The 141,691-nt window shown below is 39.2% G+C and overlaps 11 protein-coding genes across 29 annotated transcripts in view; 7 read left to right on the forward strand and 4 right to left on the reverse strand.

Moving 5' to 3' along the window:
* Positions 1 to 326: 326 nt before the first annotated feature.
* Positions 327 to 5,354, forward strand: LOC101485038 (uncharacterized). Of its 2 annotated transcripts, none has more exons than XM_004568541.3 (5): positions 327 to 520; positions 853 to 960; positions 1,938 to 2,087; positions 3,229 to 3,831; positions 3,970 to 5,354. In XM_004568541.3, the coding sequence occupies exons 1-5, from the start codon at positions 475 to 477 to the stop codon at positions 4,887 to 4,889; spliced, it is 1,827 nt and encodes a 608-aa protein (XP_004568598.3). In that variant the 5' UTR covers positions 327 to 474; the 3' UTR covers positions 4,890 to 5,354. The 2 variants fall into 2 exon arrangements, with proteins under 2 accessions (XP_004568598.3, XP_004568599.3); XM_004568542.3 differs by lacking the exon at positions 327 to 520 and adding an exon at positions 544 to 669.
* Positions 5,355 to 5,536: 182 nt separating this feature from the next.
* Positions 5,537 to 18,551, forward strand: notchl (notch receptor, like). Its single transcript, XM_004568540.4, has 11 exons — positions 5,537 to 5,828; positions 6,926 to 7,070; positions 7,779 to 8,111; positions 9,438 to 9,649; positions 9,894 to 10,218; positions 11,098 to 11,273; positions 12,298 to 12,359; positions 12,621 to 12,744; positions 14,492 to 14,589; positions 14,776 to 15,107; positions 17,597 to 18,551. The coding sequence occupies exons 1-11, from the start codon at positions 5,777 to 5,779 to the stop codon at positions 18,105 to 18,107; spliced, it is 2,370 nt and encodes a 789-aa protein (XP_004568597.1). The 5' UTR covers positions 5,537 to 5,776; the 3' UTR covers positions 18,108 to 18,551.
* A 4,114-nt stretch (positions 18,552 to 22,665) lies between these two features.
* LOC101485513 (transcription factor HES-4-B) lies at positions 22,666 to 24,529 on the forward strand. Its single transcript, XM_004568543.4, has 4 exons — positions 22,666 to 22,760; positions 23,082 to 23,174; positions 23,295 to 24,125; positions 24,259 to 24,529. The coding sequence occupies exons 1-3, from the start codon at positions 22,698 to 22,700 to the stop codon at positions 23,814 to 23,816; spliced, it is 678 nt and encodes a 225-aa protein (XP_004568600.2). The 5' UTR covers positions 22,666 to 22,697; the 3' UTR covers positions 23,817 to 24,125; positions 24,259 to 24,529.
* Positions 24,530 to 25,727: 1,198 nt separating this feature from the next.
* LOC101485792 (NACHT, LRR and PYD domains-containing protein 1 homolog) lies at positions 25,728 to 33,000 on the reverse strand. 4 transcript variants are annotated; one of them, XM_076890229.1, is made up of 11 exons: positions 32,933 to 33,000; positions 31,704 to 31,752; positions 31,513 to 31,583; positions 31,160 to 31,374; positions 30,814 to 31,058; positions 29,704 to 29,832; positions 28,960 to 29,113; positions 28,512 to 28,541; positions 28,139 to 28,180; positions 26,240 to 26,278; positions 25,728 to 26,046 (listed from the first exon to the last, which is right to left on the reverse strand). In XM_076890229.1, the coding sequence occupies exons 1-10, from the start codon at positions 32,959 to 32,961 to the stop codon at positions 26,262 to 26,264; spliced, it is 981 nt and encodes a 326-aa protein (XP_076746344.1). In that variant the 5' UTR covers positions 32,962 to 33,000; the 3' UTR covers positions 25,728 to 26,046; positions 26,240 to 26,261. The 4 variants fall into 4 exon arrangements, with proteins under 4 accessions (XP_076746344.1, XP_076746343.1, XP_004568602.2 ...); XM_076890228.1 differs by having other exon boundaries at positions 31,513 to 31,586; XM_004568545.5 differs by having other exon boundaries at positions 32,820 to 32,959.
* A 10,040-nt stretch (positions 33,001 to 43,040) lies between these two features.
* On the reverse strand, positions 43,041 to 44,302 carry LOC101486944 (uncharacterized). Its single transcript, XM_076889619.1, has 3 exons — positions 44,214 to 44,302; positions 43,208 to 44,093; positions 43,041 to 43,128 (listed from the first exon to the last, which is right to left on the reverse strand). The coding sequence occupies exons 1-2, from the start codon at positions 44,265 to 44,267 to the stop codon at positions 43,563 to 43,565; spliced, it is 585 nt and encodes a 194-aa protein (XP_076745734.1). The 5' UTR covers positions 44,268 to 44,302; the 3' UTR covers positions 43,041 to 43,128; positions 43,208 to 43,562.
* A 4,759-nt stretch (positions 44,303 to 49,061) lies between these two features.
* pbx2 (pre-B-cell leukemia homeobox 2) lies at positions 49,062 to 59,988 on the reverse strand. Its single transcript, XM_004568550.6, has 8 exons — positions 59,641 to 59,988; positions 58,915 to 58,988; positions 57,253 to 57,497; positions 53,580 to 53,770; positions 53,139 to 53,274; positions 52,731 to 52,872; positions 52,397 to 52,491; positions 49,062 to 49,840 (listed from the first exon to the last, which is right to left on the reverse strand). The coding sequence occupies exons 1-8, from the start codon at positions 59,886 to 59,888 to the stop codon at positions 49,760 to 49,762; spliced, it is 1,212 nt and encodes a 403-aa protein (XP_004568607.1). The 5' UTR covers positions 59,889 to 59,988; the 3' UTR covers positions 49,062 to 49,759.
* Positions 57,416 to 63,900, forward strand: gpsm3 (G protein signaling modulator 3). 4 transcript variants are annotated; one of them, XM_076890230.1, is made up of 6 exons: positions 57,416 to 57,531; positions 61,132 to 61,225; positions 61,659 to 62,195; positions 62,449 to 62,614; positions 62,844 to 63,076; positions 63,251 to 63,900. In XM_076890230.1, exons 3-6 carry the CDS (start codon positions 61,734 to 61,736, stop codon positions 63,389 to 63,391), a joined length of 1,002 nt encoding a protein of 333 aa, XP_076746345.1. In that variant the 5' UTR covers positions 57,416 to 57,531; positions 61,132 to 61,225; positions 61,659 to 61,733; the 3' UTR covers positions 63,392 to 63,900. The 4 variants fall into 4 exon arrangements, 3 of the variants coding, with proteins under 3 accessions (XP_076746345.1, XP_004568609.1, XP_004568608.1); XR_013100886.1 differs by lacking the exon at positions 57,416 to 57,531 and having other exon boundaries at positions 60,796 to 61,225; positions 63,251 to 63,459; positions 63,630 to 63,900; XM_004568552.5 differs by lacking the exon at positions 57,416 to 57,531 and having other exon boundaries at positions 60,795 to 61,225; positions 61,681 to 62,195.
* A 1,387-nt stretch (positions 63,901 to 65,287) lies between these two features.
* dnase2 (deoxyribonuclease II, lysosomal) lies at positions 65,288 to 75,493 on the forward strand. Its single transcript, XM_004568553.2, has 7 exons — positions 65,288 to 65,629; positions 66,228 to 66,325; positions 66,518 to 66,689; positions 67,702 to 67,807; positions 68,827 to 68,991; positions 73,659 to 73,877; positions 74,032 to 75,493. The coding sequence occupies exons 2-7, from the start codon at positions 66,228 to 66,230 to the stop codon at positions 74,394 to 74,396; spliced, it is 1,125 nt and encodes a 374-aa protein (XP_004568610.1). The 5' UTR covers positions 65,288 to 65,629; the 3' UTR covers positions 74,397 to 75,493.
* A 67-nt stretch (positions 75,494 to 75,560) lies between these two features.
* Positions 75,561 to 108,055, reverse strand: rgl2 (ral guanine nucleotide dissociation stimulator-like 2). 2 transcript variants are annotated; one of them, XM_004568554.3, is made up of 20 exons: positions 107,810 to 108,055; positions 105,703 to 105,872; positions 93,453 to 93,500; positions 92,897 to 92,980; positions 92,608 to 92,774; positions 91,106 to 91,162; positions 90,003 to 90,199; positions 89,421 to 89,530; positions 88,509 to 88,724; positions 87,226 to 87,329; positions 85,438 to 85,522; positions 82,327 to 82,386; positions 81,292 to 81,378; positions 81,170 to 81,202; positions 80,681 to 80,802; positions 80,467 to 80,553; positions 79,638 to 79,731; positions 79,259 to 79,483; positions 78,925 to 79,039; positions 75,561 to 77,738 (listed from the first exon to the last, which is right to left on the reverse strand). In XM_004568554.3, the coding sequence occupies exons 2-20, from the start codon at positions 105,859 to 105,861 to the stop codon at positions 77,557 to 77,559; spliced, it is 2,232 nt and encodes a 743-aa protein (XP_004568611.1). In that variant the 5' UTR covers positions 105,862 to 105,872; positions 107,810 to 108,055; the 3' UTR covers positions 75,561 to 77,556. The 2 variants fall into 2 exon arrangements, with proteins under 2 accessions (XP_004568611.1, XP_004568613.1); XM_004568556.5 differs by lacking the exons at positions 105,703 to 105,872; positions 107,810 to 108,055 and adding an exon at positions 96,011 to 96,214.
* A 2,685-nt stretch (positions 108,056 to 110,740) lies between these two features.
* phf1 (PHD finger protein 1) lies at positions 110,741 to 134,314 on the forward strand. Of its 2 annotated transcripts, none has more exons than XM_004568557.5 (15): positions 110,741 to 111,335; positions 111,942 to 112,020; positions 112,173 to 112,254; positions 112,928 to 113,014; positions 114,345 to 114,439; positions 114,965 to 115,113; positions 115,595 to 115,690; positions 118,301 to 118,369; positions 118,630 to 118,753; positions 120,138 to 120,205; positions 120,806 to 120,943; positions 123,147 to 123,225; positions 125,698 to 125,813; positions 127,629 to 127,715; positions 129,445 to 134,314. In XM_004568557.5, the coding sequence occupies exons 2-15, from the start codon at positions 111,943 to 111,945 to the stop codon at positions 129,857 to 129,859; spliced, it is 1,683 nt and encodes a 560-aa protein (XP_004568614.2). In that variant the 5' UTR covers positions 110,741 to 111,335; position 111,942; the 3' UTR covers positions 129,860 to 134,314. The 2 variants fall into 2 exon arrangements, with proteins under 2 accessions (XP_004568614.2, XP_012779384.2); XM_012923930.4 differs by having other exon boundaries at positions 110,742 to 111,335; positions 120,806 to 120,937.
* Positions 134,315 to 138,534: 4,220 nt separating this feature from the next.
* The window catches only part of syngap1b (synaptic Ras GTPase activating protein 1b), a 189,856-nt gene continuing 186,699 nt past the window's right edge, over positions 138,535 to 141,691 (forward strand). For all 10 annotated transcript variants that reach the window (XM_076890232.1, XM_076890234.1, XM_076890240.1 and 7 more), the window contains exon 1: positions 138,535 to 138,937. In XM_076890232.1, the coding sequence (XP_076746347.1) occupies positions 138,916 to 138,937 (22 nt within the window). In that variant the 5' untranslated portion in view covers positions 138,535 to 138,915. The remainder of the gene's footprint in view (positions 138,938 to 141,691) is intronic.

Below are 141,691 nucleotides of genomic sequence, written 5' to 3' on the forward strand. Positions count from 1 at the left end.
ACATGTTGTTAGACATGGCACATTGTTGTCATTGTTCTTCTAGTGCAAACTAAAGCAATTAATCTCTTTGTAACCGCAGAATTGAATGATATAAATAATCCTTGCATAGATGGCCTGCATCAGAATACTGTCAGAAGACTTTATGGGATTTGCAACAATAATATTCATTTTTGTTTCCCTTTGGCTGAAATTAAGGCGTAACTTTACACATATGTGATTCATACATTTGTGAAACTGAGCTCCCATCTCTGTTATAAACTGTCACACCAAAGTCACTTGTATATGTACCCTGGAAAGCCTGGATGCGCATGCTCAGACATGGCAGCTGCCTGTGAGAAGCCCCTCAGAGCATACAGTTATGAACATTTAGCCAAATAAAAGTCGAGTTAACTGATTTGACTGCTGCGGAGTTTCGCTGCCAGAGCCGCGATGGAGTAAACAGTTGGCAGCGGGGACATTTGTGAGCTGGTCTGGATGGAAGCGACGGGTTTACGAGACGTTTTCAAATGTATAACGCTGTGTAAGCAAACACGAACGCCAGAAATGTGTCGTTTTAAAGGTTTCAGCCTGCATGAAGGGTGAGAGCTTAGCCAGATATACCGCGTTAGGAGCAGCTTCTCGATCTGCAGTTTTTCCGTGACTCTCAGGCCCAGCAACGCCTACTTCTACGTAAGCTAAAACATCTGGATTTGGCCACATGGGTTTGTTGTGCACAGTAAACAGCTGCGCTGACGGGGTTTCAGGCTGATTTTAGTGATGACCTAAGAGGGGAAAGAAAGATAGCTGGAGAAAATGCGATTTTAAAATCAATCGTAAAATACAATAATAATTCTTTTCTTTTTCATGTTTTAGCTATTGCAGCAATGGAGGATATTGGTCTTCTTCCCAAACCCACCCCCGAAACCCCAGTCCACAGACCCACAGTCCCTGAGACTTTTGGGCACCATCACATCCCACCAGGTGGGTATATGAGCTCATGCAATGTTTAATGAAATGTGAAAAATATCAGGTATTCACCTGTCCTAACAAGCAGAGGCAGACTTAAACAATTCACAAATTGTAACATAATCCCAGGCCACTCTGGTCACTTCAAATAAGAAGTATAGGTTTAGTAGTATATTTTTGTTTAGCAAGGATGTTACATTTCAAATGTGAGTGCTGGGAAGTGAAAAGGGTTTGTATGCCAAGTATGCCAAAGCCATACAAAGAGAAGAATTATCTTTAGTACACAGTTTGTGTTACCAACATGATATCAATATTTCATATTCAAATATTCCTGTGGGGCACGAGTGACTATTTACCAGTCACAGAACACACAAATATACAAGGTAAGGCACACAAAAAAACGTGTTTGCATGTTTTACACTTTTAAATGATTATTTTTATTCATTTAAGGGTCAATGTCAGTGTCTATTTGATTACAGTTGATTAGTAGCTTCTGAGTATCTGGGGTTTCACTTCTTTGTTTCTCATTTTTGTTAATATTCTTTTTTTAGGGTAATTTCTGTATAGTCTTGTGTTTTTAACCTTTATTGATTCATCCCTCCAGCTACCTGTTCCTTGTCTTTGTAGCCCTTGTATTTACTGTGTAGATGTATAGATGTCCTATTTTCTGTAACTTGTCTTGTGGATTCTGGACTGTTTATCACCTGGGAAATCAACATTAAAGCTCATTTTGAGTTCAATTCCTGCCTCCTGAGTTTGAGCCTATAAATGACTCAATAATCCACAGAGCCATTGATACAAGCAAACAGAACAAAACAAAGCTTCATACAAACAGACATATTTACTGAACATGAATGTGGGCTACAACAATGTAAAACAGGCTGTTGATGTGTGCACAATTACATGTGGAGACTAGGGGGAGAGTTACTGCTGACAGAATTCTGGACAGTCAACTCATTGCTGCTTGTTACAATGTATGCTTCTCTACATAGACCACCTGCATGTCGGTGATGCAAGCAGGAAATCTGACATGGACAAAGATGGAGTGGGTAAAAAACGGTCCCACTCAATGACAATATCTGAGCAGCAGATGATCTCCCAATTTCCTGTACATCACCAAGCACCTGTGGGTGCTGACACTAGTAAGTACAGATAAGAGTTAATGTACATCCACCTTTACTTGGATGTATAAGTGTGCATGCAAGTATTATAAAAAGTTAATTTTGTGAACATTCAATTGATATATATATATATTTTTTTTAATTTTCAGTAACACCGGTGGATTATTTATTATAATAATATTTTTATAATTATTCTTGTTATTATTATTATTATACATTTATCCATTATTATTTAATATATATACTTTTACGTATATAGTTAAATTAATTTGGGTCAACAGAAAAGTCAGCTGCTTCAGCGCCACCGGGCCTAGACATCCCCGAAATCCATGTATCACTCGTAGTTCCAGAACCTTACAAAAAGTCAGATCTTATTGGTTTAACATATTTGGTTCATTTTGACCGTTGCTCATAGAACTTGTCACTGTGAATCCTCAAAGTGAATGATAGTTTTTCCGTAATGTAGATTTCGTTGACTATATTGATGCAGTCCTCCTGTGACGGTGGTTCAACCTTTAACCATTTCCTTGTAATGGCTTTTTTGCTAGCAATCAATAGAATTGCCAACAGTCTCATATCAGACTTCTTCCAGTTTTGCGTGTTTACAGCTCCCAAATATATACACTGAAATGAACAGGGGATTTTAGATCCATAAACAAAATTTATATGATTACACATACAGGACCAAAATTACATTACATCCCCAGAAGATATGATAATGTTTAGCTCCAGAGGTCCCACAAAGCCTCCAACATAAGTCGCGACCTCCTCGGTGCCTTTTTTGAATTGGTGTAATAAAATATCTCACTAAGTGTCTCCATCCAAACTCTCGCCATGTATTGGAGACTTTTATGGTCCACTGCAGTTGACACATTTTTACCCAATTTTCACTAGGGATGAGTACATTGCCCTCCATCTCCCTCTCTTAATGTATTCAGAATTGGTCTCTTTGCCATGAACATTCAACTGAAATGCTTGAGTGCTATCAGAATAATAATAAGACCAATAAACATCCCCAATATTTCTGAGAAAAGATTTTGAGGGTTTAAACTTGAATGATTGTTTCATTGTTTCATTGTTTCTGAAAAATCCCAGACCTCCAGTGCTAGCAATGAAAAATAACAACAAAAATGTTTTTCTGTTTTTTGATCTGTTTGTACAGCACATCTTAATACAGTTGCCCAAAATGGAAACACCAATTTGGATAAAGCAGGCGCTGTCAGAAAAATAACCAAAGCCAAAGTTGCAGATCCATTAAAGTGGAAGCAAAACAGGCAGAAACAGCTGAGGATGGAGGGAAAATCATATGTAAGCAAACGCAAGAAAGATGGTGAGATTGTAACCAAACACCCAAGAGCCATAGGACCAAGATGCACCTCGGATGCATGCAAAAAAGCGACAAATCGGCTATGTAGTGAAATTACTGAAGAAACAAGGAAGAAGGTGTTCAATGAATTTTGGCAGCACATGAACTGGGCTCAGAGAAAGCTCTATGTAGCAGGACAAGTCGATCGTGACTCTGTGGAAAGATCTCGGGCTGCGGAGTTGCCTTCAAGGAGATCGGTATCACTTCGTTATCATTTGATGGTGGATGGCAAACGGACACAAGTATGTAAGAACATGTTCCTGTCCACGCTTGGGATTGGAGAATGGTCTGTGCTCAACTGGGCAACAGAAAAGACTGAATCAAACAAGAGCAAGTCAGAAAAAAAGCCAGTTGTGACTGCCCCTCCTGTAGACAGCAACACTGCAGTAGTTACTCAAGGTGAGTGTTTTTTTCTTTGACTGTTTATCAGTTACTTTATAAACTCGTTGACCTGATTTACACAAGTTTTGGCAGAAGCAATGAGGTATATCTCAATAATGATACGTGCATGTTAATAAGGTTCCCATGTTTTTACAGAACACATGAATGCAACTGACAAAGACAAAAACAGGCTACCAGAAAAAGAGGGGGCAATCCGAAAGAAATCCAGAGTTGCAAAACCACTAACATGGAAACAAAATCGTCAGAAGCAACTCAGGATGGAGGGAAAACCGTACACCAGCAAGAGAAAGAAAGATGGCGCCGCTATTACTAAAGCTCAAAGGTCAATGGGGCCAAGATGCACATCCGGTGCCTGCAAAAGGGCATCGAACCGCTTTTGTGCTGACTTTAGTGACGAAACGCGGAGTGGGCTGTTCACTGCTTTCTGGCAGTGTATGAACTGGACTCAGAGGAAGGTCTATGTGGCTGGGCTTGTGGACTGTGATCCGGTGGAAAGAACCCGTGCACCGTGGACTCAGTCTAGAAGATCAGTCTCAATGAGATATCATTTGATAGCAGATGGCGATAAAAAACAAGTTTGCAAAAAAATGTTCCTCTCCACTTTGGGGATTGGAGAGTGGTCAGTGCTTAACTGGGCCCAGAATGCCTCCCAGCTAGACGATTCGGAGGAGAACAGTAAGAAGCGAATGCAGAGGAAATCCCGTAAAGCTTCTGAGCATATAGTCCTGAAGGAGTTTCTAGAGAGTTTACCAAAAGTGTCACCTTCCTGTGGTGGAACGTCCACCTCTAAGCTCTGTCTGGAGCCAGTCTTCTCAAACATGTCCGAGGTCTACAGGTACTACTACAGCCACTGCGTGGATCAGAAGACAGCGCCGCTTTCACGCCAGGTTTTCTGTGCTGTGTTTAAAAAAATGAATTTAAGATTGTGTGACTCCAAAAAGGACCAGTGTTGTTCTTTTGGTGGAACTGGAAACTTGTTTAATGAGCTTTGGGAGGAATACTGCTTGGAAAGAGGAGCTCCAGGGCAACAACCTGAGAGAGTCGGTGACCCGTAGACCAATGTTGGTGTTTGTTGCCAAGTTAATACCAACTTTGTATTATACACCGTTTGTTTGAGACTTGATGGTGGATCCTCCTTTTATATTTGCACTTCTTGAAGCAGTGTAGTTGTCTTGATGTAGCTGAAACAATTTAAGCACTACGTTCATTTTGAGGCCTCCGAGTGGTTCGTGTTATTTGGAGCATCATTTTGTTAGAGCACAACAAAACTGCTATTTTATCGTTTCGATATGTATGATGTAAAAGGTCAAAGTCAACTCAAGTGTCAAAGTTGATATTTTCCCTTGTGAATTAAATATTAACAGCTACCAGAAGTATTTCCAGAATTCTTTCAAAGGCAGAGCAGTCACAGTCAAGCTGTTAGGACTCCCCAGATGTGTGTATGTGTGAAATCATCAAATCCAAACCAATCTGTCTCATCACGCCCTGCTGCTTTTTACACAATATGAAGTAACGGCTCTCCCAGCAGCTCCCTGAGTCACAGTAAGAATTACAAACACACGCATACACACAAATACATGCACACATGGTTATCGCCCTTCCTTTTCTTCTCCACACAGTGGCAGGAAGTTGTCCAGATATCCGCAGGGCCCTCTGAAAAAAGAGCGAGTGAACAAAGTGGGCTGGGTGGTGGAGTTGGAAGGTGTTGGTGGCAGCAGTGATGGGGATTTGGTGACTTCACTCACAGTTAACTATTCATTCTGAGCAGCCGTGCTGCAGCTACGGAAGAGCTACAGCGTCTTTTCAGTACGTGAAATAGAGAGTCTCATCTGAGCATTGGCACATCAGAAGCAGTTTGTAGTGGAATAATACCACACAGCTGGACTGGAGGACGGCTTTTTGAGAAGAAGGGGCAGCACCTGGTGACCGGGACGGCCTGAAGATGATAGCTCTGAGGACGTTTGTTCTTCTGGCACTGAGCTTGACATGTCAAGGTGAGTTACCCCCCTTCCCCATTCAAAGAATTCCTTTTTCTATTGAACCTACATGAAACACACCACCTGCTCAGTGAGTGACCAAACTGAACCCTGTAGCTATATGTCATGATCAGAAAGCTCATTCTGAAAGAAGAGGGGTTTAAAATGCATTCAGTTACAAACATATTTATATTTCTTTCAATGTGTAAAATATTTATAAGTTTACATGGTTTACAAACACACTTGCGTCAAAATGTAGTTCATAGTTTTGTTAAAGACAAAATGAAAAGTGTTTTTATTTTTTTTATGTCAGCAGTATATATACATATTTTTTAAATCTTTCCTGGCTCAGTTTTGTAAAATTACTCGTATCCAAAAGACTCCCTTTGCTGGCGAGTGAACATGTCTAATTACAGCTCTATTGTCTATCCTTTTTTTTTCTACCATGACTTTATGGTCCCGCACACACCTGCCAAACCCATTGTCCAACTCCATCACATTCTTCATTGCCAGAGTAACAACCTTCGACCTTTATCAAGTTCCCGACCCACTCCATTTCCTGTTTCTATTCGTTTCTCCTGGAAACTTCCTGTTTGTGTCAGGCTCATTTCCTGTTCCCTTTAACAGTACGAATCAGGAGCCACCTTTTATGGCTTGACCTGCATTGTTATGAAAAGCTGCTAATGGGTCTGAAACAATGAGTGGATTGAATTTGTGTGTGAGCTGGTCTGGAGATAAAAACAGTTAGAGAAAACTGCTTGTACAGTCATTTTATTTTCTGCAGCTGTGCATAATGTCTGGTTAGATAAGCTGAAATTTAGGACCTCGGATCTATTTTGCTGTACCAGAAAATAGTAAACTGGAGAGCTGTGGAAGTTTATTTACCTGTGACATATCTCACTGCTGATAAAAGTCACCTGCCGTTTAAAATACCCATGTGTGCTTCATTTGAGGACAAAATATTAATTAAAAAGTAGATCTACAAATACTACATCTGCAAATACTCTTTAATTTAGTGAGGAATACTATAATCACGCTGTGTGGTGTAGTGCAGTTTTTTGTTGTTGTTGTTTGTTTGTTTTTTTCTAAAGTCTAATATGCATCTGTCTCCACAGCTGCATCTGGTGATCCATGGGGCCACTGCCCAGTGAACCGAAAATGTAAAGAAAAGTTCGCAGATGGGACGTGTAACAGAGAGTGTACGGACCCCGAGTGTCTCAGAGACGGCTTTGACTGCCTGAAGGACAGGGTTCCCTGCAAGTAAAATACTTTTGTTCTTCTTGTCATTACAGCCCTCTGACTTTCAGAGCCCTTACAAATATTTTTTAACTTAGTGATAAATTCAAAACGACTTTGACATATATATAAATATAATTTTTTTCAAAATGTTTGGGTGTAGGAACAGATAGATTAACCATATATCATGAAACAAAAAGGTAATAAGATAGTGACGCACTAAACAGTCATAACAGCTTATTTATGCACTGTATTCTAATGCTTCTTATAAATATTTGATCAACTAAGATGTAGTTTGTGGCTCTGCTTTTTAAACTGAGGTAATATCACCTGTTCTTCTTCATCTTTTCCTCATTTTATTGTGGTTACCTTTTATTTTTATGTTAAAGAAAACCTTATGGAAAAGAAACTGGGCCAAGAAATACAAACAATCAATGTAATCTAAGAGTAAAACCTGTTGATTATTACTTTTATAATCATTTATGGAAGTTTAGTGTTCAGTCTTTAAAAAAAAATGAAACTATAAAAAAACACTAATACAAACTACAATACTAAAGAGATCCAGGCAGCACAAAGGTGTCTATAAAAGTAGAATAAATGAAAACATTAAGTAACCTTAGTACAAGTAGTCTGTTATCTGTTACTGTTCAGTATACCTTGAGTTGAGATTATTTCTTAGATCACCTATTCTTTTTTTGTTTTGTTTTTCTCCACTCTCATCATGACTCTCAGCCCGGGCCACATTCACTACTGCCGTGATCATTTTGCCAACTCCCTCTGTGATCAGGGATGTGATAGCGCGGCCTGTGGATGGGACAGCAGCGAATGCTTCAAACACCAGAGCCCCGTGTGGGCTAAAGGCACCCTGATCCTACACACTCGATTCCCACATCAACGTGGCGCCTCGTTCAACAGCTCCGTGCTCTGGGCACTCAGCGTCCTCCTCCTGTCACCGCTCAAGCTGAGAGACTCCGTGCCCCTCGCCACCACCAGGAATTTGTTCGACTTTAATGCTCAGGAGCTTGCTAACATGCTGGCGCAGGCGTCACCAGCAGACTCAGATGGGTGGGTACTGAGACAAATGTTTCTGACATTGTGATTGGGAGTTTCAAAAACAGTGCATGTTCTTTGTTTAACCTTTATGTAACAAGAGACATTTTGGCCTGGCAACATAAAAAATGTAAGACAAAGCAACACAATAATAACTCTAAAAATATGCAAATCTGCACCACCACAAGGAGTAAGTGGCCCTGTCAAGTCCTGTTCTAATTAAAATGTTGATATTTGGCACCAGAGTATCGATAACTGTATTATAAAAGAAAGATAAATATTATATTTTTCTCACTCTTACCTTTGCCATAGATATCACTCTGTTTACATTTGTCTTGTAGACCATCCAAGAGCCTGAAGCTGAAGAAATTGAGGCTATTTTTCCTCTTGTGATTTCACATATCCTTATTTGTGTAAAATAAGATTACACAGCAAAAGTACAATTATTTAGGAATATCTGTGTAAAAATACAAAAATATACAAATGAGCTTAGAGTTAGAGTAGAATTAATGAATTATCCATTTGATTTCAGTTAGAGATTAGGCTATGTGTCAGAGATGTAGAAAAATCTGTAACTTTAAATTTGTTTGCATTCAAAAAATAAAGTGTTAGCTCTTAGCTAAATAGGGGAAAATAGCATATCCCATTCCCCAAATAGCTGTGGTTAGTCTTTTAGGTGATTTACAGTTATACTGTTTTCTAAACACAGGCACAGTCAATTCATTTCAGTATCAAGTGCAAAAAATAAGACATGCTTGTTTTCTGCTTTAAATGTTGGAGTAGTTAGTAAATCCGTTCACATGCTTGGTTTAAATATTCTCCTCCCTAAATGTTAACTCCTAAATATATATATATACAACAGAGTAAGTCTGTGTTCCCACTTCTTAGATGCAATCATGTCACTACACTCTCTTTGTAAATGCCCAGTTTTGGGGCATAGTGTGTTAGTAAATCTGGTCCTTAATCTATATAGTTAAGACTTGAACATATTTAAAGCAAATAAAGTAACTGGGAAAGAAGATTCACAGAAATGTGAAATTCCATATTCTCCATAAAAGTTTTGGATCATTGTGCATTAACACAATTAAGACCAAAAAAAGTGGGCCACACATAAAACCTTGGGGAACTCCATTAATTACAATAAGCCAGTCATAATTGAGCTTTGTAGCTTTATTTGTTTTGAAATTATCTTTGTGTTTTGTTTTCTTTCTTTAATTTATTTTGTTGAAAGAGTATAACTTTTTGCAAAGGTAATTTTACCCATGCGAAAATACATATAAAACAATGCTCAAAGATGACATACATGTTTTTTCCAATCATTTCTTACTCTCTTTTTCCTAGCTCCCTCCTTTTCCTCCAAGTGGACAACAGGCCATGCTCCCGTTCACCCTCTACCTGTTTCCCTTATGCAACTGAGGCCGCAAATTTCCTGCGTGCTGTAAAGGAACTAAAACCTACCTCTTTCCCCAACCTCTCAGAGCTGGATGCCGTCATCAGCATTAGAGGTGTCCGAGAGGAAATAGGAAGCAGAGAGGAGGAAAAGGAAGTTGAAGGTAGGCTCACATGTCCTGTCTCCCACACACGCACATTTCCAGCTTTGAATTTCATCCAAACAAAACACTATAAAACACCTTTGTGTTTCCAGTGTGTACATTTTGTGCAGATTTTCAGATTTGTTGATGTGTTTCATATTTCAGATATAAATAGATACAAGCAAAAAGATAAAAATGAATCTTTTTCAAGTGTTTTTTTTTGTCTTTGTGTCTTCTTTTATTGTTTGAATTTTTTCATTTAAAGAGCCGACTCCCGCATGGCTTTGGGCCGTAGTTGCCATAGCTATTGGGCTTCTGCTGCTGCTGCCTCTCGTGGTAATCCTGGTAGTGAGGAGGGTGAGGCAGCAGCGGGCAAAGAGGAACAGTACTGACAGGGTGCAGCACCGGTCTAAAGTCACCGACAGTGACAGCAAAGCCAAGGCCTGGATACAGCATGCTACACACCAAGAACAACGGGTCAGAACCAGCAGAGAGAAAGATAAGGTCAGCTTGAAGAAAAAGAAAAAGGCCAAGGAAGCAGAAAAAAAGAGAAGGAGGGAACCGCTAGGGGAGGATGCCATGCGAATGCGGTGAGTGGAGCTCATTTGAGAGGATGTTTTGTCTGCCAATCTCCGGAATGATGTCATTGCATTCAGTAACAAGAGAGAGCTCATCCTGTATAATTATTACAAAGGCTGAATGTCACTTCACTTTCACCCTGGTACATTTTCTCATCTAATCCTGCCCTGAAACACAATTCCCAGTTTCTTAAAGGTAGGTGACCAGTGGTTGGTGAAGAGTAAAACTAGACCATGTTGTTCTTACAGGAATTGCTGTAGGATTGCAGCAAGCAGAATTTTTAATAAAAGAGGAGTCAGGAGTTTTGAAAAGAGCTGCCAGTTAAGTTTCGGTAACTGTTTACAAGATTTCATTTAAAAAATTGTCTGTGTGTCTGATATGTAAATAACAAGTGTTTAAGATGTTTTTTCTAAATATAGAAAGGAATTCATAGAATTAGACAACTGCTTTTTTATTTTATTATTTATGATATTTTCATTTTCCCCTTGGTGAATTAACAATTTTTTCCCCCTGTACAACAGATAAAAAGCCGATTTAGATGCTTACCAAGTTTTGATTCAAAGTCTTGATTAACCTCAAAATATAATCAAAAGCTTAGGTGAAACAGCATATAATCAATAACTGTACCCATAGTTAAGATATAGTACTGGGCTTATGGTGAAAACAGGAACATTTGATATTTCTGGACCTGAGACATCCCAGTGATATCCTCTTCATTTCTGCATGAATACCTTTGTTTCATATCAGCCGATATTTGCATAATATATTATTGTTCTTAACTGTGCTGAAAAATAAGAAAGTAAAGCAAAGGACATGAAAACACAATGTGCCCACATGAAAACTACTGCAGTTTTCAGTGTGCCGTATCAAAACTGTGCTTTGGTTTTCAGGCCTCTTAAGAGGGACCAGGATATAGGAAGTGACACAGACTTTACTCAGAGTTCAATGGAGGACCTCAGTGTGAGATGCTCCAGACGTCAGGACGATGCCTCCATCTGTGACCACAGGACCCAGGAGCAGAAACACTACCGTGCTGGAGCCGCTCAGCCCCGCAGAGCTATACAGTGTAAGGAAACATCAGTATTTTGTCTCAGTTGCTTGACTATCTGGCTTAGTAATCTCTATATACCATAAATTCTATTGCTGTAAAGAATATGGCAGATATTGTAATCAAATCTGTCATTATTCTGTACAACTGTACAACAAAATACACAATACATTCTTATATAGTTCTATACTGTGTATTGTGTATTTTGTTGTACAGTTATTTTATTTTCAACTTTAATTTATATATTTTATCTTATTCTTTCCCAGTTAAATTTACCCTTCATTCTAAATTGTGTTGTACAGTTATTTCATTTTTAACCTTAATTTATATTTTATTCTTTCCTAGTTAAATTTACCCTTTTTAATTTTTCATATTTATTTCCTATCTTATTCATAGCCTTTTTTTTTTTTAGGTCACGAGCAGTTGTCTAAGCATTTCACTGCATATCGTACTGTGTATGACTGTGTACGTGACAAATAAAATTTGAATTTGAATTTATTCAACTGTAGTCACAAAATGCTGGTTTCTGATGGACCTCAGCAGCAGAAAAGATCACTGTTATGATTCAAAGAGCAAATCTGTGTTTCCAGTTTCTCCAAAATGTTTTTCATTTGATATTTTTGCATTTGATTGCTTTGGTAGTTTCTCAAAGTAAAATATTAAAGTAAACTTGGGAGCTTTAAGCTATTTTTATCCAGATGATTATTAAAATTAATAATTTGTTGCACCTATAGGCTGAACATTTCACCACAGATGTCACACATACAAAGCTGAAATTCAAACTGTATTCACTGTCAGACCCAGAATCACTCTATTTAGTATCTTCAGTATCTCACAGCTAAACTCACAGACTATTGTTGTAAAGTGAATAAAGTGATTAATAAAGTAAAGTAAAGTAATAAAGTTTATAGTAAAGCAGGATTCATACAAACACACTTTGCAGCACGAAATTGCATTGTGGGACATAAAATGTTCGTGACAACTATACATTTCCTGTTTTTATAATGTCCTTAACCCTGAAACGTTGCTTGCTTTCCCTCAGCTCCACCTAGAGGTTGGGAGAGGAATGCCATGCCTCCTCCTCTGCTCAGTCCTCCTCAGCAGGTCAGTTTCATTATGTCAATGTTTCGAGAAGCCATTATATGCCAGGAATTTAAACAGTTTTTGCCCTGTGACTGTAGAGAGATTCTGATGGTGTATTTAGTTTCATGTTTTACTTAAGAAGATTTCTTTATGTTTTGACTTTAGAACAAGATTTTAGAAAAGAAGGTTTAAACTTTTCTTTAAAATAAATTAAAAAAAGGCATTATGACAGAGTTTGTATTGATTATGTGTCTCGTCATTGTGGTTTGGTTGTGTTGGCAGTCTGCAGAGTGGTGTGGCCCAGATGGGTCTGTGGTTCTGATCCGAGCAGTGCGTAGTGGGCTGGACAGAGTGGTCTTGGAGCTTCTGCGAGCAGGAGTGCCAGTCAACAATACAGATCATACTGGTAATGCTTCCTGGTCCCAGTTACTATCACGAAAACATGGCTCAACACCAAACCTAATAAACCTAAAATAGAATTTCAATCTAAACGTTTATTCCTTTAATCATTTGGTTTAAGAAAAAGTTGTAACAATGAACAAAATCCAAGCCATTCCAGCACACACACACACACACAACATGGTCAAAATGACAAATATTAAAGCTAATGATTCTAAAATTCTTTAACTATATGTTTAGAAACAAAAACAATGGAAAGATTAAAAGGTACCCGGTAGACAACGGTTCCTCAAAAGGTCTCTCTTTGAAATTTAATGGCGTTACAGCCGATACCTTTTGTGATGTCTCTCCAAACCAGAACTGTTGACTGTCTGTTGGTTCACGTCATGGGATCACCAAAGTTTGTATATTTCAAACAACTCTTCAGAGTTGGACCACCAACTTACATTGTTTAGAGCAGTGGTTCTTAAATTTCTGCCATGCCTCACTTTAGAGGCCAAAGTTCATTCCCCACAACCCATATTAATTTTTACTTAAATAAACGTGCACATCGTCGGCACAGTGGCATCAGCAAACTTTTGTTTGTTCAGTAAACAACACAAACAATTCTTCACATTAGTTTTACTTCACAGTTTTTACCTGGTTGTCTATGCACCCACGCAGTGGCCCCACACCTCACAGTGTGCAGTACAGGGTGATGAAAAAAAAAAAGAACGCGTCTAAATGCAATATCTGTTTAGACGAGAGTGGATTGAAGTTTAAATTTAGTCTATATAGCACCAGTTCAAAACAGAGAGAGACCCTCAATGATCAGACAGTCAGAACTTCTGTTTAACAGGAAGAGACCTCTGGCAGAGATATAGTCAAACACATGTTATCTTTAGGCACTTGGCAAAGTAAAAGTTCTGATATCTGTTACAAAAATAAACCTAGTACCTAAAACTACCTTTTAACAGGATTAAACCAATGACAGAAGCAGGGCCAATCTCCCCTGACATAGCTGGGGTGCAACAGCACACAAATAAAACACAATGCAAATCGTAAACACCTGCCCAGTTGAGAGCCAGCAGTTACAGAACAAAATCTCTGACCCAGAGATAGATGGAAGAAAGGTACAGAGAGATACACAAGACATGCAGTAGTGGTGTATCAATGCACAGTGGCTGAAAGAGAGGAATGTGGAGTATGAGCAGTCTGAGCCTGTAGCAGAATAACTAAGAGAGAGGATGTCTGCCTCCTGAACCCAAACATGTACAGCTCATGAGTAAGTCATTTTTTTTCTGACACCTGCACACGGAGGGGTTGAGTAACTTGTAACTTACCCCATCTCTCTCACGTCCTCTTTTTGTGTCCCTCCTGTCCTGTCCTCTGCTGTCTGTGACCTCCATCACTTCCTCTCTCTCCTTCTCCAGCTCCCCTGCTGCCCTCCTCTGACTCAGAACAAAGTTAATGTGCTCTAGTACTTAAACTCAAGTCGATGGACATATTAGCTTTGGTGTTCATGCTTCCTTTTTTTTTACTTTTACTTTCCTTTGGGCCTCTGTGTCTCTATCTATCTCCTTCTGCAGCTCTTATTCTTCCACCTTTATATCCCGTCATCTCTTTTCCAGTTTGGCTGAGGCAGGTCATCCCCTGCCTTCATCCTCCCTCTCCTCATCCTCTGGGCTCGTTGTGTAATAGTTGTTCACTGGCTGACTTACTCCCTCCCTTCTTCCCCTGTCAACCTCCCCCTCCACTCACACTGTCTCTCTCAGGGAGATCAGCCCTGCACTGGGCATGCTCAGTAAACCACCTCTCACTAGCAAGGACCCTCATTCGCTACGGTGCTGCTGTGGACCTACAAGACAATAAGGTAAGCTCTGATGGATTTTCTCTAGTGTTAAGTGAAGACTTTTAATCCTGACATTTATTTAGCATCACTTCTGTTGTTTATAGTTTTGAATTGCAAACAGAAGTAACATTTATGTTTGAATTTCTGAAGCATTAAGTGTTCATAAATATAAGTAATGTGTGGTATTCCTGATTATTTCTTTGCTAGGGAGAAACAGCACTCTTCCTCTCTGCCCTCCATGGCTGCTATGACACTGCCAGACTTCTTCTTCTTCATGGTGCCAATCTTGAGCTGCACGACCGGAGGGGACGCCGGCCAATTGACGTGGCCAGAGAGGGAATGCGTCACCAAGTGCTGGAACTCCTGTTGGCTCATGAGATCCAGAGAGGACCCATCCCTGTGGACACGGGAAGCGACATGATGTGGGAGGAGCGCACTCTGATGTACTCACCGTGGGTGGGCTCACAAGGCCTGCCTGGAAGAAGTGCCTCCTTCTCTGGTATCATAGGGCATCGGGATATGACCCCACCAGTACAAAAGTAAGATTTTGGAATTATAAGGCCGATCAAAGTATAGAATTTTTTACCAGCCTTATAGCTAAATCAACAGGTTTAGCTAGGTAGATGGATGGATCGATACTCCATAGGCTCTAAAGGGGAAATTTTTGTGTTATGGCAACAGGGTAACGTATTCGAGTCAGTTTTATTCATATACACCAAACCATAACAGCAGTCGCCTCAGGGCGCTTTATACTGCAAGGTAGAGACTAGAGATGGCACGATACCACTCTTTTATGTCCGATACCGATATCATAAATTTGGATATCTGTCGATACCGATATGAATCCGATATAGTGTATTTTTTAATCAATAAAACTTTTTTTTTTAATATCTCGCTGCATTTTGTATAAGTTCATACTCAAGTTAAAAAACAAAACACTAAAGCTATTCTGTTATACTTGTATGCAAAAAATACACTGCACCCAAGATATTTCATAGTTCAGCAATACTGATCAACGTAATAAACATAAACCTGCACCATCCTCCCTATTCTGGTGTTTTAAAGAGTACTTAGCGGAAATATTAAGCAGCCTAACTAATAGGGTTGTCAACTACCAGCTGAAAAAAATAGGGAACCACCCCCCTCTGCCTCGTGATGCTTAATCGACGCAATCAACTTTAATTTAATGCACGTGTAAAGAAAATTCACAATAAATTTTTATTTTTCCACAATAATTAAATAGATTCAACATCTTTTTTCAAAAGAATTGCAGACTGCACAGATGGTACCTTCCCAAAGGAAAAAGTACTATAGCTTACTAGATATTACTAGGTATATTAGACTTAACAGTTACTATATACAGTAATGGACATCTATACATTTTACATCAGATTAAAACTTTGAGTGTAAGATTCAGATAATTATTTATTAAAAGCGAGACATTTTAACTGAGAATAAGAAAGAAAAGTATGTCTTTGTGCCCCTTTTCTCTGTTAATGCCCTACCTGCCCCCCTGCATAACTTTGCTAGATCCGCCCCTGCACAGTTACCAGCCGTCAGCTACGTAGAAAAGGATCCTGGTGTAGAAAGTAATATTAAATAAATTCTAACAACAGCTTATCAAGCTGCTGCTGTTGTTCAGCCGCTGGTTTCCTCTTTCTGGCGCAAAGTGGGCGATAAACTAACAAGAGAGACGGACTCGCGACAGAAAAGCCGATCAGCTGATCATTGATCAGTTTCATGATTGAAGTAGCAGCAGGAGAGGGAGGGAGAGAAGCAGTCACTCCATATATCGGTTGTTAAGCTTAACGTGGGAATGCTTTACAAACATTCAGAGATGAAACTTACACACTTGCTTTACTTCTCTCTGGGATAACTTTCTCGGAGATGAAATGCCGGTTTGGTAGCGAGGCTTCAAATGCTCAACCAGACCGCCGAGAGTTCTCGCACGCCACAGCCGCTCTATCATGTGAAGCATACTGCTCCGACGTGCTAAGGTTATGAGCTGAGTTATGCCATGTCGCAAGTTTTGTGAGGTGTTTTCCTGATATTTAATGGATCAGATTGCATTTTTTATTTCTCTCCGATATCCGATCCAGTAATACCGATACGTAATATCGGATCGGTCCATCTCTAGTAGAGACCCTATAATAATACAAAACACCAACAATCAAACGACCCCATTTGAGCAAGCACTTGACAGCAGTGGGAATAAAACCTACCTTTTAGCAAATATTCCCACATGTGCATAGTAAGGGCCTGGTAATGTGAGATAATATGTCATAAAATAAAATAGATAATGATTTTAACACATAAAAAACAAAGAAAATAAAAACAAATGTGAATATCTCCTGTAGTTATAGTTGAACTTCTTTGGAGATTCATTCGATGATACGCTGAAGTCACAAAATTAAAGTTATTTAGCTGATTTTTCATCCAAGATATTGTTAACATAGACTGTACATAAAATATGGCCACTGTGCGTCAGTGTGAATGTTTTGGCTGTTGCCATCTTTGTTTTCTTGGGGTAAGAAATGACAACATGGGTGAAATGCTAAGTTATCAGCTAACACCTGCTAGCTTGGTTTAGCCAGGTGCATCCGTGGCTGCATGTGTATGTATAAGTTCTTTGAACCAACAGAGACACCCAGAAATTAGCACTGAGTAAAATAGAGATAATATATTGCTGTTTCAGTCGCCAAAACTGGCACATTAATATTTAAATTAATATTTTATTTATGTAAAAGTTTCAAATTTAATCAGTGGGACATTATTTTATGTTATTTATGAATTTGCAGAAGAAAAAATGAAGATGTAGACATTCATTTGGACATAAGTTTGTGTTAACCAAGACCTTATTTCAGGCTTTTACACCAAAAACGTGAAGTCTTTGATGTCCATACCCAGAACTGCAAAAATACCAGTTATTTCCAGTTTTAAGGGTTCATTCCCAAAGACCTCTTTAGGTTTTTTTTGTTTGTTTGTTTTTATGCTGTCTAATGTTATGATGACCTTCTTGTCTTGCCAGTGATTGGTCCATGGGCCGAGTGCAGTACCCTCCTCCTCAGAACTGGCGACCCCAGCTCAACCAGTCAGCAACAGCTCTCGTTCCTCCACGGGTCATGGGCCGCTCCCCTCGGCCAATCAGCACCTTACAAGAGGTAACATCAGAAGACGAGGACCGTGACAGGCATCAGGAAGTCCCCAGAGCCGCCACGCCTCACTTCCTGTCCCCCCAGCCTGCCCCTCGGCAGCGTTCCTTTTCCTGCACCCAGCATGCACTGCAGCGCCGCTCTAGCGCCCACCATCCAGAACCCAATTACCTTATAGTGTCAGACAGAGCACCCAATGAGCCCGTAGAGAGAGTAGTTGTTTCCCCTCCCACCGATACTGCTACCCCACCAGAACACCAGCCGGCTGCAAACGGAGACAGTGTTATTAGAGTAGAGCAAGCAGCACTGAGTTCAACAAACTCGGAGCAGAAGTCCAGAAGTGAGAGGTTAAACAACATGAGTGACTCCACACAAACAGCCCTGTAGGAAAGGAAATTCAGCTTCCTTTAGAGACACCCAGTTTTAGTTTGTCATTCGGTGCAAAGCCCTAAGCTGGACTTTAATTGTTTGTATCCAGTGTTTCTTTGCCCATTGCTTCTTAAGTGGATTGGTGTCAGACTAATACACAACAGCATAGAGAGATATTCCTTCCCTTATTACCTCTTTTTTAATTATTTCTTTTTAAATCAGCCTCATGTAAATAATTGTTTTCTTGTTTTGTTAAGATTGAGGGATACTGTTGTAAATGTTCTCTTATATGGCATGTTCAAATTTTGTAAATAATAAAACTGAATGTCTAAGATGAATTCTACTCAAATATGCAACAGCTGGTATTCATTGAAGAAATATTCAAGGAAAAATAAATGAATAACACATGCATAGCTGCACAGAGATGTCAGGGATGCATGCAATAAAGTGACTTTTTGTTGACATGTTGTGGATTTTTTTTCTCGTTAATTTACATCCACAGTCTGCGCATTCTTAAGTTATCATAAGTCCTTTATCTATCATCTTTTTTCAACTCACGATCATCAAGCATTAATGATAAAACCAAAGTCTTTGTAGAAGCAAGTCCTGCAACTGTGCAGCAGCACTCAAACAACTCTTGGTACTTACCCGGGGACTTAAAAACTGAAATCAAAAATAACTTTAATTAAATGAAACTGCGTGCATAGAGTGAACAATAAAAAAATAGATTAAAACTGCTTAAAATGTTTGCTTCAATCGTCCCACCCCCCACCGGCTCCCAGAATCACTATAATTGTAAAATACCATAAAAACTGAATCGCCTTTGATGACGTTTTTAATAACAGTCAGATTCTGCTTTTGGGACTGCAGAAATGAGTTATGATGAGATGTGCGAGGTTTTCACTTTTGCACAGGCAGTGATGCGTAAAACACTGGCCTCTTTCTGGTGACGTCCAAGGCCAGCAGCTACTGCTCCGAGGAAACGTCCTGCAGATATTCTGGTCTCATTATTTTTAAGTTAAATAATTATCAGATGAATGGTTCTCAGCACAGATTTCATTTATTTATTAATTATTGTTGTTATACTCGAAATTCTGGCTACAATTGGAACTGTTTTGATTTCTACTGACAAAAAGACAAAAATCGTCATTTTCATTCTTGACCTTTTTCTACTAATTGAATTAAATCAGAACAAAAAATATTTTTCTCTCCGTTTGTTTTCCTCTTCTTCTTCTTCTTCTTTTTTTTTTTTTATAAATGTCTTTCTTCAGATGAAGGAGCGTATTTGTGGGAAGACTGAATTAGAGTTGCGCTGACAGCTAAGTGTTAAAATTGATACATCCCGAAAACTAGCACAAGGTGTGCACGTCATTTACACGTCTGCATTTGGGTTCCCAGGCGCATTTGTCAGCTGCAGAGGTGTAAATGACTTGCATGATAAGAGAATCGTGGCGAAGGCAGGTCTGTAAACAGGTGGAATTAAATGTAATCAGTGAGCGTTAAAGCACTTTTACGCACACCACAAAATGTGGTATTATTTCTGCACTAAGTTACATGACAGTCACAACATAAATTTGTATATTTAGTTACATTTATTTACGTTTATTGTTTTATTGCTGTGAAAGAAAATTATTGGATTTATTTAAATTTCTTTGTGTATTTCTTTGTATCAGAGCTCAGATATATCTGGTCATCCCGAAAAGCTCTCTACCGGAATCAGGTAGCCCATCTACTACTAACAAATATACTCATACACCCTATTACTAATGCCAGTGTATATAAAAAAATATTTTTTACTTTGGATGTATTTAGTACTAATGTGTTTTATTTGCAACTGATTATGTATTAATGGTGAGACTTAGAGGTGCGTAAAGCAAGTGTTCCGGTGTTTTCCAAACCATGTGACAAAAAATGCTTTTAATTTGGTGGATGCACATTTGTCGTGGCACACAGCACTAAGTAGACAAATGTTGGAAAAGTGTGACAGTGGGAAACTGCTTCTTGCAGCTCTTTCTGGCCGTGGGAATGTGGAGCAGCAGGCTCAATCTTCACTTTATTACCTGTTAAAACTGATACTTCATTTGCAAAGTGTTCTTGGAGGAAAGGTGACTCTTGGATTCCCACGCACAGCACACGTTAGACCTTGTCACAAGATCCCCAAATAGGTTCTCATTTTTGTGACCATTTAACCAAACTTAACCATTTAAAGAGTCCCGCATAAAAATATGGAATTTAGCGTCACGGTTTCTTTTGAAGATCCCTTTGCAGACCTCTCATAACAATTCAGAAATCCAGACTGAAAAGTTGTATTAACATTAAATCCCTTTTAGATTATCTAACAACAGATAAAAGCTGATGTTGATTGAGTTTGGCTGAATATTTAATGGTTATTCACACTTTTATCGCCATCGTTTACCGTGGGATACCTCACCAAACTCTCTCTCATGGGAATCGAACTGTAGAATAGTTTCTCACTTTATTACGTGTTAGAAGTGATACATCCTAAAGAAGAGTCTTTGGGAGAGGAGGCGGAAAACAAGAAAATTACATATTTACATTAAACACACAAACAGGCTACTGTTACCTTTTGATATCAGTCCCCTTTTTCACACGTTTTCAAGGATGCGCCTAAAAAAATTACGCACTCCCTCAAATTCAGAATACACTTTCCTGACTCTTAGTCGGCGAAACATGTGTGCACAAAGTTGTTGTTATACAGTCATGATTAAAAGACAAATATCTACAGACATGAATATAGAAATGTTAATGAAAAAAATATAGGAACAACATGAGACTTTTCCTTGCTGCAGATTTTTGCTCACTGCTAAAAACTTCGACACTTGAAAGATGCCTCGGCTTTGTCTTCATAACCATTTTACCCCAGAGCCTGTTTTATAAGGACACATCTCATTTCTCTGTACAGGATAATGGCCTAAAAGGTCGGAGTGATTTACCTGAGCTTCACGCTGTGTGGGCGGCTCTTTTGTCACATATGCAAGTAAAGTCTCAGAGGGGCTGATTACACATTTCAAAGGCTCGTGCCTCTCCCACTTGTATGGGCAGCTGCACGCGCCAGAGGATTAGGGAAAACTCCAAGCGACGCGCCATTCAGTCTGCATGTATCTCCAAAATTACTACAAATGTATTAAAAGTAAAACGTTTAAAGGAAATTAGATGCCTTAATCAGTAATTAAATATATGCATACATGTTTATATTTGTTACATCTTCAGCGACCAGTTGTGGAGGGATGAACTTAAAAGTCACATTTATTGATGTATTCCTACCTGTAGTAGGTTTTAGTGAGCTTCTGAAAAACTTTATCAATTAATTCTAATCACGGTGTATTTGTCATTACTAATAATCTATCTCACTTCCGTGAATAATAATAAAGATCTACTGAATAGTCATTGTATTTTGGCACGTGTCTGTTGCCTCGTGTTGCCACACTCTGAATATCAAAGTCACCCTGAGGTGATTCACAAACCTCACACTACCTTTATCGGCGTTCATGAATAATTATTTGCATGATACTGTGCGACAAAAGGTCTATTTTCAAAGTGACAGTGAGTCGGTGATAAACGGGCTGGCATTTATGTGTTGCTGTTTTAGTGTCTAAATGTTTGTATCTGTAGATTTAAGGGAACAGGAATTAAAACTGACGAATCAACTTTGACTACATGAAGACCGTGATGTTTTTTTTTAGTTGTTCCCTGGCATTTAACTGCATTAATTTAAAGATCTGTTCATATCTTGGAAGAATTTTTTCTGTCTGCATCTTATTTGCATGAATGTCGGTGGGAATTCTAAGGAGCTTGGAAAGAAAAGCGTCTGGATTGTAAAAAGTGGAAAATACGCGTGCGAACGTGGGAAGTGTCGCCTCTCACTTTCAGAGTTGTGTCAATTTTAACAGGTAGCTGTAAATGCAGCGCTAATTCCTCCTTTCCCACGAGAAATATCTCGATCATTTCGATGCTGCTTTCTCTGTACAAATTAAAGAATTTTCTGAATTAAGTATATTGGCTCGGCGAAAAATCTGAAAATCTTTCTCCTCCTGTAAGTGATTGTTTTTTATTCAACTTAAAATAGTTCTGAAATGAAAACTGGTCATAGGATCACACCGTCGCTCCTAAAAAGCAAGCTTTCCTTGATTAAGGCACGTGTCAGCTTTGCATGCGCAAATAGCCCCCCTCTCCCAAAGCAAAATGAGCTACCAGCTTTTTCAAATGAAGCACAAGAGCAGGAAAAAACAGAACAGCATCTGGAGTAAAATTATGTTTATTTTAAGTTAAATTTTCAAACGTTTTGACGCAAGACTTTTTTTTAACTTTACGCACGCGACTGCGCATAAGATTCATTTTCTTGTTTTCTACTCTTGACATCAGATCGAGATTAGACAAGTTCAAAAATAAAAACAAATCTAGGATTTTTTCATTTGCAGTGTTACCAAACGGTGAGACCAAGGGACCTGGAGGAGGGGTAGGGAAGTAGGAGGAGTCTGAGAGGCTGTCAGGACCACAGTAAAAAATAAGTGGCAGGAAACTAGAGCCTCATTTCCAGATCAGTAACAGACTGCGAAGGAAGCTGTTACCAGTAGACCAGAGCAGAACATGGGACCATCGGTTGGTAGGAAGCTGTTACATGAGGCGGAGGAAGCAACAAATAATAGAAAGGTAAAGGAATTCCAGATACCTGTCAAGTGACGTGATTTCATTTCATATAGTGATTCTCTGTTATTACCACAATAACAATCAGATTCATTGAAGATTAAAGCATCAGCTTTGTCAAAATTTCAGTAATTTGGAGATATGAAATAGTTTGTATAATTTAGTGCGCTGAATTCCCTCTAATCATTTAGTCATTTCCATTTGCTCCTTTTTTTTTGCTTTTCTTTGGTAGTTTTTCTTTTTACGCGGTATATAATTAAACAAAATCAGGAAACCACGTTTAGACTTTGGTTTTCTTTTCTTTTTTTTCTTTTTTTTTTGCGATAGTTAATAAAATCTCAGGTGGAGAAACGTCGGAGGGACAGAATGAACCGCAGTTTGGAGTGTCTGAGGACCATGTTTCTGCAGGAGCCACAAGAAGTAAGAGAAGTTTTTAGTTCTCTATGAATTTTATAGAAATAAATCGATGTGGTTCATACTTGTGGTTTTTATTAATTTATTATTATGAAACATGAAGGTTAACTTGCTGCTCTCATGCAGGGGTCCACTCAGCACCGAGTGGAGAAAGCTGAGATACTGGAGCACACAGTCCTCTTCCTCCAGAACAATGCCAAAGGAGACAAGACTACAGGTGGACGTGGGGACCAGAAACGCTCCTTCCAGGACGGTTTCTCCACTTGCCTGCAGACAGCTGCGGGGTTTCTGGGCCCCGAGGGGAAAGGGTCGGAGCTCGGATCGGCGCTGGATGCAGCTTTTGCCGCTCGTTTGGCCCGTTCACACTCACAGCCCGAAGGTCTCCAAAGCAGAAACTTTTTGCCGCACGCAAAGTTTATTCTGCGGGTGCTGAGGCAGAAGTCCAAGCTCAGACTCCCGGCACGTGCCTCAGGGGAGAAACGTTTGATCCGACCTTACCCACTCCCACTCCAACAAAGGTTTCCCAGAGTCCCCAAACAGCCTCAGAAACAAAGAGAGTCCGAGATCAGAGCGGAGAGAGGAGCGACCAAACAGAGCTCAGCCCAGAGCTCCCCCTCCAGCCACACTTTGTGGAGACCTTGGCCCTGATCACCAGGCAGGGACTTCAGAGCTATCAATGACTATAAACTATTTGGCAAAAACACACAACTTCTTTTTAAAAACTGTAGTCTTATGAAGACGCATAACTTCAGGTCCTGTAAATATTGTAAATACCCGAGTATGACTTGATCTGTATGTGTAATAGGGTTGATTCACTGTTTTAAATACTTTTCAATGAGCTCAGTCAGCCACGTAAGTGGCTCAGGGGAACGGGGACTCTCTCAGGCTGCGACACAGGTGAGCTGGATCAGCCGAGCGGTCCAGCTGGGATTGCTGCGCTGAAGTGCGAGTGAAGAGGTGAGTTTCATGAAGCCGAGGAGATTTTGTCCTCTTTGATGCGCTACTAAAAGCTGCTACTATGTGCCGTCATGATTAAAGAGCATGCTGCGGTAGTGGATAATGACTGAGTGTCCATCCATCACATTTCCAGGTGTGGAAGCTCAGGGTTTGAGGCTGGGAGACCCACGCAGACCTTCATATTCACCTCTCTGGTGGAACGAGCGACACCTGTGTCTCTGTGTACAACATCACTTCTATTCAATCTGAAGATATTTCTGGTCGGTTTTTGCACAATAATTTATTCTGGATTTCTCCCTATGGCGAGCTGTACTCTTCAAAGTTAAAACAACCAAATAAATCTTTAAAAACATGTCAGATGATTGTTTCAAGATTAAAGGAAACCCGGAGGCCTTTTACTCTTTCAGCTCTTTTTAGTCCGAGGCAGAGGTGTGAAGCTCGGCCTCCTGCAGAGTTACATCCTCCAGGTGTGAAGACTGGTCATGAAATGAAAGAGCTCAGCAGCTCTCACTTCAAAGACATCATAGCCATTGTCGCACTTTATTTACTGGCACTGAAAGACTTTTGGATTAAGATTAGTTAATATAGTTCAGATAATTTAAGACAACTCAATAATAATAATAATATGAATAATAATATTAATAACTACATCCACTTTTTTCTGCATCATCCAGTTTCATTTCTCACAGTTGCCTTTAAACATATTTAGAATAGCAGGATCCATTAAAGTCAAGATCATTTCACATAATTAAGACACAGCTCACGTCTGCGTTTGTTTCCTTTGTATTCAGCGTCTATCCTGTCACCAGCATCGCCCCGAGCTGCTCAGAGGTCATTTGTTTTCCACGCGTGTGTGGTGTCAGGTCCCAGGGAGCAAAACGTGTCTTAACCCCGTAAGAATCAGTGGCATTTTTTCCCCTATCGTCACCGTTAGTTTCAAACTATATTGCAGGCTTTATGTGACACCAGCAGTGATAAAGTGACACCGTCTCAATGCTGGTCATCATGCCCTTTTGCTGCTAAAGTATTTATACCTACATTCTATATTCATACTTGTACTCAGGTTGGTACTCTATTGTATTATTTTATTACTTGTTTTTCTGTTTTGAAAAAAAAAAACCCCAAAACTTTAATACTTTTTAAATTCTGTTTTTTTAAATTCTGTTTCTTCGTTCCACCTCATGTAAACATGTGATGCGAATGACAAATAAAGCTCCTTGAATCCTTATAGTTCTCATACACATTTTATATGAAGTGCAATTTATGGACCGTGAATGCCTCATCACTTCCGGCCCTGCAGCTCGTTATAGGCAACTTCCCCCGACAAAACCTTTTCTCCATTAATTTCAATCTTCTGAAGAAAATAACTGTAGTAACGTCTTGACAGAGTTTTACTGCTTTATGGCTCAGTCAGCACCATTATACTTGTATATTATATATAATGTACATGTATATATAACACCAACCCCTGTTATACTGTGGTTCTGTTATTTGACTCATGTGCATCTGATAAGGATTCTTCCTGAATGTCTGTGAAGACATTCCCCCACTACCTGCATCCAAACAAGTGACAATAAATAAAGAATGGATGGATGGACCACATTCTGTGCAATCAAAAGGCAAAACATTTTATTAGATAAACAGTGAGTTTTTAAAAGAAACTTTGGATCATGATGTCTGATGGCATATATACCAGGTCTTGGTTTTTACATTTCTTGAAAAAATCTTTGGTCACTTCCACAGACTGCTAAGTGTAAGTCTACGCAAGAGATCGAACAGGCCTGACTGGTCTGTGTTCTCCAGTTTGTCATCTGGGATGCGAGAAAGTTCAGTAACGATGTTTCCTTGCCTCAGAAACAACTTAAATTCATTGAGCTTCTCCCTCCTAAAGCCTCTCTCCATCTGATGCTGCCGTTGGTCCCTGATGAAGTCAAGTCAAACAAACAAAGGGGTATGACTTGACCATAACTTAACTGGCGGATAACTGATGACAAGCTACACATCCAGTTCAATCACAAGCTTATTAACACAATTTTAAAACTATAAATCATCCACTTGCATCCTATCACATTAAGATTTGCAGCATGAAGTCAGAGTAAACTGATGTTACTTACTTTCTGCATCACTGCAGGCAGCTTATTCACAGTGTTTGTCTAGGAGGAAGAAAATGATAAATTACAGGATGCTTTTATAAGTATTTTATAAATATTTAGAACACAAAAGGATCACATCCGACGTTTCTTTTTTAGATTTGGGAAGTATTTTCCTAATTCATCTCTATGGGTTTGAAGTTGAGATTTGCCAGGCTGAAACATTTTAAAGGACTGGATTAGAGCAGAACAGTTTCAGATCATTTGACTGCACAGGGCCTGCAACACTGTGTTTGAATGCAAACAAATGTTTGAGCAGGCTGCTGGGAAGATTCATACTAGTCCAATACTACAATCACTTTCAAAGTGCCAAGCATGAAAGCTGCTTTTCAAATTAATAATTAAAATAGTAAAAATCACTGCTGCAGGTTGTAAGAATTAAACTTGCAGGTTTTCTGTTATCTTTACAGTCTGTGTTAAATCATTTATGCATCATAAATTAAGAATAAAACCTAATGAAAAAATATTTTGATGTGGTTCTGTTGGCTTCATCAGGTGAGGGCCTCCAGCTTGCACTGGAACGGTTCGCAGCCGAGTGTGAAGCAGCGGGAATGAGGATCAGCACCTCCAAATCTGAGGCCATGGTTCTCAGCCGGAAAAGGGTGGAGTGCCCACTCCGGGTCGGGGATGAGTTCCTGCCCCAAGTGGAGGAGTTCAAGTATCTCGGGGTCTTGTTCACGAGTGATGGGAGCCGGAGATCGACAGACGGATTGGTGCTGCGGCCGCTGCACCGGTCCGTCGTGGTGAAGAGGGAGCTGAGCGTAAAAGCAAAGCTCTCAATTTACTGGTCGATCTACGTCCCTACCCTCACCTATGGCCACGAGCTGTGGGTAGTGACTGAAAGAACAAGATCGCGGATACGAGCGGCGGAAATGAGCTTCGCCCAAAGGGTGGCTGGCCTCTCCCTTAGCGATAGGGTGAGAAATTCAGTCATCCGGGAGGGGTTCAAAGAAGAGCCGCTGCTCCTCCACATCGAAATCAGCCAGCTGAGGTGGTTCGGGCATCTGACAAGGATGCCTCCTGGGTGAGGTGTTCCGGGCGTGTCCCACCGGGAGGAGGCCCCGGGGCAGACCCAGGACACGCTGGAGAGATTATATCTCATGGCTGGCCTGGGAACGTCTTGGTGTTCCCCCAGATAAGCTAGAGGAGGTGGCTGGGGAGAGGGAGGTCTGGGGCTCTCTGCTTAGGCTGCTGCACCTGCGACCCGGCCCCGGATAAAGGGAGGGAGGGAGGGATGGAAATATTTGTCTCAAGGTTGTCTGCACAAATATTTTTTACAACAAATATTCACATTGCATGCTGATACTGCATGTCAATATATGAATCAGACTCTGTATCAACAGATATTCACTATCAAAGGACTCGAATCCAGATTAGAGCCACAAAAACTTTATCCGAATATTTCCTGGCTTTAAGTGTTGTGACGGTTAACAATTATTGTTTCACCGAGTACACAGTAAGTGTGGATGAAGCAGAACGAGTATTACTGGGTATAAAGAGTGGAAAGTTTTGTTTAATTATTACCCTCTGTAGCCTTTGATGCCCCAAACCAGTGTTTTTTTGGCTCAACTGAGTTCACCTGCCCCCCGTCATGGTTCTTGAATCTGTTCTTCCTCAGTCTCTGTTAAGTCATCATCTCATCTCATTCAAAGTCCTTCACCCTCCCACTGTTTGTTTTTTTCTTCTAGGATATTGGTATTCGTTTATTTTCCCCAGTTTCCATTCTTGATTAAAAGTTCAGTTCAGTTTTAAACTTGTCTTACAGTCTTAGTTGTGTTTGCAGTGAGGTCCTGAGTAATTTTAGCGCAGAAATGTGAAAATCATTTACTGAGAAGAGAGCAGAGTTAATATTTGTGAACTTACCAACAGTAGTGACACCGGTTACTCCCCTCGAGGATCTTGGACCTGTACAGAAAATATTAAAATGACTTCACACTTATTATAAATCACTGGCACTAAATAATCTAACCGTTTTGTTCTCAAAATGTCTGAAATGTAATCTTTTTTCAAATTTGTCCTGAACTTTCTCTCCCTTATGCACTCACAACATTTCTACCTTTGAATCACTTATTGCCTGAAAGTCTACATTTATCACTTCAGATGGGTCTCTAACATGAACCGTTTATAAGTGAAACTGCACAACATGCATTCTTCTAGATGCAAAAGATTAATAACAAGAACACAACACTGAATACTTTTCTACTTGATAGATTAGCGAAAGCTGTTTGGATCTCACCTTCCCCATAACCAGACTTTGGATGATCGTCTGAAATAAAATACAAAGCAAATAACAATCTAAACAGTAAATGTTATTTTACAGTCACCATAAAGATTTTATACAAAAAGCTACGTGCTATCTGAAGTATTCTATTTAATAGTTAAATGTGACATATTCCAATCTCTTTGAAATAATAATTGACAAGTGAGCAAAATTTAAATGGCTCCAGCCAAATAAAAAGGACCCTGAAAGCTTTGGTGAGTGGGTTGGGATGAATTTAAAAAAAAAAAAAAAAAAAAAAACTTATCAAAGCTATGATCTCCATCTTTAAGTAAAAATATATTAAAAACATATTCTTTGAGAATATCATGTTTTCTGACAATAGTATATTAAAAATAACAGTATCTAACCCTTTGAGTGTGCATTAGGATATACAAATTTGATTTGTTTCATTTCAATTACTGACCTTTTTGGAGTTTACAGGTCCAGACAGGTTCATACACCGGTTCATATTTTTTGGACAAAGCATACTGAAGTTTTAGATTGAAGCATCCTTTGGGATTTTCAATGTACACTTCATAGAAGTTGGAGTCCTGGCCATTATATCTGAGGGTTATTTTCTAGTTAAAAATATAACAGAGAAGGGAGAGGAGTTAGTCCAGTTCCATCAGAAGCAAAATAATAAAAATAAAAGACTGCAAAGAGTCAACTGAATATGCAGCTGCTCTGTGACTTAACCTGGAAATCTATCAGCAAGTCTGATGACAAAGCTTCTGGTGAAAGTCACCAATTTTTCAGTGCTTCTGGTCCACACAGTGGATTCTCAGGCCAGTATTTCAATTATGTCCACACGTTCTTTATTGAGGAACAGAGATGTTTAACAAGGTAAATAAAAAGCTAAACCATCTTTGGGTGACAGCCGATGGTTTCCAGATTGCATTCCAGCAAATGCAAAACCTGCTCTAAGTAACCGATTGAAAGAACTATTAGTGGACTACAAATGGAAACCAGAAATCTTCCTGACTCTTGCTCACAGGACAGTGTATTCAAATGCATTTATCTATTCATAGAGTAGTGAAGAAATGTGACAATATCTTACTGCAGATTCCTCTGTGATTCCCACCCATACTGGTCACACTATTTACAACCCGTCGTAAAAATGCTCTGATCCTAAAGCACCACAGTTGCTGACAGAGTGTAAAAAGCGTACCTTTGGTTGAATTTCTGCCGAGTCGGTGTCGGCTGTGAGGGAGAAACCATGATGCATTTTGAGGTACTCATCTGGGCGTGGCTTGGTAATTTTTTCATATCCATAACACAATTCTTGCTTGTCCACTTTCTGTGAGGAAAAAAAAAAAAAAATTCAACTCAGTATTATCCAATCACAACACCAGGTGCCTCAAGGTGCTTTCTGTTGTGAGGTAAAGACCCTACAAATATACGTCAAGTCCAAAAGTCCTTCAGGATTGCCTCAGCATTTCCATCTGTTGTCTTTAAATACAGTTTAAAAACAATGTATGGAGTTTACTCTAAATTAGTGTAAATACATTTGAAGAAAAAGTGCTGTTGCCGAGAATAAAGATATTATTCAAAGCAGACTTAAAATAATATTTATAACACTCTACTTTTGTATCCTGTTTGTTTCCAGAACTCTAGGATTATATTTCATATATAATTTATATTCAGCTTTTCATTAACAATTTTATAATGTTATTATCTGCTGTGGCTATAAATCAGTGAGATTATATTTTACTTAAGTCGGTAAAATGTAACATTATCTGACAGACAGATCTCATGACTCGTACATGAAGATTAACCGTTTTCTGTTGTCACTGCAACTGCATTCACATACATCATTAATCCATGGGTTACCAAAACAAGTGTTTACAGCCAGCTTATAAAAAGAAAACTGAAATATTTTCCACAAATGTATACATTCTATCTTAAAGTAAAATGACTTCCTTCTCTTAATATTCACTTTTATCCCTTAATTCTTTTTTTAATTATCTTAAAATAACTTTTCTTATGAAATACTACTCTCCAAATTTGAACATCTATCTTCTAATGAAACAGACCATATAAGTAAGATTGCCACCTTTCAAAGTTTGTGAAGTCCCTGAAACACAATCGCAATTTCCCTAGAGTAGACCAGAGGAGTCTTCCCTTTCTAGTAATTAGAAAGAATGCATATTCCGCATTGGCTCCACTTTTCAGCCCTGCAAGTTAAAGCCATCATTCAACTACAGCATATGTCTAATACTCTATTGGGGTCAGTCTGAGTCTGTGTTATTTTTCCTGTGACAAATACAGATTCAGTTACCCGTTGTAGAGCAGGATCATTTGGAATCACAAAGACGTGGAGTTTGAGGAATGGGGTGTTGGGTTTGTAGTATAGCAACACGTTACAGCTGATTTTAACAGGGGGGCCCATCTTCATCACGACTGCTTTCGGAAAGTAAGTTAACTCGTTTAACTTGACGTGTGATGCTGTGACCTCACGCACTTCTTCTACAAAATCTCCGCAGTCATCTAGATGCAGGACGGCAAACTTGTCGGGGATGTCATCTGCACAAAAATACACAGAAAACACAAAGAGAAAGAAGAAAGTTTGGATCAGAAATGCAAAAGTTTTTTAATATATTAGTAACTTCTTCATGTCCTCTTACCTATACAAACCCAGTGTGGCAGGTGCATTTCACTTAACTGCCCAGCAGTGACTGCAACATCAATTACAGGACCTGCAGGCATGTACTGTCTGCTTTCCACTCTCTCCATGTGTCCTCCCCAAGAGCAGAAGTGGTACTGAAAGCTGATCTTTTCCTTACAAACCCAGCGCAAGCCAGAGACACTGCATTCAAAGTCTCCCGCTTCAGACTGAAGGCTAAAGTGAAAAAATAAAAAGGAACACAGCGTCATTTTTAACACTTCATTTTATGTCAAATGCAGAATTAAGATTTTGCAAAACTGGGTCTTCTTCTGGCAAAGAAATCTGAATCACTGTTGATTTCCCGTAATTCACCTGTAAGTTGGAGCCTTGTCTGCATCTGTAGTGTTCACCCCAGGCTCAAGTTTAGTCCAGTTGCTGGAATGCTGCTGCAGAAGACAATAAATTAAATAAGTGCAGATTTTACATTGTGTAACACCACATATATGAACAAATACATATTTAAAAAATTAATGAAAGAAACGTGAGTGAATGTATGAAAGTACCATCATAGTTGCACAACCCTCGATCTCAGAGCTTCTGGAAGCTTCTTGTCTTGAAACACAGAGAATTTAAGTGGACAAACTACAAAGTACAGTGCAAATGAAGCAATTTAGGTCAGGATGCTTCAGGAGAGTTAATAAAACACACTCAAACATCAGTCTCTATTTTATTCCTTAGCTGTTCTCTCCTATCAAGTAAGCCAAGTGATAAAACTTAAATCTGGGTCTCCTGAAGTGTCATTTCCACACAGAGGAAACCTGTTTGCATCAAGAAATTCCATGATTTTTGCACACTGACTAATCAGCCTCTCATTTCTCTAATTTGCACCTCATCTTTTGTTATACTGAACAATGTCTCAATTGCTGAAATAGATCTGGAAAAGAGAGGAGCCTTTGACAGAGCACCATAATCACGAACGCAGAGGTCTAGCCTGAGTATTTAAAAGAAAGGTATAAAAGTAGAATAGGTGGAATATACAAACCACTGCAGGAGGAAGAATCTACAGACAAAATGTTTGGATTCATACTTTGCTTCAGTTATTTAAGCTGTTTAACTTCATGATCAAACTGTCTTACGTCCACTGTGTGAGATTAAAGGAGGGGGGGGGGTAGAGTTTTTCACATGTTGTGAATTTAATTAAAGGTTATTCAAACTATTAAAAAGGCTATGGACAGAGTTACACTGTAATGAAATCACGATAAGCAATCATGAGGCAACAGCAGACACCCTGCATCCCCTACCGAACGATTTTTAAATTGTTTAGATTAACTTCAAACCACCTCATATTTCAGCAGCCTGCTACTAAATAACTTTTAAGAATATTAAAATGTTAAAACGCCTTTAAATGTCATTTTTAGAACAAAAACCTGCTGCAGAAAGACTGAATGATAGCTCGTATACAGACAAACTATGGCGTTACATTCAGTTGACGCTAAACGCGGAAATAAAGCTCACTCGCTTTCTCTCCCGTTGTTTTACGACTTGCTTATTTAAATTAGAAGCTCTGAAACGGGGAAAAGGTTAGGAAACAGCACTGGCTCTTTCAATAACACGCTCAAACCAGTGAAGTCTAAAAGTTAGTTATAGCCTAGGCTTTAAAATAGCGTCCCCACACGAACCGTTTCTCCAGCCTCTTCACTCCTAACATGAACGCTCACTTCCCTGCGCACAGTCACAATGCAGTTTGTGTAACAACGGTGCATTTGTCTTATATGCTAATACTTCAACTTACATGGAAAAAAGTTTATGTGTTTTTAACATTCACACCAATTACAAGACAAAAAATACCTTTTCCTGTATCCTACACAAGCCCCGCCTCCCGACCGAGTTCCACCAATAGAATCCCCGGGTTCTTTTCCTGGTTTGTGACAAGCTGTAGCAACATCCGGTTGTTTAAATGCCATATATCCGTCCAATGATTATCTTCACAAGAAATTCAATATAGATACGACCGCATGCACTTTCTGCAGTACTGATGTTGAAACTACAGAGCATATTTTTTAGTTCCAGATGTTTTTGGGATGATTTTCAGTACTGGTTAACCTCTAAAAATTTTGACTGCCCTTCTCTAACCTTTCAAGTAATTAGATTTGGCCTACAAACAGAAAATAAAAAAATAGACTTTGGGATTAACAACTTATTTATAGTTGCAAAATTTTTCATTCACAAATGTCGCTTCTTGAAAACGTGTTTTGCTGGCTTTAAAAATGAAGTCCTGCTGTGGAAGGCTTCATTGGATAAGTGTAACTTAGCTCACACCTTACTTGAATTTTTGATGCAGCTTTTCAATTGATGTAGCTAGATTGTATGTGCGTACTTTTGTTTTTACTTTTATATGATAGGTCACCTTACTGTACTTGTATGCTGTTTTATGGTATCTCTCACCTATACTGTTCTTTAAATGTTCTTTGTTCGACGACTGCTTTGTTCTTAACTACTTATACCTGTATATAACTTTTTGTTGATATGTAAAATAAGTGCTGTAATTGTTATTTTGTTTGACCAAAAAAAGTATATAATGGAGGAGACAGCGATTTTGATCAATCCTGCACCACACAAAAAATAATTTAACCCCACAGAAATTAAAGAGTACCTGCAGAATCACAAAGTAGAAAAAAATGTGTGCTTTCAGGCTTTTATTCTTAATAGAATCGGAGTTTTGTGTTCCTCACAGAAATAGTTCACTATTTCTCATTTAAAATATATGTTTTCATCAAATTTGGATCATTTGTATTCATTTATTTAGACTGTATTTATTTATTTGCGACGAATTCTGTGTGAAGAAGCAATCTTTCACGGCGTATTAAATGTAATTTTAGTCAAATCTGTGTGCTTTTCTCACGGTTGCGGAAGGATCTGCTTATAAATCAAAGTTGAGCTTAAAGTCTTTAAAGATTTCGTTATTTTTAAAGCAAATGTTACCGCGTTTTCCAAACACCGTCATAATAAATAAACGAAGTCTAGTAGACCTGCGTTTGTCCCTCTAAACACATGGCAGCGTGCAGACAAATGTTGCTTAAGTGGGAGTGTGTGCTTCAGCTCTTCTCTCTGGTCGCAGGGAGGCTCAATCTTCGCTTTATTACTTGTTAAACCTGATACCTCACTTAACAAATGCGCTCGGAGGGGAAGTGACTTTCTGGTTCCCACGCGAAACACACGTGAGAGGTTGTCACACGGGTCCAAAACAAGCTGTTATTTTGTTGTGATCATGTAACCAAACATGGCGACGTGAGGAGTCGCGCGTAAAACCATGGATTTTACGCATATCAAAGTTTCTTTTGAAAACCATTATACAAGAAATCAAACATCGCATTTTAATAATTCAGACTAAAATGTGAAATAAAATGAAATCCCGTGTAGATTATCTAAAACAGAACAAAAGCTCAAGCTGCTTGTGGCTGGATGTGGAGCATATGCGCACTTTCACACTTTCATTGCTGATTTAGTGTGGGATCCCCTTACCGAACTCTTTTCCGTCAAAATTGAGCGGTGAAAACGGTATTTAACACTTTATGTATTTACACACTTTTATTCATTTACACACAAATAAACACAAACGTGTCTATAGACCAGGAACTTCTTATGAAAAGTCAACTGTTTACTCTTACTGTGAAAAATACTCAGAATAAAGTTTTTGCATAGGAAGATCAGCACAGACTGGCTTTTTTTTTTTCCATTAGGGGTTTCTAAAACCTCCGTCAGAGATGGCCATGACAGAGATGGCTATCACATCGGTAGTTAACTTCTGGGTCAAGCTTTGTGCTCGCGCACATGAAAGGGGGCATTTAATCCGTCATGTGATTCTTTTTCTGCAGAAATAATCCTTATGAATGGCAGCTACCAGGACAGGCTGCAGAAAATCATAAATGTTGGGTTTTACCTCAAAGAACAGTAAAAAAAAATGTGTTTTTACACCTCCGATTTATTACTTTATCGCTCGGTTTTGTCACAGATCTTTGTCAAATTTGTCTCACAGGAGCTGATGACGCCTCTCATCTGCACGTGTCTTTCAAACTTGTAACGGGAGCCGCACGCGCCAGAATATTAATAAAGGGTTTAATTAAATTAATCGAATAAAGGGTTACGGTCTCCTTACTTTACAGGGATAAATATGAAAAAATTCGAGTATCAACGCGACAATTGGTTTACGGCCACAGAGGTGACGTCAAAGTTACTGTTCTAGGGTAGTCACGAGGTACGACGTAAACGTTAAGCAGTGGTAACATTCTAGCTACATTAGCAACAGCATTTAGTGGTTTGTTTGTGTTTGTTTTTTCAAATTAAAGCTGTTTGGATCTCGGGTACAAAACAGAAATGTGGGTGTCTTGTTAAAATTCCACTGAACATGTGTTGTCATATACATATATAGCTTACATCAGCACCATGGACAGAGCAACAGAGTTCATCAGGACCTTTGACTGAGAGGTGAGGAAGACCGTGATGTGATCCATGCACACTTCTCACTTTCCAATCTTTCTAAAGCACTCGTACTTCCAAAGGGAATTCCAAATGAAGCCCAACTGTGAGAAGTAAAACAAATTTAATGGAAAATATGCATATGCATGTATTCAGCAGTGTGGACAAGATGGGCAGTACTGACACACTTCAGTTTTCGTAATGCTGTTTTTAGCCTTTACAAGTAAATTACTCCTCTGTGGGAATACATTTATCTTGGCATTAAGATCTAAAACTGAATGGCAATCTTTCAAATTTCTGTGGAGAAATTTTGGCTCAATCTTCTTTGTTGAACTATTTTAAATCAGCAACATTTGAGGGGTTTTTTTCTTTTCTTAATAGCATGAACGGCCTATTTTAGACAAGTAAACAAATCTCGATAAAACGTTGCATAAACATCATCTGGGGTACCATGTACCAACATCTGGATTATTAAATTGTAAAGATCCTACAGTTACACAGAGAAAACAACTACAATCAGATAAACTCCTATGAGCAAGTACTGGGCAAAAGGTGGAAGGAAAATTCCTCTTTAACAGAGAAAAACCTCAAACAGAACCAAATTCAGGGAGAGACAGACATCTTCTATGAGGGTGAGCGGAGTGAGAGAGGACAAAAGTGGGAAGTCTGTGGAAGAGAGAATTTAATAATAACTGATTAAAAGCAAAGCAGTATGTAAACACACATCCATGCAGAGGGGTTGTCTTTAACACAGAAAAGCCCATTAATAGATTAAATTTTCCATCGCATTTTTAAGTCAATATTATCATTTCAGAATAAACTTTGTCAAAACTAAATTCACAAGCAAGAGGAGGATTCTCACTCTTGGTCTCAGACATTCGGGGCTCCACTGCATGTCAGAAAAGATGTTATACCTTTTCCTTTCAGCACACTGATCTGACAAGTTCAGCTGATCTTTCATCAGAAAGAGTTTTTCTTCAATAAAAACCTCCAGGAAGCATCAGATCAGTATATAAAATCAGCTTAACATCATGGAAGCAATAAAGCAGAGGGAATGAGAATGAAAGGCACAGGACAAGAGAGGACATGCTTTATCTGTAAACTATTTTGGCCAACAAGGCAGCTTAACACAACACTGCTTTTCACATGAAGCGAAAGGCTTTCCCAGAAGGTCAACCTTCATTCATTACTGAATCATTAAATACTACACAAATCAGAATCAGAATACTTTATTAATCCATAAGGGAATGATGTGGGTTACTGTTGCTCCAAGACAGTAACAGTAACAGACTAAACAATTTCAACAATACAATATGTTACAGATTTTACACATTTAAGAAATAGCACTAATATATACAGCTCACTCAATAATAAATATCAAGAATTAGCAGAGGTGATTATAAATAAATATCAAGAAACACTGACTTGTTGCGCTGACTTTGACATACATCACTTAAAAGTACACACAAACCATTACTTTTTAAATTTGACATTTGTATTTACAATTCAAGTTTATTTATAAGGCAATAAATGGTAAAAAAAAAAAAAAAAAAAAAGGTAAATGGCCTGTATTTGTATAGCGCTTTATTAGTCCCTAAGGACCCCAAAGCGCTTAACACATCCAGTCATCCACCCATAAATCACAACAGTCATCCCAAATCTCTGTGTACTGTAAGGGAAGGACCCTGCAGTATTTGAGAGATAACCCCAAAAAGGATTTAACAATCCCCTATGAGCAAGCACTTTGGCGACGGTGGGAAGGAAAAACTCCCTTTTAATAGGAAGAAACCTCCGACAGAACCAGGCTCAGGGAGGGGCAGCCATCTGTCGCGGCTGTTTGGGTTGATGTACGTTTTGAACTGTTGTGTGTATTGCCTGATCAAGATGGTACGAGTCTAATGAATATTGTTATACTCCAGTCAAGATTTTATAGCTAATTTAAAACAGCTTTAACCAAATCAAGATTTTGTTGTGCCTCTTTAAAGACACGCTCAATACTTACCTCATCTTGCTATTTTAAGGAATCAGTCTGTCTGACAGATTCCTGTCCTGTCAGTCTCACTGATGCTTTCTTCTCTAAGATTTGACTGAGATTCATGAATTTCAGTTCAAATCGAGAAAAATGTCATCTTCTGAATCACTATGAAATTGCTCACAGGATTCATCACATGGTGTATCCACATGTGTAGAACAAGTATTGTTGAGTGAATTAATTCTGCCAGTCAAAAACATGAACTCTTCATATGAGTACTGCTGAGTTTCACTCAGGCACTCCGAGCCTAAAGTTTTCTTATGGACCCAGCTCAAAGCTTGTGAAACTTTTTTCTTGAGTCTAAACAGACAGTTTCCCCAAAATCTAAAGAAAATGAGACAAATTACAGTGAAGCAACAGGTGATAACTATAAGTGGTCCTCCTATTGGCCCTATCTCAACGGCGACTTTGGTAGAATAATCAAAATCTTCTCTAGTCAAAGGGAATAAAATTCGAAGTATTCCTCTGATTTTCGAAAGGCCATCTGTTGAGAAAAGTTGTCACGGTTGCTGAACCTCTGTGAAATTGCTCACAGGATTCATCACATGGTGTATCCACATGTGTAGAACAAGTATTGTTCAGTAAATTATCTCTGCTGATGACAGACGTGTGCTGTTCAGCTGTGTTCTGCTGATTTTCACTCAGGCACTCCAAGCCTGTTGTGTAATTCAGTGACCTTTGATCTGTGAGCCTGTTGGCTACAGAATCTGTCTCAGTATTAGGTGGACAAGACTGCCTGTGGTTGTGCCAGAGCAGATCTCACGAGCTGTCGAGCCTTTTTAAAAGCCCAAGGAATCACATGATGAGTCAAAAGCAAGAGAGGCATGCTTGCTATAAAGCTAGTTCAATGGAGATTACAGAAACTGTCTAGTACGATCCTACGTTTAGTTTTACAATCCTGCAAAACAGAGGTTTGTCCGACGTATTGTCAAGGTGCTGCGTGTAAGGGGGATAACTTCTATTTAAGGGAAACAGATCAAATCAACTGACAGATAAAAAAAAAAGATCAAAGGAACAGCCATGACGTCAAGGTGATGTCACAGTTGAGTTTTAGCTTCTGTGTTACGGTAACATTCCTGCTACCATGGCAACAGTCTTCATTTTTATTGTCTTTACATTGAAGCTGCTTGTTTCTCAGTTAGTGCTTCAGTTGATGCACAAAAATATGGGTGTTGTCTTTAAAAATCACTGTATCATATATAGAAAATCACATATATTAATGTACAGATTGTATCATGCGGCGTAGTCATAAAGGATTATCACATGTTAATATTTCGCTACAGCAATATTATACGCCAAATGTTTAAAGCTTCTATCAGCATGATGGACACAGTCCATCAGGACTTTTGACTCAGAGTGGACGTTTTGTCACCAAAACTAGAGGAATTTATTATTTGACGAAGTTGGTGTTTTAAAGGTCCGAGTCTCGTGCATGAGACGTGCATAAAATTAACTTTTTACGCGCAACTTGGCACATTACTGGGATTCCAGGACTCCAGTTTCAGCCAGTAGTTTCTAAACATAACAGGGAGCAACATTGCCTGCTTACTATAAAAAGATCAACATGTTTTACAATCTGCAATAAACACCCCCAATCTTTATTTTGGTTTTGAATTTTTGAGAGAATGATATCACATTAACAACACGTGAAGCAAGTATATTAATCCCATGACCACTGAGCTTATTTCCCACTATGTGAAAGAATGGTTGTTTAGTTTTTTGACAGTTCAATGTAAGTAAAAAGGAAATATCATCAAATAAATATGAAATATAATTATAAAAACAACAAACACGTCAAAGAGTTACTCGATTTGCATTTAACTCAGGATCACAATAACCAAAGGCAGCTTAAATAGTGCAGTCAGTAGACCACAGGTTAGCTAAACTGCAGGCTAACACTGCCTTTGTGAGCTAAAGTAAGTAACAGATGAGACCAGTAAATAAAATCAAGTTAGCAAACTTCAGCACAATAAGACACAACTTTGTGTTTTTTATGAGCATCAAATAATATAATGTCATTTTGGGGATCAGTCAGGGGCCATAAATTACAACAGACAGGACTAATTACACATTTCAGATTTTTGTTTTGTTTGTTTGGTGACAGAATAAATACTGATCACAACACAACTTATAGGTTTGTTTCCACTTTCACCACTGCTGGTCACTGATATGGGATATGATAGGTATGTGTAATCAATGCATTTGAGTCATTCTATACTCCAGGATCATCTTTACCGGTTACGAGGGGATTTCACCAAGAATCTAAAGATGAATACAGACTGAAAGGCGCCGCTGTGGGAGCCCATCATTAATCCACCGGCGCGTGCAGCTGCTGGGATAAATGAGAGCTGCACGCGCCTGTGAAAGGTGTTATCAGCTCGTGTGAGGGTTATTTACATGTGTGACCAACATCCGCCCAAACAGTGTGAGATCAGACAAATGACTGTAAACTTCCAGGTGATCATTATGGAAGGAGAAATGAGATGTGTCCTCAGGCGACAGGTTCTCGGTTCAGCGCTGCTAAGAAAATGTTTATGGAGCCCCGCAAAACGCGAAATACAAAAACTCATTCAAGGAGAAAAGCTTTCAGTAGTTGTCTGACTTTTTTCTTTTTATTCACAACTCTTCACATTTTAATAATCATTCCCTCGGTACAGAATATTGGCAGCCGTTTTCCTCAGCCTTGAAAGCCTTAAAAAAAACGTGGTCAGAAGTCTGTGTATCAATCCAGCTGTGAATGCATAATTTTTAGGAGCCCTGCTCATGGGAAACTGATTTCCACCTCTTCTTCCAGCTACTCTTAATTACGACGTATCGATTTTAACAGGTAATAAAGTGTGACATTCTTCCGCCCGATTCCCACGAGAAAGTTAGGTGAGGTGATCACATGCAACAGAAGAGCTGAGCTTGAGCTTACGCATTTTCTGATCTTATATAACTTGCAAGGAATTCAATTTTAATTCAAGTTTTCAGTCTGGATTTTTGAGAAATTATATTAGATTGTTAGAATAGAATAGAATAGAATAGAATAGAATAGAACTTTATTGTCATTGCACATGTCACAGGTACAAGGCAACAAAATGCAGTTTGCATCCACCCAGAAGTGCTTTAGCCATGATATAGATATATTACAATATATATTAGCAATAATATAGATATGTGAGTATATTACAGAAATGGGTCTATTATGGTATGTTATAACGTATGTTATGAATATGCTATAACTATAAGTATGTACATGCTGTGGTGAGTACAAGCGATGTACAGGCTATGAACAGGATATAAATATAAAAAACTATACAGAAATACAAAGTATTCTTGACAGAAATCTATGATCCAAGTAAAATAAATCTTTTTACGCGTAACTGTTCAAATTGTTGAGTCACACGAACAAAACAAAAGAAAATTTAAAAAAAACAAAAACAAAAAATAACTTTCGGCTCGCGTGAGAACCTCCAGCATGTGCTGTGCGTGGGAACCCGAGAGCCACCTCTCCCCCAAGGACACAATGAAGCATCAATTTTAACAGGTAATAAAACAACGACTGAGCCTTCTGCTCCACATTCCCACGACTACAAAACGTTTCCCACTATGACACGTATCCAACTTCTGTCTGCATGACATTTTTTTTATTATAATAATAATTATAATAATTAATACTTTTCTATTAAGATCAGTCACCTGACCAACTCAGAAATGCACAACAACCCATCCATCGATTTTCATCCACATAATTCATACTAATTTTTTTTCGAGTTGTATGCTGTGTGCGAAGTTCTGCACTCTTTATTTTAGTTTTTTTTTTTTTAACATTCAGTCCCCGTAACTTCTTAAATACACGAGATAAAAATTCATCAAGTGTACTTTATCAAACAAGTACACTGAAAAAAGAGCATGTTGGATTTACTTAATTCAATAGTGGACCTTAGTTGCACACAGTTGTTTTGCTTTGGCAGAAACTTAATCAACACAACTTATTCTGTTTTAAAACTGAAATCAAACCAGTTTAGTTCCTATTCCCGAGTCAGACAATATGAATCTTTTAAATCCTTGTAAATTGAGCACACCTAAGGGCTTGGATCACATAAGGTCTCAGGCCACCAGTTGAAGATACTGCACTAAACTCCAAGGTCACAGTAATTGTATGTTGTAATAAGGCAAGCCCGCCTGATTGAGTGAAGCTTGAGAGCTTCAAAGTCTCTAATGACATTGTAAAGAGCCGCTTCCCTCGTGTTTTCCTACAAAAAAGGCACAGAAATCTGTCTCATTGAGCTCATTGGACAGTAATATCTAAGCAACCCTAAATAGATATTTAGTGTGTTAGTACAAAGATTCTTTTGGCGAATGAGCAAATACACTTCATGTGTAGACAGTCTACTACTATGTTGGTTTGTTTTTGGTTATCTCACTGAAAAAAGACTAAAAGAACAAGCTTAGTCAGACAAATTTCTCACCAGAAAACTGTGGCAAATAAAGGATAAGCTTCCTCTGTGCCTGAAACTCAAAGGGTTACATGAGGTGTTAAGACGCGTTTTGCTTCCTGGGACATGACACCAGACACGCGTAGAAAACAAATGGCCTCTAAGCAGCTGAGGGTGGTGCTGGTGATGGGATAGACGCTAATCACTAGAGAAACAAACGCGGACGAGAGCCATAAGCAGTGTCAGATGTTCGGCTCCATCCTGTCATATACACTGATAAGCTATCGTGACAGATTGTTCAAATAAGGAATAAAGACAAAGATGCGATGCTCCTCTAGTTGGGAAAAGAATGTGAACTAATTCAGTGGTATTAGCTCAAAGAGGTCCAGTCTAACATCAGTGTAATTACAGGTTAATAATAGGAGAAATTATTGTAGAGAAAAATGTAAACTAAACAACAACAAAAGAATATAAATGATGAATATGAGGGGAAAAATACATGATACGTGATTTCTTAAGTCTTCCTAGTTATATAAACATTTTATCTGATATCTGTACCTGAGCTGAGGTGAGGTGACGCAAACATTTCCCCGTTGTGGGATCAGTAAAGTCTTATCTTATCTTATTTTTCAGTGAATACAGAAGGCTCTCTGTGAGGTCTTTGAAGTGAGAGATGCTGCAGAGCTTCATGCTCAGATTTCACACCTGGAGGATGTAACTCTGCAGGAGGTCGAGCTTCACACCTCTGATCCGGACTAAAGGGAGCTGTCAGAGCAACCGCAGACTAGAGTCTTCCGGATTTCTTTTAATCTTAAAATAACCACACCACGTGTTGTTGTAGTTTTTTTTTTTTTTTTTGTCTTTTTATTTTAAAGAGTACAGCTCACCATAGGGAGAATCCAGAATAAATTATTGTGCAAAAAAGACAAGATTTAACGTCAGATTGAATACAAGTGATGTTGTAGCCTACACAGAGATACAGATGTCGCTCTTGCCAGCAGAGAGGTGAATATGAGGAGCTGCGTGGGTCTCCCAGCCTCAAACACTGGGCTTCCACACCTGGAAATGTGATGTATGGACACTCAGTCACAGCAGTTCATAAAAGAGAATAGAAGCTCTTGAGTTTCGTGAAACTCACCTCTTCACTCGCTCTTCAGCGCAGCAATCCCAGCCGGACTGCTGGGCTGATCCAGCTCACCTGTGTCCCGCGGTAGAGTCCCTGTGTAAGCAGATTAAATGGATGCCCCACTGACAGAGCTTATTGAAAAGTATTTAAAACAGTGAGTTAACCCTATCACACATACAGCGCAGGTAGAAAACATACATTTAGCTACATTATTTACAGGATCTGAGGTTCTGCGTCTTTATAAGACTACAACACCTATCCTTTTCAGTTACAAAAAATAGATACCAACAATCATTGTTAAATATTTTTGAGTGTTTATGTTAAATAGTTTATAGTCATTGATAGCTCTGAAGTCCCTGCCTGGTGATCAGGGCCAAGGTCTCCACAAAGTGTGGCTGGAGGGGGAGCTCTGGGCTGAGCTCTGTTTGGTCGCTCCTCTCTCTGCTCTGATCTCGGACTCTCTTTGTTTCTGAGGCTGTTTGGGGACTCTGGGAAACCTTTGTTGGAGTGGGAGTGGGTAAGGTCGGATCAAACGTTTCTCCCCTGAGGCACGTGCTTGAGCTTGTTTGAGTTTGAGCTTGGACTTCTGCCTCAGCATCCGCAGAATAAACTTTGCGTGCGGCAAAAAGTTTCTGCTTTGGAGACCTTCGGGCTGTGAGTGTGAACGGGCCAAACGAGCGGCAAAAGCTGCATGCAGCGCCGATCCGAGCTCCGACCCTTTCCCCTCGGGGCCCAGAAACCCCGAAGCTGTCTGCAGGCAAGTGGAGAAACCGTCCTGGAAGGAGCGTTTCTGGTCCCCACGTCCACCTGTAGTCTTGTCTCCTTTGGCATTGTTCTGGAGGAAGAGGACTGTGTGCTCCAGTATCTCAGCTTTCTCCACTCGGTGTTGAGTGGACCCCTGCATGAGAGCAGCAAGTTAACTGATCTTTACATTACATAAAAAAAAAGAAAACATTAATAAATAAACAGTACTGAAATTCATGAACCATATTCAAAGAGAACTAAAATATGATCTTACTTCTTGTGGCTCCTGCAGCAACATGGTCCTCAGACACTCCAAACTGCGGTTCATTCTGTCCCTTCGACGTTTCTCCACCTGAGATTTTATTAACTATCGCAAAAGGAAAAGAAAAGTCTAAAAGTGTTTTTTTTGTTTTGTTTTAATTTCTGTGTTACAAGTGATGCAAAGTTGATCAGAAGTTACCCGAGAAACAAACGAAATATAATCGCAGCTGCGTCTAAATTCCAATTTGATTGAAACAAACGACTAAATCCTCATTAGAATCTTTGTCAAAGTGGCTGCATTTGCCCATGTGAATAAAAAAAAATCAAAGTTGTTTTTTTCTTTTTTTACCTTTTTATTGTTTGTTGCTTCCTCGGCTTCCTGTAGCAGCTTCATGGTTGCAGATGCTCTAACACCTTCTTTCTCAGGCTGACACCGATCAGGTAATGAGGCTCTTGTTCGACTTCTTTTTACTGACTCCCTGTAGCTAAAAGACTCCTCCTCCTCCAAACCCCTCCTCCTGGTATCTCAACCTCGTCGTTCCTTAAAACCCAACCAAGATTTAATTAATTTAAATCTCCTATCACAGTCTCATATTCACCAAACACGGAGATCTTCCCCATTGCGCAGAAATTTTACGTGTATGCATAAAAACTCACACGTAAAAATAACCAATAAAAATAATTTAAATAAAAAGAATGACATTTGTAACTCATTTTTGTACACACTATAGGTGACAAACATTGAATGAAATGCTTCACAACAGCTCCTTTACCCCCAGTGACAAAACCAGATTTTGAGTGTTGGAAACATATGCATTTCCTATAACGCTACCACGGGAGTTTCTGGTCATGTCTCTGCGCTTTAATCCCATTATATTTCAGTAAGATTTGGGGTCTTATATTCTATGAAGTCTCGTGTATTGTCAACACAGAATCTGATTTATTTAAAGGAACTTGACTTTTCCTTGCCGTCTCTGTACCCGTTGAGCTGGTTACGCAGTGAATGAAATTCTAAATAAGGTAAAAAGGTAAGGTAAAATTTTATTTATATAGCACCTTTCAAGACAAAAATCACAAAGTGCTTCACAGAAAAGCTAAAACATAAAACAGAAATCAACTAAAAGCAAGTTAGGACAATAGTCCTGTTAATCCTGAGATTGTCTAAACTGGACTAAATGTTTCTTATTTTATGATTAAAACAGTTCACGAGAAGGCATTGACGTGTGTAAAACGAATAATATGATATTCGCTATTCGCAGTAGATTGGGGGTTGATTGTTGTTAAACTGCATTTTATCCCACGTTTACTTAAACGCTAAATCGTGCGCCATCGTTGCTTCCCATTAAAAGTTGGGGGAAATATTAAATTGTTTTGGTAGAGATTTCGGAAAACCATTTGCATGTGCTTTAATATATTATCTTATTCAAACTTGTTCCTTAGAGCGAATACCGACACCTCCTTATTCACACTTCACACTTTTGCATTTGTTAGTCACCCCCGCAGGGGGAGCGTGCAAGAAGCCTAAATTTTTGCATTGACACCTCCGTGTCACAATGGACCACGCGTGCCATTTGGGCCCCTGTCTCGTGCTGACGCGCCGTTTAACCCCGCAGTTGTTCGACCTTTACTTGTGCAAATCCTTTGATCTTGGAAAGTGACCGTGGGAAAGCAGGGAACACACCCCACGTGACACCCTTTTAATTTAACGTGTGAGGCAGTGGTTCCCAGGCTGGAGAACATGGAGCCCCAGAGGTCCCACATATGGATTCATTATCATTCTTTAATTATATTAGACCACAATTTACATGCGAAATTTTAATTATGATTCCGGATTGAACTCCACACCCCACGTGATGGCACACAGTCTCAGATTCGTTTTTTGATTACTTAGACAGTTCAAAGGAAGAGTATTTTATTTTTTTATTTTTATTTTTTACTGTAAAAAAATATATATAATTTAATGTTTCCTGTTTCATTTTTAAGCAAAGTATAAAAACACTCAAAATTGAAGCTGGGTTTACTCAGCACATTTGGATACAAAAATGGCTCTTAATCAGTGACTGCAATGTTAATGCTTCAGTTCATCTAACCTCTGTGTACTGCTGATATGTAATTCTGACTTTGTTGTACAAAGGACTGAGCAAAGATGGGAAGCAACTAAGTGTAATTCAAGGTCAACACCCACTTCATTATCAGGCTGTTGCTTACATGATGGTGAGAATTTCCTACATGTGAATAGACAAAGACTGTATCCGCACAAAGGGTATAAAGGAGCTGTTATAATTTTACCTTTTGGTCTGTCCATGTGGTATTGATTCCTTTGCAAAAGTTTTATTATTTTTCTTTCAATAAATTCAAAATGAGAAAGCTTTATATACAGTAAAACATATTTTAAAAGCACTTCAAACTTGGACAATAAGCAAAGATATTACCCTGGATGAGGCAGTGAGCACATGGCCTGTAGGGCTCAGTAAAAAGGACCCTCTCTATATAACTATCCAATGGCATTCTTGATAGTAACATGACACTTCTATTCACATCATTATGCTGAAGTGGAAAGGTTATAACAACTATATGTTTAAGTCATGTTCTATCTTGAGACTCAAAGTCCAACTTTGAGTATAGCATATATTTATGCAGTACGGCATATAGCTTACAAATTAAATTTTAGCTGCAGATTCAATTATTTTCCACTCCACTGATTAAGTTGTGTTTTAATGGTGGGAGACATGCTGGGGAACATATTACATGTGTTCCCTGATCTTGCTGTCTGTATATTGTGGTGGTAATATTTTGTAACTTGTTGATATCAACTATGCAACCATTTCTTTTTTGAAAAGTATCCAGCAGAGTTGTTTTCATTTATGTTTGACCAAAGCAAAACAACAACAACAGCAACAAAAAACAAGTATTCCCCGAGGACTTGGGAATTAAGCAGTGTTGTCAGTGACTTTGCTGAGCACAAGGCCTTAAAATGAACAGGTGAGTGGTTTGTTTTTAGTAAAGGACTGAAACATTTTTACTCATGTATATGTTGAAAATATGGACTCGTACTGTAATATGTGTGTGTGAAGTATCTAGAAGCTGGTCCACTGGAAATAACTGATGATGATGATCATGAGTAGGCTATGCTTGTTTGGTAAGATGCCTCCTCACTGAGCCTGGTTGAAGAAGATGATGTCAGTGTATAGTATAAGTTTAAGTAAAAGCTTCCGTTCCCCCAGATTCTGGCTGCAGTTGCTGTCCATGGTGCTGATCAGAAGCTATTGATGCTATTGATTATTGCTATACATTATTTTTGCATTTACTGTGTGTATTTGTGTGTGTGTGTGTGTGTGTGTGTGTGTGTGTATGTGTGTGTGAGAGAGAGACAGACAGAGAGACAGACAGACAGAGACAGAGACAGAGATGGAGAGAGAGAGAGAAAGAAAGAAAGAAAGAAAGAGCAAGATATGTCTGTGTAGGTTCTCAGTCATCCAGGTCATGGCTGTCTAAGGAGGTTGGAAAGAAAGCAAAGAAACTTAAAAGATGTCCTCTCTGATGACAGGTGGAACGTCTTCAAAAAAACTTACAGAAGTCCTGTCCGATCTTTGCAAGCTCCTGAGACCAGAGAACGAGAGAGTGTACCAGAGTGGTTGAAATTCACATTAAACACGACTAAAATTTCAGATAATGAGATATGTTGGCATAATCCGAAAACTCTAAATTCTAAGGTTTTTTTCTCTTCACTCTGGAGGAGGTCTATTACCATGTGCTTATTTATTTTATTTTGCATCTACATTTAAAAGATAGTGAATTTTAGTTTTTTGGACTTGAATACACTCAATCTTACTTTTACATTTACACAAGTACTTTACTAAAGTACAGTCTTTAAGTATTTATATGATTTCTATTTTCTACTGCTGCTATAATTTGGATGGGAATTTAATATTTATGCTCTCCAACCCAATTATTTTAAAACTTTACTTATTATTTTGAAGATTTTAAAATATTAACATCATCAAATATTAATAAGTAATTAAAATCACTAGCTGCTGTAAGAAATATACAGATGCATGCCTATCGTTATTATCTATTATAATAATAATAATTATATAATAAATATGAATCTGCATATGTGATTCAGAGTACTACTGTAACTACTTTAAGGACATATTTTTGCTAAAACTTTTGGCATATCAGTTAAAACAGGATTATTACTTTTATTTAGATACTTATAAATACTAGTACTGTGGTACAATACCACCATTTATGCAGTAACCTACATCTAAGCTACACAAGAACTTGATCAAATACCCAACAAAAGAAAAAAGACAATGCTCCTGAGCAAACACAGTACATGTGTAGTTTTTAGGAGGTTGCATGCAATCCTTAGCCTATTGTTTAGTTTTGCAACATTACTTCTGGTTAGAAGTCAAACTGCTTTTCAGAAATTAATAATCTAATGTTGGTGATTGTCAGCGATATTGATAAGTTTCCTTTTAAAGCTATGAGCAACATTCTCTGCTTTTGTACTGGAGTAATTATAGTAAAAAAAAACAAAAAAACAAAAAAAAAAAAAAACACAGGTCCTCAACTCAGAGCAAATTCAAAAAGTCTAAATGGTGCTGATCCATATATATATATATATATATCTATATATATATATATATATATATATATATCTATATATATATATCTATATATATATCTATATATATATATGGTAGTATAATGTGTGTGTGTGTGTGTGTGTGTGTGAGAGAGTGCTGCTAATGAATCAGTTACTGTTGGTGTCTTGAATAAAGTAGCCCATTATACTGTCCCCTAGTCTTTTAGTTTATTCATTATGACCCCATGAATGTGACCGATCTCCAGCTGCTTGTGAATACAGAGAGTCTTTATTGTAAAAGAGGTAGAGAGAGGATACAGGTGTTTCACTGTACAGAAAAAAAGACAGCACTGTTGATACACTCATTCAAACCATTAATATGGACTCAGGCACACCTCATTCACTTTACATGGACACATAAGCCCAGTAGAAAACAAAACAAAACAGAGAAACAAACACACGGAGTCTTTGGATTTTTCTCTATTGCCCTCTCATTCACTAAATGCTATCTCTCTTTATGAACTGTTAAAAGAAAATAGCTGTAGCACTAATATTGAAAGTAATAATATTAATAATAATGATATAGTGTGTTAAAACAATCATGATACAGTCGCATTCCCCCCCCCCTCCCAACCACAAACAGATCTCAGTAACATGTCAAAAGTAGTGGAAAATAAACCCTACAACCCCAATGAGAAAACCACGCCAGCATGCACACGACACACACACGTTCACTCTATGATCTGTGCACTCAGCTAATCAGACAAACATAATGACCAACGCTGAGCGCTAAGAAAAGAAGAAAAAAAGAAGAAGAAAAAAAGACAACTTACACTTAAAATAACCAAACCAAACAAACAATATACAAAAACAACTGCAGCCAAGTGGGAAGTGCGATATCATTCTTTCGGTCTTTTTCCGTCATCAATCTTTCCATCGCTGTCGTTCTGTGTCAGTGGGTGGGCTCATCAGTCAGAGTTTTCTGACTGGTCGCTATGAGGCGAGGTGCCAGACGGGGGTGAGTTTCGACCCTGCCAGTTTCCGTTAGCCTAAGAAATCAAAAGAGAGAGAGAAAAAAAAAGTAATGTTCAGGGTTATTCTGTCAATGCTGAGTGGCATCAGCTGGATATAATGTTGGGTACAAGATTGGCCGCATATGAATTTACAAAGGCTGACAAATTTAAAAAGTAAAGAAGAGACAGGAGAAACACCCCTCAACCATATTTTAAGTGTTTATGTTGGATAGTTTGTCCACCAGAGGGTGCAACTCCCCTGTTGGCAACACTTATTTTAAATGCCACAAATACAACAAGTTGATCCTAGCAGATTCAGGCAGAGTTTAAACAAGTAATACAAAACTTGCAGTAACAATTATTTATTTATTTATTTTTTGCATTGGCTCAGCTGCAAGGAAAACAGCATTTTGAGCTTTAGCTACACAGAGAGACATGCTGTTAGATGAAAACTTTGTTGGTTTGATTATCATTTGATCTGCTGATAATACGAATTTGAACAACTAGTCATCTAGATGCTAGTCGGAGCGAGACATTCTCTCACTCTCTCGTGGACAACACAGTTCTGCATTGCTTTGATGTCAGCGTAAACTAACATATAAACACACATCCAAAGCGCTCTGCCTGTGCAGCCACATTCTGCACAGGCAGAACCTGTGAACCTGATGCTGCTAGCACTTCTAACAGCAGCCTCAGTCAGCAAATTAATATGACACTGTCTTTGATGTTCTACAAAACACTAAGTGTTAAAACATGATTTGATTATCCAAAGATGTTTCATTTGTTACTGTTTTCTGAGTTTTTTTTCTTTCTTTTAGACCGGGCAACTAAACTGATATTACTTCTCTACTACCGTATTTTCACAACAATAAGGCACACTTAAAAGTCTTAGATTTTCTTCAAAAAGTACGGCGCGCCCTATAGCGCAGTGCGCCCTGTGTGTTGTAAGGAGGATGTAGTAGAGAACACCATGAGAACGCTAAAGGGTGAAGTGCGTGCGTTGACTTTATTGCACATACCTGTATAAAAGAACAGGTATGTGCGTTATGCAGGACATCGTTGTTTTAACAACCCTGAAAATGGCAAAGAGACACGCTTACGAAGCACAGTTTAAAATGAAGGCCATCAGCTACGCGGAGGAACATGGAAATCGAGCAGCGGCGAGAGAATTTAAGATTAACGAATGGATGGTTCGCAAATGGAGGAAGCTAGAAAACAAGCTCCGGCAGGTCAAGAAAACGCAGCTGAGTTTCCGCGGACATAAGGCGAGGTGGCCCGAGTTGGAGGAAAGACTCGAGCGGTGGATCATCGAGCAAAGAACGATCGGGAGAAGCGTTTCGATGGTCACCATTCGGCTAAAAGCAGTTTCACTAGCTGAAGAGATGAACATTGAACATTTCCAAGGAGGTCCGTCTTGGTGCTTTCGTTTTATGAAACGGTGCCATTTTTCCATCCGGACCAGGACTACGGTAGCGCAGCAACTTCCAGCGGATTATAAGGAAAAGCTGGCCATCCTCCGCTCCTGCTGCAGCAAACACATCGGCGACAAAAAACATCCAGCCCAGCCACATCACAAACATGGACCAGGTCCCGCTCACTTTTGACATCCCGGTGAGTCACACTGTGGAGAAGAAGGGGACCAGCACGGTAGCGATACGCACAACGGGGCACGAAAAGTCTTCTTTCACTGTTGTGCTTGGCTGCCATGCTAATGGACAGAAACTGCCGCCTATGGTGATTTTTAAGCGAAAGACTTTGCCTAAAGAGAAGTTTCCAGCAGGAATCATCATTAAGGCAAATGAAAAGGGCTGGATGGATGAGGAAATGATGAAAGACTGGCTGAGGGAGGTGTATGTAAGGAGACCAGGTGGTTTTTTCCACACATCACCATCGCTGTTGATCTGTGACTCTACGCGTGCCCATCTCACAGCCGATGTGAAAAAACAAGTGAAACAAATGAACTGTGAGCTTGCTGTCATTCAGGAGGCCTGACAAAGGAACTCCAACCGCTGGACATCGGTGTGAACCGCCCGTTCAAAGTAAGGCTGCGAGCGGCCTGGGAGCGATGGATGACCGATGGAGACCACAGTTTCACCAAGAGTGGAAGGTAGCGCCGGGCGAGTTACGCCACAATTTGCCAATGGATTGTAGATGCTTGGGCTAACATGTCTGCTGGCACTGTTGTTCGAGCTTTCGCAAAAGCCGGCATCATTTCCGAGGAGCCGCACGGCACGGAAAGTGACTCTGACAGTGAAGACAGTGAACCTGGCATGTTTGATGGAGATTTAGCGCAGCCGTTCAATTCAGACACAGAGGATGAGGACTTCGATGGGTTTGATTGATGATAAAAATGTGAGTACCAAACTTTGTTTTGCTCCCGCTTTATTTTTAAATACGCATACGGTACTTGTATGCGCCCTATGATCCAGTGCGCCTTATGTGTGTGTGTTAAATACAGTAATGGCACACATAACTGAGACTGCGCCTTTTAGTACAGAGCGTCTTATGGTCGTGAAAATACGGTAAGTTCCTAATTAGAAAGGAAAAAAATACAAGAGAAGCACAAGTTAATATTTAAACGTATGTAAATACCTGCACTCCCATTTGGTAGGCAGACTGTTCACCATTCACAGGTGGAACCCCGAGGAACAGGTCAGCTGATCCGGACAGAGAGAAGGACCCTGACCCTGAAGAACGACAAACCTTGATAGTCATTTGTGACAGACATCTTTTTATAATTCACCATAAAGAAATCCAAGGGGTTTTTACTGTTACCTGACCATTAATAAACAAGTCATTAATCATCAGACATATCGGCATGACTCATGTAGGCGTGGAGAATCAGGGGCCAGAGAAGGGCTTAACAACTGAGTTTATCGCCTAAAGGCAAGTAGGCATTTACTGTTCATGTCATTTTCTTAGTTACCTGTGGAATTGGGAGTGTGTGGGGAATCATCGCCCTGTCTAGCTCCCAAGGCTGTTTTCATGGCGTAGAGATTGGCTTCCTCTTGGAACTTGCCAATGTTTTTCTTGTAGCGGATTCTCTTGTTGCCAAACCAGTTGGAGACCTTCCAAAAATAAAAGGTAATCATTAAAATGACCACATTTTGAAGAAGCATTCTTAAACCTCCAGTAGCCATTTCAAACAGCTTAATACAAATTGTAAGTATTTGAGGTCACCTAAGCAGAAATCAGTCACTACTTCTTTTTTTATTTTTTTTTAATTTAAATCTTTAAAATCCTGCCTGTAACAGTTGGAGAGTAAATGAATGGTATATGAATCCATGGACACCCACAACTTTTCCTTTCTCCTGGTTTCTTGAAGCATGCTCACCTGAGAGACGGTGATACCACACTGTTTAGCAAGTTCCTCTTTGGCTTCTTCACTGGGATATGGGTTAGACAAGTGGGAGTAAAAATACTCATTGAGGACCTCTGTAGCCTGTTTGCTGAAGTTGCGCCTCTTGCGTCTGAAAAAGGGTTAGAACACAGTGAACAGAGGTTTTCCTGGCTCAAAAAGGATGTTTGGGGGCGACGACATTAGTTTCTGAAATCATACCATCCATGAGGAGAAAAACTGCTTGAAACAGATCATTTAAAGCAGTCTGAAACTGGAGCTGGTAACTTGCAGGGATTACTTTCACAAACACTAACTCCATTAATTGAAATTTGGTCACATTTAATGTAAGCATCTATCAGTGCAACATTCTATATGACCTAATAAACCATAACAGGTCACCTTAAAAAAGAAAGAAAGAAAAACTACAATGTTCACCTGGCATCTAGAAAGCGGGACCTCAGTATCATGACCGCCTCACAGGTGCTCTGCTTCAGCTGGGTCTGGATCGAACTGAATTTGCGGTGGATGATAGCCACCATCCGCTCAATCTCCCGTGGAGTCACAGGCCGTGTGCGCGACTGCTCCCTCAGCAGGTTCATCACATGGGTGGTGAACTCTGTGCACGCCTGGTGAAAGGTGGTGCAAGACGAAACACAATGAAGGAGAGAAGTGAAGCTGCTATACATGTGTTATTTTATAAAACTTCATTACTTCTGTTAATTATGATGTTTTCTAGCTGGAAAGACAATTTTATGATGAAAAAAAAACAATTTAATTGATAATAAGGATAATTGGTACGACAATTGTTCTTATTGGTAAGCACGCACACTTAGTGGCCTCTTTATTAGGTCACTCTGTGCACTGCAACAAATTGTCATGAACATGTGGTTATTACTAATGGTGTTATCTGGGATTACACTAATGATTCTTTTCTTCTACTGACAAGGAATCAATATTAATATATTATATTACATACAATATGCTAATATACAATGCAGTAAATATAGTAATAGTTTAAGTCTTCATAACATAAGACTTTAAACAGGTGTTATCTTAATATCCACCTCTATTAATCCAATGCTTCTCACTTTCTGGCTATAACAAAAAGCATATATTGCACTGGTCTACAAACAAACGCTTCCAAAAGCAACATAGTCAAACCTTACTCATTTTGAGTTGCTGAAACTGAAACTGATGCCTAAAATAATTGGTGGACTCTGGTTTTCATGATATGCTGCAAAGTCAGATATAAGACCACAAACTGAAACCATATATATTACTAAAATATATTATGACCATGAAGTGTTGGCAAAAAAAATGGCTCAAAGCTAGTGGTGATTTTCAGATATCCACTTTTCTTAAACTATTCATCTGATTTCAAACTGGACTTGAAAAAATGGAATGTATCAAGTACGAAGTGTCAAATTTGAATTTGGGCGTTTTTAAAAGCATATTAAAATATCAAAAAGGTAAGAGTTTAATTTCTTTCATAATATGTTCCTAAGAGGACTGTGACCAAAATGTATATAATCTCCACATTTCATCTATTAGGGTCCTACACAGCTAAATACTTTGATATTTAACTTTGACACTTCACTGTGAAGTGATGAAACCAACATATCTACATTTCATAATATTCTGGGTAACTGATGAAATTGACATTTCTCCATAGTAATCCATCGTGACAAAGTCTGGCATAGTGGGCTCTAACTAAATTCAGTGTTTTCTTTTCAACTAAAGTAATCACTTCACTATCCTTTCTAACATAATGTTTGATATTAACGCTCCTCTATTTTTAAATGGTTACATAATGAAGAAAGCTATTATCATAAGATACCACCATAAACATAACAAGATATAAGTTTACAAAACTTGACAAATGTGAAAACTTGTAAACTTGAAAAACAAAAAATTATTTTGCAAACAACAGCCATTAAAAACTTCTGAAAAACTGCTGACCAGTGTTATCAAACACACCTGTCTTTTTTTAAACTAGAGTGCAAACCCTGATACTCCTAAACCTACTCTGCAGTTTATGTGTCCTGGCAGTAGGAGCATGTGCGGTAACGATATATAATCGCGATATATTCTTTTCTTCTGTATAACGTATTTTCCACACTATAAGGCACACTTAAAATCCTTAAATTTTCTCAAAAATCGATTGTGCCTTATGTATGAATTCTGGTTGTGCTTACTGACCTCAAACCGATTTTGGCGTGCAGAAATCTGTTAAAAATGTTTGATGGATTGTCAGAGCATTCCCATATGGAAAAGATATAATAAAAACATATATGATTTACTCATGAAAGTGGCCACTTTCTCATTACTTTCATATATTTTTTAGTAAGTATACAAAACATACAAGTTTCATTATATAATTTTTCAAGGGATCTTATATGTGTTTTCACTCTTGTATGCTTTTCATACAAGTTCCATACAAGACAGATAAAAACTTTATAAGATTTATTTATATCTTTTCCATATGGGTTACAGCTGCCGTAGTGAGTTGCTTCGCGGAGTAATCTGGGTCCAAAACTCCGTCCTCTTCAGCTCCCAAAGTCAAACGAACACTGAGAGTTAAAAACAGTCTAAATTCTTTCATCTTTAATAAAATCATCAGCGTTGCTGCTTTACCAGGTGTAACAATTAAATTTAACATCCAGGCATCCATCAAAACAGAATTTGTTAAATTTAACGGAGTTAGAAGTTAGCTCGCTAGTTTCCACCTAAACATTTCATACCATGTTCTGACTGGGAGATTTCTGAAACTAATTAAAAAGTACAGCTCTGCTACCACTTCCAACATAAATGAAGACAGGAAACTAAACAGCAGTGGCGTTCGCAGGGTTACTGAAGTTGGACTACCTGGTATATAATGTTGTGCTACGTGATTGCTAGCGACACAGCTATGTTAGCATAACATTAGCACAGTGAAGCTGGAGGATGAACCCCAACTTTTTTTCCCCACTCGATAAAAGTTAACGTGAGGGATTCTGGTGGTCAGGGACAAATGTAATCGCATATCAGGATGCTATACACGGGCCAAACTTCAGTCAAGAGAACAACTGAGATCATTCATCCACAATACCAGGTTAGTTATTAATATACTGCAACAACATGGGAATAGAGCAGCAACGAGAGAATTCAACATTAATGAATCAATGTTACGGAAGTGGAGGAAGCGCAGTTTTTGGCTTTCCCCATATTTCAAAAGTGCTTCATCTCTTTGCTATGACTGTCGCCCGGCATAATTTGTAGATGATAATGGTTGTAGCCGCTGTTATGCTTTTGACCAAAACAGGCGTAGCTTGATGACATCATCAACATGCGCTACCGCAATAGAGCGGTATAGTCAAAATCTCTATCGTTGGCCAAATTTATATTGTTTCTATCATATATATCGCCCACCCCTACCTGGCAGTTCTACTACAAATGTCAGCGGAAAGTCCTGCAACTAGCTGCTGATGGGCACAAGTTTGGAAATACAGTTTTTATGACGAGGTGATGACTGGGATCTCATACTTGGTCTCCTTGAATATGCCGCTCTCTTTGTTCTTAGATGTTGTAAAAAATCCGCCTTTGAAAATGTGACAGAGTATACTTTGCATAGTTTTTGGTTTTCTTCTTAAAACTCTAAAACATTTAAATCTTCATTTTACTATAAACTAATATTGATTGCTGGAGGGTGGTATTGGTTGCCTTGGAGTAGTTTTTCGACTACATGACCACAGTCAGATAGACACCCCTGACTGATATCAGCATATCCTTAATCTTAAGTATAGGGCAACGGTTTGTGTTTCAGGAACTTAATTGTATGTTGCATTCAAGAGGATTTTATAGCAGATCTAATTTTCTCTTTGATACTAGCTCACAAGTAGGGCTTCAGTGGAGCTTGTTGGTCTAATAAGCCTAAAATGCCTCTCAACATAAAGATTTACTGAGTCATACCTGACACAAATGGAAAGGAATGAATCCGCCCTGAAGCAAAGTTATGTGCTGTGAACTCTTGATCTAGCATGCCAGTGTACAACATTGCTTCCAGGTACCTCTAGTACAAGCAAGCACGTACAGGCAATGTCAGTGCTAAGCTGCTGTTGCGACACAATACCTGCTCATACTTCTCCAGCTCAGTGTGGTAGATACTGCGAATCTGGCTCAACTTGCTTTTGTAGTCGGAGTGCTCGAGAGAGCTGTCAGGTGACATCCCCCCAGAGCTGGTGGCAGCAGAAACAGCAGCAGCAGCCCCGCCACCCTTCTCTGGCCCCGCTACGCCCTCCGCCAGCAGCATGTTGTCCAGTCGCACCAACTGAGGATCTTGAGGCTCCTCCTCCTGGGTGTTCCTCATTGAAAGGCCTGTCAATGAGACAAAAGTCTCTTGGTTTTGAAGGTAAAAGACTCGCAACTCTCTTAAACCAAAGCCTTTACAAATAATGAACCATAAAAAACAAAAACAAAATAATGATGGAACCATGTTTGGAAATAGATAAGTAGTTTTTTGTGTGCTCTCGTTTTTTTTTGTGCATCACTCTCATAACATTTTCACTTCAGACTGTACCTTGGTGCAACCTAGTTATTTTAAGTGTTCATCATACCTGTACAGGTTCCTTTACCCTATGACAGATATTGTAAAATATCTTGCAACTCTAGATCTGTCACTTATGGTTCAAAGATTATAGTTTAATGACTGGAAGGGGACAATTACAATAAAGTCAAAGTCTTTAAACTATATCACCAGTTTATCACCAGAGGTCATAAATAACCTAATTTGTTCATTTGAAAGATAAAAATTTACAAGAAGAATTTAGAAGAATCTAGTTTTTTGCTGGTTTTAAAGTGCAACTATAAGTGAAATCTAAATGAAAGATTACTCATCGCCCTTCTGTTATATAAATGAATGCAGTGAGTTGACCCTATGCTTCGATGTAGAATTTGAAGTTATAATGCATATAAAATGCGATAAAATCAGCTTTATTTATGCCAAGAAAAAGTTGGAAAATTCCTGTGTTATCATGGCCAAAACATTAGACACAACATATAACACAGCAGCTTAAATAAAATAAAAACAACCCTCAACCCGCAATAAGTTAAGCATTACTCAAAAAGGCGCACAGCTAAGTAGAAAATATTTTTAAAAATAAAATAAAGAAAAATATCCCTATGCATAAAAATCACATCTATGTGTGTATATAGTGTACAAGAGCTTACCACCTCTGTACACTGACTTTTTATTTATTTATTTGCATTGCACTTCTTCTTGTTGTATACCATCTTGCTCCTTTTCTTAATGCTTTTGAACTATTTTAACTACCCTTTTTCCCCCATCATGAATACTAAATATAATACAAAATTAGCTTATTACGAAGTAATCTATACAAAGTCAATACAGGTGATGTAGAATGAGGAAGAAACAATTTACTTTATCAGTCCTTGTGGCAGCTTAAAGATAATATAGTCCTGACAGCAACCTGATATGACTATAATATATTGCACTGTAGCAATTGTACCTTATGTTTGTCCAGCTGTTGTCATTTGAGTCCACTTATACTCCAATAAGCATTTATTAAGAGGGCTGTCGGATTATTTTGCTTTTGACTCTGAAAGTATAAAAACTATGTCTGTGTGTTTACTTGGCCATTCAGATTGTTTATGACTTTATTGGTTCCTGATGACAGAATGTCAACACAGTCTAATAACGCTCCCAAACAAAATTAAAGCCATGGCTGTTGACAGAGAGCACAAGAAAACTCCTGCAAATAGAGCAGAAACCTACCAGTTTTTTCCTTGATCTCGCACAAAACGCTGAACAAAGCGGGTTTCATTCGGTGACAGTTGAGCGCATGTTTCCTGCACATAAAAAAGAACAAACATGACCTACCAGCCTATTTGTAAACAAAGGCATAGAATGACAGTACGCAAATCGACCAAAACAAAAACAGAAATCACAAAGTGACAACATTTAGCCGAGCTAATTTAGCAAACGTTAGCTCCTGGCTAGCTGATAGTTAAGGGGGTAACCTTTCACTGCTAGTATGTCTGCATATGACAGCCAACATGTTAGATAGTATATTTAGTTGTTTACTATGTAATTAAATTATAACCCGTGTTGTAGCGCAGTGTTAACATTTATATCGGCACGATCCTTAGCTACCTATTTTAGCATTAGCTTGTTAGCCTTGGTTAGCGTAGCATGCTAACAAAAGCTACATATTAAACAGCCGCTGCTGAAAGAAATGCGTGTTCCTAACTTACAGCACAGAAACAGTAAACACTGGCATGTGAGTTTGAATCTGCACAGGTTACACCAAAAGCAACTTTATGTCATTAGTCCAGCTAATTAGCTAGCTTCTAGCTGAATAATCTAAACAATAGAGTGAAGTTCAGGAAACTTTGTCACTGCGAGACGGAGTCGACAAAGCAGCACAACAAAATACCGCTGCAGCGGCAATACCACTAAATAACAATATTTAAAAAGAAAGGAAGCATAGCCGTGACTCACTTTGCTTGTGCCTCGTCCAAACTTTGGTCGGTGATAGTCATTATCTGCTGCAGTATGTCCCCAATATCTCTGCGGGTTTCATGTCCGTTCTCTGTACCCTCGAGGCCCGACTCCGCTCCGTCGGGCCGATGCTGGGAGGGTTGGTGAACTGAGTTGAGCGCGTGCATCCCGGGGTGGCCACTCACGCCGAGTCCCCGGCCGTTGGATGGCCCATTGCCCGTCAGAGGCTGCTGCTGCTGCTGCAACATCTTCGGCGACGCACAGTGGCGACGACTGCTGCCCGACTGTGCTCACAGACACAACACAGACCAGAGACATCGCACAGAGTTGGGTCCCCTAGCGACTGACAGGAAACGGTGCAAAATGTGCATGCACAGTGCAGCGCGTGATAGACAAAGCGTCGCTGTGGGTACGGTGGAGTAGCACTATTGGTTTAAAGGTAACCACAACAGCAAAACATCTGCACTCCCTGCATTTTCACAAAGCAGAAGTGCGCGGGGGTGGTTGCATGTGCGTGGGTGGATAACAAAGAAATGACATTTAATTATACAAAAGTAGTTTATGTGGCTTTTTGATAGGGCCTCCAGATCCCAACAAACTGAATCTGGGGCAAACAGATTCATCTTGTGTGGGAGATGTTAGGCTAAGAAAGAGACTTTTTTTTTTTTTTGTATAACTACCTTAAAAGAATATACAGGTGACGTGTGTGTAAAGGGTAACTATTCTAAATAGGCTCTAAAATGTTTTGCCTTTGGAAAACCTCTCTTTTTCTATTTTGATTCTGGCTATTTAAGCAGATTTTCTGTCTAATCAAGTTTGGGTTTTACTAGAGCTGCACATTTCATTTTCAGCCACATATTTCTTATGATACTCACGTGTTAACTTTTAAAAAAAATTAAATGTGATATTCCTTAGTTTCCTAACTTATTTCTCTTTTTAGAATGAAAAACGTGGCTACAAGCACTAACAGAAGCATTCAAATAAAATAAACTTCTTTTTCAGCCTTGTTTTTCAAGTAATAATCTCGCTTAGACAGCTTCCCTTACTTGTCTGAGTCTACTTCTCGTTTTAGCTGCAAGTCAACAGGATGTGAAAACCACAGAGAGTTAAGAAAAAAACTGCGCCTGTTTCAACATGCTGCACTTGGGGTTAACATAACCAAATGAGCAGCAGTTAAAGCAGCAGCTGCTTTAACAAGTGTACATGGGCATTATAAAACCTTTCCTTTGGAACATGATTGCATTAACCACACACATCGCACATATAGAGAGTGATTCTGCTTTTAACAGTAATATTTCATGTCAACCTGACTTGTCAAATATGGGCCGAGTAAATAGGGGTGGGCTGTGGTAAGAGGAACAGGAAGAGATGAGATGAGAGAAAGACAGAAGGTAGCAGGGCAGATAGAAAAGGCGAGAGCTCATCACGACGGCATGTGAAACTAGCAGATTTTCTTTTTTTATTCTTTGCTCTTAATAAAAACGTTGACAGGACGAGTGATAAGCCAAAAATGCTGTGTTCACTGGATCAAGACTTTGAAAGATGATGTTTTGAGAAGATAAAAGGAAACGAGGCGAACGAAAAGGTAAGGGCAAAAATTAACTGAAATTTAAATCACTTTGTGGTAGACAGTAGCTTTAGGGGGGAAATAACAATGTGATCTGTCAACAAGAGTTATTCGACTGAACTGTTTGGGAAAATACACAACAGTGATCACCTACCAACAAGACCCTGACATTTGTGATCACATAGTCGAACGTTTTACATAGCTAGGAGGAGTTTGTGACTTCAAGTTTCTTTTAAATTTCTGCCTAAACATCTGTTGCCCACATGCTGAAACCTGTCAAACTGGTTTCTCACATGTTTTGTTTCAAAAGAAAGGCACAGCAGCTCTGCGGTACTCATCATGCTTTTAAGTTTCAGTGTTTATAGATGTCGTGTTTTTCCTTATGGTATATTTTTTAAGTACTAACTGAATTCTGATATTTTGGATCACCTTTTTTTTTATCCACCTCCAGCTTCTTTCTGTTTTCTCACAAGGATCATAAGGATTGTAAGAAAGACCACTGGACAACACAGATATCAAAGTTGAAATGGCTGAAGAGGAGCTGTTGGAGCCTCTTGTCATCATTGAAGATGGAGATTTGGTAGAAAGTATTACTGAAATTAGGGCGCCAAGCGGTGCAGATGTCACTGTACAAAGCTGTAGCGAGGAGTTTGCTATCAAAAAGGAAGAGGAGCACACAGAAGAGGAAAACAGTCAACAAGAAATAGCGGGTGAAATAAATTTAGAAGAGCAAAGCCTGGAGAAACAGCAGATAACCAGAGAAGAAGACAAACCAGAGATAACAGAAAGCACAAATGATGGACTCAAAGGAAATGACAGTAAAAGTGAAGGGCAGCCGGATGAAGTGCTTAAAGAAAAAACTGAAAAACCCTGTAGCACAGAGGATGAAAAGGCCACACAGAATGACCCTGAGGCAGACACAAACAAGCTAAATTCATCTGAGCTACAACCCGAGGGGGGACCAGACCACAAAGAGGATCTCAAAAAGGTTGGTATTTGCTCTTCTTACCCTGAGATTACCTGTGTTGTAAATCAGTTGACTTTAACACTTTGCCACCAGCCACTGCAAGAGAAAAACAGTCTCATGGTGGAAGAACTGCAGGTACCACTTTATTTCAGAGCATGTGGGAGTACGTAGGAGTGGATTCTTTTGCTTTGCCAACAAACAGTCTGTGCCATTCACTCAGAAACCATTCCTCTCTCCCTCCGTCTTTTTCACCCTCCCACCTGTGTTTTCTCAGGCTCACCGGTTAACCCCTGACTTCCCAGAGGCGCTGTATGACCTGCTTTGCACCTTTCAGGAGGGCAGACGGCTCAATGACCAGCGCTGCTCCTTCAGGCTGGAGAGTGGGGTGAGGCGGAGGAGGTGCCACTCTGAGCCCAACACCTCCAAACCAGTTAACAGAGGTAAGCGCTCTGTTTTGCCATGGTAAAGTGTGGAAAAGGATACAACTTTTGCATTTGTTTTTGAGCTATGACTCATGTTGAACAAGCAGAATCAAATGCAGCTACCCATTCTCCCTGACTCAGGAATTTTCAGCTACCATGTTTCCATGTTTTTTTCCTTGACCACTGACCACTGCCTTTCCCCCGCCTTTTGACCATTTAAGCTCTTTTCTCTCTCATTTCTTTACAGTCGTCTTTTCCTCCATGACTTCACTGCAGAAAGAGGAGTTTTTTGACCTGGTGGCCACTGCACAAGGACGGCGGCTCGAGGACCAGAGGGCACAGCTTGGAAGGTCTTCACCGCCAAAAACAAAGACCAGAAGTGTCAGAGGGAGCATAAGACAACTGTCCCTGTCTGTGAAAAAGCCTGCACCAGTTCCTGCGCCCAAAGATGATCTGTACGATATGATTCTAACCACACAAGTAAGCAATGAGCTTGTTTGTTTAGATGTGTTTGTCGTGAGCTGAGGTGTTTTCTGCTTTGTTTCTGAGAAGAAAAGTTAGTTTCTCACTAATGCGAGAAAGAGTGTTGGCAGCAAACCTTTTACCTACTTTCACTGCATTGCTTTCATTTTCACAATTTGTTTTGACCCACAGGCTCAGGGCAGGCTAGAGGACCAGCGCAGCAGGGCTCCAGGTCCCATGGATGATGAGGACTTCTTCTCCCTCCTCCTGAGGGTCCAGGGGGGACGCATGGATGAGCAGAGGACCGAACTACCATGCTTGCTGCAAACCTGAGATGGAATAAAACCCAAAAGTGTGGGGCTGCTGTGTGTGCCAACTGCCAATGTAGCCTCCCTGCTTAAGTTTCTATTTAAAGAGGACTTCTTTTTAACCCCAAAATGCTTTGTGTTGGGGGTTGGGGTGGAATTGCTGTATCTCCTAATAGTGTTAAAGTTGTCAAAATTGGAGCAAAAACGCTAATGTTTGAGCAACAGTGCTGTTAATGTAAATTAGGAGAGTTCATGATGAGAAGTTTTCTTTTAGTTAATTTTTTCCAGTAACCAGGATCAGTAGATATGTGATTTCTCTGCTCTGGAATTATTCCATTGTATTGAATGTCTGCAATGAGCTCTTGAATGGTTGCTGTGTGTGTGCGCGTGTCCTAATTGTAGAGGAGGCAGTCTGCTGAATTCTATTGTTGTCGTTATTTGTACAGATCTAATGTAGCACAACAGTAATAACAGTGAGCTCCAAGTTCAGGAAGTGCTGGGACTAGTTCTCCAAAATAAATCAAATGCATCCTGGAGAGTGTATTCTTTAATTTTCCTTATGTCTGTACATATAAATCTTGTAGTAGCCTGTAACTACAGGCATTTTGCTTGTGACACAGGGATGCATAAGACCTGTTCTGCTATCTTCATCATTAGGCATCATTTGCTGTTCTAGTTCACATTCCCACAACTTTGTGATAATGTTTAATCTTTAAAAAATCCCCCTCCGCACATAAAACACTCACATATGAATAGATGAGCCTTTTAGGGAACAGGCGAGGCTAAGATAAAGCTGTTAATTTTTTACAGACTTCATAGTCTGAAAACAGGTGTTATCGCAGTGTTCCTGAATTTCTCTTTAATAATGTGACGTAACCTCAAAGGAAATCAGTAGTTACTCTTTGAACAGTGTTCTAGATGTATGTAACATTTTCTTCAGTCTATGCAAAAAAAAAAAAGTTAACAGATAATCACTAACCAGCTGTAATGGCTACTTTCAATTTAAAATGTCCCCCAAAATTTCATGTAACTCTAATAACAAGAATCAGTCAACTAGGGTTAACATAAAAACACCAGTTGTGAAGTTAATTGTTAACACTGCTTCAGTGTATTTGCTTTAAAACAGAGCATTGTAGTCACTGCAACCCGTGGTCACTTTCTGTAGTGCTACAGGCAATAATCAGGGCCACTTTGAATGGGGCTCTTAGAGCAATACTGTTTAGTCCACTCAGCTCAGAGGACAGCTTTCTGAGGAAGCCCTCGTTGATCAAGGCAGCATAGAGTTGACAAAAGGATGCTGTGTCACTTCCTTAAACAGTATAGAGTTATATAAGATGAGACAGGGTTGTAGGGGGAACTGAAGAAGAAAGCATAAATACTGCATATATATATATATATACTCATATACATATATGTGTGTGTGTGTGTGTGTGTGTAGCCACACTTTTCACCTAAATTGTGAAAGAGTAAAACAGGAAGAAACAACAGAAGTTCATCTTACCAAATTCAAGTTCCACTTTTAAGATGAGTGTATGTTTATAGGGTTGAGCCGAACATGTTGTATCCCTTCCCCCGTTGTTAGACAGATTACTGGCTGCTTATCAAAGACCATACAGGAAGGAAGATATATTTGCCATAATATTCATGGAACCCAGGTGATTTAGAAGTCCTTCTGGGCTCCAACAGATTCAGGAACGTCTTTAAAAACTACAGTTATGCAACTAAGTTTTAAACTAATATTCAAGGGGAAAAATACTGAAAATGTCTTTTTAAAGTAGGGGGAAAGTTCAATCTGCTTCTGTTATAAGAAGTCTAATTATTATATTATATTATATTATATTATGAAAGGTGTTTGTAATAGCCGCTTTTCAGGGTAGTACCGCCTACCAGTTGACGTCATCAACCACATGACTTCATGAAACTAGGACTTTTTGAGAAGGATAAGTTTCGAAGTTTTGGAGCACTTAAAACAGTCTTCACGCCTAAACCGTGAGAGCTATTTAGGATTAATTGGATTTTATTTCTTTAGTGCGATAATTTCCCTGTAATGTAATGTCTGCCGTTGGTAGCGATCGCTCCGTTGTCTTTGTCATACGTCATTGTCTCCTCCCGGAGCTTTCGGCCGAGATCAAAACAAGCACGTACCAGTCCCTGTAGGAAACACTTGTAGGCTGGGATGTACTCGAAGAAGACGAAACTTGAGGCCACAGCCGATCTTCGTGCAGCAAAATAAAACAAGACTTTATTGAGAACATACGTGAGGGTATGTTGACTCAAACTTATACTGCACTTTTCACTTTTCTATCGCAGTTATCTGTAACCGCTAACGATTCCAGCGACTGAGTGACTTGTGCTTTGATTTATAGGATCAAACCATAAGTATTATTAGATTTAGCTGAAGATAAATATTAGTTAAATGTTTTCATATTAAAATCATTGTTTCTGTTTTTATACAGTATTTTTGTAGTCAGGAGCTTTAGTTTTTACGGTAATACTAAATGTTTCTTTTCATTCATTTTCCAACAAGTCACAAGATGAGGTTATAACTTACCGATGATAGTGTATAGCCACTAATGCATGGGTATGAAAAATATAAAAATAAATAAATAAATAAACCCTTCAGTGGCTGGACATTTTTCTGCTTATACTTTAATATTTCTACTCCAACAAAAAAGACTTTACACTGTTTTATTGGTACTTTTACTTGAGAATACTGAAACTCTTAACGAAGGAGTCATTATTGGTAAAAAGAAAAAATGAGCTTCAACCAAATATTTTGAACGTGAACTCATCATTTAATTTCCTAACACATATACACATATTTAACCGTAGTTATTAATATCTCTGTCTCTTGTTCTTAGATGCTTCTGTCCCTGTCCGTGCTGATCCTCTACGTGCCGTTAGAGGGCAGCAGCTCACCAATCAGTTGCTACAATGACCAAGGAGATGCTGTTGATTGGTAATTCATTGATAACAATTCCTGAGAAATCACGTACAAAAGTCCTCCTTATTTGTTTGTTTTAACCTAGATGTATTATTCTGATTAAACAGAAGCAATATTTTCAATAACAGTTTAGCATTTACAGACATGCACCAATATAAGCAGTTCTTACATGTACAGCCTTTCTGTCTGTGTCTCTGTTTGATTTAGGTTCTATATATACAAACTTCCCAAAGAGCATGGCAGTAAGTCTCCTGAACAAGGTGAGATGTATTTGCTTTTGGACCAAGGAAGTGAAGGATGGACTAAAGGGAAGGGGACAGTGAATGACACCACGAGCGCCCTGGGCAGGACGGTCGGACAGCTGTACACGCAGGGGAAGGTTTGTTTCCATCAGGTTTCTTTTTTCTGCTACAAATGTGGAACTGAGTACAAAGTTTAAAAACTGTAAGCTCAGTTTCATTTGGAAAAACACCCAAGTGAAAGCAAGTGTTCTTCAAAATGTGATTATCATACTCTTTTAAGTTCCTTATTATTAATTCATTTAGTATATTCACAATTAATGCTAAAAGGCAAAAAAACGTCAGCTGTTTTAAGATGAGTGGACCTTCAGTTTATATTTGACCCCAAAAATGATGTCATGTTTTAGAAATACTGATTTGTCACAAGATAAAATGTAATATTCTCCTAAAACCATGTATAATAAAGTTGAGTTGAACTTCCAATTCTTACGACTCACAAAACTTAAAATACATTTTTGTTTATCACAATAGCCAAAAGTGACAGACAGTGCTGGTGCATCGACTTCTGTTAACTGCAGTAACTCTTTGCTTTAACTACATGCAGAGCAGTTATGCTTACGTGCAGATTTTAGTCCTAGAAAACCACTGAGCTTAGGGTATTTAAATTTTTCCTGCTTCTTCTTTGTGACCCCAGTCACAAGACTTCTTGTTTCACCAACATGATATGCAATAATAAGCATTTTTTTCATAGACATCTGCTATATCCAGTTGACATTGTTAGATCAGAGGAACAAACATATAATGAGAAGTGAAACTGCATCTGTTCATTCAGGTGATCTGTCTTTCTGGCCGGTGATTGTGCAACTAGGAGGCAGAAAAGGTCATTTACTAATTGAAAACTTGATAGATTCATCAAAACATGTGAGAGAGTTTGTGGATACGATTCTGAATCAAAAATTACTGGATGCAACCATTTGTGCGTAATTGTATTGGTTAACATCACTGTGATGGATGTCAGTGTGTGCCATTTTATTTATTTGTTTGTTTGTTTTCTTTTGAGGTGAAAACATTTGTTTCTACATTTTCTATGATCGGTGAGTACACATGCATGAAGCTACAGTTAAAAACCTTTTTGTTTTTGTTTTTTTACAGAATACAGACATTGCATACATCCTTTACAATGACCAGAAGCCACACGAGGACTCGTCTGGTGACAGATGGGTTCATAACAGTGAGAGCAGAGGGGGTCACACGAAAGGTGAGCTCTCTGATTGTCCCAAGACTGCAGAAAGTTTCGAGCTTTGTTTTCCAAAATTTTGGAATAGTATGAAAAAAATGAGATGAGTAGGGGGCACTACTCCACACCAAAATGAGCCAGTTGAGGTGTTCCGGGCATGTCCTAAGAGGAGGAGAATCTGGGGTAGGCCTGAGACTTGCTAGATAGATTATATCTCTTGATTAGCTTGTGAACATGTTGGTAGTCCCCCTGGATAACGTGGTCAGGGAGAGAGACATCTGGGCATCTAAGCTTAGACTGGTCCACGACCATCAGCGTAACTTTGTGCTGAACATTGGGAGGTGGGGGTGTAAAGATCTCCGTCTAAATAAATAAATAAATCTGCGTAAATTCCCAGATGATTAAACATGCAACTATTTTGCTGGTAATACCTGAAACGAGTAAAGAAAATCAACAGCTTTTTTATGCAAGATAATTCATAATTTTATTGGGGGGGGGGGTTATATTGGTTGGGTCTGATTATTGGGGGGGGGGTCATAACCCCCCTAACCCCCCTGGAAATTATGCCCCTGTCCACAACCTGGTCGTGGATAAAGAGCGAATGGATGGAAAAAGCAAAATTTTTTAAATCAACGTTAAATAAAAGAAGCATAAAGACAACCTATCACATGTTCAAGCTCCTCTTTTTACTTACATGAAAAGTATACAGTATGTTCATTAGAAATTTGATACTAGGAAGATTTAAAAACTCTGCAACAAGGGCAAAAAAAAAGTCTGGCAAAGATTTGTTATAGTAATAAAAACATGTTGAAACATCTCATTATCAACCTCACGTTCTTCTTTCATCATTTATATGTTCTAATTCTACTTATTAAAAAAGAAGTGCAGATTAATGCGCATTACTTACATTTCCTCTGATGCGTAAAAACAAATGAGCATAGATAAATATATTTTGTTTTCACTTGAATGTCCACGTTAACCATCTTCAGGGAAAACGTCTGATGTATTTTTCTTACTATTTTAATATCTCTGCTCCTCAGGTGTTGTGCTGCTGGATAAAAATCAGGGTTTCTGGTTGGTCCACAGCACCCCTCAGTTTCCTCCTGTTCAACAGGCAGGGGAGTATTATTACCCCAGCAGCGGGGAGAATAATGGGCAAAACTTCATCTGTGTTACATACCCGCTCGACCATTTCCAGACCATCGGTAAGACTGGAGCCATGCCATGTGGCCTCTTAGCGAAGAAAGAGTTGATATAAAAATGCAGTTAACACTTAATGAGGATGTTTAAATGGATGATGGTATTAGATTGCAATCACAGTATGAGTGCTGGGAGGAGAAGGTCCAGACAGCTAATGACGATTCATATTCTGTTCCCTGTCTGCAGTTATGTTGGTCTGACTAAATATGCTTTAATTAACAAGGAACTGAAGAGTTTCTTTTCAATCTCATATCTTTATTAGGGTAATATTTTTGCTTGGTAGTTAAAAAGTCAAGCTGTTGTAGCCTGTGGTAGTATTTTGTGAGAGATTACGAATAAGAAGTTCATGTTTATGTAGTTTACTGTATCAGCCAAACATCTTAACCATGTTAACTTAAGGCCTGCAGACCAAACTGGGGCTCACAGAAGCTGTTGGATGTTCTGCCAACCAATTTCTAATATACTAAATAAAATAGAGATAAAAAGAGATTCCATTTCGGTTTAATGTAATCTCAGCTACGAGGCAGCTGTTAAATAGAGTAAAATATGTATTTGCAAAGTTTTTGTAAGTTTCTTATAGTCCCAGTAGTCTGGCTTCTCTAAGTCACCCCCTTCCCTCCCACTATGGCTCAGGAGGTAGAATGGGCCGTCTACCAATCAGAAGGTCGAAGGATTGATTTCCCAGCTATTCCAGCTTACATGTCGAAGTAGCCTTGGACAAGATGCTACACCCCAAGTCACCCTATGCATCCACTGTGTGAATGTTATACAAAGTTCTTAGGTATAGAAATATAGCTTATATGAATGTGTGTGTGATTTGGTGAAAGAGGCTTTTTGTAAAAAGGACTTTGAGTGCTCAGTTAGAACAGAAAAGCATTATACGAATACCAGTCCATTAACAAAAGAAAAAAAAAGAAAAAGTAAAAAGACAACCATGCAAAGTGTTTTGGTTTAATGCTATTTTATATTTGTCCACATAAAGGACGACCTGCTCTATTCATCTCCAGCTCCGCTTTTATTCTTGAACCCTACAAAAGTAGTTTTGCATCATTCACAGTTGAAAATAATCAGTATTTGTCTCATACTTTGACTTTAGTGAGATTTCTCAGTTTATCCTCCTTATGAGTTAAGCTCTCTTCCTCTTTCTTTTAAAACAACTTAGTTTGCTTGCTGTTTGGGCCTCTGTCCTCTCAGTGACAAAATCCAGGTAGTCAAGAATTAAAAAAAAAAAAAGCCTGATTGACACTGAATCTTTATCGCAGTCTGAACTAGTTTTTTTCCCGTTTTTTCTCTCACAGAGCTTATTTGATTACGATTAATATGAACATCCTCACTGGAACTCTGTCTGTTGGACTGAAAACAAGGAAAGTAAAAAGCAACCAGTCAATATCGTGCAATTTTTTCAAACTATAAAGCATATTTTCATTGTTAGTCTTACATATAAGACAACTTTTATACTCTCTTTGTCACAATCCAGTTAACGGACTATGACAAAGAACAGGAGACAAGGTGAGCTGGTAACTTGGTAGACACAACTGATTTACAAAAGCACAGCTAAATTTAGACATGCTTGTCTGCGGGTCAGTCGTGTAGTGTAGACTATGTATGGATGAATGGCAGAGAAATCCAAGGATCACACTGAGATCACACCACAGAGTGACTGCGGAAAGAAGGGAGCTTTTATAGGTGAACACGCAGGTATAGCTCATGCTGCCATTTACTCCCCTGTCAGCTCTTACAGGACAAAGCAGAGCACAAACCAGAACAAAATGGAGACATCTAGTGCCGGGATGGCCGAGGGTCATCCATCACAAGATAGGTTAAGAAAGTCCTTCCCCAGGAATGTTTGAGCATACAGTACTTCTTTTTCTGCGTTGCGATGAATTTTTATCCTGTAATTTTGCCTCTTTTTTTTAAACAGATCATGGTTGCTATTGTTTATTTAAAGAAAAAGACAAAAATCGGGCCTCCATCAACAGTTAGTAATGATTTCCCTCTGTGTTCTCTTTTGTTTAAGGTCACCTAAACAGTAAATGTCCATGTGGTGCTCAAAAATACTGCACCACATGGCAGCCGAACCGTTGAGTTCGGCTGCCGTCCTGGTAGCTCCGCGACGACTGTGCTTTTATTTTGCTCTAGCATGTTTGCACAGTCGGGGGGAGTACTTTTTTAGCCAGAAAAAACATTTCACTGTATGTTGTACCAGCTATAACTACATGTGACAAATAAATAAAGAATTGAATTACTGCTGATTTATGCCGGTATATGTTACACACTAATAATGAAAACTTCTTAAGCACATTTAATCACTAATCTGTGTCAGTATCTACAATTATTATTATTCCCCGTAGAAGATGATTCAAGTATCGTCTGGTGCTTAATAATCGACTCAGGTATTGACACAACAAAAACAGCCTGAACTGAGATAATCAGCATAAACAGGTGTCATCACCATGTCACCCGGCTGCCTCTGCAGTTCCCTGGCAGACCCAGCAGTTGGCACAGTTGCTATGGCAGTGCCTGGGGTAATGTAATTAAACTGAGGTATGTAACCATAGAGATACTGGCCCTCACGCTCTAGCAGGGATTTGCTTTATCAGATTCTCGTCTCTCTAGCTGACATGCTGAGAGTGTCAGAGTGTTCAGTCTGCAGGGTTAAACAGCAGAAGGTGAGCACAGCCTCATCGTGTTTTTATTTTAAAGCACCTTGCAGCGTTCATTTGCACATAAATTTGGAGAAATGGAGATTTCATACTACTGTCTATAATGTTTTTATTATGTTGTCAGAATAATTTTCCTGTTAATGCTTTAATTAAGCTACTTACTTGTTTTTTATTCAAAGCACTGCTTATGTTTCAGTTTGTGCTAAAACATTAAGTATTTAAGTCATTTATCAGTTGTCACAAACGTATTTTCTTCATTAAGCCAGGATGCCAATATCAGCTGGCATATGTGGGCAATTGGCCTCAAACCAGAGTATTAGGCAAATAAAAGTCTGTTCTGCAGCCTGTGCCAGATGAAGGTGTGTCAGGGGATTCATCGTGAGAGTCGTTTGAATGTCAAGACGTTTTAATTAAAACCAAAAATGTCATCCTCATGGTGACAGGACGAAAAGTCAGAGGATTACCAAACTCAGAAGAACTCATCCTCTGAATGCTATTAATATCTCACCAGAAATGCATAGAAACTGCAGATAGTTGTAAAAGAATTTCAGTCCAGAGTAGTCGACCAATTGGTAGACATCGCCATTACGTAGCTTTTATGGGTAAAAATGACATTTTCAGCCTCGCTTATGCATGAATGTATATAAAGAGAATAGAATTGAAGTTTTTTTTTCCAATTTTCACGTTCTTCAGTGCTGCAGTATGCACTGCTTTGGTTTATATTTTGAAAGGAGCGAGCAAGATTTTATTTTCCGTTTTACTTTTGTGTTGCTTTAATTTAAAATTCAGTTAAAAGTAAAGCCAGAGCAATACTTAAACCGGAGGCTGACGAAAAGAATTTTTAATAACAACCTGCTTAACTCTGCATGATGGCGGTTCTCTGCTACATGTGCAGCAGACAGCGCTGAGCATAAGCAATAATGTATAAATAACAACTAAGTGAAAGCTGCGATGCTCAACAAACTATGCAGTGACACAATTTCTAATTTACCCCAATAATCTTTATTCCTGCGAAATGTTCTGTGTGCACAAATAAAACAAACAAAATGTCTCAGTGTTTAAACTTAGACATTTTACTGTTTCATGGAAAATATTAGCTCATTTTGTTATGGGGGCCATAAAAGGCTGGAAAAGTAAGTGGATCTAAAAAGAAACAGCTTGTGGAACATGCTAGTGACATTATTGGGGTATAAAATGAGCATCTTAGAGAAGCAGAGGTTTGCCAATCTGTTAAAAGTACATCTACAAATTGTGGAACAATTTCAGAATATTGTTCCTCAAAGGAAAATTGCAAGTACTTTGGATAGCTCATCATCTACAAAACATAATATCATGGAACGATTCCAAGAATCTGTAGAAATTTGCGCAAGGAACAACAAAATCAGTATTGTGGGCCCCCAGGCAGCACTCCATTACAATCAGGCAAGAGTCTGTCATAGATATCACTGCACTGGCTTAACAACAGTGCCAGAAATCATTGTCTGTGAATACATTTTATTGTGACATCTACAAGTGCAAAGATCCAGAAGCCCCTCCATTTTCTCACAGCTCATTTAAAATAGACTGAAACAAAGTGGAAAACTGTTCTCTGAAGAAGTCTCTCAAAAAGTGCTGCGACTGGTCTTCTCAGTTCCCGGGTGTTTGTTTGTTGTAACCTTGTTACAAGAACAGGGAATGCTACACAGTAATAAACACAGCCCTGTCTCAGCTCTGTTGGAATTGAAGTTGTATGTATTGGTCTGGTGTGACATAAACGGAGATCTGATTATGGTTTTAACTTGCTTTACGTCAGGCATCAAACAGGAAGAAACTTTAAAGTTATTCCTGAATTGTATGTACAGTTAGATTATACCTTAGTTATATGTTACCGTGCACAGTGTTCCAGTGCAGGTCCGTCAAATGGCTTTGAACCAGTGTCACCAGTACAGTGCTTTTTATTTGCTTTACTTAAAGGATGATGTTATTATAGGGTGTGGTTTTCTTTAAATCTAATTACTTTTGCACCACAGGAGAACAGCTGGAGATCAATCAACCTAATGTGTATGACTGCAGCATCCCAGAGTCTTTGGCATCCCAGGTGCCTTCGCTCGCTGCTCTTTGTGGCAAAAGAAATCGGAAATATGAATTCTTTCCACATGCCAAACCTGTGTCCAATCGCAGCGTGACACTCACCTCAAAGGGTGGGACAAACTTCATCAGCTTTGCCAAAGGAGCCTCTTTTGACAACGGTACAACTTAATCGAAATGATGTCTTTTCTAAGCCTAACCCTTTTCTGTCTTTGTGACCCTGAATATTTTTAGAGCATTCGTACAGTTTACTTGCAATAAAAAATGTAAAAAAAAAACAAAACACCCTCATCCATCTTGTGTCCCCTTCATCAGATCTGTATCATGCGTGGGTGGCCCCAACCCTCCAGTCAGACCTCTTGGTCCAGTTCTGGATTCGCTCCACGGGCATCCTTTCTTCCGACTGCTCGGATGACTGGAAGGTCCTGAACATCAAGCTCCTCAACCCTGGGCAGACGTTCTCCTTCAAGACCAGCCAGGACCACTCCAAATGGGCGGTGAGCCCCAGTGAGACTGGGGCTGGTGGAGGCTGGGTGTGTGTCGGGGACATAAATCGAGATGAGGCTGAGGAGAAGCGGGGTGGAGGCACAGTGTGTCATCGTGATCCGGTGGTGTGGAAGGCTTACCGAACAGCGGCCTTGGACTGTGAGGACTGTCAAGGAAAAACAGTCCAGTGCTGAGAGTCTGGAGGAGCCAGATGTGTCAACTTGGACATGATGAGTCATGAGGGTGAAAAAATATAACGCGAACAGGGTTTTATGTGGATTTATTTGTTACAGATTTCTGTTCACATCTAGTGAAATCTATGTGAAATATTTAGCCTTTAACATTTAGACAATTTCAGTTTTTTAGTTTAAACACATTCCTGCCAGACGTTTTACACTAATCTAGTGATCAGTAGATGACAGTAAGATGCCAATAAACAGCAATGCAATATTTCAATCAGTCCATAGAGTCTCATCTTCAAATAATTACTATTTAACAGTAAATAGTAATGACTTTCAAGTATGTGCAGGTGTTATTGTTTATTTCAGATTTGATTCATAGTGACCAAAAAACCAAACATCTGCATCTAATTTAGGTGTAACTAGAAGTCGTGACATTACACATTAAAGCCAGTCATCACTCACACCTACTAGAGAAGTAGACATATACTTCAAATGAAATGATCGACTCGTCCAACTTTAGCTAAAATATAAAATTTCCATCAGCCACAGACACTCAATGGGAGCATTTTACTTGTTCCTCTGTTAAGTATGATTTCATGTGGTTATCAAGGGTCATTGAGTTGTTCTCTTTATAATTTTAGATTTTCTGGAGCTGGAATAGTTATGAGTAATATGTTCATTTTGTAAAAGACAAAAACCTCAAAAGTGGCACTTTAGTGGTTCAAGCATCTTTATAACCACTGGGTACTGTTTTCAGAGAAACTGAAGAGACACTGGTGCGAACGGGATGAGTGCCGTTTCACTCACTGACATTTTCTGCTTTTAAACATTAGCTCGTTTATTCTCAGGGAGAATTCCAAACCTGCTGGTTAATTCTTTTTAATCAAATGTGGGAATGATTGTGCTTAATAACAATCTGTCACTGATGATGAATTACAGACACTTGAATCATTAACCAGGCTTGTATGAGTGTGTGTGCATCTCCAGCATGAGCTTTAGATTTGATACTTTTCCACATATATACATTAATTCTGACCCTGACTGTGCTTGAAGATTGTCTTGTCACTGGTTGTCTTGAATTTGAATAAAGATACGAAGAAAAATATGTATTTTTAGTCACTGATCCGCATCCTCTTTCCTTTGTTTACCCCTCACAAGAAAAACAGAAATGCCATGTTTTTGACAAGTAGCAACAACTTTAATTGTTTTTTATGGGATACTCAGCAGCATGAAAAACATCTCAGTACTGAACATCAGTCAAAAACAATTAAAATTCATATAAAAGTAAATTTATTACCACAAAAATAGGACATACTGTATGTAGTGCATAAATAGCTTTGATGTGGAACTACACAGCACTGGAGTTGTCTGCAGTTCCTCCACGTGGACTGTATACATTCTAATGCAAACATGAGAAAGTGAGCACCCAGCAGAGAAAGGCACTAAAACAATCTGTAGCATGGGATCATGCTTGCACGTCTTTTTTTTAATACCCACAATCCTCTCCCTGGCCCCTCAGTGCTCGTGCCTCGGCCGGTAAAAGGAGCCTCACCAGCACTGACCCGGGACGACCAGAGGTCACAAGATTTGTTTCAAAGAGACATACACTGAAGTTAAGATGTTCACTGAAGCCACGACGCTGGAACTGAGGCTTTGCGGTCTGTGTAAACTGCAGTGAAGATGGACTCCTGCTGAGCTACTGGAAAATCTGCATAAATTAAGTTTAGCTTATGCTCTGTTGAAAGTATCAGACCTGAAAAACCTTAAACTTAGCAATGGCAGTGTTTTTCTCTTACTTATGTTCCTTTCTAGTAACAAACTGAAGCAAAGCTGTTTTAAAAGTGCTTAAAGATCAAAGCTGCAATAATCAGTTTTCATCCACGAGGTTTAAGAGGCTGAGTGATGTTTGATCACCCTGTAACGTAGCAACACAGCTGCGTACATTCACGTGCAGCTGAGGGAGGTGACACTGTAAAAATTTCTTTGCAAATACATTTTGTCCACTTGGTTTAATTAGTCCTTATCAGCCTTCCTTGAGGTTTACTTTGGTCTCCAGCAGCTCCTGAGAAAATTATGTGGCTCTCTGACTTCACCTGTTGGTTCACAATTGCATGAGTATTCGATTCAGGTAAAAAAGATGACCAATCAGAGCTGCTTTTGTAATATCTGTTGGTGACAGCTGCAACAAGGTGGTATTTCTGAGTGTAAAACCAAAACAACGAGCTAAAAGAGCCTTAAAAACTGAGCAGAGCTTCAGAACTGATAATAAACTGACCGCAGTTCATTACAACAGTTTACAACAGAGTTTCAGTGTTATTCTAAAATCCTGATTATTGCTGCTTTAAGTTTATGGAGAAATGAGTAAAAGCTAAAATAGCTGTCCTTCTCTGTGGACATGTCAGCCTGTTTCTTGCAGTTATTTTAAGGATTTTTTCCTTGTTGAAACAGTTACTTGTCACGCGAGGACCTGTCACACAATGCTGAGATCACACAGACATACAAAATATATAAATATATACAAATCATATATGTCTCATTTGAAAAGCTCCAGTGTTTTGCTACAATGATGCACTTGCACTGTCTTGATTCCGATTCATATCTCATTAAATCTAATTTCCCCCAAAAAAACACACTTCAAGTCCTTCAACAGCATCTTGGGTAATCACAGAAGCGCATTCCAACCAATCACATCTTTTTTACATTCGGAAATGTCAGTCACAGATGAGGCACAAGACAACAAGGGATTTCTTGGTGTTTTGTAGCAATTAAAGCAACTCTTTCTTTCTGTGAGTTGTAATGATAAAAAGCATCAAGTGCTACCTGACAGGGACTTGAGAACCAGTACCAAAGGTACACTTAAAGGCTTTCACTGCTCGTCCTTGGGATGTAAATTAGCGTGCATGGAAAAGTGCAAATAGCTCTGTTGAACACAGCAGCTGGAGTTCTGAAATATCTGCCACACCTTCCTGCAAGGAGATGTTGACTGAAACACAAGCAGAGTTCTTCTTGGTGTTTTGGTGAGCTTGGCAGGAGCACAGGAGAAAGGCATGTGTAGGTTTTGTGTTGGACAGAGAAGGCCACATTTACTGTCCGTGAGAGCTCACTCTGCATTCACATTGGGAGACCATCAGAGAACTCCACCTCGGTAGACAAAGCAGACAAAAATCTGATGTCAAAAAAGATTCCTGACCAGTCTCCTTCCCTTGGCCTTGATTCGAGGAAAAGTGGCGCTCGTCTCTGTGCTGATCGGATGCGAGCCAAACGGGGAGTTCCCGTCTTTCCTTCTTAGCAGGAAATCAACACTAGATGACGTCATGGCGTAAAAGACATTTCCTGTAGCAGGGATGACCAGTTCTGTTTTAAGAGAAGAGAAAGGAATAAATACATGACATGTGAAGGCTGCTGCGCTCTAATGAGATTCATTTGCAGTGTTTAATGGATTTGACTTGTAGAACTTGTAGTAAATTGTATTTTCTCTTAGTTTTCAGTCTTTTTTTAACTGCAAACCGCTCAAGAGCAAAATGTGCTACTCTAATAACAGATATTAATGATAAAAAGTGCAATCATGAAGTACATCCTGTCTCTGGCAACAGTCCAGAGACCACATAGGAGTTTGCAGTGAAGCATCACAAGCACGATCAGAATCATGCTTCTGGGGTGTTGCTTTTTATTTTTACATTTGAATGCCTGTGGCTGTAAATTTTGCAGGACTGCCCAGGCTGACTGTTATGATATCACCAGCTGTCTGAGGGAGAATATTCAGCAGACTTCCTTTGTCCTCTGTCCAGAAATGAAATTAAAATTAAACGGTTGCCATTTTGACACACTGAAGGACATCTCGTGGTCATTGCAGACGCACAAGTGAAAAGAGAGAGAAGGGGGGGAAATCTCAAAAATGCTGAATGTGGTCCAGTAAGAAAATGATCCTCAAGGATCCAAATTTAATTGAGGTTCCAGGTTGTACAGAAAGTATTACACATGTGTAATATAGATTAAAGATTAAAATATAGATTTTGATGTCTGTCTAGCTGTTCTAAGATCATCAAAGCAGCTGATTGTAACTGTCCTAGTTAATGGACAAAGGAGGAAGCTCAGCTTTGCACTGGCAATTCAAACATTCAGGTTTGTATTCTCTTAAAGTTCCTACATTATTAATTGGATTTTCATAATGATTTTAAATAATTATTTGATTGCACATATTTCTCATACTGTCTGTCCCAATATGTGCAAAAAGCACTTGCTTTACAAAGATCTGCATAATCAAAATGCCCAACCTTACAAATATCAGATGAAACTCCCTCAAAAGTTAATAACCTCCTGACAAAGGTAATGACTTTGTACATGTGTCAAACTAGACTAAAATTAAAAAAATAATAATAATAATTTAACTGTGGCACTGATGGGTTAGTCAAAAGAAAAAAATTCAAAATGAAGTCTTTGTCTCCTCTGAAAAGAGAAACCACTTTGACAAAACTGGTCATATTAGTAATGATGACTTTTTTAAACATTGTGTCTGTCGAATTGATTCGTTTTTTTTTACCTTTTCCTTCAGGCAGAAGCTGTATCAGCTCATATCTGGATGCCTGTTTGGGGTCTTGATTGTGCTTTTCTAAGGCAGAGCTGATCACAGTGGGAGTCTTGTCATTGCTCGTAACCTGAGGCGACAAAGGACAATAACAGTGAAAACAGGACAGCCTGATTTGCACTAATAATAACCTGGGTCCGTTGTATCCTGAGGATCTGACTCTGATTACTATGATTATGGGGTCCTTGCAGATAGGAGGAGAAGCTGTAAGTGCAAATTGTCACTGATAAATTAATGACAAAGGCTTCTGTGCTGATTTTAATTAGAGACAAATGGTTTGGATTCGTACCAGTATACTCCGATACAGGTTTCCATCCTCCAGGTCCATCCGTATCCTGATGATCCGCATGTCTGCCCCTGACCCTTGGATGTTACCAGGGGGATTGTTGCCACAGGAGGCTGATCGACGGTGTGATTTTGTAGGAGTGGTTGGAGTCAGCGTGGCAGGGTTGGATTCATTGGTAGGAGGGGACGTGTCAACATCCAGACAGGACACAGACGGAGATCTCATATGCTGCAGTAGAACAGTAATCATGAAAATGATAATGACTGAGTGGAATCGGAAACTAATCTGTATATTTAAACATGCAAAACAGTCCAGCCTGCCTACTGTGAAATGACATAATATAAACAGAAACCTGACTGATGACTGTTGTTGAGTGACTTACCTTTGTGAGCTTTGAAAGCAGGTTATTGACGGGTGAGTGAAAGTCAAAGAAGCTGTCACTGTCACCAGCCAGGCTGGTTCGGGAGGTGCTTAGACTGGAAATGCATGAAAACACACAACACAACAATCTGAGAAACTTGTCAGGGAAACTGGTTTATTTGTTACAAATTTGCAAAAAAGTTTTTACACTAAAGTTAAACTTTAGTTAAACAGTTAAAATCTAAATTTTAAGCAGCACAGGCTTAAAGGCTCAAATTTGTTTCTATGAAAATTATTAAAAAACTTAAACCTACGAAGAAACAACCACCGTGACCTTAGGTCCAAAGAGATATTAGCTTAAGTTGAAATAGGTCTGTACTTTTATTTAGTACCAGCTTATTCCACAAGATGGTGGAGTGAGTTCATGCAACATTAATTTAACCAGATTAGTCATTAAATTATTATTTAGAATGACGGTCTGATAAAACATAAATCTTCTTGAGGAAATGAAGGCAGGACTAAAAAGAAATATCAAAAATTTAACATGAGCACTTCTTTAATGGCTGAAATCCTGCCCTCCAGTGGTAAAAGTGGATAATTACAAAAAGTATCATAAAACCTAAAAAATATCTGTAACCAATCCAGGGCTCTGGTTTGTTGCCAATGTAGTGAGAAATATTTTTTAAAGCTTCTTTACTGCAGTGGTCACCAACTGACGAGTTGAGAAGCCAAAATCCGCTTCCCATTAAAATTCTATATCCTAAACTGTATATGTGGTATTGCATATATATACTTATATTTAGTGTTATGTGTATGTTTATGAATGAGTCAGTGAGCTCTGCTTAGCTTACTCTGGACACTGTGTGATAACGACAGCTGGGGCATGACCGCGAGGGCTCGGGTCGCCAGGTGCTTCGATTTCATTGGACAGCCTATAACTGAAAAATTAAGGATAACTTTATCATTCTTCATCCATCAACACGTGCTACAGCAGCTGTCTTTAAAATAATGAATTCATTCAAGGCAGTTTTTGGTTGTCTCGACTGTAACCAAATGCATACACACCTTTCCTCTTCCCTCAGAGTAGGCACGCTGTTATACCACTGCACGAAGGCCTCGTCAGCAGTGAAAACACAGTTTTTGCAGGATGATTGCAGGAGCCGGATTTGAGCTAAAACCTCAAATTCCTGTTAACAAAGAGCCATATCACCACAAAGTTTCACAACAAAAAAAACCCCACCCGTGTTAGCTGTTCTCTTATTACTGTGCCAGTTTTTTTCATCTGTATCAGAAGCACCTCTCAGCACCCTACACTTAATCATTTCCTCCCTCAGATATTATGTTACTGCTCCCTCTTACACACTCTTTTCTTACTTACACTAGCAGCTTATGTTAATGCTGCAAAAAGTGGAGCTTACTCTGTTCAAAACTGCTTAGTATCAGGGCATCAGCTTAACCAAATGCAGAATGTCTCTTATCATAAGCATTAAAACAGATCACGTATTCAACTTTGAACCTTTTATCTCTCAAACTGATGTGTATTGCAGCACTTACTCTTCTCCTTTTGTCAAAGTTGATGTAGCCGTTCTGCAAAGGAGTGACAGAATCTGTTATGTCAGCTCAAGAATTGTAAAATAAAAAGTCCAGGGGACGTGACACAGATGAAATCAACTTACATCCAGCCTGTCTTTGACTGCCGTGTCCAGCATGGTGAGGTCTGTGAGGAAGATACCCAGGTAGGGCACGGTGCCCTGCGCGTTGGACTGTGTGAGAAATAAAAGAAAGTGTTTCATCAGTTTCCTCAGAGGTTTCTACTCACAATGTAAAGAGCCCACACAGCGAGGGATTTCAGAGCTGCCGCCTGCAGCTATTTTTCAAACAGTGGCTTGGGATTTAGCTCATCACGCACATACACAAAGACAACAGCTCGCTGTTCCACTTTGCTGTTGCATGCTGGTCGATCGCCCTCACAACCCTCTATTAAACCAATGAAACACCCCCGCTCAACAGTGTTAGTGTCTGAATGCAGAGTTTAACTTGTGTTAACCAATATGTTAAGCTGTCAGGAAAGTACTTTTAACTCCCCCCAAAAAACGTTGCCTACTCGCACATTAGTGACATGCTGAAACCACGCTCTGCAGTACATACGCTGTGCATGCAATAAGACAGCGCTCGTGTCATTCTGTAAGCCCTCAAACTTCATCTAAAACGGTGTCTCTGTCTTTTATAACGCTCATGACACGGTTGCAGGGTCTTACATCATTTCACATTTTTCCAAGGTCTACCATAAAGGACGGTGGGGGTGTACAACCCCTCAGGCTAAAATGTTTGGTATGTACCCCAGATGTGCGCTGTAAAGTTAGTGAAAATTGTTGTCTTTTATGTGCATGCAGATCTGAGGTTTTGCCTCTGCAGAAGACCATAAGGTCATTTTAAAGGACTCCTCTGCTGCTGCAGCTATGTGGAAAGTCTTGATGATGTAATCCCAAATTTATTTGACACTCCACTGAGGGTTATTTAAGTCAAACTGTGGACGAAAGCTAAGAGCGGCACACTTGAGGCATTTAAGTAGTGTCCCCCTACAATCTCTTTTTAAAGGTTGTTAAGGGAGTTCATTATCACACAAACAACCCAACCTGTTTTTAACCAAGTATTCTTCCACTGTCAGATGTTTAATCTCCACAACAAGTTTTGACAGTATTTCCAGTTACCTTGTTAAGGTATCTGTTGTTGAGCCTGTTTTCCAGGTTGGCAAACTTTGACGTGCCCTCCTGCAAGAGAAAAAAACCAGAGGGAAATCCTGAGTTTCAACCTGGATTAGTAGAACGTAATCAATTCTCCTCCTCTACTTTCAGAACAACAACAATACTTACAGTGACAACTGTATTGTACTGTATTGCATTTGGTCAACAATAAAAGTACGTGTTACACCCAAAAAGATGGAAATGCCAGCAGAGGCCACTGGGACACCAAACTAGCACTTATTTGCACTTACAGTTGCTTAAAACTGAACACAAAATAAAAGCTCTTGATTTTGAGAGCTGACATAATTTGTATTTGTGAGATGTTTTTGCTGACAAAATGCTGAAAATGCAAAACAGTGAACTTGAAGATGATAAAAACTCCCTGAGGTCAGGCCTTAGACATGCCATACATTGTTAAAATAGTTGTTATCTAACTTGGTTTATAATGTACAACAAATTGTATATTATTAACATTATTAGATATTAATTGTATAAAAAATTATGGACTTTGGAAGAAAGTTATTACACTGAGACAGTACAACAAATCTAATAGTGGGTTATTTAAATAAAAAAAGGTAAATTTACAAAGAAAAAAGAGATTTTATCTGATATTAATTAATTAAATGTTCATTTTTTGTAAAGGAATTCTAATGAACCCCATTCCATCACAAATGCTTCTGGCTGCTGTGTAATATATGCCTGTGTTAGCCAACCTAATTACATTATAAATTCCAATCTGATGCAATAAAGAAATCCCTGAATCACCACACAATTAGACGCATCTGGAGTTTCAAGGGATGCTGCTGCAGCCTGGGCCTTGTTGGAAGAAAAAAAACATACTGGTGTTGATGAGCTGATCAGGTTTTAGTGTCAGGTAATGTTAGCTTGTGGTATTTCTTTTCCACTGCCAGCCTCTACAATGAGACAACGTTGATCCAACCTTTTAAAATCAAGCAATGCGGTTGGTCTTAATTAAAATATGCAGGTTTAATTGTGGAATTTCTAAAGATTTTTTCCTGGAATAATCCTTCTACCATGGTAGAATGTTTTGTAATGTACTTTTTCCATTTCCATCAACATTTATAGGTATATCCAATGTTTATCTGTGAAAATGTCTCACATTTTATCTTTACTTGCAATGCTTGCAAGTAAAGACTTTTATTTACCACTAAATTAGATACTGTAAAACCTAATTCTGTCATGATTAATTTTCAGGTAACCTAAGCACACATTAAAATCCTTTTCACGACATTAATAAGAAAGTTAGAAGCGTTCAGTCAAAAGATCTGTCATGAAAACTTAGCATCAGGGAAGAGAAACAGTCAAAACTTGCCATAAACATCATAATAAAGCGGTATTACTGTCAAATGTTTCTGTGACAGTTTTGTGAATAATTTATTTCTCCTAACGTTCAGTTTAGTCTTTTATTAGACTGAATCATTCATCTTACACCCTGCCTGCTGGTTGTAGTCATTTTTAGACAAGCTGTGAGATGAAGAGGAGCAAGTTACTGTGAGGGAGAGAAAAAAAATCAAAGGGCAACAGAAGGCAGTGGTGTTTTTCTGACATCAAAGCTCAGAGTGAAGCTTTAGAAATGAAAGAAAATGTTTGGATGAACTCCTTTGGGGGTATCATGGGTAAAATCAGAGCTAATGCAAAGCCACTGATGCTCGCGCGGCACCATTATAGAAAATCAAAACATTGCTAATTCTGCCAATTTCCCAAACTCGCTGACACGGTGCAAACTAAATATAATGCATCTTCAAATGGGTGTTTCACAGTGGAAACGCTGACAGAATAAGGGCACTTGTACTAATGAAGATTACACTGTTTTCTGGCCTGCATAGCAGTCATCTTTCTCCGTGGATGGTTAGGCTCTGGTTTAGTCTGTGCAAATATGAATTTAATAAATGTGATGACAGATGACAGGCACATTAATAAATGTCTCATACCACCAGCATGTGAAATAGCAAAGTGACCACATGGTTTTACAGAGCTGCTGTTTGAGCATTAACAGACATCGGTGCAGTCAGTGCATGCTGTGTTAAGCAAAGACTGTATATAAAGGACGGACTGAAAACGAAGCCAACTGAGAACCTGCATTTTTTTCATGGCCAACGGAGGGCAACTCCTCTCTTTGCAAAAAGAAATACTACTGTGTGAGCGTACATGGTCCTTGGATGGAAGCTTGGACACTTTGACAGGTGTCCAGATACATCCTGCAGCCAGCCTGTTTCTGCTAGGTCTCTCAACTAGAGTCACTGAGCTACACCTCCCTGCTGAGTTTGCGCTGATGGTGCCTTTTAAAGCTTTTAATGGATTATCAGAAACATCCTGTTTCATTCTTATGTTAGAAAAAAAGGAATATTAGATACTGGGAGAGTACTACCCAAATGAATTAGCTCATACGTAATATAGCAGATTTAAAAAATGTGATGATATCGAGTAAAGTCCCCAAACAGGCTCTGTTATATAAGCCTAATGCATCATGACTTCATGCACCTACAGCATACTTTCAAAATCAATGTTTTTGGAGCGATAAAGGAATAGGGAAAAGAGTCCTTGGAAGTTGTTTTTTTTAGCAAGACAGTACAAAGATAAGACATAAAAGCCTCTAACGGTAGCCAAGAGCAGCACAGGTCTGAGTAAAAATAGCCCTGAAACGAGTCCAAGTCGTTACAAGAGTTGCTGAAATCTGACTCTAAACCAAGACCGCTCCAACACAACAGCCCCGTCACTGAGAGCTCAAAGCGGCAGCTTTCCAGCATAAGATGCTGCTTCCAGCTAGTTTCATCATTAATCAACACGTACAGTGAAATGACAAGATGTCTAGAACACACGCCATCCGTGTTTGATGATTTCACTTTTTACTTGCTGGTTTCGTGATGTGTCGTGACCCAAGTAGAAAGCAGCCTCAGTGTGCCATAAATAAAATATCAAATTTCTCACTGAATCTGCTTTCTTCGCACAGTATAATGTAACTGATGTCATCATTCGGCATTTGATCCTGTTTTTACCTCAGCCAACTTTGAAGACATACAGTCCACTATCATTACACCCTTAATCCCTGCCACTTACCTCCTTCAGGAGTTCTCTGGTCTGTGAATAGTTGTCCTTGTCTGAGAAGATTTCTGACAGTTCCTCATATTTCCTCAACGCCTCTCTGTAAAGTAACCAGATCAGTAAGATAAAGACTGATTTGTAGTCTTATATTATTCAGTCTACTAAAATATAATGAAGATCATTTGTGCAAGCTTGAGCTTGAATGACGTTAGCCAGGCACAGATTTACTGTTATTGTATTGCATGATATCCCATATGAGATAATATGAAAGGTTTTTTTTAAAAGACAATATCACAGAAAGAGACACCTGAGGTAATTTAGAAATGGAGTTAACATCTAGTTTGAACAGCAGACAGTTACATCCCAGAAAACTGATGCTATAAAATAATATTAAAACAGCGATGGTGCAGTGTGTGCAATATGAAGTTATATCTGGATCATTAGGGGGTCCATTGTCCCTGTTGGGGGGACACTCCCATAGGGCTTAAATCTGGGACTCGGATGAGAGGTGAAATGTCTTCAAGCAACTTAAAGAAGTCCAGACGCTTTCCTTTCCAAGTTCCTTAGCCTTCTCTAAATATGGTTGTTTTTGTAGTATGTAAATAAATTATATAAAATTATATATTTTGTAGTCTTTGCCTGTTTTTTCAATGAATAAGAATTCTTACAAAAAGTGCTCTAAAGCAAAAAGCTTTAATTATCTAGCAAAGTAACACATCAGCCGTCCGTTTGATTCCAACTCCTAAACCAGTTTCCCACCTGCACTGCAGGCCTGAACGTTTCTCAGCAGTACCCGCACGTCTGACTCAGCTGACTCAGACATTCAACAGTTTAACCCGCCTGGTCCCTGTGAGCATGTGGGAGTCTTTGTCTCCTCCAGCTCGGCATTATTCCTATCCAAAGCCAAACTGATTTTCAAGAGGGGCATGTCTAATTATCGAGAATGTGGAACACCTTTGTTTCTCTCAGGTTCAAGAAACTGCAGCCTGATACCTGAGACAGCACTGGTGCCATTCCTCGATTACCATAAAGAGCCTTGTTTACCCATACTAATTCAGTATTGTCTACTGCACTGTACATCAGAAAGTACTTAAAACTGGTGATACTGTTTTAAGTATTACAATCCAGATGTATGTCCGACTTTAAGATTTAGTGCACAAAACAGACAAAAATAGTTTGAATGTATAGTTATCCAATTATTTTTTATTTTCTATTATTAATGAAAAAGATAATAAAAATGAAAGAATGCACAATATTCCTTTCTTATTTTGCACTTCAGACCCCTAATATAAGATGTATAAGCATGATTTTATATTCTGATATTTATAAAAACATTTAAGGAGAGGTGGTTCAGCATCTGACAGGGATGCCTTCTGGATGCCTTCTGGTGTTTTGAGTAAGTTCAGCTGGGAGGAGACCTCAGGGTAGACCCAGGACATGATGGAGAGATTACATTCTTGGGAATGCCTCTGTGTCCACCCAGAGGAGATGGAAGACGAGGTTAGAGAGAGGGAGGTCTGAGTATCTCAAATTAGACTACAGCCCCCCATAACCCAGACCCAGACAGAAAACGGATGGTTGGACGGATGGATGGATGGATATACTTAAATAAACTAATATTTGAGACCAGCTGTTCATGCTGCTGCTCCAATACTTAACATGAACCTGTTTAGAATGATCACCATAGCCTTTAAATGCCCTTGTTTCAAGCTGTAATCCTGCACTTTTCCTCTCTTAGATTGTTTTCCACATATTTGATTATAAAGCCTCTGCACTAAAACAGGGAGTACTGCAGCCTCAGACCTGTCGGTGTCCTGCCACGTCTTCCTCAGCCGGTGGATGGGGTTACTCTTGAGGGCAGACACAATAGCGTACAGCGAGGAGAAGTTCTTCCTGGCTCGACACGCCTGTTGAAAGAACGTACAAAGACAAATACCACCGTTTGCATCTCATGGTATAGTGTAACTGAGAACACCTGTGGCTGTGGGTCTGCCGAGTATTGAGTTACGCTGTTACCTTGATGTGCTGAATAATGGATGCTGCTAAAGGGGTTTGTCTCATAACAAACATAGGGTGAGACCGGAACGCCAGGTTTCCAGCAAACCAGAGGAAAAAAGGGAGAATTAAAGCTGGAGGCCATAGCAGACAGGGACACGATATGTTTTGTGCTTGTGTGTGTTCGACCAGAGCTTGTCATTGCTGCAGGCAATTTAATATTTTAAAGAAGCTGAGTGATCTGCACGGTAACTCTAACACTGCTACAGATTTCACTTAATCCACATTTTCTCTTTCACAGTAAGCAGATGCAAACGTTTCCCATTGCCCAGAGGTCGTACATCACATTGTTTGACTCAGCGCTGGTGTTACTGGAAGAGCTCATTTCCTACACTATTTGCTCATCGTGTACAGAAACATACACCAGGAGCACTTAACACTTACATGCAGTCCAAAAAAATGCTGGTTTTGAAAAAGATCTCATTTGATCTTGAGGTAAACATATATTTTTGTTTGGAGTTGCTGGAAAATGGAAAACAGAAAAGAACATTTCTTTGGCTGTGTAATGATTTTGCACCGTTTCTCAAATATCCTGTTCATATCAGTGAAACACAGCTTAAAAAACACCCAAAAAACAACTTATGGGTTCGATTTTCTGGGTTTGCTTTCTAATTCATTTATCTGTGAGGGGAATTTACCCTGAAAAACGATATTAACTCTGCATTGCATTCTCAAAAAAATGCACCAGAGTATTTTTTGTTATTTGTTCCTCATTGATGGAGAGAAGACTGTGACATAACGTGTGGTGCTCACAGCTATGGATTAATATAAAAGTATAACCAGAATCCTAGCAACTGTGACTTTGCCATGATTTGTGCAGAGTCAGAGCTGAGCATACGATTACAGTTAGAGGATTACTGAAGGATTTAAAGCAGGCTTGAGGTTTTTGGATGCCTTGAAACTCCAAGTGGAATACAGTTAATAGTTTAATTTCACAGAGACCTCAATTTCTTATTGAGACTTATTGAGATTGATACAAAATATGTGTTTGTTGCATTGAATTTTATATATTGTGACTTCATTCTACTGACCTCTGCCACGCTGATCCATTTCTCCAGCAGTCGAGCTCTCTGCTGGCTCCGCAGTTTTGTCGGCCAGAGGCAGGATGCTAAAACAGCATTGGCCAACTTGTTGAACTGACGCACAGTGGCACGGACTGACCAACAAACTCCTTCCCTCCCCTTCTTGTCCCTCTGAGACCACAACGATCCGAGACAGTGGTACGGGACCAGACGGACAAAAAGCTCCTGAAAGAGGTGAGAATTACAACTATAACTAAGATCTGTAAAAACTGCTTACAAATCATTGATTAAACAACATAAACTGAACTCAGAGGTCATCCTATTTAAATTTCCTTATGAAAACATTTGAGATTCTGAGAGTGGGACACTTCTCTTTCTCTTACTTCTGCGTATTTTAATCAAACTGCTGTTTGAAAAAGTATCAATACAAAAAACAGGATTAAGACAATAAAAAGCAGATTGAACTCAAACTGAAAGCACACATGATTAGTAAATGTTTGAAACGATCACATAAGTCTCCAGGGACGTAAGGGGCAATCGTGGCTCAAGAGTTGGGTGTTCGTCTTGTAATCGGAAGGTTGCCGGTTTGAGCCCCGGCTCGGACAGTCTTGGTCGTTGTGTCCTTGGGCAAGACACTTTACCTACCACCTACTGGTGTTGGCCAGAAGGGCCGATGGCGCGATATGGCAGCCTCGCTTCTGTCAGTCTGCCCCAGGGCAGCTGTGGCTACAACTGTAGCTTGCCTCCACCAGTGTGTGAATGGGTGGATGACTGGGTGTATAAAGCGCTTTGGGGTCCCTAGGGGGGACTAGTAAAAGCTATACAAATACAGGCCATTTACCATTTAAGGAGTGCAGTGTTTTACATTTTGTCACCACAGGTCATTACTTAGAAAGTGTTCTGTCTTCAGGGTAAACTCACAGTCTCTATCATGGTGAGCTGCTCGGCAATCAGCGCTCCAGAGAATCCAAGGATGCTGGTAGGTTCAAACTTGGAGGCATCAGGAGGAGGGCTGGTGAAACTGGTTTGATCTGCAAATAGTGACACTGATCAAGTAAATGTGCATCAGATTGTTCAGAGCTGTGGTGACTATGGGAGAAATAAGCAGCTGAAATGGGGGTTGTGTAGCAAATTAGCACAAAACTGAAAGGAGTAATTGTTACTGTTTGTTTTAATTACTTTCTGAATCTTTGCTTTGGAATAGGTATGTCAGCATTGCTTCTGATTTAATAGTTGTTGAGATCTTTCACTGACAAACCAGATGGAAAAAGCAGTAACTAAAACCTTTAGTTTTCATAATAATGTTCAGGATATCTGGGAAAAATGATGTTATGTTCAGAGAAAATAATTTTAGGTGAAAATAGTCACAACAAATCCAGATTGTATATATTTCCATTCTTGCAGTCTCCATTTGATTTCAAGTGAGAAGAAATATATATTTCTTGATGACCTCACTGAACAAGGCCATAACACTGTCATTTAAATCCCAGTTAAAACACAGACCTTTATGGGTATCTGGGAGCAGGGCTTTCTCGCTGAGCTCCTCGGCTATCCTGAGGAAGCGAGCGCGGAGATCAGCAGCAGATGAGGAGTCATGAGGGAGGAGGGGAGCCAAGCGTAGCAAGCGAGAGGGGTCCCCCAAACTCTTAAAGTCTTCAGGATACTCTGACAGCCACGTGCTGAACACTGTACACACTGCTCTGTAGGGATAGAGACATGGAGATAAGGATGGGAGGAATTAAAGAAAAGAAAGGGGAACGACTCGAGAGGCTGGTGCAAGAACATAAACGAAATAACACATTTTCTGCCTTGCAACTGAAAAGACTAATCCTCAGATTTATTCTAGTGTTTGCTAAGATTGCATGTGATATGTGACCGGTCTGCCTGTGCTGGATGACGGAATGAGATTGGAATCGATTGGATATATTGATATTTTTCAACACATCTAAGAAGTTTCCAATAAATCACCTTCTTCAGGCGTTTAGACAAGAATAGCAGATTAGACATGAGCCTAGTGGACCCAAAGGGTCAAGATTTTAGTTTGAAGGACAAGTCTGCTTACAAGAAGTGGTACAAAAGTAAGTCTGCCAGTGGCACCGAGCACCTCTGCAAAGAAAGACGCCCCAGTTATCATGAAACTGGCTGGAATTCACCAGGCAGGCACTTACGAGACAGTCTTCAATGAACAAGCTTGACTGGAGCATATCTTATACAAGCTTTTTGGAAAATTCAAAACACTTTTGGATTTCAGTTCATTAGTGTATCCTTGTAAAACGGACATTTAGCAACAATTCTCAGATTTTACAGCTTGTTTTCCTTTACTTACTCTCTGCAGAAAGAGATTTATACCCCAGAAAAAGCTTTTAACTACTCTTTGTTTTGTGCTCACGCTGATTTTAATAGCAGCAGCTGTTGAAATGATGTGTAACATGAAAGTTTCTGTTTCAGTTTTTAAAAACACCCTGCCTGGTAAAAATAATATTCCCCTTAAAAAAAAGAATGAAAGAAAGAAGCAAAACCGTTCGCAGCAGTTGTTGTTATGGCATGAAGATACTAAAGTAACTCAAGCACTCGAAAAGATTTTGGTTAGCTATTCAAAAACTCACTTGTTAAAAGATTGTCTTATCTGACTTCTCTCGCTGTCCCCGGGTGGGTTCTCCAGCCTGTGAACAAAAAACGAAAAAATCATGGAGCAGAAAAAGAAAACCAGCTTGAAAGTATCATTCAGCTTCAGATAGCTGCATCTGCTGTATCATAAATAGCACTTCAGTTTTCCGGTGGTTTTATATATGACTTATTTTTCCAAAGATATTTTTTCGCAAAGGCTTTGGTGTTTACATTCCTGCTGATTCTCTCACTCTCTTTCCTGTTGCATCTCTGGAAAATTTTAGGTGTATCATATATAAACTTCCTTTATTTGGTGGAAGGAAATTCCACAAGCAGTTTTCTTATTTTGCTGAGTAATGTTTCTAAGAAGAAGAACTAAGCTGCAGTTATTTTAAATCAGCACACAGGTGCTTCCTGCTATGTGAAATGTCTTTAACTTTACAAGTATTTTAGAAATCCCTGTTTAAAAATGGCTTGAAGACGAATTGCAAAGCCACAATAACACCTGTGTATCTTGAGAAAACTAGGTGTATAGTTTTGAATCATAAGCAATGAACTGAACTTTATTCTTTAGCTTCTTATTTAGCAGTGGCTAATAGGAAATGAGGCTCACAGGCTGTGTTGATCTTGAAAAATCCTAACAACTAATCAATGGATTTCCATGACAAGACCTTCCAGGATGAATCTGAATGACTGTTAGCTTCCTGGCTTTGTTTTTAGTGTCATGTGTGTCAAAACTTTCCTTTTCCAGTAAAAATCTCTACAGGATGGATTGGTTTCTGTTTCTATTAGTATCCATGTATCCTGTCAACCAATCATATTTGTGTTGGCTTCTGCTCTATGCAAGGGAAAAGTCAATGTGGAGAATCTGAAAAGCTATGATGACTGAGCTTTTTATTTGGCTTTAAAAAGTTGTCAACAGTTAGTTAGCAGAAAACAAGCATCAGACAAACAGGAAGATATCTGTTACCTGGATATCCACCAGATAACAGATCTGGATAACAGCTCCATATTTATCTCTGGAGGGACTGTAATCAGTTTGGTAACACATGACTTTTCATCTGACACAATTGTCAGGTCAAAGTTAAACTCCAATATGTTTGTGTTTAGTAAAGGTTTAAAACTCTCTAAAACTAGGATACAGGTCAAACTTTTTTTTTTTGGAGAGGATGATTCATATATGTGTGCTAAAAGAAGAAACCTCCAGCAGAGAAACATATATGTTGTTATCAACAATAAGTATACAAAAACATCTATACCATGAAAATATACAACATGCAATTAAAAACATGTAACAGAACATGATGTTTTAACATATCTCCTCAATTTTTCAGTGTGATAAGAGTCAAAGCGTACTATGCCTCTATGTGGTCTAATGTAAAAAAAGTTTAATTTAATTTGTTTCTACAGTTTAACAAGTATGCCGTCGCTCTGGTTTCTTTGATCTTACTGCCTTTTAAATTCTTTTTCATTTTAATGATCACAGCTAAAAGTCTCCTACCTGTCACTGAGGATGTCCAGCACTCTCCCCGTGGTGGTGAAGGATCGATAGGTGGAGAGAAAGATGGTGATGAAGGAGGAGTCGCCCATACAAAATGAGTGGAGGAGGTGGAGCACCAACTTCTCTTCTGTGCCTGCTTTCACACACTGGGATTTGGAAACTGTGGACTGGAAGAAAATGGGAAAGAAATGAGATCAAAAGTGAGGAAAAAAGAAAGAAACAATGTTACTGCAACCCCCACAAACCTCTCATCTCAAATAGTTTACCCAGTCAGTCACATTAAACTTACCATTGGACTGTTGGGTCCACCATGGTGCTGCTTGACAGTAACTGTGTAGATCACCCCATCCTCCTCCTCCTCCACCACAGTGGGCTGTAGAGCAAAGACAGACAGTAAAGACACTGTTTATATGAAGATTGCTGCTTATGACTAATGCATACTTTGAAGTTTTTAAAATATATTTAATAATGAGTGGCAGAAATTGTTGTTAAACCATTAACTGAAATGAACAGACGTACATGATCAGACAGTTTAATTTTAAAAAAATGGAGATAAAATCTTTATGTTTATCTTATCTTTATGGTTATTGTGTTCCTTTATGCAACAACAACAACAGTGTGTGAAATCACACTTGTTTGAACCAGTGCAAGAAACAGTCCAAATTCATCAAGCTGCAAATTCAAACAAAGAATTTATTTTGTATTCCACTTTGGCTAATTTGCAACTCAGATGGGACATGAAACAATCCAGTTTAACCTCAGGGACAGTCCCTGACACAGTCACCCTACTTTATACTGGTACTAGCTCACAGGCTGTGAATCCCCATGCAATGTGAAACCCTTACCAAATCTAGAGGACAGTACCAGGTAGTCTTCATCGGAGAGGGCTCCGCCTGAGAAAGAGAGACACACAAGAGTCAAAACAAAATCACATGTCTTAGCTATTTTATTAGAGAATTAAAAAAAAAGACCAAACTGAGAGTAAAACACGTATAATCTACTTTGTTCTCCTTAAAATGATGAAGCACAACCCAAAATACACCAGGCTGCAAAGGTAATTCAACCCAGAATTGTTTTTAACCTAATTTGCAACTGTTGGGAAAAGTCACGCAGCGCTGCTTCTAAACATCTTTCCCTGGACTGGGACACATGCACAATAATGACAGGCTCATCTGAATAATCCAAAGTCTGTTGTGCCCCATACACTAAAGGTGTCTATATCAAATAGCATTAAAATGTTGAACCAAGAGTTTTTTCCAACCAACAGCGTGTCTGCCACAGAAAGACAGAAACATTCCTAATAGAAATAACAGAATAAGACAGCACTTGCAAACAAAAAACACTTGGCACCATTACTGCATACTTATTAATTACATATTGACACAAACAGCTCTTGGATAGTAGGATCCTGCAGCCATGTCATGTTGCAGACACTGCATGACTCACAGCACATTTTTAGAGAGAGAGGAGAAGAAGCCTGAGACATGCGGTGACACTTCAGAGACATTTTAATACTGTCAAAACAGCCGGAGAGATAAAAGGCAGATGGCCTTTGATTGCAAAGAGCTGTTTTAAATGCATGTGTGATTCTGCAGATTAAAAGAGTATTTCTATTTCATTTAACCTAACACAGCTGCTCAACTGCAACATTAGTTAATGCAAATACTTGCACTGGAGATTAAACATTTTGCAATAAAAGAAACACATCTGATTTTGGAAAACACTGCTCAAGTTTGAATGAGGGTTTCAATGAGGTGTTTTAGCTTTTCTATACAACATTTATCTCATAAGCTTTACAAATGGTTTTATGTAAGTAAAACTTTGAGATGATAAGTCATCCAACAGTACACAAAAAGCAAAGATTAAAGTCTAAAAATGAGTGCAGATGTAGCAATTCTAACTCACATCCAGCTGAATCTCTGACTGATCCTGTCCACATGCCAATAGTGTCCTTTAGTCAGACGCTGAACACATTGCACACAAACTCTTTGAATGTGTTTGTGAATGAGTGAATGAGAGGTAAATACTGCAAACTGATAAGATAAAAAAAAAAGGTCTGTTTTACCATGCAGCAGATTTTTTCTTTGCTTAGTCTCATTCATTATTTCACTAACAAAGTCATTATTCTCTAGACTAACTTGATTAAAGATGTATTAAATACCTGGGCCACTGACAATAAAATTCAAATAATTTCACAAAACATAGGCAGGTCACACTGATCATCGGTTTTTCAGTGAGTGCTTTTTATGTTTTTTATGCTACACATTTAGACTTTACCACTAACAACCTAATAAAACAGTAGTTCAGAAATTATCAGTAGCAGGGGCTGTGGATGATCATACTTACCATTATGCTTGAAGTACTATACTTAAATAATACTTTGAATTATGAAGTCATAATCAATATTTTACACAGAATTGGTCATTTTGCTTGAAAAAAAAATGATTGCATTCCCTTTGCACTCCTTTTTAGTGCATAAATCTGATTTATATCTTTATAGTTTGAGTTAAAGATAGATGACTTAGCATGTGGTTTGATATAAGCATAAATAGGTGATGTAAACAAAGTTGTTTTTATTTTATTTTTATTGCTTTTTGATAGTGGACCTTTTCACAGCAAAGGAGCTGTCTGTGTATTTTAAAATGTCAGTTGGTTTTAACCTCATGCCGCATAATTTGTAAAGGGTTGGCCTGTTCTGTAGTTCACATTTGGATCAAAGCATTTAACTAATACACCGATAAATATCACTTTACCCTGACGCTTTCACAACTGTAACTTTTTCCACAATAAAAAATGCATGAGTAAAGCACTGAGTAAGTCTTACTGGGTGTCTGCTGAAATCTCCAAACCTATTAGAAAGCGTATATTCATCATGAGTCAACAGGCAAAGGCAAAGGAAACACCTTGGAGACACACTCTGCTAACAAAAACAGCAAAACACGCCGGCCTCGAAAGCTCCTGTTTGTTAACCACACAAACAGAAACCTGACTTACATTTTCATTCATTTTTGCATGTCATCTCTTTCATATGCAAACTTTCAAAGTCACAGTATAAGCCAAGAATCATTCCCAGGATGGTATAGATGGCTTGTATTCCCTTCATTAAACCAGCAGTGTAATTATTTGTAATAAACCAATGCTCGCCTCTGTTTGCTTTTATCAAATTACCTTGCTTTAAAGTGACCAAAGGTCAGTGTTTCAAACAGGTACTCCTTCAATTCAAAAATGATCCTATAGCACTTCATTATATAACGTGCACTCATCAAACCTGTTATTCTACCCATTCTAACTCCGCTTACTTCCATGCAAATCTGCCTGCGATTATGTCTTTTCCCATGAAGTCAGGCTAAACACACACACGCACACAGACTGAAAAAAGAGACAAAATGGTCCCACAACTTACCTTTCCGTGGGCAAGTTCAGACAGGTAGGAATCCCTAAGCTTCCTGGAAATCTTCAGGATAAACGCAGAAATAGTGTTCTTATTTTCTCCATTGCTTCTCATCTGTTATTCACTCGTTTCTGATCAACTCCCCTGTCACAGTTGACCCATATCTGTATGTTTACCTCTTTACGTTTGCTTCTCAACCTTTTTTGCTCTCTATCACAAAGACACACCTGAAGCAGGACCTAAGCCCAACCCCCATCGGTCTACATCACCTAGACACACCCATTACACTTAAACACACACACACACTCCAAACACAGACAAGAATATGATGGTGTTCATAGGACGACACTGGATTTACACTGGGTCACTTTCCACCCATTCACACACATATAGCAGGCTATGTGAAAAGCCCCAACACAGCCACACTGTTCACACAAATAAATGCCTCATCAGTGCACACACACACACACACACACATACACACACACATTGACAAAGCCCTGAAGCCATTTCCAGAACAATGCCCCACTCTTTCAATCTCCTCTCCGTTCTCCTGCTCTCTTTCCCTTTGTAGATGACCTTCCTATGCAGATAAACCAGTCTGACTGCGTAGTCTGTTTAAAACAACACTGAGAAAAACAGAAATAACTGTGAAGGTTGCCATCTGTGGTAGGCAGCCTGCAGTTTGAGCAGCAAGAGGCCTGCAGTCCTGTAACAAGAGGTAATAAACGTTCAGACAGCGACTAAACCAGGAAGCAAGCTGTGTTTATTTAGGGGCTAATGGCATTGCAGAGTGAAGTCGTGCTACTGGAGACTTCAGCAGCGCTGTGTGTGTGAGATAGTTTGTTAGCATAGCAAACACCAATGATTGTATTATTTCTTGTGCACTTGCTGTCATAAAGACAGGCTGTAAACATTTAGCATTTCTCCTTATAAACTTCTTACGAGTAATATTACCAATAGCTGCTTTCTTATATATCCAGCAGACAGAGAGCAAAATAATCCTTAGAAATTATTTGGCATGACGTTTCTATTTGCGCCTCCACCTACTCCTGGAAAAAACGGCAGATAGACATATATATATATAGACATATACGTCCGTGTGAAGCACTTAGGGCAGTGACCTGCAAACTGCATTAGTGGCTCCCTTTATTTGTGGGTGGGGTCTTTCTGTGTGGCGCTTGCATGTTTTCCTGCCTTCGTGGGTTCTCTCTAGGTACTCTGGTTTCCTCCCAGAGTCCAAAGACATGTTGGGTTAATTAGAGCTACTTTAACTAGAGTAAATTAGAGGTCACCACAGCTGGTAACTCTGCATGTTTGATTTTGCAGCTTTTCATGCCAGATGCTCTTCCCAGTGCAACCCCAAAGGGATTTGTGTGTCACTTCCCAGAAACGACCCAAGGAGCTTTGTCTTGTTAACCGCGTACACCACTACACTATGCACATTAGGTTAACTGGTGATTCTGGCCGTAGGTGTCAGTGTGTGAGCATGAAAGGTCATCAAGGGTTCACCTGGACACAGACTGCTGACCTGTCCAGGGTCTACAGTGCACTACCTCTCACCCCACGACAGCTGGGATAGGTGCCAGTCGGACCTCATTCCTACCAACCAGCTACTGTCTTTACATCAACTCGTAAAAAACTGCATGAAAATATTTTTCTCTGTATTTAATTCTGCTAACACTGATAATGAGACAGGGTGTGATAATGTGTGATCACATGAAAACTAGATATGTTACTGTATATCCACGTGCTATATAACGAACAGCAGCTCAGTGATAAGAAACCTCTTTGAGAAAAAACAGCAGTTAAAACTAGTTTAACTTGTTCATACACAAAGATAGTATAATTACCCCCCAAAGGCAGAGTTACAACTGACTTATAAAAGAGGGAATGTGGTTTAAAATTGTCACTGATCCCTTGTGAAGTATAGCAGAGCGTTCTCACTCCCGAGGCGTAACATGTCGACGTTTTGTCACGTCCCGCGGCGTTCCTGAGGAACGCGAAAGGAGACCTTCGGCGTTCTTATGGTACGCGGCGGGTTATGGCTGGAATCCAGTGCAATGACGCTCCCGCGGTAGTAGACGTTCCAGCCCTGTATTCCAGCCCTAAACCTAACCTTATCCCTAGCCCTGACCACAACCTTATTCCTGACCTTAACCAGGACTTTAATGATGTTAAATAGCGTGTTTCTAAGCGATTTGAAGAAAAAGAGCGAACATGTGTAGGTTCAGTCCAGACGGTTCTCATATTTCCTCTTTTTCCGAGGTCGTCATTTAGGAACGTGGTGGGTAGCCGAAAACGTAATATGGTGACGATTTGTCACCTAGCGTAAAATGTTACGCTTTGGGAGTGAGAACGGGTTGAGTATAGTGATATTGTGGGCCTTTCTGATGCAAAGGAAACTAGCTTTTGCTCTGTTTCCTTGTTCCAGACATAGATGTTGTGTTGAGATTCTGCTAGGAGGTAAAAGTATATTCAGTGGAGCACCAGTCTTCTAAAACCACTCTGAATCTGGGTCAGATAAAATAGTCTTTTCTGTGGAGAAACCTCTCAGTAGATGTGTGTAATTTTGAGTTTAGCTGCCTCAAAGGCTGCTGTATAAGGATCATGATTATAGGCCACTGCGGTTGGGGGCATGTGTTGATTCCTAACATAAAAAGAGTACTGTGCAGCTGTTATCCATGGATCTCTAGTGATTTCATAAGCTTTAGAAACACACACAGGGTTGATTTTACCCATGTGATCCATTGTTGTTACCAAATGTCACCCTTTGTTTATGTTCTTTGTAAGATGGGATCTTCTCTTTGGGCACTGAGCTGTGCTTTTCTTAAAGTCCCTCCACCTCCTTGCCTACAGGAAGCACATAATAAGTGGAGACAAACACAGGAAGCAGGACGTGCTGCCGTGTTGTGAAGCTATTTTTCTTCCCTTCTCCATCAAAAGTTTAGGCTGCGTCACCTCCACAAGCTGAACAACTATGTCAGCTATTGGACAGAACCAGAAAAGCAACAGGGAGGAAATCGTCTCTCATTTTAACCCTACCTCCTTCCTCAAAAAACAGCAGTTTCAACCATTTCCCTTACATATATCCAATTAGTTCTGCCGAATACCTTTGACGTTAAACAAATACACTGTTGACGCCCACCATTTTCAATCCAGACAAGGCATTCCTGCAAACAGGGGGTCGTAAATATATCTTCTGAAGCTTTATTTAAAGATAACCATTGTTTTTTTTCTGTGTAGTTCAAAACCCCTACCCCTTCCTTCCTATCTTTCTGTTTGTCCCTCTTCTCACGCTTTCATCTATCTATCCCCTGGTGCCCGTTATCTACTGTGTTTCAAGTAAAACTCTGTAGCCGAAGTCCTATTCATCGTAAAGAGAAAAAAAAATTTATTACATGATTATAACTTTGTGATTAGAAAATGCTCGTGCTCATGCTTATATGTGGTCATCCATATGTGCTTGGGGCGCGTCTCATCATTAAATAATGTGTTAAAGTGCAACCATAACAGCTTGTACTCTTCTGGGAAGGTTTTCCACCATATTTTGGAAGCCAGCTGCAGAGATGTGTTTTTATTTATTCACAAGAGCAAGAAAGATGTTGGCCTCTAATGTTGGTTGATAAGACCCAGCTCATGTTCATCAGCAGTCTAGTTCATCCAAAACGTGCTGGGTAAGGTAGAGGTCAGGTCTTGTGCTGGCCAATCAGGTTCTCTCACACCAAAATAGGAAAATTATTTATGTGCAAACTTGAGGTTATATTAAAACAGGAAAGTGATTAAATAAAGTATTAAAGTCCAGACCAAACAGGCTCGTAACTTCACTGACAGGTTACCTGTTGTTGTTTGAAATGAATCTATGAGGTACAGTTTTGTTATGGGAAGTCATTCACACGAAAACAAAAATAGGGACAAATAAAGGGAGTTATTGCCTTGTTCCACTTCTTAAAGTAGTAAATAAGCTTGCGTCTCTTGTATTTCTACATCATGTTTTAAAATTACTCAACAGTACACTTGTAAACGAAATCTTGCAAATATCAGGTTGATGAAATGTTAAAAATGAAAGGATACATTTGAAATATACAACTGTTTAACACCAATATCTTGAACTGATCTGCTTGAACAGTAAAAACCAAAAGGCTCAAGAATGCAAAGAGCATTATCAACACGTGTGATCTGTAACCTGATACAGATAACCTGATAACAGGACTACTAGAGTACAGATATATTAGACCAAAACAAATGTGCCTCCCTCTCTTTATTTTTTTTACTTTTCAGTAAAAGAAAACTGTGCAAAACTAGTTTTAGCCAGTAATTATCATCTCTGTTCACTTGTGTTCACTTGACCACTCTGTGTGATTGCTTCAGGGTCCCTCACACAGAGCAGAGCAGCGGAGAGAAGACGCAAAAATGTTGCATAACACCAATGCTGCACTTGATCATTCAGCAAATTCACAACCTGACCAACAGGTGGCGTTATGTTATCTTTGTTATCTATAAAATAATCAGAAAACACAAATGTTCTTTCTACTACATCTTGGTAATAATGTGGAAACAAATGTTAAATGGCGTGTTACTACCACTAAATTTTTGAGCAATCAAAGTGATTTTTACAACAAGTCCAATTCATCCATTCCCACACAAGTTCATACTTGTGTGGGAATGGATCATCTAACATCTAACATTCATTGTGGGCAACTCAGGGTTCCGTATCTTAGCTGGACAGGAAGAGCTGGGGATCGATCTACTGACTTTCCAGTTGGTAGGTGACCTGCTCTACTATCAGAAATATCAAGTTATTACTGCTTAATTACCAAACTAATATGCAAGTAATTGTCTTGTGCTATATTAAAGATAAACCAATATTACTTAATTGTTATTTAGTTACTACCACAATGTGCATATATTACCATAGTACACTATTTATTACTAACAGGTTCCTATTATTACCACTATATTACTGTACGGTTACTAATTATTTAAGTTACTGAAGTATTTCTCAGCTATAACCAATGATCATACAATATAATTACTTGGATATTACTTTTGTAACTAAGTAGTAATAATTTGTCATTTCTATATTATTACCTTCTTGTTCCTACCTTATTATTCCCACTGTTACCACATTATTACCCAGATTCTTTTCTGCAACACCAACATAACAATTATCTTGTATAAAGTAAATGTAACATTTTGAAATTGTAACAGTTGCACATCCACAAATTTGAGTTTTACAATTGCTGCATGTAATAAGAAACTTAGCGATTTGTAGGGCTACACGTTAAAACAGAGCAGAGGAGTAGCAACATAGCAGTAGGCTTTCGCTCAGTGGATAATATGCATAATAATATGTTATTTTGTGCTGTTTGTTTTTCAGATGTACAGACTGAATGCTCAGGATTGAGCAATCAGCTGTGCTGGAAAAGTTGTCAAAACATAAAACAAAGCACTCCTGTTACTCTTCTACATTTTTACATTGCAGATAGTTTGCTACAATATGTTTGCTCGAAATGCCACAGGTTACTTTATGCATCTTGAATCACACATCCAAGTTTCCCTCATTAAAGAATGAACAAGAGGTCGTATTGGATTCCACTTGACAGCCTGTCCTTGGAGACAGCCTGTGATACTAGATACTGTTTACGGGGAGAGCAGGTGTACACTGCATCCACTGATCAGGCCACAGCATGCATTATTTAATGCGAGCTTCAGCAGACAACATGTGACACGAACAGAGAGGAAGTCTGGTCATTTGGAAAGCAAGTCAGTGTAACTTCTTTTTTTAGCTGCAGCATTTCTTGAGACTTGGTGAGAAGTAAACCAAAGAGCCCTGTGAAGCTGGGGCATGAAGCTTGGTCAGTATATTATTAGGAACCAGTACAACCGTTTTGTTTCCAACGTTGGTCTTAAGAAAGGCTAAAGTTCTGTACGTGTAAGAAGAATTCAAACAGTAGTCTTGCCTTCAGCTTAAATTAGCATTTGACCATGTGTGTGTAAGTCTGCTAATGCTCAGAAAACCTCACTATCAGATGATTAAACATTAACAAACGCAAAGTTCGTGGGAAATTTACCTGTGCCCTGAACATTTAACTTCCTAACCTAAAGTCAGTTTTACTCCCTTTTACAAAGTCAAATTGAGGAGTTTATGTAGCAAAACAAAAAACTTCATATAAACAGTGCAGAAACAATGTCTTTAAGTGCTTCTTTAAATATACAAAGCTTTATGTTCCCTGCCTTACTAACATGGGTAGTATGTTAGTAAGGCAGGGACACAAGTACAACTAAGGACCATCATTAGTTTTGCAGTAATTTGGTCATAAACCAAAGTGTTATTGACCTTTAAAACAACATTTTATTCTAATCGAGGCTACTTTTGGCCGCTCACTTGGGACAAGGGGTCACCGCAGGAGATATCACCGCATGTTTGATTTGGCAGAGTTTTACACCACATGCCCTTCCTACTTATAAGATGGCAGAAAAAGAAGCATCGGGGGAGGAGCAATAGTATTACAGCACATCCTGTGCAGGATGTAAATACATATGCAGCATAGCATGGCTGTCATTAAAAAAAATCACAGCAAGGAGAAAGAAGAGTAAATTGTAACAGTTCAATTAGTACGATTAGTACGATTTATTCTTCCTCAGTCTGTTAGTGTCTAAAATACATTTTAAGCATTTACTTCCTGCTGAGACACTGCAGTCAGGACAAAAGCATTGGACCGACATACAGATCGTTACTAACACGTTGCTAGCAATTCCACTAATGCCATTAGGCTGTTTTTTTTAAAAACTAGATAAAGAGATCTGTCGTGATGTTTTAATGTTATTGATTATTTTGCTCTGTTCTACCTGTTGTAAATGTCTTACACATCTGTTGATACTGGCTTATTTTTATGCAGTTTTTATACATAAAACTTAGACGTGCCTATAGCTGAAGTGAAGTGTTCAAGATTAAATTTCAATGCAAAATGAATTAAATGAGTTGTATAAGGGTTGCCACTACAAACACAATATTTTCTTAAATCCGTTTGCTAGCTGTTATCATGATTAACCATTAGCTCTATAACAAAAGTATTTTCATGTATTCTACTAGTTTGAATTTATTCACTTTATGGTAAATAGCAGTGTTTGTGTTGCCATGGTGCAATACACACGCGTTCATACATCTGTATCTTGGCTTTTCTGTCTGAGTCACAGTGGCTTTATTCCCTTAGGGCTGAAAAGCAGCCTACCGCATCTGCTGTTTATACAGTCCAAGGCAGCTCACGCGGTTTCTTGGGACAATGCTCTAAATGCTCCTAGCTGTGATGGCCAGTGAGGCCATGGCAAATGTCACAGTCTCCTAATCCCCTCTCAGCTCTGTGAGATCTATTTATTGTGTCAACATCAGAAAACCTACTAAAGCATATGACTGTCAATACTCAAATACCATCAACACAGTCCCACAGAACAAAGCTCTGGGATATGTCACAAGTTCATCTGACTCTTTTCCACAGCAAAGATGTACAATGTAATTGATGTTTTCCAATACACACTATGCAGTTTTCCCACTTTGGACCAAACCAATCTGCTGAGAACAGTTCCACTGTGCCAACATTGGCTGCAGTTCACCCAGAGGGCAGGTGATAGTGTCAGGGAAAAAAGCCTCTTTCCACAAACACACAACAGTTTATATGCTAAACACTGCTACTTGTTTTCTTTGAAACCAAATTTTGCCAAAAAATACTAGTATTCTGGCAATACAAGATAATTTATCCATAAATGAGTTGCACTGTGTGTGAATGATTATCTGTCTCTATGTCCCCGTGGTAGACTGGTGGCCTGTCCAGCTGTACCACACCCCTCACCCCATGACAGCTGGGATATGCTCCAGAGCCTGTCTCCCTCAATGCTGACTTGGAAAAGGTTAAGAAAATGGATGGAATTAAAGAATTCTCCTCTTTATGACAAATTTCTAAATAGTTAGTCCTGCAGATTACACAAGAATAATAACTTAAAAAAGAAACCTACGTGCATATAAAAGAAGGACCTGGTTGTGGTTTGAAATCGATTTCCTTCTAGTGGTCAGCGAATGTTGTCAAGTGGCTTGTGGTTCTGTGGCAATACTAATACTTACAGAGAGGTAAATTAATACAGTAATAAACCTTTATAAAATCTAAGAATCAAACAACATCTGTTGTTTTGTTCATGCACTAATTGAAAACAGGTAAAAAAAAAAACCAACATTTTAGCCCATAACTGTTACAATTATGGGCGAGAGCTAGAAAGGCCCACTTTATTCTGTACTATTTTGTGACTATCCTCTATTTAACCAAAAGTCCGAAAGTAGCAATTTTCTATGAAAAATCATGGGAGCTGTTGTTTTCACAGTCATTTCAGATCAGGGTTGGACTGGGACAAAAAACCCACACTGATCACTGTATCTATATATATGTGTATAATGCATATACATGAAACACCATTAGCTTGCACGGCACTAAATGCTATATTATTATGAATCAGCTATCCATTTAGCGAGTTTATGATATTCAGTAAATGTAGTTGTAGCTGGCGCCTTTTTCAATGGTCAGAACACATTGTGAACTTGTTCAAAGTTGTTGAAACATTATAAGATTACAACATAAGAAGCCATAGTAAAGATATCAGGTCAATGGCGAAACAGACAGGTAGCCAAGAAAAGTAAGATTATGTTGAAAAAACATATTTTTCTGTGATTGTTGGAAACGCCAATGTACGTTTATATTTTATTTCATTTTGTTTGATTTTAGATATTGAAGCAAGTTTTAATCAGTAGTTTGTTGGGTTACAATATTAAAAGCCACACTTTTGCTATTTGCAGTGGCTCATGGTAAAAGCACCCATTCATTTTACCTGAATCCTTAAATCTCTCGCTTCAAATTACTGTCCTCCATCTAGTTTCTTACCACAATAATTGTATCTTCCTCGTCTCTTCCTCACTTCTCCACAGCTGGTGCTAGAAGCAGTAGCCTCCTGTGACTTTGAGGTGTGGTTACTAGCTGTTACTAGATGCTGCTGGTACTACTGTTCATGGTCCAACAGCAGCAACAGCTAACATGTTGGTTAATTTGACAGATTTTTCTGCATTTATTATTAGTTTCTTTTTATTCTGTCAGCTTTTCAGTAGCACCTTCGACACTTCTTCCACACGAAATGTGAGTGCACAGCGAAGGTAGGGGAGGGGCCAGTCTTGTTAAGAGATTAGATTGGGCAATGCAGTGTCAGTAACACAAATGAAGGAATGGGCTGCTCCCATTGCTTGTGCTGCAATTGCGCAGTGGGCCACATCTGACTTGACTTAATCTCACACATTTCTTAAAGCCACAAACATACAACGTCTTTCTAATAAAATAGCAGGAAATAGCATTAGCTTACAGCATTAACTGCTGTAATATCCATTAGATGAATAAGCTATTCATTTAGCCAGTTACTACTATTAGCTAAATTTAGTTGTTGCTAGCGCCTTTATCGATGGTCAGAACACATTGTGAACATGTTGAAAGTTGTTGTAACATTTTCAGATTACAATACAAATAAGCCATAGTAACAATATGAGGTCGTTGGCGGGAGAGGTAACATTACACTGAATAAACTTACATATTTTTCTGTGATTGTTGGGAACACCAATATACAAATATAAAACACCCATCCATCCATTTTGAGGCAAAGTAAAAACCATTCACCTGCGAACTTTGCACTTCAGCGTCAGCGGCTCTCCTCCCTGAGTGGCCACTTATGGTTCCTCTGTCAGGTGATAAAGGTCGAAAGCCAATGAGGGGCACATTGTCTGATTCCACCCCTGGCAGGTTATAACCACCTGTACGTATGTTACGGGGTAGCATGGTGCCAGCTGCTGCAGATAAGAGACACATAAGAAATGTTTTAGATATTTCTTAAGAAGCTGTTGGAATGAATTAAGTACTCACATGTTCATTTCCTTATAACATAAAAGTATAAAATTACATTAGTATCAGACAGTGGTGCTAAAGCTGTGGCTAAGGCAATAAAAGTGGATCACATCAGGCCAGCAGCCAGAAACTAACTTAAATTTCTACAACTGACTCATTTAACATGTCCAAACTCATTATAGAAAAGCAATGTTTTCCTTTTAAGCACTACAAATCTGAAACAAACTGTCAGAAACACAGACACTCACTCCAACTTTCTAGGTTTAAGATCAAAGCTTAAAACTTGACTCTTTATTCCTGCACTGCACAGTACTTTTTTCTCAGAGCTTTTTTTTTTTATCTTGAATTCGATTTTTCTTCTCAAAAACTAACTTGTATTTTCTTTATTTTGATGCTTTTTAATGTCTTATCTTAGACAGTTACATAACAAATGTGAGAAGTCTAAATGTTTCTATTTTCCAGTTAGATTCTTAATAATTAGTTTGTTTCATAAAATGAGGAAAGGCTGTAACAGTGTACATGTGTGACCACTGGGCAGCTGGATTTTGTACTTAAGGTTTGAAGAAGTAATCATCAGTCATTTCCAGTAAATAAACTAACTGTAACTTTATGACGTATAGCCACGCTCGTCATATGTGCCTTGTTCCATCACCTGTGAATACTTTCACATGTTCGAGCTCCACATTGGACAAACTATCAGTTCTAGCTTTAAAAACTTTAAGACAGCCTTTAAACTGCATTTTAAACAAAAGCAACACTCTAAATGGTATCCTGGAGTTGATTTGCTTAACACACTGACTGTGCCCTACAGCAGGTCTGGATTTGCATAGCAACCCCTCCTTCCATTTCCCTTTCCCCTCTTTGGTATTTAGATTGCCCTGAAGATAAACATCAAGTAAACACTGTTACAGGAAAAGAGGTGTGGAGCGAGACAGTTGGCGGGTATAGGAGTGATATGAGGGTGATGGAAATGTCAACCACAGACACATAAACAGTTATGTTAACCTGAAGAATTTTTATTAAAAAACATGCTAAGGTGCTCAGTTGTGCAGTTTGGCATATTAATAAATGTTGCGTGCCTCACAGTTTCTTCTTACTTTTACCTGGAGCAAATGATACAGAATGGCTGTGATGTGACCAGCAACAGAACAGCAGAGTCTGCCCTGCTAGCATGTTCAGATGACCTTTGAGCAAGGCACATGACCCATCTGATCAGAAAGAGCACGTAAAAAGTGTGTGGTCTAAAAATGCATTAATGGCACTCCCTTGTTTCCACTCATTTTGTATTGGTTCTTCACAATTTGTGTAACCCTAAACTTTCTCTTGCATAATGCTCTGTCTTTACTGCGGGTTTGTGATGGTTCATTATATTCTTGCTCAAGAAAGCAAGTTTGTACCAGGAGAGGAAAGGGGAGCAGGCCTGCAGGGGAAACAAAGCATTACCAGTGCAGCATATGATCTCGCTGACCAACGGTTATGCAGAAGTCTGAAAGGCTGCTATTCACTGGCCTGACCAAAGCAAACAGCCACATATGACTGAGGTGTACACACATATAACGCAGTAACTAGGCTACAGTAAGTCACACCCCATAGTGCCTATTTTCTGTTTAATAAATGTAGCCGTGGGGTGGTGCTACAGCAATGTACAGTCCTAATGACAGCTTCAGTCTCGATGTGGGCTGGAAGACGAGAATGGAGCTTGAAACTGTGAGGGCTGTAAAAGTTTGACGCGTGTATTTAAACACAGCAGAGTGACAGATGATGACATTTGCTTCCTGCTGCGAATCACTCAGGGACACGAAGGCCGTAAAAATTAAGAGCTAGGCTATAAAAATTAAGCAAATAGAGGAAGATAAATGAAGGAAGCTACAATTCAACTTACTGATAGCGAAGTCTCATTCGCAGGATGTGCGCTATGCAACCGCGGTCAGCTCGATCCAGACTGCATTGGATGACCGCCGGGGCAACTGGATCGGTGGCCAGCTCAGCTGAGGAGAGTCGCACCCATCTGTACCACCGTCACCGCCGACAACGACGAGGGAGTCTCCATCCTCCGCCTCGCCCCCCCACCCTCTCTCGCCCCTCTATCGGTCTCTCCACACTGTTCGTCTGTCCAGCTTTCAGCAGCTGATAGCGCACTTTGGTCTGTCTGCAAACTCCCTCCCTCCCTCCCCTCCCTCTCTCTCCGCCTCTCTCTTGCTCTAACGTCGCAGTTCCTGTACGTTGTGCATTCACTGCTTTGGCAACATACCCGTCTCTCCGGGCAGTTCCCACAGTGTGGATAGCGACACACCGCAACAGCCGTACGCGTCACCTCCGGGGAAATGTTACTTCAAGGACCAGCAGGCAGACAGCGTGACCGCGCACGAGCACGTGTACGCACAACCACACGCAAACACATTTTCCCTCATTTTTGAAAGTCTTTACATCCATAAAATCTTCACTTCATCTAAACGAACGCTGACTGCAGAAAAACAGGCCCCATTAAATTGGCTTTGATACTTTGATAAACCTATATATTACAATAACAATTATAAAGCAGTCCCTATTAAACACATACATCTAAAAGTAAACCTGACCTCTGACCTATCTTCTGTATCACCAGACTTCATAAATCCACGTTAGGCTACTGAAGCAGCTTAAACTTGAACCCTCAGATTTTAATGCAGGTTCTCTCTGCAGTACGCAAGACTTTTCACAGGTTGACCCACATGATTGGTAGGTGTAGCTTAATGTGTAGAAAAATTCAGATGGCCCCTTTAAGACTAATATACCCTTAAGGATATTTGCACATCCATATTCACAATGCAAACCTAGACAGCAGACACTCTTGGGCATAATCTGGGCTACTTGTGGCACTTTTTCAACAATACATTCTTCATTTTTGAAAAGTCAACACACACACATGCATGAAACAGTCTTTACCTTACAAACCTGAGCTCAAAGAACGGGAGAGATATTGCTCTTTATTTTTACCACTGATAAGTAGAATAAATCACCCTTACAGTTGTACCCAGACCGTTGTTAGTGCCATCACCATGCGTCTTGTGCTTATGTGTGCCACATTGTCACAGGGCAGTCACATCTTGTAATACATTCACAAGGACTGCAAATTAAGATCAATATGAGTCATTTAACTTATATAACTGATTTGATATATTTTTTTAAGAAAAGTCCCTCACTAGTTGTTGGTCACTCCTGTGCCACCTCACTGAGAAATCCCAGAAACACACCTGTTCTCACAACTGAACTCATCTGTTGATCGGTATTCACCCAAAGCCCACAGACCAACCCCCAGGCCCATGACATTTAGTCTAGACACTTTTAGGTTTAGCTTCATATTTTAAGTAATTATCTAATGCTGTTTTTAGTGCATTGCTGTAGTGTTAAATGTTAGTATTTGCCTTCTCTGCTCCTTCAAGGATGAATGGTTTCATCTGTAACAAGTAGGCCATGCTACCATTCAGAGTGCAACAGCTACTGTGTGACTGTAATGGCAAATGCATTTTAAATTGTGACACGGAAAGGAACTTGAGAAACAACACACCCATCACATGCAATAAAAACCCATGATGTCAAGGTTTCAGCTTCTTTTTTTTTTCTTTTTTTCTTTTTTTTTTTTTGTCTTAGAACCTGTGAAGTCTCGACATTACAGATTCCACGAGCCATGAGGACTTTAAATGTTCTTCCTTTCTTATTATCCTACTCATATCATCATCACCATCATCACAACTCTGGGGCTTTTCTCGAACTTCACTCTGATCCTGCGAGTCTATGAGACTGAGAGGCCTGATTCAGTAGTTCCTGTTCTGGTGTTTGTTCGCCACCCAGCGGCCACATTTGGAAAATGACACTTTACGCTTTCTCTCTTTCTTTCTTTTCTTTTCTTTTTTTAATCTGCCAGGGGCCATTTTGAACCGCACGGCGGTGTTACCACACGCTCGACTGGTGTGAGTAATGTGCAAGACATAAACAAGAAAAGAAAGCAAAAACAAACAAACACAACCTTGGATTTGATGGATGAGCCTGCAGCCAAAAGCAGCAAAACACGCCGTTCGACTAAAGCAATTTAACTGTAAGAGTAATCTAAATCCCGGTGTGATTTAGCATTGTTTACAATTTAATAACGTGTCTGTGACTCTCTGGAAGCAGCTTCCCCCCGATGTTTGCTTTTTCTGAAGCGGTTAATAGGTTTTCAGTAACCCTACATACTCAACAACGTGCATGGTTCATTCAAGACTGAACTCAATGAAGCAGCCTGCATTGGATGTATGACTGGAACTGGTGCAATTAGGGACACTGTGCATTTGTTCATGTGTTTTTTTTCTTTCTTTCTTTTGTGAGCCATCAGACATCACAGCCCAGAGGAGATGGCCTCTGGATATTTGTCGCCTTTGGAGTTTATTTTTTAGATAAAATTGTAAGATCTGGTTTATATGGGAAGTAATTCTCTGTGACGTTGTGTTGCAAGTCATTGAGCTCATATATGCTTTAAATCTACTGGGATCCCATTGTAGTGTTTTCTAAATAATGTTTAATGTTATCCCAAAATTCTTGAGTAAAACAGAAAGAACGATAACACAAAATTCAGTTCATTTTAGCAGGCAGCGGTTAAAAATCAGCACTGAAAAGCAACAGTTTAATCTTCCTGCTCAGCTTCTACTGCTGAAAACTTTTCCCACCGGTTTCCTAAACTTGTCCGGTCCCTTCTTGTTTGAAACCGATTAATGAGGCGGCTAAACTCACTAATTGGCTACTTAATTGGCCCCTGTCACCGGGCGCGCTGCTTCCGCTGGCTTTTAGCGCACCGCCACCCTCCTTTCTTTTCTCAGAAATTACAATCCCACCTTGTCACAGCGATTTAGGGTCAATCTCTCACACAGGAAGGTGCTCTCGCGGAGGACCCCCCCGCCACCTCTGGATCCCCCTCTATCAGTATCTCCCTCCCACTCTATCTTGGTGTTTTATGTCTGCGTCACAACAAGTCGGTAGAGAGCGAGAGGCAGGGATGATGGCGTCTCTGGCGGCTTGATTCCGGTGCTGCTCTGACAAACCCGCCTTAATAGCATCAGTAGGTGGTGACGGAGAGGGGGGGGTTGAGAGCAAAAGCGACGGGAACATGACGAAACGGCACCGCGGAGGACGGACAAACTAGACTGAGAGACGGACGGACAGTCAGTCCCCCCTCCTCCTCCTCTCCCTCCTCGCTGACGGCTTGACTGACACACACAGGCGCTTGGCACAGACAGGGACATACATGCACATCATCCACTTTTTGCAAACACGCAGGCTGCGCATCCGAGCTGGCAGTAATTGGGCAGCGGAGACCCACAGCAGATGAGGGCATTTCATGTCCAACCTGTCCAGGAATCACTGTGACCCCGACGGAAAGGAGTTCGACTTGACAGGTACCCTTCACCGGCCAGCTTTCAGCGAAATTTGTCTGATTTCCTTCTGACTCACAAAAGGCTACATACACTGTAATGCATCCTGCGTCTGTCTTGACTTGAGTGCATGCACTGGAACAAATGCTCAATGTGCAGAGATAATGCCTGCAGAGTCATTTGATGCATCTATTCAAGTTTTTAAGATGTTGGGAGAGGGGAAGACAACAGCAAAGTGCAGGGAAGATGTTTCAAGTAGCTGCACTGTGATCTTTGCTCATTCAGTCAAACTGTATTGCAGTAGTCATCATGCAGTGTTTTTTTTTCTGTGTGTGTATGTGTATTTGATGTGTGCAGTAATCATTTGTCTTGCTCTCTGGTTGTGTACTCACTCTCATCTTTCACTGTGGTGGATACAGGCTGTCGCTATGCTCTAGTCTAAAAGGAGGCGGATGGAGGGGGGGGAGATTTTAACCCCTTTGCACTGAAGCCCGCCTGTCTCAGAAGCAGTCGAAATGCCGGGGCCATAAACCCCTCTGTCAGCAATGGCAGCAAAGTATTCAGCGAATAAATCGGATTTCCATTTCACATGAGCCCTGCTCTCTCTCCCCTCTCTGTCTCTTTCCTCAGGATGGGGGGAGTAAGTGAAGGAGATGATGTGTTGGCTCGATGGAGTGATGGACTACTGTACCTCGGCAATGTGAAAAGAGTAAGTGCATGTATGAGTGTGTATGCTTGTGTGTGACAGAGAGACCTTTGATTGTGTGTATGCAGCATGTGCATGAATGTGTTTGGCTGGATTTGAAAAGACTTCCATTTAGTTTTGTCAATCATTCCGCTCACCTGCTATCTCCTTCTCAGGTAGATGGAGTGAAGCAGTGTTGTCTGGTGAGATTTGAGGACAACTCTGAGTTCTGGGTACTGAGAAAGGACATTCACTCGTGTAAGAAAAACTCCTTTTTTTCCTCCCCCCCTCCCGCTCCCTTCGGCAAGAAGAGTAAGTAGCTTCCTGTTGAGAGAACTTTGTACTTGTTGGGTTAAAAATGCATCTAGCTTGAGCTTTTGAACACAGAGATGCTCGGATGAACTCGCAGTAAAGGTGGTGCTTCCACTCTCAGATTTTGCTGAAGGAGTTGAATGAATGCTCGTCTGATTTGTTCCTCTTGTGAGCTCAAAAGTTCAAATCTTGTGCCTTTTCTCTCAAGATCTCTCAACTGTTGTCAAAGAAAAATGCAGAAGAGAAATTTCAGTTACGTTTGAGGTTATGATACCGAGTGCTCTGAGTATTCTGACAGGGGGCATGTTGAGATGTAATTGGTATATTACAGTCTATTTAAGAGTTTATTAGACTCCACAGGGAGCTAGCACCCCCACTCTACCTAACATCAAGAGAAAGGGGAAGTTGGACACTTGTTAGGACCAGGCTGGATATCCGCTCATCAAATGAAGTGAAATCTGAAAGGGTACAGGAGACACTGAAATCAATGAGGTGGCAAGGATGTGAATCAATATACATAAATTAATGCTGTTGACTGCTTTCTCTCTCTCTGTCTTCCTCTCTCACATTTCCTTCCTCCCCTCCCCTGCTATTCTCTGTCTTTTTCTGTTTGCCTCAGTTGCTGCTGGAGTGGAAGAAGTTTGCTGTATTTGTGACGCTCCGCCTCTTAAAGAACCCCTCATAAATTGTCTTAAATGTCGCCACGGTAAGGGAGCACACCTCATCACACGCTGTCAAATGGTGGTGCTCCACCAGTTCCTGCACTGACCTTGAACGTTTGACACATTATGGTAAATAAAAGTGCCACACTTATAAAAAGAAAACCACATATCAGAAATGAGTAATACTGTCGCTGGCACCTGCATCGGAACCAGAAACAAAGTGAGAAAAAAAAACTTCTCTGGGGTTTATTGCTGACTTAAATATCCCTTCCAGACATATTTTAAGAACTGGAAATACTAATTTGCAGAATAATAATTTGCAGCTAATTTGATAATTGCATAGTTAAGCAATCCTAAAATAACATCTTCTTTTTCTGTCTTGCTGAAAAATGCACGCAGTAAGATTTTTAAAGGTTTAACTGCAGATTACAAGATGTGCAATACTCTAAATGAAATTTTGTGTATATACAGTGAAAGCTTGATGTGTCTTCGTCACACTTCTTTACATTGAATACACCGCATTGAGTTTTGCCTCTCTCTATCTAGTGACTATATATGGGAACTTGTAGGTAGCATAGAAACCTTCCAGGAATTGATGGGAATTCACAAACAGTTGGGAATTTTGCTAGCTTTTACAAGCCTTAAAATCTTGGCAGTTGATCCCCCAGCCCCAGGATAAAGGGGAGTCTTTCTCGTGTAAATGCTGTGAGTTTTATGAATGCAAATCAGGATATTACAGGGGTGAGGATTAGTCTCAAGCATATATATATATATATATATATATATATATATATATATATATATATATATATATATATATATATATATATATTTTTTTTTTTTTTTTTTTAAAAAGGTACAAAGTGATGGACCATGATTGACTTTCAGAAAGGTTAATCATGCTCACATGTGGCTGTCTTAAAGTGTTATTTTCAGTTAGGACTGAGAAATTTTCCCACTTCATAAGATTTCAGAAAGTAGCAGGCTAGTGTTGACCTCTACACATGCATATTCTGCACAGTGAAGGTCATGCATTTTAGTGTTTTACTCCATTTGGACCTTTAAGCTACGATATACTGAAGTGCAAGTGGGAGGAAGTTTTAAAACTGTCACAGCAATGACAGCAAATCTTAGCGTCATGTCTTCACAGCTCTGTCATGCATACACGGTTTCTGACAGTTTATTTTTGAGGAAAAAGCAGACAAACATATTCGCTACGTTTCTCTCTCTAAATGCAAATAGTGTAAGTGAAATGTTTTTCATGCAGCTGAAACAAACTGGCACTAAACATGGAGCTGCTCTGTCATTATTGTCACTCCGGCTGTGTGTCTTGTAAACACGAATTAAATGCTCTGCCTCCTCCTCCCATTACAGGTTATCATCCGGAGTGTCACACGCCAACCATCGAACCGGAAGCTGACAGCGATTCGTGGATATGTCGGCAATGTGTCTTTGCAGTCGCAACCAAGGTCAGACGGCTAATCTCTACGTTTCACATGCTGGGGGGAAAAACATTCAGTGCGTAATATAGGAGAAATCCAGTCAAATATATCAAGCTGTGCTGCGGCTACCCTGTTGTGTGTGGCAGGTAATGGGTTTATTCGAGGTAAAAGCGCACTAATTCTCTCAGTATTGACTTGAGTATTAGATGTTCTACATTATGTCAGTGAAATCATGAACAATCAATAGCTATGAAGCTGAAAAACTACACTGGAGTTGAGAAAAGTACATTTAAAGTCAATCAATCACATGTGCTCCAGTTCTGTAGATATGAGATGAGAAGGCACTCGCTTAATTGTCAATCGGTCAATGTCCATATCTCATTGTCCAGACTTCCGCTTCCTCGGACACTATCTCTCACAGCTGACCTACAATAAAATGAAACGAATTGCCTTCTCCCCATCGCATGTGATCCGTCTCCCTCGCTGCTCTGACATGACAGTGATTTCAGAGGTCGCAAACCAATCAGTTCTGTCCTCAAATTGTATTCACAGAGAGGGGGGGCCCTCAAACGGGGGCGCTTTGCCCGGCTCATGCAGTTTATGAAACTTCGGCTACCCTATCAGCTGTCATCCCTGGACTGGGACCCACAGCACCTGACCAATCAGCAGCAGTGTTACTGCTACTGTGCCGGACCTGGAGAGTGAGTGACACTGCAGAGGCCAGTTTTAAGTTTGACTGTACACTTTGTGTATGCTCCTAAACTTTTTTCATTCTCCCACAAAGCTTGAACTCAGATATCTCAAAGGCGTATTGTGGGTTATTTATAAAGCGCACGCAGTGCATCTGACGTGTCTCAGTCAGTTGAAACTGGCTTTCTTTGAGTGAAATTCTATGTATCAAAGATCAAGTCAGATATGCAATCAATAAAATAAAAGTACTCCAAGCTATCTTTTATATGCACTCTCTGTGTTTGGCTAGCTCCTATGTAGTACTTATGTAGTACCTCAAGTAGAATAAAGCAAACGCCCAACTGTGAGTCGTGGGACCACAAGATACGTCTTATGAAATGCTGCAGTCATCATTCGGTAGCCATCGCTCAATTATGCTGCTGGACACATTCATTCATTCATTTGTGTGTTTAAAGTCTCTCTTGCTGTTTCTTTCTTGTGACTGGGTTGCAGGTGGAACCTGAAGATGTTACAGTGTGGCAGCTGTGGTCAGTGGTTCCACGAGGCCTGCACGCAGTGTCTAACCAAGCCTTTGCTGTATGGGGACAGGTACATTACAGGGTATCGCTGCAGAAAGCTGACAGTATACTCATAATTATGTTGAAATTTTGTGCAGCTAACACATTACAGTATAATGCATTTGTTTATGTGCACTTTTTAAAACTTTCCCCGGGAGGGTTATAACTTATTTGTTAGATTTTGTTGGACGTTTGAAGCAGATGTTGATACTTGAGGGTAAAGGTACATCAATTCTGATAATTATATGACTGCAAAAAACTTTTTGGCTTGCTTGATAAAAACAGTAAAGCAATGATGCACATTTTAACAAATAAAAAAGACAAAATCAAAATAAATAACAACTCAATTAAGAACTCAATCAAAATGTTTGAAACTTAAATTAACGATAAGGATATAAATTAAGAAAAACAAAGCAAGACATTTTTAATCCTCTTTGTCTTTCCTTATCTGCTAATAAACAGTCAACATCAATATTAAGGCGGTGTATTAGTCACGATCTATAATTGGATCGCGTAAGTCTGTAATTTCAAGCATAGCTTAGTTTACATTGTTTTTTCATTATTACTGCTCACCAAATATCATTTACTTTTAGATCCAGCCTCTTTAGATATGTAATTACCCTGCACAGAAAGTACCTGTGTTCTACTCGGCATACATTTGCTATTGTTGATTATTTCGTTGTTGTTGAATGACACACATGTAGCACAGCTTCTCAGTGGTTCAAAAGGCAATCTCAAATATTCCATATGCTTTATATTTACTTAAAAATATACAAATAGAGAAAAAATCTGCACATTTACGAAACTGGAAGCAAACAGTAAAATTTGTTATTTTAAACAGATTCATAACAAAGTGTGAATCCACTATCAATATTATTAATTAGCTGATTGTCTCAGTTTATTTGAGATAAGCAGATAAACAGTCTATTTAAGGTAAACAGATAAAGATGTCCACATGACAGCTTCACTCATCAGAGAAGTGCCTTAATTAGCTTAAGACTAAATTATTAGTGTGCCTGTTAATGTACTCTGTGACTCGCTCTACAAGGACAACAGCTCATTACATACTGAGAGCAAAGGGACGGTGACAGACACTAAGCAGGCATATCACCTCACAGCTATTAGTTCAGATGTGATGCTGGGTGGATATGCAAGCTGCTGATCACTGTGTGGTTTCATAGGCTGCATCCCATGCGTGTAATAAAATGTGTCCATCCATTAAGTTATTATTGTCATTAACCATCTGTGCTAGCCAACTGGGTTTCACACCCTTCCTGACACTGTGTTACCGCCGAACCTGTCTGAAGAGGAGAGGGAAAAAAAGGAGGGATTAGATTTAGATTGACAGCCGGGGGGAGTGAGGCCGGATTGGTACAACATCTGCTGAGCAGGTGATGGAGGAAGAGTGAAGACTGAGCTCACAGTTGGAATAGTAAGCATGCACCGCTGTCATACCATGTCTGCGCTTCATCTTACCCAGTGACCTTCATGCATATAGAAGGACAGATGCACACAGTGTTGTTGTTGTGTGAGTTCAGTTTCAGGGTCATTCGGGGCAGAATGTTATTATAGTGGAAAAACGATACACCTGTCCCTTTATTTCCAGTTCTGCTTGATTTATATGATAAAATGTCTGGAGAAGACATCTATAGATAGCAAGGAAAGCAAAAATGTGGAAAAACTGTGAAGATTTATGTCCTAGATTGGCGAGAGGACGCAAATGTAGTAGCCAAAGATGGCAAAATATTCAAGAAAAAGCAAGTCATTGGCTCCAAAAAGAAGGGTGTGAGGAATCGAGACAGACAGTTTGACAGCGGACAAGGAGAAGGCAGAAATATATATCCACACTCAGCAGTGACTAGAAATGAGACACAGGTGTGTAAAACTAATAGGGGCAGGGCAGATAATCACCAAGGAGGGAGGGGGATAAGAGCAGAAAGTTAAAAATCAAACAAACCAAAAAGCCACATAATGAAGCAAATCTTCAAAGTAAAGCAGGAACTAAAGATAAATAACTAGTGCTGAAATGAAACACGAAGAACAGAGATAGGGGGACACAGACGGCAGGGGATCGTGACCTTTGTTACATGACTGAAAATGAAAGAATAAAAACCCCACACGTATCAATCACTTGAAGTTATTAATAAGAGCTCAACAAGACGTAACATAGTTCCCTGGATTAATATATCTAGATACAAAAAGAAATACTGATTCTGCAAATAATAAACAAAAGGATTAGCTATTTTGTAAAAAAAATAATAATAAAGATGCTTACCTCTTGACAGAGTTGAAAATTCCCCTCCCTTTTAAAAAAAATTTCATGGAGATGTTTTGCAAATGCACCTTTTTCATCATTCAACAGTCCTAATGTGTCCCTGTGATCCAAAACACAAGGTTCAAGGTTCCTTATTTGTCACATGTATAGTTATACAAGTATAACACACAGTGAAATGTAACCAAATCACTTATGTTTTGGGTGAAGCCCCACCTCTCTGTAATCATAACCCTAAAAAAAAAGTTACATGACCTCCTTGCCATAGGTAACTATTACACAAACAAACTCATCAAGAGTAAAAGAAATGGTTTTTTAGGAATAACCTGAGATGCTTGTCTGAATTTTTGTTTTTTTCTTCTGTTCTAGGTTTTATCAGTTCCAGTGCTCTGTATGTACAAAGGGACCAGAGACAATCCAAAGACTCCCCATGACTTGGTGATTTTGACATTTTGACTGTAACATATTTACTGACATTTTTACAGCCAATGAATATGAACAGAAACAGAAAATACATTTTAAAGAATTAATTCCACCCATTTTTGGTAATCACGTCTGGTTGACACACAAATTAATATAAATTGTGTCCATTGAAAAGAATATACAAAAAATGACACCAAATATTGATTGTTTATGTCCGTGCTGTTTTTGCATTTTACCTGTCTTGTGTAACGGACTCTTACTCTTTTGAAATGCAGGGTGGATCTGGCTCATTTAGTACTCTACCATCTCTCGCTGTGCTGCAAGAGGAAATACTTTGATTTTGACCATGAAATCCTGTCCTTCACCAATGAGAATTGGGACTCGTTGCTGCTAGGCGCGGTATTGATATTTCCCTGTTTCAGGACCATGATGAAATGATGTGAAATGCTGCCAGGCTTTTTTTTTTCTTACATTTGAGACTTAAAGCCTATTAACCAGCATTAAAGTAAAATTAAAGTTAAAAATGTATGACCTCTATGTAAGCTTAAAGGAGAACACCAAGTTAAAAATTCAGTGTTGATCTAGGACAGCGGTTAGTGACCTTACTTGGCCAATAGACCCCCACAGCCGTATCAGATTAACTGAACTCTCCTCCACTATCACCAAGTGACAATTATTACTGTTTTGAATGGGTTAGCTGCCTTGAGCTAAAGCGTTGAGTAGTTCATATGCAGTACTGTGCAGCTTAACCATTTTAAATGTCCACTGATTATTTTCAGCGAACTATTTCAACAGTTAATACATTGCTTATAAGAAATGAAGCAAACAAACTGTTTACTCAACAGTTTTTGTAGGTTTGTTTTTAGTACAGTACTCCTCTCGTAAATGTGAATGTCTTTTTTTACTGTATTTCACATGTGAATCCATCTTTGTTTTTCATAGTTTCCTTTGTCTTTGTGCACCAATTATGGATTTTTCAAACATTTTCATTCATTCTTGCAACATGTGTCTAGCAAGAATCAGTTTAATTTGAAAAATAAACTTCTATTGTCATTGGTTAATTTTATAATATTTCCTAGTATTTCATTCACAGATTGATATATTGGCACTTAGCTACTTTTAGCTATTCATTTGAACTTTACAGAGTTTCAGCTCACTATCTCAGTTCTTTATCCTTTGTTTCAGATACATATTTCAACCATTTTCCAACAGGTTATCCAGTGCTTTTAGATAACTGTTTCAGCTCTTCATCCAGAATATAAACATATGTTGTATTTTAGTTACTCAACGACAACTTTTACATCTATCCAGTATTTCTAGCTTACTATAGCCACATATTTGCATACAGGGGAATTTAAGATCACAGTCCCTACAATTTATCACATTTAGATGGGCTTTTAAAAAAATATATCATTATTATATGTTCATTTATCCTACTGGGGGACAAATATCCCTCATAAGGAATCAGTCATCTCTTATTAACATCTGTGCTAAAGTCATAGCACCATGTAAAAAGTCTAGTTTCCCCCCCAGGAGAATAAGCAGGAAGGTAAAGAGTTTCCTGTCTCTGTGTCTGAGGTTTTGAGTTCTCCTTTAAGTTGTTCTTAGTATCAAATTTGACATGTACAACAGGGATTTTTAGCCATATAGCCAAAGTAGTTAACAACATTATTGCTGTCAGAAACTGTAAAACAAAGTGATTGTATGCATTAGAGGTTTTCTGTCTGGTGGTCACCTACTGTGTAAACACAGCTTTGATTTTTCATTCCTGTCTGTCCTCCAGCTCTCTGACACGCCAAGGCAAGACCGCTGTCACAATCTCCTCAACGCTCTGAACTCCCACAAGGACAGGTAAGTCATTGCATATGATGAGAAGAATAAACACCAACCACACATGACTGGAGTGATGAGTAGCACTTTATGAATACAAGACTTTTCTTAGTGCACTGAAGGTAGTAGCGTTGGACGTGCAGGTTCAAACTGGCGAGGTGTATTGCATACAGAGCAAGTGAACTATGGCTGCCAGTTAGACCAGATTAAAAGTACAACTTTTTGATACTTGTTTGGTCTAGCTGGACAGGAATCGTTGGTATTAATTATTTAAAAACAGTCTAGCAGTTAATATGAGCAAATTTTCTTTGAATATTTGAAAAAACAGAGAAACCTTGTGGCCAAAAAACAGCAGTTTTCTCCAGGCAGACTCTGCTCTAATTATGTACAAGTTAATTACGCAGTCACTACCTCTGAAATGCTCCTGATTCAAATTTTTCATCAGGAGAATATGTACATTGTGTTACACAACTTAAAGCTTAATGTTGACGTCACAGAGGACTGCTAGAAACACACACACACACACACACACACACACACACACACACACACACACATGTAAGGTGATGATACAGTTTAAGAACCAGCTGGAGACAGAAGATGTTTTTCCGTGTTTCCCAGGTTTGTCTCTGGAAAGGAGATCAAGAAGAAAAAGTGTCTTTTTGGGCTTCAGGTTCGAGCCCCTCCACCGCTGACGTCCGATTCGTCGCCGCTCATCACCGACCCACCTATCAACATCACGCACCGGAGAAGGTCAGAGTAAGGACACTGTCTCTCATTTTTGGCTCTTATCTCAGTAAGAGCTGTGAGATTCCCACAGGGCATATAGTCATTATGCATGAACAATTAACTTAGGAATCAAAAGACTGCAATTTTCATATAGCAGCACAAGTATCAGCGTCTCAATATTTTCCTAAAAGAGCAGAAAGCTCCCCTGCGTGCTTTCGTGTGATTATCTACCCAAGTGTGTGTGCACATGCATCTGCACGTGTCCTGTAGATTTCATAGACATCATAAATCATTTTTAGTACTTAGCTGGTGCGTATTGAGACTGAATTACAATGGAATCATTTGCAGAGTGGAGCAGTCTTGAAGGGAGGATTTTCATTTCACAAAACCATCGTATCATTTATGAAACACAAATTTAAAATTTATCCGAACAGAATCCAGATATGTATATTAGAGATGTAACACGCATTGTCTTTGCGTACCCAAATTTCTACAAATTCCCTCTGCTCAGACAGCAGGTTTGTTGGTTCAACTAGTTTTGTCAGTTTTCTATAAATGAGCAGCCAGCCACATCAGAAGCATTAAGCAGTGCATCCATTTTAAGAGATATCGTTTGTTCATCTTATAGAGGGAGCCAGCAGTAAAGAAAGCAGATATTAAAGGATACTGACGGACATTTGAGACATCTGAATGGACATTGTTCTCAGTATTAGGTTTAAAGTACTTACAAAAGACATCAATTGGTTATTTTGTTAAAGCAACATGGGATGTGATTGCTTAGTAGCACCAAGCTGGGGAGGCATGTAAAGGCTGATATATAAGTTGGTGTTTTATATCAGATTTTGAGGAAAGAATGTTCTATGCATAGCTCTATATTTTATATATCTTTACATTTTTCTTATATATTTGATCCATAATCTGCAAACACTGTAGCTTTTAGCAATTTAGCTTTTTTGATAGTTAACACGATCTGAACTGACTGAATAGGAAGTTTTGTTCGAGATATCTGCTGGGTACGCTGAGACCTTCAAAGATTTGTCTTCAGATTTGTCTCCCAATCAGCTCAATATTGAAGGATAATATTTATTAAACCATCCGGATCTTATAAGTGAAGTTGTGCTGCTGATTGACAGGAGGAGATGACCATCTGAGCATCCTTGAACATTGAGCAAAGACTTTTGCTAACAAACAACATTTCATTTAGATATTCATGCACCTCAGAGGACGATATCTAAACAATTACTGGGTCGTGTGAGCCGTGGTCTAATAGCACCATTCACATTAGATATCAGCATTTCTATTGTCTTCAGTAAAAATGATAATGATTTGTGTTCGTGACTTGTATTTGTTGCATGTATTTTTCTTATACATAATTCATATAATTGTGTTGCATGAGAAAAATACAAAACTGGCCACTTTCACGAGTTAATCCGAGTACAGAAAATAAAGCTCTTATGAGATAAAAAAAAAAACACATCAATATTTACTGTAATTCTTTTTTATATGTACCCTTTCTTTTGTGACCCAGACTGAATTGAGCTCTAAAACTAATGTCATGGTTTTCTTTAAATTGGCTTTGGTGAAATTGTCATCTTTTTCTGCAAAGTACTGCAAACAGATTCTTATTGAATTTCAGCTTGCACACCAGAAATATTAAAGTTATATGTGCAGATTGTAATGTTATTTCTCCCCAGAATATAAACCTTTTTATATTAACACTTCATAAGATATCCTCTAAGATATCCTCCTTACAACAGAATGTCAGCTTTATACTCTCTTATAATCCACTGACCAGACTGCCGTGCTATTTGCTAAAAAAAAAAACACACTACGAGAAGGATAAATCTCTTCATTTAATGACTATTCGGTCTTTTCTTTATCATTGCCTTTAGGACAAAAGACACATTTCAATTCCTAAGACTGATAAAGTTCTAATTATAGTATAATGACAAGTATATGCTGGCCAGTCATGGAAGCATGCAGTGGAGATTTCATCCTTTGGGAGACGCTTTTGCAGTTTTAGCTTTTGCAGCTTTTATAAACAAGGTCAGTTTTAAGCACAGAGGAAGAAACAGATTGCCAGACAAATGATGTTTAGGCTGGTCTGTATTAACAATCATCTCACTGCTCTTCTGTATCACACTGCAGTAAAAACTAAGTGTTGCACACAGGGACTCTGTCTCTGTGTGTATCCTTGTATACTTATTTATGTGTTTTTTTTTGCTCACTTCAGCCCATTGTCGCTACCCTGCCAGAGGAGAGTGGGGGGGCCAGAGTCACGTAAATCAAAGCGTCGCATCATGGAGACACAGGTCAGTGCCTCTGTCTTCAACTCAGGGGAAGGGGGGAGGAGGTCTGGGGAACAAAACCTCTCTGGTATTTTTTCCTTTTTTTAAATTTTTTTTCATGCATCCAGGTAAACAGCTCTCTGCGATCCAAATAACCTGTCAGTCAGAAACTGTGATGAAGGTTCATTTCGCAGTCGAGCTCAGTCTGTGTCTTTTTACACCCAGTGCAGCTCAGTGCCTCATATTTTTCTTCTCCCTTTCGCTGTATGTTGAAAGCCTGCTGATGCTTTACAGTCTGCTGTTCGCATAAAGGCTAGCACGTGAGAGATGAAGTGTAGTGTATGTGGCTCAGTTAAAATGTATAATTCAAATCCAATCTTGGCTGCTCATGTATTTCATCAACACCTGCAGTTCAGCGCCACATTTATCTTGATCATCAAATCCAATTCCCAGCGGACTGCACGGAAACAAGGAACATCACATGCGGTGGTTACTATTTTTACACGGCATTCTTACAGTGCTCATTGTACTTTGTCGTCCTACACATCAGTCATCCATGTATGTGCACATACAGTAATCCTGGAACAATACGCTCTGCAGAGCACTCGTTTCCACTCTGGCACATCCAGGCCCCATTGTGCCCCGTTTGATTGATGCTAATCCCCGTCCGTCTTGGAGGAGCTGCTTCCTTGTACTGTGGAAAGTGAGATGGGAAGGAATGCTGATATGCGTATCCTGGGATCACTTCCAAGTGCACTTTGCAGTCAATTACAGTTTGGCCAGGTGGCGCTGGCACCTTGACAGTCCAGCACTGACAGAGCACATCCATTTAAAGGCACAGATGTCGACTAAGGCCACTGAATAATAATCCCATCCTAATAGTAATGCTGGAGAAGGGAATGATAATGGGCTCACTCTGGTGCTATATGTCACAGTCCAGTGATGAGAAATCTTTAGGTGGCATCCTCCGAGATGATGCCTCCAGTGATTGATGGCTCTGATGATCTTCTGATGTTTTTACTTGTCATGGGTCATGAGTCGCCGCAGAGCAGCACTATGAGATGTGCTATGGAATGATGCGTCTAAGGGAGACATCCTACTGCTGTGTCTGATGAGCCTTGATGATGTGGCATCCTGTTATTTATTTGGATTTAAAGATACAGTGATGTAAAGAAAAAAAAAGAGTTTTTACCCCCTTCCTGGTTTCCTATGTTTTGTATGTTTGTCACACTTAATTGTTTCAGATCATCGAACCAATTTAAATATTAGACAAAGACAACACAAGTCAACACAAAATGCAGTTTCTAAATGATGGTGTTTATCATTAATTACCACAGCAAGTTTTCTAGGTCCTGAGCAGCAAAACAGCCTCCACCGCCATATTTTACTGTGTGATGTTCCTCTTCTGAAATGCTGTGTTACTTTTACGCCAGATATAATGGGACACACACCTTCCATAAGGTGTCTCATCAGTCAACAGGATATTTTCCCAGATGTTTTTTGGCAAATGTGAGACAAGCCTTTATGGTCCTGTTGGTCCGGAGTGGTTTTGGATGCCAGTCTCTTGAATCGTGAACTTTGACCTTAAATGAGACATGTGAAGCCTGGAGTTTTTTTATGCTGTTCTGGGTTCTTTTGTGACCTCCTGGATGAGCCATCGCTGTATTCCTGGGGTAATTGGTCATTCCTGGGAAGCTTCACCACTGTTCCAAGGTTTGTGTGTATAATGGCTCTCACTGTAGTTCAGTGGAGTCCCAAAGCCTTAGAAATGGCTCTGTGACCCTTTCCAGACTGATAGATGTCAGTAACTTCTCCGGTGTTTCTTGTGATCGTGGCACGATGTGTCGCTATTTGAAACCTTTTAGCCTGCTTCTACTTTGTGAGACAGGTTCTAGTTAAGTGATTTCTTGATCCAAGAGGTCTGCCAGCAATCAGGCCTGAGTGTGTTTAGCGAAACTGAGCTCAGCTTTCTAGTAAATGTTGTTAATCACAGTTAGTTCATGATTTAACCAGAAAGGCAATTACTTTTTTTTACACAGGACCAGGTATGTTTGGATAACCGTTCTCCTTTAATCAAAAGCATTTTGAATTTACTGAGGTTATCTTTGTCTAATATTTAAATCTGTTTGATGATCTGAAACTTTGAAGTGTGACAAAAAACAGGAAATCAGGTCAGGTGCAAGCACTTTTTATTACACCACTGTATATCTGCCCGTTTTTGTCATCAGGCAGTGCAAGGAAATGGAAATCAACCTGTTCTGTATCTGTAAGAATAGCAAAAAGCCTTCAGGATGGATATCCCCTCAGTTTTAAGATGTGTTCACTCTGGTTTTCAGCATGCTCACCTGTCTCTAGACGTATCTGTCATAAAACAGAACGTTCCCTGTGCAGAATTGACTTAATGCATGAGTGAGCACGGAGGTACGAGTGCTTCATTGACTCCTGTGATCTTGGCATCCAGACACAAGCTGATCTGTGTGTGTCTTCTGTGCCCAGGCATGTCCACCCCCAGTAGCTGCCAACCCTATTGAGCTACTGCCATGTTGCCATGGCTACATGGGTGGGGCCAGCCTGTATAACTCCAGGAAGTCAGAGGAGGAGCTTAACCTGAGGTAAGAGTTGTAACATTTTATTGCTCAGGTGAATTATTCATGAATAAGAGAAGTTTTCAGTTGTACAGTTTTGTTCCTGCTCAGGTAAATTATTAATGGATGTAAGAAGAGTTAAAAACTCACTTCACCTGTGTAAAAAGTAGTATCCATAATTTATAATAATACAAATATAATGGCTAGGAGGAGGAGGTGACTCATCTGGTTTCAAAAGGATGTCCATTTTTAGAGAAGCCAATGGGAAAAATAACACTTTGGACCTCTTGTCTGTGACCTCAGTAAACACTGTCCTGATGACTTTTTGGACTTTTAGATTCAGGTCTTATTGAATGCAAACAGCACTCATTTTGTAAATTATTGCACCTTTTGGAGTCAAAAAGAATAACGTCACTTAAAGTAATGGACTATCAGTAATGGTTAAAGGGTGAATCATTAATAGCTGTAGCTTATTAAAAGTATGCGTGACAGTTAAAATTACAAGCTAATAGTATTAATAAACAAATACAAGTGTTATCTAACGTTTGAAACAGAGTAGTTATGTAAAAAGTTATATTTAATTAACTATTGGCTGATGAATACTGATGAATAGTTGAAGGCGGAGATATGGGTTTATAGTTGTTATCAAATTGTTAGCTAAATATTATGAATAAATGAATAAATACCATTTAAAAAATGAAAAATGTAATAAAATATTGTTGTCTAACAGTATAAATAAAGTTGTTGTCAAGGCTAGCAAAGCAGACTCAGGCGCAGACCACAAACTCCTTCAAACAAGAGTGCATTTATTTACAGTGCTCTCCACAGTGAAATATATGTACAAAGGTGTTTGGGGAAAAGGGGCCGGGGTTCCAGGGTCCGGGAGTGAAAGGGGCAGGAGTCCAGGGAGGGAAGATTTCCACACAGCTTTCTTAAACACAAACAGCTCCTCTTCTCTCCACCACCACTCTGGCTCACGCTCAGTCACAGTGCACAGGGAACGGGTCCAGGGGGAATCTACACACATACAGATAAACAGTTAGTCTCCAGGTTCAGGCGTACTCACAACTTAAACTTTGCAGATTGCAGGACGACTGACGCTGATGGCTCAACGATCCAGCGACGAGTAGCGCAGGTCCGCCATCTTAACTAGCACTAATTCATAATCAGTGGCAGGTGTGCTGATCATCCCCAGGTGCGTGGGCCAGGGGCGGGAGCCCACACTAAGCTCCGCCCCGGCAGGAGAAAGAGAGAGCGGGAGAGAGCGAGAGAGAAAGAGAGCAGAGGCGAGAGCTGACGTCAGCTGGCGAGGTGCGCGGACCATGACAGTTGTTTGTTGATGATGAGGGCTAATCAAGCAAAATTAGTTGCTACGCGTAATACTTAAGTAGCTGTTAAACTGAATAATGTCAGGCTGAAATAGTAGTCTTAAAATTATAGTAAGTTGAAAAAGGTAAATAAAAGTAGGTTATGATTATAAAAGTGACCAAATCCGGTTTCAGATGAGCTCAGCTGAACTCACTTGAACATGATAAGATTGTTGATGCCATCAAACATGCCTTTGAGGGTGTTGGGTCAGATGAAAAGCACAGGGCCGCACGGATAAAGGTAAAAATGAGAAAATACACGAGGAACCCGTCAAAAACCTTGTTTCCATCATATTCTTTAGGCAGTAGAAATCTCCGTGGCAGAAAAGTAAGTAACCTGAAACAAATAACTCCAAGGCTAGAAATCACAAAAGTGTTGTTGTTTTTTTTCAAAGAGGCTTTAAAATAAATTCTTTTCCTTTTAAACCCAGCTGGATGGAAATTGTGTGTCAACCTGTCTGAATCCCCTTCACAGCTCTCCTCCAAAACGGATGTATGCCCTATACCACACCACCTACAATGGGAACTCAACACTCTCCAGGAGTCTCCATCACTACAACAGGTTTTTCTCATTTATCCTCCTCATATTTAGACTTAAATCTTATATAGTGGCTCACTGCTGACTTTGTCTGGGGTAACTTGTCATACTATAATGTAGTGTATGTATATATGCTTGTATGTTCCCTTTCTAGACGAGTGGACCAATCTTGAACACCTTTGCATAAGCACTGCCTGGGGGCACTGTGAGTGCCAACATATATGTGGTGTATACAAATATTTTAGACAGATCCCTCAATCGTATACATTTGACAGTTGAGCACCGAGTGGCACGTTTGTTGACGTTCAGTGTGCGCACACTACATATTTTATCGGTCAGCACAAATTTTTAATCTTCCCAGTGCAGCTGAGCAGCCCCCCTTATCGATTAAGTTATCAAAATAAACCACTACAAGCACCGCAGGCCTGTGTATGAAACAAAGAGAATATAAATGAAAATCTGCTAAACGTTTTATGTGCTCACAATTAAGAGATTCATTATGAAGAAGAAGTCATTCTGGTTTTTTCAAGTTAATTATCAATGATTTTCTTTACAGTTATTGTTTCTTGGCCTAACACCAAAGCAAGGACTGGCACGTAGCTCAGAATTATGTAATTTATTCATAAATTTTTCTGATTCTGATATTCTGATCTAAAATTACATAAATAACTTAAAAGGAACTAGTTGACCATTCATTATTACAAATGTTTTAATAGTTCTGAGATAAAACACAGTTGTTGTCATCTTGTATCTTTTATAATACAGGTATAAAATATTTTTAAGTTATTTAAATATTACTTAACTGTAGATTTCTTAATATAATTTTTTGTTGGGTTTTTTGAGCGCAAACCTACAGTAATTGATTAATTAATTAATTAGTTGTTAAATTTTGGCTCTTTTGGAGCAGACAGCAAGGTTATTTTACAATTTTTAAACTGACCATGAAACTCTTATTCTGCACAGAGAATCTGTAGTTAGTGCTAATATTCAATTCATGTCCATAGTTGGTATTTTATATACAAGTTAAAAAATCTAAATGTTTTTCTCATAAAACCATACTACTGACTACTACAGATCAGGAACTAGAATAAAATATACATAACAGAATAAACTTAATGTAACTTAAAATAATATCTTTAATACAGTTATCTAAAATATCAAAAACTGACTTGGTCTTTGCCAACCATTTATTTTTTTTACATCTATAATTAACTTCATAATTAACTATTCAGTTGGTAATAACCTCTATTGATGGGGTAAGTGTTTAGATCCTTGGCTGATACATGGTTGACTATGCAGCTTTGCAAATTGGTTGCTAATTCTCTGTCTGCACAGAGTTTGGTCACAAATATCTATTAGGATAAAATAACAAAGTAATTTTTATACCCCAAACTTCACAGGTTAACTTGGCTGTAATGTAATGTTTGTAATATTGTTTTGCATTAACACTTTCTTTGGCCTATTATTAGTACCATGACTTTGGAACAGAAAAAGGGCGATTGTGACATATTTTCACAAAATTATTATTAAAAAAAAACGCAGCAAGCAAGAGTGATGAGAGCAGTGAGAGCGGCATCGATTCAAGAAGACACAAACCAAAAGTCTACCTAATATTAATATATGGGTTATTTACGAACTTCACTAATACTATATTTAATTTTTTTTTCTTAGATAAAATATGTGAAGGACCGACTGATCTCCATCCAGATGAATCCATCCTCTTTTCCTAACTCCTCCCCTTCTCTTTTCCTAGCATGGAGGACAACTGCAGGTTACCACCAACATACTTCCCATACCCCCTCAATTCCAACAGCAACCATCACCACAACCACCTCCACCAGCACCATCACAACCACCAGCACAACCACCAACATCAACACCAGCTGGGGCAGAAGCAGCTGGAGCCCCTCATTCTACGTGACTTACCTCCTTATCAGGCTGGCATGGGTGCAGGAGGTGGTGTAGGCGGAGGAGGAGGAGGTGGCAGCGGTGGTGGAGGAGGAGGAGGTGGCGGCGGCGGGGCACCGGGAATGGGAATGGGAGGTGGGGACGGAACAGTGGCCAGGAGCTGGGGAGGAGGGGAGGCAGTGAGGATCCTGGCGAGACGAGTCACACCTGACGGGAAGGTGCAGTACCTGGTGGAGTGGGAGAACGTGAGTTTGTACTGAGACAAAGAGCGTAAACTAGAGACACAATGACTGTTTTGCAGTTGTCACAGAACTGCTGTGTATGTAATACGTGGCAGTGTTTAAAGTACAAACAAAACAAAAAGGAAAAAAAATTCTACACGTTGCAAATCCAGGTTGCTCTCATAGCATCACCTCTAATTCTACATCATTATAACCTCACTACTTGTTACTAAATGTCCCTCTTTGCTAGTGTTTCTCTGATATTTGTACTGTTAACTTTGGAATATGCCTTTGCATTTATCATCTTTTACAATGATGAGGGAAAATGTGTAAACCTCCTGATGATTTTATCTGTGTTTGGACCACATTAATATTTGTAATTAAAAGGCCACGCTTAAAAAGAAATATCTGAAATTTCAACATTTAACAGTCAAAAACCCCCAAATATACTTATTTTACTTTGTTCTGGTTCAGTTTTGTGTTGAAACCTAGTTATCACAAATAAAAGAGTGGAGTTAGAGTCACTTTAGACAAAAAGCAGAGAGAAACAGCTGACCTAGATCCATCCTAAGCTCATTAATTTAAATGTTATCGCTGGCATGCTTATTTTAAGATTTTATGGCTCAGTTTTAGGAACAGTTTGTGTTGGGTGTAGCTTCAAATGTAATGTACAAGTGCAAAGATGGTAACTACCGCTTTTCTGTGGGATGTCCACAGTAAGAAAACAACAAAGCGTATTTCCTAAAATTTGGAACTATTTCTTGGCAAAAAACCTACAATACACTATTTAATTGTTCCTGCCCACTAAATTAGAATAATGTACAATACAGCTTGACTCGATGCACAAAATGACAGGAAATGTGTAAGAGAACAGGTAGAAAAAGTATTACTGTGATAATAAACAAGAATTTGATGATTTACCAGAAACGAGAATCAAATTTTGCCAAAAAGTGAAAATTGTTTTCCGCTTTGTTAACAGTTTGACCATATTACTACAGGCAGGTCATGAGGACGAGCTCAGCCACTATTTCACACATCTATTTGATTTGGCATTTCTCATAAAATATATAAATGCAGCGTGCTATTTAAACTGGTTCAAGTTGCCAATAGTTGCAGTGCATCTGCAAGCTACTTTGGAACCCTCTTCCAGAGTCAGTGTCATATCCATTATTATTATTATTGTGTATACTTTGCTTCGTCTCGCTGCTGCTCCATGCTGCTAAATATAAATGACCATAGACTAAAATACTCTGAACTATACTTTAATATTTAGATAGTATGATGTGATGATGATTCATTAATTTGAAAATATTGTGATTCTGACATCTTTTTATTTTCTGTAAAATGAAAATTGCTTCTTTTTTAAAAGAATTTGGACATCTGAGGACTACAATCACTAAACTGATAGAGCAGGCCCCATAAAGTTTTACTACATTTAATTACAAAACTCTAAAAAAGTTGTGACACTGTGTAAAATGTACATGAAAACAAAATGTAATGATTTTCAAATCTCATAAACCCACAGTTGTTTAAACTGAGACATTTTACTTTTCATGAATAAAATGGCTCATTTTGAATTTGATGTCGGCAACAAGGGTTAAAAAAGTTGGGATTGGGGCAAAAAAAAGGTTTGAAAAGTAAGTGTTACTAAAAGAAACAGCTTGAGGAACATTTTGCAACTAATTAGGTTTTAAGTGGCAACAGCTCAGTCACATGTTTGGGTATAAAAAGAGCATCTTAGAGAGGAAGAGTTTCTCAGAAGAAACGGGCCAAGTTTTCACCATATATCTATATCTATATAGATATATATATATAATTTGAAATCTCACTGAAAATCAATATTGGTTGACAGCGATCTTCAGGCCCTCAGGTGACACTGCATTAAAACAGGCAAGAGTCTGTCATTGAAGTCACAGCCTGGGCTCAGGAAGACTTCCAGTTGAAAACATTTGATATGTTTGCAACTGGTATGAAAAAGAACAGTCAGGACTTTTGGTGAGCTAGAATTCTATATCAAACAAAAATGGGATATTATTCTTCTCCTGGAAGTCCAGCAACTGGCCTCCTCAGTTCTTGTTCTTCACTGTTGTTAAAAGAAGCGACGATGCCTCACAGTCAACATCGTCCCATCTTTTTGGACATATTTTGCTGCCATTAAATTCAAAATAAGCATATATTTTTCTTAAACTAGTAACATTTTCTCAGTTTAAACCAGTATGTGTATTATGCTTTCTATGTTCTGTTGTGAATAAAATATGGGTTTATGAGACTTGCAAATAACTGGATTCTGTTTTTATTTATATTTCACAAAGCTTCCCAAACTTTTTGTACTTTTTACAGCTCACAAACATTTATCAAGTTATTAACAGCATTTGCTACTGATATCCAAGAAATGAGACGTCAAGCTTCCATCAGCTTTCGCTTTTCTAATTGCTCATTCATCAACTCGTGGTTAATGTTCACGTGGAGTTCAGCGAGAAAATGAGCCCAGAATGTTATCAGAGACGAATGGCCCTCTCATCAGTGAGAGGCATTATGACAGCCTGCTGGTGGCTGCTGGCTGTGCATGAAAAAGCAGTAACCTTTTAATGGACACAGTACTACAGACAGGCTTATATTTTGGACTACGTTGGGGGGAGTTTAATGCCTCACTGACGAGTACGTTATTGAAGGATTTGACTTTGGCTCTATAAACAACAAATTCTCTGGAGGTTTTCATGTTTTTTTTTTCATCACAGTATGTTAATAAGAGATTGTATACATGTTATTATGGGGATACTTATTTGTTATGTTAGATTTTGTCACACATAATTTACATTTAGACTACTGTTATGTCTTAGAAATAGGAGCCACAAGAGGGCTTTTGTTTTATAGATAGAATTATATATTCACAATATATTGCTATGATGGAACAACTTTATTTTATTTATTTTGATGTGGTTGCATAGTGCCTATATAGGGTGTGTACCTGCCGATTGGTCTGCTCGACTGGGTCGGCCAATCAGACGGTGAAAAGACACGAATGAGTCCATACTGATACAAGTGAAGGCTCGTTGTTGACAGATCCAACAGTACCTCAAAGGTTTGGGGTTCCCTTAGATAATGCATGAATTTTGAGAAGATTGTGATATTATATAAAATGCAACCGATTGGTAATGTTATCTGTGACAATTAAGGGAATAATCGATCATTAATAATTTATGTTTTATAATAGATAATCTATGTAGAAGTACAGTGGTAAGTTTTCAGTGTCACTCCTATCTTCCAACAACATCTACACAAACTCATAAATCACTTATGATGAGTGATTTCATTCATCCTTAATTGTCATTTACAACATATGTTCAATCTTATGCTGTAGGAAAAACCCCCAACTTGGAGTACTCAAAGTGACCCCCAAACCTTTGTGTACGTGTGCATAGACGGACCAGTTACGCTGCTGAAGAGAGTTTTTTAATCGAACAGGACTGTGATGTTACTGTACATTCCAAACAACAAAACAGTATATAAACACATTTTAGCAAAGCATACATTTAAAGTCATCACAGTGGAATTATTTGAAAGAATTTTCTTTTCTTTTGTCTGTTTATGATGGGACTTAAATGTCATAAAGATCAGCTAAAGGCGCTCCCACTCCAATACTGTTCACAACAGTACAGGTAAATAAGACACTCCATACTAAAACCATAGTTTTCTTCCAGGGACTAACAGTCTATGGTTTAAATCTAAAACAAGGCATTAAGCACGAATGCATCAGCTGAGGCCTGACTGCTCACGTCCCATCTACTTAAATATGTTTATGGAGGTGAAGTGGAGCTGCTGAAAGTTGGATTTTATCTTTGTGCAAACAGGTTACATAAATCTAGAAAACTGTTGTGCGGGTTTCAGAGTTTATATTTTATACAGAGGTTTATTTCAGCAATCTGTTTGATAAAACTTACACAACATGCACATTTGTCAGTTCTATCTTTTAAAGAAAGACTGCGTTACAGGTTTAGTTAAAAATAAAAAGACTAGTACAACATTTATGCAGTTATAATTGATGCAAAATGCTCAGATTTTATTTAAATAGCAACCTCTTTGTTATATTAGCTCCTGTCCAGTAAGACAATATTGCATTGCAATTCTCATCCTCCTCAGTGACTATTTGACTGTAGTTTATTAGGGAGGAGTGTGTTGAACCTTTCTAGGCGATGGTGATGAATGTATTTGTGTGTTTTCTATGGTATGTCCATACCCGTCAAGTGCTTGTTATAGGTTGTACTCTTGGTGGAAATCAACCAGATTAGTTTAAAACAAAACAGGAGGAAATAAAACATCTACATTAAAGAAAAAAAAAACCATTTATTTTGGGAGACGTGGTCTTCTTTTTCTGATTAGTAGTCAAGTCCAAGTTCAGTTTTGATGTATTTTTGAAGAAATTACATTTGTACATGTATACTCTGCGTTGATACACCTAATATGTAACATGAAAAATAAAAAAGTTTCACCTCTCTGTTGCACTGTTCTATTAAAAAACTTAAAAATAAGTTGTCCTGTTAGGTGTCGGTCCATCAGAAAGTGGTTCACAAGATAAATGCAAACCAGGATTAATTAATTTGCTGTCATTATTTTCCACTATCAAATTAATCTGTGTTTTACTTTCCTGGTTGAAGGTCAGAGAAGGATAAAAACACAAATTTTCAAATTTCAAATTAAAAGATCCAGATGAGCTGTTTCAGACTTTTAAACCCTTTAAACATCTTTTGTGAGAGGGAAATAATCAAAATTCATCTTTTTATTTGTCTGACAGATCGTCACTGAGATTACAGAGGGTGCTAATGTATGTGGTTCCACGCTATATATGTCCTTTGTCGAACAGGTGCAAAGACGTGCAAGCATCACCAACTGACTGTACCGTGAGAGGTAACCTCTGACAGACCCTTTGAAATGCATTTGGGTGGTTTGATTTAGATATTCACTCTGGTTTCAACCAATTCAAACCAGTGAACTCTACATGATTTCATACAAAATGTTGTGCTCATTGTCCTCCGTAGTTAATTAGAGGTGATTCAAGCATTCCTGCACTAATGGCAAAGAACAGGAATCATATTAAAACATGAGAGAATTACATTCTTAAGTAAGGAGACAAAGTAGAACCAAAAAACAGAGCTTCACATATATGCAGCTTACAAAAGAAGTGTGAGAAAATTATTTTAAAATAACTTTCACCAGAATCACTGTCAATTAGAGAATTGTTTTTTTTACCATGTTGGTCTTTTTTTAAAGTTTATTTTCCCTGTAAGGTGTTGTTATGTTGTACGGATGGAGTGATAGGGAAAACAAATTAGTACCACAACTCAACCCCGAGGTGCAATGCTCAGAGAAATCACAAAAGACCTAAGAGCTACGTTACAGACTCTACTGGCCTCAGTTACCATGTTAAATATTAAAGTTCATGACAGCCCATCATAGGTTTGCAAAGCTTCCTGTGAACAAACCTTTGGACAGATGAGACCAAAGTGAAGGTTTTGGGCCATAATGCACCTCAACGTGACTGAAATGATGTGGTGAGACCTTAAGAGAGTCTAGCATAAACAAATCCCCACAGATCCCAGTGACCTGAAGAAACATTATAAAGACGAGTGGGTCAAAGTGTCTCCACAATGTGAGAGACTGACAGAGTAATGCAGAAAGTGAGTGCTTCAGGTTATTGCTGTTAAAAGCCGTTGTGCAAGCTGCTGAATCATGGGGTGTACTTGTTTTTTTAACAGGACTACACAGGTGTTTTTATATCACTAATTTCATATTGGACCAAAACATATCTGCAGTGGTGTGCGATGTCCAGTCTGGTTTTTACCACCTTAAGATGATTTTTCAATTTTTCAAAAGAACTTTCTGATGTTATAAAACAATAGAAAAATAACTCTCTCTTTAAGAATTAAAATACCATGTTTTTTTCATTAAATGCTCCCCCACTTATGTCTGATTCTGACTCAAAGAAAAACATTTTCCACTAAAGCTTTTCCAAAACATGACAGAATGGTAATATTTTCATAGTGTGACAGTTTACTAGTTATTTGGAGTAAACAACTATGGGCAGAAAATCATCACTTCTCCAAAGTGGTCAAGCTTTTAACTTTCCAAGTCAAGAAGAGGTGGATTGAGGCTGTTATTGAGCTGCTTTGTACCATTGTATTTAGAAATCATGCAATGTTGTGAGAATCCCCCCGAATTAGTCTGATGGGGATGATAAATTGTATTACAGCCAAATGTGTCCTGTAGGATGGATTAACTACTCCTTTTTTTGGCAGACAATTTACTGTTGCTGCCAACAGGAATGACAGATGTTTATTTTGTGTTCTTGCCAGTTACAATGAGACTTAAGATGAATGGAGGCAACAAATAATGACTCTGAAGAATAATGCCACATATCACTCTAAGTCCTGCGTCATATTTTATTTCTGAGAAGCGGAAGCATTAATGGTTGAAAATCTTACTGTTTTATTTATTTTTTTATTTATTTACTGTTACCTTTTATAGCTGCTGGGTTGCACTGACATAAAGCCTCTTGCATTTTAATAAAATACTTGTGTGTCAGCAGCTCTTTGCTACTCAAAATAGTCAGTGAGTCTGAGGGAAGTAACTTCTTTGTTCCTGTGATTGCCGTCTGAAGGTGTGCTACTTGACATTTTTGGCAGAAGAAATTGTCTACATGCTAAAATTAACAATGAATGATTGAGCTACTTTAGTTTGCAGAGGCTGATATCGAGGCTGCTGTACCACTGTACCGTAGCTCATTGAGACACTCGAAGTGAACAGAGCCTTTGTTAATGTCATTAGCAGCACCTGTGCCTTTCCTACTGGGATAAACAGCTGCTGTGGGGGAGAAAAACCTGTTTACTGCGCAGGTGCGTAACACGAAGAATTTAATTGAAACTATTCCATCTAAGAAGGGACCAGAATCCTTCTGTCATCTTTAATAATATGTGATACGTTTCTGTGATCATCTGCTATCGCAGGTCACAGGGGATGTGCTTCTTCTCTTTCACACTAGTTTCCTTTGTTAGCATGGACACTTATTAGTGTTTTGAAGGATGCAACTCATGTAATGTGCTCCTGAAATCCCTATATTTAGTTTTATTTTCATTAATGGCCAAAGCTGCAGCTGCTCGTTTTGACCACAAGATAGCGGCAACGTCTCAACATGTGACCCAGAAGTAGGCGCTGCGCTCTGATGTCTTCAGCGTCCCTCTGAAGCTGTGAAGTCCACAATGATTGAAGCACCTTCAAGCATGCAAATAGGACATGTAAGTGTGCAAAATGTTATCTAATGAAAGCTTGTGCTGAAAACCCTACAGCCGCAGCATTGCTGCTCATCTGTTTTAAACTGGTTTTAGAACTATTATAGAATAGAAAGCAGGAATTTTTACATTTATTTCCCACTGTTTAGACTGATTTTTTTTTTTTCGTTTTTATGATGGTGTTATTTTGTGCTCTTGTAATGATAATAATCATTAGTAATTATAATGATTATCGATTTGATTAAATTACTTTTAGACTCACAGATTCATCCATTTAGCCAACTACTTATTCAAATTAGGGTGTCTAAGAGGTGGAGCCTAAAATGCACACAATCATAGAAAAATAAATAAATCTGGTCCCTGTTTTCCACTTGTAAACGATCACTTTTTATTGTTTATTTTTTGGATATATAACTTCAACAATAGTCTACACTGAGGCATAAAAAAAAAAATGAAAACATTTGAAAAATAAAATAAAATAAATATTAATATATAGTTATCTAAGCACCCTGTGTAATATTTTTGGAACTGATTAAAACAACACAACTCATAACTCAAACTTCCATCTATTATTTAAATTGCACAATTACGTTCAATAGTTCAACATTCCTATTTTCCCACGTTACACAAATGCAGCATACGCCATCTCAAGGCGCCATTTTGGCTCCACAGCTTCCTATCTTGATGCAGTTCCTCTGTTTGGTCAAGTGTCGAAATCCAGCGTTATTCAATTTTTAAAAGAAAATGAATGAATTTATTTAAAATGTGAAAAGGAAATAGTTGTGTACTCGAGTATAATTCCACTGAAATCTGAAATGTCAGCATTTATGGGAGGTTGGACGTTACCTGCAGTAAGTGTGTTTTCAACAGGTCTGCAGGAGTTTCAAGAGCCAAAACAGGTTTACAGAAAACTACATTAGCTTGGCCTTATCACCTCTAACATGATATTGTGTTTTTCTTTATGTATATTTTAAATACATATAAAAAATAATGTAAAATAACCTGTAAGTTTGTACTCATGATAATAAGTAAGCGATTGTTAATCGTATCTATAGGATAGAGAATCAAAGTAGGCAATGTAAAAATCATAAGAAACACACACACACACACACACACACACACACACACACACACACACACACACACACACACACACACACACACACACAGCCTACAGTAGCCTGAAGCAGTGGCTATAATGAATTAACACTCCTGCAACGTTATTATAATCCTCCTTTTCCACGAGGCGAGCACAAAATGTAAAATGCATAAGCTAAAGATAGGTTATAGATATTGGGAAACGTGCGCGCCCACACTCAGTAACACGCACACACATGCGCGCGTGCGCTCGTCCTCCACCCCCTTCTCCCCCCCCCCCTCTCTCTCTCTCTCTCTCTCTCTCTCTCACTCACTCACACACACTCACTCGTGTTCACCCTCACACCTCAGCAGCAGCGTGCAAATAAACGCACACACATACACACACGCACATGCACACACATGCACACACGCGCGCGCGCACACACACATACACACACATCTCTGCATCCTGTATTTTTTTATGCATCGGGAACCGGGGCTTTATAAGCGGTCGTGGATTATGATGCCAGTTTTTATAACAGCGGAATATTGGCTTCTTCTTCGACTCCAACTGTGAACAGCAGTAAATCCCGTGCACACGCGCGCGTGTGTGGTTTTTTTTAATTTTATTTTAATTTTTCAGAATTATTTGTAATTTGGTTTCCACGTTACTTCTGAACGCCGAGAAACCGCCGAGCGAGACGCAAAGCCTACGTTCAATGCAGTTGGAACATGTCCTATGTTCCCTTTCAAGGTAAGTCAGAGCTAATATTTTTGATATTTTTGACACCCTCTGCATCTTTCTTTTCTGTCCTCCTCCCCCGTTCCTCGCCATCCTCTCTCTCTCTTTCGCTGTCTCTCTCTTTCTGTCCCTCTCTTCCCTCTCTGTCACATGAAATAGGCATATCTAAAAGCACCATAGCCGACAGGTGCATAGAGATAGCCTAGAGTGCCTTGTAGATAGATACCCACACACGCACGCACAAGCACACACGGATCCCGCGCAGCGTCTGTGGTGTGGAGCTGTGCATGCGGTAATTATAGTATCGTAATAAGGTATGCATGTGCACTAGTGTCTTCTCCTGCAAAAGCATTCCTCTGTTTGAGAGCACTCACACTGCGATCATGGCCAAAAACGCTGTAATATTCCACTAATGATCCTGTGGTGTTGTAGAGTGTAAGGAGTTTATAGCGACACGATGCTAGTTGAGTGTGCAGCATCTCTACTGTTTATATATAATGGAGTTTATACTGCTCTTATCATACTTACAGGCTTATTAAAAACATGAATTAGTGTAATGTGCTCATAGAAACTCTTAGGGTTGTATGAAGTACTGGATTGTGGTTTTATTACTTCATTTGCTTCTAATCTCATATACAATTTGCGAGATAGCCCCTTAGGGACTTTTCACTCTGATATTTCATGAAATATGTTTGATATTTTGTTGGTATCCTAAAAAGTCTGTATCTTGCTTTCCGTGTGCAAAAACTTTGGCCAACTAAATATGTAGATGACCAGAATAAGAAGCTACTTCATTGTTCTTGGACTTTTATGCCCTCATATTCGAGTGTGAGTGGGTGAAAGGTGCTTCAGTGTACGGTAAAGGCAGATTCCCTTGGTATCATTGCACTGCAATTGTGACTAATGCTATATGTGAGCAGGCGTGCTGCAGTGAGCTGCCTCACATCTATCCAGTCGTAACATTCAATTTGCAGTGTGTGTGTTTTTGTGTGTGATTAGAGGGTCTAATTTGGGAAAAGCACGGTCCCTTAAGTGTGATAGCTGAAGTCAGACCAGAGTGAAATGTAACGCCCAGCGCAAAGTTTGGAGAAGCCGTGAAGGACTGGGGGTGATTTGTGTGAGTACCTGTGATCAAAGAGGGTAAAACTGTAGCAGTGTGTGTATCTGTGTGAGAGAGACAGCAGTGTGTAGTCAGTGTGTGGGTTCAGGAGAGAGTGGAGGTGTGCTGCATGTGACTGTAAGGGTGAGAGCGAGTGATGGTGCATGTGTGGATGCAAGCACACACTCACCAACCTGTAACCCTTTGTAGGACAGAATGTGTGCCTCTAAAATGGAGACTAATCTCGACCCGAAATACCCAGCTGTCAGCTCCTGGACTTCACTGTGACCCCGAAGTCATCGTCTAAGCTGCGCGTGAAAAGAGAGACCAAATGTAACTGTGGCAGCCAACTTGGTTGATTTTGCTCTTTATTCCCTCAGAGCACAGCAGATAATGGCTAAAATGCCCACCTGTGCAAGTGCAGCTATAGATGTTGGTTGCATAATATTGGTGAGATGCTCTGCCACTGTGTTTTGTGTGTGTGTGTGTGTGTGTGTGTGTGTGAGAGAGAGAGAGAGAGAGCCCACTCTGGGAGTCATTGCCAGGAAATTGTGAGCACAGCGCTGCACCTACAGAACCTGCCAGCGACGGCACTGAGTACTCTTTCTCTGTGATCGCAGAGACGTTTTATTTTCAGCATTGTTTTGTTGGATTTTATGGAGCTAACCTGTGTTTAGTCTTATAAATAACACAGAAAGCCGAATGCTTGAAAAATGAACAAGTTTAAAGGCGTTGTCTTATGCCGTCATTTACAGTGAATATTTAATATATGACTAAAATTTTGTAGTTTAACCGCTTATAGCAAATTGGATAAAAGTTCCCTGTCAGTTAATAGGAAATGTAACACAATTTTTAAAAATCTGTCATTTCTGTAATCGTGGATAGAATTTAATAGTGTTTGCAGGTTTCAGCTTTTGAATTATGAAACATATGCTGCCATTCTTTCTTTTATATCGTTGACTGTGTCCAGCAAATGAAGCAGTCTTAAGATGAAATGTTGGAAGTTTCCACATTTTATAGACCAACCAAATAAACTGTCAAATATATGTTGGTTTACCAACTCTGCAGATAAATACTCTATCCCGCTTCCTTGTCTACCTATGGATTAGCAGCTCAAAGAGATTATGTAACACTGAGTGATATTTATTGCTGCACAGTGACTCAACATTCAAAGATAAAATATGTGGCAAGATGGCTGATATTAGCGTGACATGGGTTTGAGATGAGATTCAGATCAACATAAGGGGAGAAAGGGGCCTCAACAAGCTTGCAGATGTATCTGAGCCCATACTGACGAACGCGTTCATCTAATGTACCAAGCAAGCCATTTGCAGTCATGCCAAGTACCGGCTCAGATGAACAGGCAGTTAGTGGGAGGCAGGCAGCAGCAGCAGAGATGGACCTTCCTATCTTGGCTAAATCTTTCTCTTCCCTCATTCGCTCTCTTAAACTCACACCTTCTTTCAGTCTATCTCTTTCTCCTTCTTTTTCCCTTTCTCACTTTCTTCCATTGTGGTCGACCCCCCCTCATGCTGATCCACCCACTCACTCTCACACACATCGTTTTCTACCTCCTTGCTGTCTCCTCTCTCTCCTTCTCTTAACCTTCTCCACAATGGATGTATCCCTGAGTGCTGATGGACTCTGTGGAAGCAAGAAGCCATCCA

The sequence above is a fragment of the Maylandia zebra genome, linkage group LG11, assembly GCF_041146795.1.
Source record: "Maylandia zebra isolate NMK-2024a linkage group LG11, Mzebra_GT3a, whole genome shotgun sequence".
Lineage (NCBI taxonomy): Eukaryota > Metazoa > Chordata > Actinopteri > Cichliformes > Cichlidae > Maylandia > Maylandia zebra.

Coding starts and splice junctions, on each gene's coding strand:
- gpsm3 (XM_076890230.1), top strand. CDS start 61,734: ATGGCTGAAGAGGAGCTGTTGGAGCCTCTTGTCATCATTGAAGATGGA. Junction 62,196..62,448: donor ACAAAGAGGATCTCAAAAAG/GTTGGTATTTGC, acceptor GTGTTTTCTCAG/GCTCACCGGTTAACCCCTGA. Junction 63,077..63,250: donor ATATGATTCTAACCACACAA/GTAAGCAATGAG, acceptor TTTGACCCACAG/GCTCAGGGCAGGCTAGAGGA.
- rgl2 (XM_004568554.3), bottom strand. CDS start 105,861: ATGCTACCCCGTAACATACGTACAGGTGGTTATAACCTGCCAGGGGTG. Junction 81,379..82,326: donor ACAACAGATACCTTAACAAG/GTAACTGGAAAT, acceptor TTTCTCACACAG/TCCAACGCGCAGGGCACCGT. Junction 79,484..79,637: donor TGCTTTCAAAGCTCACAAAG/GTAAGTCACTCA, acceptor GTTCTACTGCAG/CATATGAGATCTCCGTCTGT.
- LOC101485513 (XM_004568543.4), top strand. CDS start 22,698: ATGGGACCATCGGTTGGTAGGAAGCTGTTACATGAGGCGGAGGAAGCA. Junction 22,761..23,081: donor AAGCAACAAATAATAGAAAG/GTAAAGGAATTC, acceptor TTTTTGCGATAG/TTAATAAAATCTCAGGTGGA. Junction 23,175..23,294: donor TTCTGCAGGAGCCACAAGAA/GTAAGAGAAGTT, acceptor GCTCTCATGCAG/GGGTCCACTCAGCACCGAGT.
- notchl (XM_004568540.4), top strand. CDS start 5,777: ATGATAGCTCTGAGGACGTTTGTTCTTCTGGCACTGAGCTTGACATGT. Junction 5,829..6,925: donor ACTGAGCTTGACATGTCAAG/GTGAGTTACCCC, acceptor CTGTCTCCACAG/CTGCATCTGGTGATCCATGG. Junction 12,360..12,620: donor TGCTCAGTCCTCCTCAGCAG/GTCAGTTTCATT, acceptor TTGTGTTGGCAG/TCTGCAGAGTGGTGTGGCCC.
- LOC101485792 (XM_076890228.1), bottom strand. CDS start 32,961: ATGTTAAAAACACATAAACTTTTTTCCAT. Junction 31,753..32,932: donor ACACATAAACTTTTTTCCAT/GTAAGTTGAAGT, acceptor CTGTGTTTCAAG/ACAAGAAGCTTCCAGAAGCT. Junction 28,542..28,959: donor GACCTGTAAACTCCAAAAAG/GTCAGTAATTGA, acceptor ATTTTATTTCAG/ACGATCATCCAAAGTCTGGT.
- LOC101485038 (XM_004568541.3), top strand. CDS start 475: ATGGAAGCGACGGGTTTACGAGACGTTTTCAAATGTATAACGCTGT. Junction 521..852: donor TTTCAAATGTATAACGCTGT/GTAAGCAAACAC, acceptor TTCATGTTTTAG/CTATTGCAGCAATGGAGGAT. Junction 2,088..3,228: donor ACCTGTGGGTGCTGACACTA/GTAAGTACAGAT, acceptor CTGTTTGTACAG/CACATCTTAATACAGTTGCC.
- dnase2 (XM_004568553.2), top strand. CDS start 66,228: ATGCTTCTGTCCCTGTCCGTGCTGATCCTCTACGTGCCGTTAGAGGGC. Junction 66,326..66,517: donor CAAGGAGATGCTGTTGATTG/GTAATTCATTGA, acceptor TGTTTGATTTAG/GTTCTATATATACAAACTTC. Junction 73,878..74,031: donor AGGAGCCTCTTTTGACAACG/GTACAACTTAAT, acceptor CCCCTTCATCAG/ATCTGTATCATGCGTGGGTG.
- pbx2 (XM_004568550.6), bottom strand. CDS start 59,888: ATGTTGCAGCAGCAGCAGCAGCCTCTGACGGGCAATGGGCCATCCAAC. Junction 57,498..58,914: donor CGAGATCAAGGAAAAAACTG/GTAGGTTTCTGC, acceptor TCTCATTGACAG/GCCTTTCAATGAGGAACACC. Junction 52,873..53,138: donor GTGGTATCACCGTCTCTCAG/GTGAGCATGCTT, acceptor TATTTTTGGAAG/GTCTCCAACTGGTTTGGCAA.
- phf1 (XM_004568557.5), top strand. CDS start 111,943: ATGGGGGGAGTAAGTGAAGGAGATGATGTGTTGGCTCGATGGAGTGAT. Junction 118,754..120,137: donor ACTCGTTGCTGCTAGGCGCG/GTATTGATATTT, acceptor TCTGTCCTCCAG/CTCTCTGACACGCCAAGGCA. Junction 120,206..120,805: donor CTGAACTCCCACAAGGACAG/GTAAGTCATTGC, acceptor CGTGTTTCCCAG/GTTTGTCTCTGGAAAGGAGA.
- LOC101486944 (XM_076889619.1), bottom strand. CDS start 44,267: ATGAACCGCAGTTTGGAGTGTCTGAGGACCATGTTGCTGCAGGAGCCA. Junction 44,094..44,213: donor TGCTGCAGGAGCCACAAGAA/GTAAGATCATAT, acceptor GCTCTCATGCAG/GGGTCCACTCAACACCGAGT.